At 44.5% G+C, this 144179-nt stretch overlaps 2 protein-coding genes and 1 non-coding gene across 3 annotated transcripts; all 3 read left to right on the forward strand.

Annotated features, from left to right (window-relative positions):
• The first annotated feature begins 24428 nt into the window (after positions 1–24428).
• On the forward strand, positions 24429–25082 carry LOC131902274 (small ribosomal subunit protein eS7-like). The gene has a single exon (XM_059253299.1). It carries the CDS (start codon positions 24457–24459, stop codon positions 25039–25041), a length of 585 nt encoding a protein of 194 aa, XP_059109282.1. The 5' UTR covers positions 24429–24456; the 3' UTR covers positions 25042–25082.
• Positions 25083–28201: 3119 nt separating this feature from the next.
• Blm (BLM RecQ like helicase) lies at positions 28202–116330 on the forward strand. The gene is made up of 22 exons (XM_059272372.1): positions 28202–28287; positions 46489–46589; positions 47841–48529; positions 53627–53786; positions 57295–57422; positions 60495–60627; positions 60921–61588; positions 63759–63950; positions 66434–66552; positions 68107–68220; positions 70061–70159; positions 70338–70486; positions 88344–88450; positions 89552–89712; positions 93771–93966; positions 98374–98564; positions 101208–101346; positions 106555–106754; positions 107585–107777; positions 110634–110756; positions 112402–112603; positions 115619–116330. The coding sequence occupies exons 2-22, from the start codon at positions 46492–46494 to the stop codon at positions 115797–115799; spliced, it is 4242 nt and encodes a 1413-aa protein (XP_059128355.1). The 5' UTR covers positions 28202–28287; positions 46489–46491; the 3' UTR covers positions 115800–116330.
• Positions 35345–35480, forward strand: LOC131903195 (small nucleolar RNA SNORA70). The gene has a single exon (XR_009377444.1). It is a non-coding gene; the product is annotated as a small nucleolar RNA SNORA70 (small nucleolar RNA).
• Positions 116331–144179: the final 27849 nt, after the last annotated feature.

Below are 144179 nucleotides of genomic sequence, written 5' to 3' on the forward strand. Positions count from 1 at the left end.
GCCCCCAGGCCTGGCTCTCCTCCCTCCTATCCCCTCCTTCCTCCTAATAAAGCTCTTTGTAACTCTGGTAGTCGTGGCCATGGCCTGTGACTTTTTCGCTGGTAACCAGCGCCGCCACCCTCGCTGTTTACCTATCAGAGAGGCATTAATATTGAGACTCATTTAAAACTGGAAGTAAAAAGGTGCTGGAGAAGTTTGGTCTGCAATGTCAAAATGCTGGAACTTTGTCAAGCAGCAATGGTCGCCATGTGGTCCACACCAGGCCAGACGTGTTTATTTTTTACTTTATGTGTATGCGTGGGTGCTTGCGCGTATGTGGGTGCACCACGTACATTTCCATATCCATGAAGAGGCTAGAAGAGGGCATTCGATGCTCTGGAACTGTGGTTACAGAGGGGTGTGAGGCACCATGTGGTTCCTCGGCTAGAACAGCTAGTGCTCTGAACCACTAAGCTGTCTCTCCTGCCCAGAGTTAGAAACAATCTTGTCAGGTCTGTAGTCCTAGCACTCTGGAGAAGACAAAAGGATTAGGAGTCCAAGGCCATCTTCAGCCACATAACAAGTTTGACACCAGGCTAGACCATGTGAGACCTGTCTCAAAACAACACAAACGAGCTGGGCAGTGGTGGTGCATGTTGCTGCTGGACCGCACATGCGCTGTCCAGTAGCCAAGCAAGAGGCTCAGTCATCCCTTACGTCCTACGTAATCTGTGCGCTGCGTGATCATGTAATCTATGTGCGTGCGTGGCGTAGCTGTGTAAAACCATATGCGCATGTGGAGTGGATCCATAAAAAGCAGGTCACAGACTCCTCCCCTTTCTTCTTTTCCCCCTTCCAAAAAGGCCTAAGCTCATTCTCTTCTGTCTCCTTCCCCTAATAAACTCTCATAGTGGGTTCTGTAATAAACTCTCATAGTGGGTTCTGTCGTACCTCGTGGCTTTTCTCTCACAGTAAACAGCGCCACTTAATAACATTGTGCCACATAAAACTAACAGTGCATGCCTTTAATCCCAGCAGAGGCAGGCAGATCTCCTTGAGTTCAAGGCCAACCTGGTGGTCTACAGAGAGAGTCCCAAGACAGGCTCCAAAGCTACACAGTGAAACTCTGTCCTGAAAAAACAAACGACAACAACAAAACAACCCAACACAAATGAAAAATAGAACAAAACAGCTTGCTTTTCAAAAAAAAAAAACTATAGAAAATAAGACAAAGCCTTCTTTTTATTCTTAATTAAAGAGGGACCACCCAAGCTGCACATAGTAACAAACAAACATCTATAATCCTAGCCCTAGGAGGCTAGCACAGGAGCATCAGGAGGCAAGACCAGCCCAGGCTACAAAACAAGACCGAGGAAAAACAAACACACAATCACCTAAGACCACAGATCTCCTCCACAGAAGCCTGAGAACTCGACCTGACCTACAGAGCCTACAGCACATGGACTTGTGAATAGCTTTCCTTTACATGATAAGGAAATTAAACTTAAACAAAGAGCTCTGCTTAGCCAGCTAATCAGGTTGATGCTGGCTCCCAACAAAGCCGTGCTCTAGCTCCCAAACAACAGACTTCCTCTTTTAGAATTCTTTCCCACTGCATGGAATTGGATTGTTCAGCATGGGTGACGGGTGTGGGAGGGGTTCCACACACTGTCCCCTTGTGTGAGTTTGAACTTTTTCAAAATAAAAACAAGTTAGAATTACCTTTTTTTTTTTCTTTCAGTGTGTGTGTTGAAAGCGAAGGACAACTCACAGGAATTGGTTCTCTCCTATCATGTGAGTCTCATGGACTATCTCAGGTTTTTAGATTTGGTATACGGCTCCTTTCCCCACTAAACCATCTCACCAGCTCCAACATTCTTTTTTAAGGGCAAACTGTCACTCTGTTGCCCAGGCTGGCCACTGATTCCGGACAATCCTCCTGCCTCAGCTTCTCCAGTGCTGAGGTCACAGGTATGAACCACTGCTCCTGAAAAAGAAATGTCTGTTTCTTCTCCTCTCCCACATACCAGCCCCAGCTCACTAATTAGTTTTCACCTAAAATATAACCCTTGCTCTGAGAGTGTTCTCGATGAATTAGTTTTCATTTTGCTCCTTTGTTCTAACCATATGTGTGTGAGCGCGTGTGTGCTGCTCTGAGAATTTCTGAGCAGGAGGAAGTGGTTCAGCCTGCACGTCTCTGAGCAGCTGTTGGCTTTTAGAAGGAGCAGCTCTGCGTTGTTTCCGATTCAGATGCAGCATGAGGCGTGCTTTCATCCACATATCTAAATTTAAACGCCTGTCTTCTCTCCCTGGAAAGCTCTGTCCTCTCCCTCCATAGTAGAGCAAGGGGTGGGGGCGTGCACAGAATGCCTTTACATGGTGTTCAGGTTAGACCGTCAAGGGGCGCTGGTATGGAGAAACCCCAAGGAGGGGCGTCGCGATGGCTCAGGAGGTAGAGGAACTTGCTGTTGAGACCTAAGTTCAGTCCCACACTGTGGAAGGAGAGAACCAATGTCCTCAATTGTCCTACGGGACAATTTTCCAAGGGAAAACGCTAACTGGCGAGTGTGTGGAAACCCGAAGCAGGTGAGAACGCTCCAGGCGACGAAGACATAGCCCGTGTAGACATCAAGGTCAGCAGGAAAGTGTACTGGGACCACAACCAGCCAAGGTCATGTGTGGCTAAGGATTCATCCTTTTCTCCAACACAACTGTGTTCCTTCAGGCACCCCTTCCCGCTCCTATGGTCACATGAGCAGAAAAAGGCAACCTCTCTGCCTGGAAACTTGAGGCCTGTGTTAATATCGGTTTGCACATTTCTCCCACTTTGTTTAAATGTTTATTGTGATATAATTTCAAACATACAAAAATCTTGCCGTAGCAGTCTATAAGAGACAAATGGCCTTTTATGTTGGCTATGGTTTAGTTTAGTTTAGTTTAGTTTTTGAGACAAGTTCCCGTTATGAAGCCTCAGGCTTGTAATTCCTCTGCCCGAGCCTCCTGGGTATGGTGCCTTTACTACGCTCAGTTAGGTCCACTTCCTTTCCCCCACCTCAATCCCCCTGTCTCCTTTTGTTAACTCTTGCTGGAGTTTATGAACCTTACCAGTTTTTTCAAAAAGTTAAATTGTGATTTTCTTTTGTTGGTTTCCTTTTTTTTTTGAGACAGAGTCTCTGTACATAGCCTTGCTTGTCCTGAAACTCACAATGTAGACCAGGCTGGCCTTGAAACTCAGAGACTTGCCAGCCTCTGCCTCCCTGAGATTAAAGGCGTGTGCCACCATGCCCAACTATTGGTTTCCTGTTTTGCTGTTTCTGCTCATTTTTATTATTTGTGTTTTTCCTGTCACTTTGGATTAAAATTAGTTTGTTTTTCGAGACAGAATTTCTCTGTGTAACAGCCCTGACTAACCTAGAATTTGCTCTGTAGACCAGACTGGCCTCAAACTCAGAGATCCGACTGCCTCTGTCTCCTGAGTGCTGGGATCAAAGGTCTGCACCAACTCCTTCCTTCCTTCCTTCCTTCCTTCCTTCCTTCCTTCCTTCCTTCCTTCCTTCCCTCCTTTCTTTTTATGATCTAAGTCTGGAAAGCTACAAATTTTCCTCTGAAATGAGTCTCATCTACATCTCATAAATGTTGATGTGTGGTTAGTTGATCCCCTCCTCCTCTTCATCATTTTACTCATTACTATATTTTTTGAGACTTGGGCTCACTATGTAGCCCAGGCTAGCCTTGAACGCTCCTCCTACATTTACCTTAACCAGTATGATTTTTTTTCCTTTATCTATAAGTAATTTTATAGTAAGCCGTTTAACTCTCCAAATTAGGCTTCATTAGATTTCTGTGCTATTATTTAAAATACTATTCTATGGTGGTCAGAGAACCTATCATCTATGTAATCTTTATAGATGTCAGCCTTTAGGCTTTCTTGACTTATTTTATAGCCCAGCTTGTCAGGGGAAACCTCCCATGTAGCCTTGGGAAGAAAAGTTTGTTCTTTAGGTACTGGGCATAGAGTTTTAGAGATGTCAGGCAGAGCAACCTGGTGGATCATATACTGTTTTCCGTATCTGTGATGGTTTCTATAAATCAACTTGACAGGCTCTAGAATCATCTTGGAGACCGATTTCGAAGGATGTCTGTGAGGGTGTATCTATCTACACTCTGTTAATTAGGGTGGGAAGAAGACCCACCCCAAATGTGGGTGGTGTTACTCCATATGCTGAGGCCTCGGACTACATACAAAGGAGAAAGCAGGCTGAGCCCCAGCGTCCATCACCCTCTGCTTCTTGGCTGCAGATGCCATGTGACCAGCTGCCTCGAATGTCTATTGCTGTGACTTCTCTGCTATGATGGCCTATGACCCCAAATAAATCCCCCCTTAGATTGCCTTTGTGGGTTTTCTGCCACAGCAACAGGACAAGTAACAAATACAACCTCCTGGTAGGTTTTTATTTTCTTAGTCCTTCCATGATTGACAGATGCTGAAATCTTCATCAATAAACTAGTCTTGGTGGGTTATACCTGTAATTCCAGCACTTGAGAGGCGGAGGCAGGAAGATTGTCTGGAGTTGAGGTCAGCCTGAGCTATAGAGTCAGTGCCTTGTAGTTTTATGTCAACTTGACAGACGCTAAAGTCATTTGAGAGGAGGGAGCCTCAGGTGAGAAAATGCTCCCATAAGATGCATTAGATGTCAGCAAGGATATAGGTCATTTTCTTAGTGATTGATGGGGGGGGGCAGCCCATTGTGGGTGGGGCCATCCCTAGGCTGGTGGTCCTGGATTCTGTCAGAAAGCAGGCTGAGCAAGTCAGGAGGAGCAGGCCAGTAAGCAGCACCCCTCCATGGCTTCTGCATCAGCTCCTGCCTCCAGGTTCCTGCCCTGCTTGAGTTCCCACTCTAACTAACTGCTCTTGATGATTTGTGCTGTAGAAGTGTGAGCAAAATGAGCCCTTCCCTCCCCAAGTTGCTTTGGGTCATGATATTTCATCACAGCAATAGTAACCCTAACTGAGACAAACCCTACCTTAAAAGAATAAAAATAGTCCAGCATTTAGGATGCTGAGGTTGACGGATCTCTGAGTTCAAGGACAGCTTGATCTACATAGTGAGTTCCAGGTTAGCCGAGGTTACATAGTGAGACCCTGTCAAAAGACAGAAAGACAGACAGAAAGAAAGATATCAAAATAACAAAAAAGTCTTCTAGCCTGTTCAGTTGGAAGCTCTGCCTCAGCCCCAAGCCCCCATTCCAAACCCCAGCCCCCTCAGAAAACCCGCCAAGCGGTGGGGCTCCTGCCCCAGAAGAGCTCAAGACTGTGCCTACAGAGTATTTAAGCTCCAATCCTTAGACCTCCACATGATTTCTCCTTCTCCCTCCCCTGCCTCACCTCTGAGGGGCTTGAGAGTCACCGAGAGTGCTTGCTCAGGTTATACCTAGTCCTTTACTTTTTAATTCAGCTTGATCTGGCTTATTGTGTCAGCGGAGAAACCCATTACTGGGGATTCAAAAATACCTATCATCTGGTGCTGAGCCCAAGTAGAACTGGGCCTCTCACCGCCCTCACTGGCCACCAGCTATGTGGGCACATTCCCCGCTGGTGCCCTGGCAACGTGGGAAGCCACTCTCCCTCCTACCCAGCCTGCCTCTGCCACACTGAACCAATTTTTGGCTTGTTAAGTCACCCATTTCCAAACCAAAAGGCTATAAGGCATCCAGGATATCTTCCGAGTCTTTTGACCCTTTGTGGGTCAAAGGCTTCTGGGTTACCTGCCAAAGCCACTGCAAGCGGTAGGCAATCCCTGCCCATTTCTGAAGCAGGGACAGTCCCTGCCACTTGGGTTCCTTTGTTCAGGAGGTGTTCTGCACAGAGGCAATCCCCATACCACTCCCAGCCATAGGCTTATAGAACTGGACGTGGTTCTGTACCCTTTGGTCTCCAGAAAAAGGCTTGTGAATGGGTACCTGCAGGTCCAAGTTCGATCCCCAGACACCCTTGGGGTGTCTCCTACAAAATTTATCCAAACGGGGGCTATCAGACCACACGACGGTTTGAGCTTCCTCCTCCAGGGTTACAAGCTTTGCATCCCCATCCCTTCCCTGTTGGCATCTCTGCCCTTCCCCCACTCTCTGCTTCTGTCTGTTCCCCTGCCCACCCCACCCACCCCCACCCCCCACCTCACCCCACCCACCCCACCCCTGCACTGGAACTCTACCCACCCGCTCCACCTGACAAATCCATTCTCCTTGAATAAACTCAGCTACACCGTCCTCTCTCCTAAAACAATCTCTTCATCCAAGTCCTCCACTGGCTGTTCCAGCTTGCTCATTGGGGCTTGCTTTAGATCTCCTGCACTGCTACTCCATAGCGCCTTCTCCTCTGGTATTAGGCACATGAGGCACCGCTGCTTGCGAGCCTGCGGCGGCCTCCTACCTCAGCCCTCCTACCTCAGACGCTGCTCCCTGTGAGTCCGGTACCACGAGTGGCAGCACCCGGCCACCAGCAGTGGGCTGGCCCGATAGGAGCCATGTTATGGCCAGGAAGTGTCTTTCATTCCTATGGTTTCCTACATACTGCTCCACACTGTAAACTCTTATTTCAGCACTTGTAAGTTGCTCATCTGACATGATTTTCTAAGAAAAGTTTTGTCTTTCTGTTAAAAATGGCCCATCTATTTTGTGTGTATGGATGGAAACGTATGTGGCCACTGCATGCTTGTCTCCGACTGGTCTTGAATGCCCGAGTTTACATGTCTCTGTGTTAGCTGTTGTTATTACAACTAGCTGCCTGGGCTCAGAATTTGCCTCTGGGATTTTATGGCCCTGATTCTGATGTAATGACACAGAAAGTTATTTTATGCTGTTCTATCTCATTAATCAAAGAACAGCTAAGAAATTGGGTATGGTTGAAAAATCTATAACAAAAAGTTAACTTAAAACTGGTAACTCTGGGGTTGGGGATTTAGCTCAGTGGTAGATTGCCTGCTGTGAGACCAAAATGAGCCATCTTAGAAATAAGACCAAAATGCTTTCACCCTAAAATTAAGGCCTAAGATTTCTCCTTTTGGGAATAGGCCATTAGTTACTGAAACCAGTCAGTTCAGATTCCAGAAACCAGGAAGTGTAAAAGTACAGAGTCACAAGGTAGTCACGAGGTAATGCCTGCCAGACTATGGAATGTCCTCTCCCTGGTTTCCAGGGTAACTGACCATAAAAATGCCCCCACCTGAGGGCAGCCAATGAGAAATGGTGGCGGGCAACCACTCTCTTAGAAGTAAGATTAAGCCATGATTTCTAGAAAGCCCCTAGAAGCAAGCCAATCAGAATTGTATCCATACTAGCACCCCTAAATGATGTAACCTTGTGATTTTTCCCTTTAAAAACTGAGCTTGCAGACAGGTGGGCACTTCCTCCAGCCTCCACTGCGTTGGATGTATTGGACGAAGTCCCTGCCTAGGCTTGCATTGCTTTTGGATATTCAGAATTAAACCTTGCTTTTGCATTCCGGCATGCTTGTCTTTGGTGGTCTCTCTGGGGGTCATGATCTGGGCACAACACCTGCCTAGCAAGTGCAAGGCCCTGGGTTCAGTCCTCAGCTCCAGGGGGAAAAAAAAAGACAAAATAACAAAAACTGGTAACTCCAAGTTGGAACGGCTCTGGAAAACAACACATGATCCTGCCACCACCTTAATTAAGTACAGCCACGTGGGCAGTCACCATTCTGACTAAGAATGGAGAAAAAGGAGGTCATATGACTTCACTGCCATCTTGAATAAAGGTGACCACATGGAGTGGGTCCACCAAGAGACAATAGGTCTCCATGATATCTTGGATTAGGATAGATTTCTGTATGATAATTCCTGTCTTGTCCTCAAAACAAGGTTTATGAAAGAGAGGATTTAAAACAATGCTGGTTTACTGAAGCATCAAAGCTGCACCTCCATACATCCAAGTTCAGGGATGTATTTTGCTGGTGGCCAGATGTTGTAACATCAGAGCAATCCCCTTGATATTGATTTTAGAAACACTAAATTGTTTACACTATGAAAACTGGGTTTTGCCTTCTAGAGATACTGAACTGCTTATGTCTAACAGATAACAATCCCCTGATTTTCAAACACTTTAAAGATCTGAGAATATGACATTTAATAAAAAAGCTTCTCATAATAGAGACATGCCAACTTCCAGCAGCATCCTGCATCTCCTCCATGGCCACAAAAGAACTTCCACCTGGAGGTTGTTTTAAATGTAGCAAAGCCAGCCATGGAGCAGAAAACTGCCTTGCACTTTAACTGCTGCTAAGACCCTGTTTAGACTGTGGACAAGCAGGACACTGGGGAATTGATTGCCCCACTTTGCCAAGACAAGGTAGGCCAGTCTCCCCAAATTCCTACTCCACAGGAAAGTCTGTCAGATCTTCTGGGCCTGGCAGCTGAAGACTGACACTGCCTTGGGACCTCTGTCCCCAGTGACCATGGAGAAACCTGGGATAGCTGCCTAGGTAGCCAGGAAGCTGTCTCACTTCTGTTTACTCAGGTGAAATTTATCCTTCTTGGATCTGATGGAGTTTGATGACTAGGGTACTGATAGATTTACTAATTTAACAGCTCTCCCCCAAGCCCCTCAAGGCTACAACCACCTTGGTAGCTCATTAGTTAAGTTTCCTGTCAAAAATACACACAGGTTTGCCTTGTTCATAGGCTTCATAGTAAAGGATAAACAGGATTCAGATGTAACTTCCCACTTAAGGCATGTAAAGCTGTTTCAGACTTCTGTCTCCTTTCTATGCTATTATTACACTGGAAATCAGAGGTTCAGAGTTTTAGCACTGAGAAATGCAGTTTTGATAAACTGATAGAACACTGACTAAGTTCTTAATTTCTGTGGATTTTACTGGTCCCGGCTTTTAGGACTGCATAGAGGCTTTTTCAGCATTACTGTATTGTCTCCAGCCACATATGGCAAAACTGCTAAAATGCCAACTCCTTTTCCTCTGAAACAGGTTAGCATTAAAGAGGATATGGAAGCCTGCAGGCATATTCAACTCTGTTCCTCCTCCCCCACTCTTCCCCCTCTTCTCTCCTCCTCCTTCACTCACTCAACCTCTTTTGTTCAGTAAATTTCCTCTGGTTATCTTCTAAGTATAGACTTAAAGGTATGTTTCATTGGGCCAAAACCAGGTCCTACGAAAAATGTTTTAACTCAAAGCCATAGCCTTTTTTTAAAATTTATTTATTTATTTTTCTATTATCAGCTTGATACAGTACAAATTCTTTTTTTTTACTTCATTATTTATTATTATTATTATTATTATTTTTGGTCATTCACCTCAGCAGAATGCCAAATGCCATTTATTGAAAGAGGGAGGAGGCCTTAAATACAGGCTTACAGAACAATGGCAGAACCCTGGAGGGCAGAAGTTCACTACTGATGTTTTACAATCTTGCATCTAAGCTGTTAATGCCCAATATGCAGGATACACAGACAAGGAACTTCCCTTAAGCATTCAGGAGGGTGGAACCCGGCAGGGAATTAGCATAGGGAGGACATCAAGGTCAAGGTCAGCAAGCAAGAAAACAGCTACCCAAAATGGGGCCCAGGGCCCTACAGGTCCCCCCTTTTGCTAAAAAATGAGCTTCTGACTTAGGTTGCATGGGACATCAGCAGGTCACCTTACCCGTCATGGAGACACCTGCCCAGGCCACACAGGCGCTCTGTCTTAGGTTGGTGAGCGCCCCCCAGATATTACCCATCTCTGAATTACAATACAAATTCTTATCCTAATAGTGAAATGTTTCACTGAGGCTTGCCCAGTGATTGAGTAAAACCAAAACTTATTATAAGCCAGAGTCATCCTAGGGTCCCCCCTGCTATGTAGCCTCCCTGATTCTGTGGGTTGCAGTCTGATTGTTCTTTGCTTTATATCTAGTATCCACTCATGAGTGAGTACATACCATGTTTGTCCTTCTGGGTTTGGGTTACCTCACTCAGGATGATATTTTCTAGTTCCATCCATTTGCCTGCAAATTTCATACTGTCATTGTTTTTCTCTGCTGAGTAGTACTCCACTGTGTATATGTACCACATTTTCTTAATCCATTCTTCAGCTGATGGGCATCTAGGTTGTTTCCAGGTTCTAAGCCATAGCCTTTTACTATGACACCAAGATGTAAATCTGTTCCAGCTATTTTACAGACACCTGCATGTCCCTGGGGAAAGAGTTCTGCTACTGTATCAAGGCATCTGGTCTGGTGGAAACTAGTATCAGTCTCCAGAGCCCCTCTTTGACCCATCTTTGAGCCTATATTTTACAGGTCCATTCCTCCTGCCAGATGTGTGCCAAGGTCAACCCATAGGGGCCCTCCAGATACACCAGCCCCTGCATCAGTTCTGAGGAACCCAGCTGGGCAAGTACTGGCAGGTTGACTTCACCCACATGCCCACTCATTAAAAAGCTCCATTATCTCTTAACTCTTGTTGACACCTTTACAGGATGGATGGAGGCACTCCTTACCTCCAGGGAAACAGCAGATGTGATGGCTCAGGTACTCCTGGAGCACATCATTCCCTGATTCAGTGTGACATCCCCCCAGGCTCCTGGGACATCAATGCTGGTACCACCTCTCCATGTTCAAACGGGAACCTATCCAGGATAAATGGTCTGTCCAGCAACTGGGACCCTCCATCTCTGGTTTTTCAAAATATCACAGCAAAGGGACTATCTGCTCTTCTGTCTTGCTCATTCACCCTGGCCTATCCTATATAACCAGGGTACATCTCTGTTCCATTCTTTCTGGTAGTCTTCAGTCTTCTCATGGCTAGACCATTCATAGAGCCAGTTTTAATAATCTATTTTTTTTTCTCTTAGCAGCTTGCCTTCTCTGCTTCAAGGAACAGATTTCTGAGGTCATGGCAGTTAACCAGATGCTTCTTCACCCATACCTCCCACTGAGCGTGAGCCCACCGACTCTCAACTCCCCTCCTCATACTGTCCCATGCCAACAGGAAGTAGCCAGACTTGAACCAGCACCCATACATCCAAGAAAATCGGGATGTTCAACTGGAAGTTCCACCCCAGCCCCACTCCTCCTCTCCAAACCCTGCCCCCTCAGAAAGACCGCCAAAAGGCCAGGCCGCTCCCCTGCAGCTCAAGACCGTGCCTACAGTGTTTTTAAGCTCCGTCCCTAGACCTGCCCTGTGATTTCTCCTCCTCCTTCCCCTACCGCACTTCTGAGGGCTTGAGAGTCACCCAAGAGTGCTTGGCTCGTTAAACCTGGACTTTTAAGTTAGCTTGATTGGCTTATTACGTTGGCACAGAAACTGAGTACCAGGGATTCAAAAATACCTGTCATAGCCATGACTGTGGATTTGACAAATACTCTCTCCAATTTTATTAATTTTTGCCTCTTCTGACTTCTATACCAGGCACTCGTGTGATGCACAGTGTGGTGCACATGCAGGCAAAACACCCATATGCATAAAAGCTGTTTTGTTTTTAAAGAAGTTCAAGGTCATTCTCTACATGGCAAGTTTGAGGCCAGACTGGGATACATGAAACTCAAAAACACCAAAAGAAAAAAAAATCTCTTCTTATATCTGGTAACAAGTCTTATCTTGAAGCTTACTTTATTTGACCTTTATCACCACACCGGCATTCTTATTTGTTCTTATTCCTGTTTGTATTTCTTATGATTATCTTATTATATCTACATAATATACATTTTCCCATTCTCTTTTACTTTATCTGTTCATTTGAAGTAAGTCACTTCAGACTGAATACACTTGAGTCCTTCTTATCTAGTTTGATAGTCTCTGCTTTTTAACTCAAGTGTTTAATCTACTTACAGTTAATGCAACGTTTGGCAAGACTGGGTTTAAATCCACAGCCTTGCTGTTTGTTTTTCATTGGCCCTACCGTTTTTTTCCAATGTTCCTTTCCAGCCTTCCATTAACCACACAGTTAATCGCCTCTGTTCTGTTTCCGCCGTTTGTTTTGATTAGCTCAACCTTGTCATCAGGTTGTCATTTTCACGCCAGGTGATCAGAATGCTCATCCTCTATTGATCATGTTTGGCTTGAAACTAATGTATACCAATTTCCATAAAGATGTATATTCCCAAGAAAAGTTCCACTTACTCTCCTATCATTCTGCCATTATTCCCCTGCATTTTACTTTCATAGGTTTTTTTTTAAGCTTATAATAAATAGTGGTGTTTTTGCTGGAATTATTTTCCAAAGGAATTCCAAGAAAATAGCAAAAATACAGTGTTTCATATTTTTCCGTTCCTTCCTGTATATATGAACATTATCATTTTTATTTTTTGAGATTGTGTTTATTTTTATTTTATGTGTATAGTGTTTGCCTGAATGCATGTCTGTATACCACATATGTGCACTGTCCTTGGAGGGCAGAAGAGGGCATTGGATTCCCTGGAACTAGAGTTAAAGATGGTTGTGAGTCACTGTATGGATGTTGGGAATTGAACTCCGGTCTTAGCTTTATCATTTTATATTTATGTGTGCTAGTATATGTATGGTGTGTGTGTGTGTGTGTGTGTGTGTGTGTGTGTGTGTGTGTTGGTGGTGTGTGTGTGTATGTAGGTATGTGTGTGTGTGTATGGTAGTGTGTGTGTGTGTGTATGTATGGTGGTGTGTGTGTGTGTGTGTGTGTGTGTGTGTGTGTGTGTGTGTGTGTATACAAGCCAGATTCTTCCTCAGTCTCTTCTCTACTTGGTGGGTGCTGGGAGTCTGAACTTAAGTTTTTAGGGCTGTCTCTTTACTAAAGGTGCCACCTCCACAGCCCCAAGATCCAAGACTTTATTGGGTGCCTTTGTCTGATGAGGGTGAGCTCTTTGAGCTTTTTTTAAAACTTTACCTGAAAATATCTGGGTTTCCAGGGCCCATGGGTCTGGTGTGACCATAGCCAACCAGGAAAGATGTACACATTCTTAACATGTGTGTATGTCAGTCCAAACAAAACACTGTTTTCTCATTCTAGTGAGATGAGGAATGAGGAAATCACGAGTGCCTGGGGCTGAGAGATGTCGCAATGATTTGGAGCACTGACTGCTCTTCCAGAGGTCACAGGCTCAATTCCCAGTACCTGTAAGGTAACTTACACCTTCTTCTGGCCTCCAAGGGACCAGGCACACATGTGCTACACAGACATACATGCAGTCAAAACACCCACACACATAAACTAATTTTTTAAAAAGCTATAGTAAGTGGCCAATATGTCAGGAGACATGGGTTCTTTACAAGCATGGTAAAAATCTCTTTGTTTTGTGGTTGAAAACTCTCTTCAACTTAGTAAGAAGTTAACAGTGATCCAGAACCACCCTATGGTGCGCAAGAAGAACACAGCCATACCAGTAGCCTCCCGTGACCTCCCTCACAAAGCAGCCATGGCTGTGATGGTTGTTTCCCAGGAAGCTCTGTGTGTGTGTGTGTGTGTGTGTGTGTGTGTGTGTGTGTGTGTGTACATACTCATGTGAATGCATGCTTATGTATGTGTATGTGTGTGTTGTGTGTATGTACATGCTCCTGTGTGTGTGTGTTGGTGTGTTGTGTGTATGTATGTGCATGTTCGTGTGTGAGTGTATGTGTATGTGTTCAAGTACCTGTAGGGGCCAGGCGTCAATGGCAGATGTTTTCTCTATTACTCTCCACCTCGTTTGTTTGTTTGTTTGTTTTTTGTTTTGTTTTGTTTTGTTTCTTTTGGTTTTGTTTTAACAACAAGATCTGCCACTGAACCTGGAGCTCATCAGTTTGGCAAGGCTAACTGGCTAGTGAGCCCCGGAGATCCCCCTTGGTTCCACCTCCCCAGAGGTAGGATGACAGGCATGTGCCACTATGCCTGGCCTTTTACGTGGGTGCTAGGGAATCCCAGCTCAGGGCCTCATGCTTATCCAAAGAGCACTTGGCCTACTAAGCTGTCTCCTCGGCTCCTCAGTTCTTGGTTTTGGTTTTAACTGTCAAGGGCCGAGTTGCTCTTGCCCATGCCCTCCCTGCAGCTCCACGAGAGCCCCAAGTTCTCCAGTAGTAATGGGTCAAAGATTATCTGGCCACATTTCAGCCACGCTTCTTCAAGGTGAGCTTTGATGCATACCTCTAGGTTGTACGTAGCAGCGGGGTTCATCTGGGAAGGTTTCTTTCTTTTCTTTTTTCCCTCAGGCTGGGGCCCTGAAAACAAATATTGAGACAGGGACTATGTGTAAGTGACTTAAGGAAGGCTCCCAGCAAGGACAGTGAAAGGAATGGGGACAGATGAAAAGGAAAAGAAAGGAGAAAGCAAGTGTGTGGTGCTGGCCAGGCCCCAGCCACAGCACCATGGAGGGAGCTCTGCCAGGTCAAGCACACTTCAGAGCTTGTCCAACTTCAGATAAGGGAGCAGGGCTTTCCTGCTCCTGACCGTCAGAGACCACAGCCACAGCGAGGGAGGATCACAAACTCGTGGGTCGCACAGCCATGTCAGTGCGAAGCAGTCCAGGAGCCCAAGTGTGACCAAACAGAGCCACAAGGTAAAGCCGTTCAAAACGGGGGCTCAGCTGGATCCAACCCTCAGGACCAAAGGAAAAGAAAACTAAAAAGAGAAAACAGGGCTGTGTGTTGTAGCTCAGTGGTAGAATACTTACTTATCATGATCCAGGCTGTAGGTTCAATCCCCAAGATGGAAGGAAGGAAGGAAGGGGGAGGGAGGGAGGAGGGAAGGAAGGAAGGAAGGAAGGAAGGAGGAGGGAGGAGGGAGGAAGGAAGGAAGGAAGGAAGGAGGAGGGAGGAGGGAAGGAAGGAAGGAAGGAAGGAAGGAGAGAGGAAGGGAGGGTGAACAGAAGAGAGGAAGAGAGGAAGGAAGGGAGGGACGGAGAAAGGAAGGAAGGGAGGGAGGAAGGAAGGGAGGGAGGGAGGAAGGGAGGGAGGGAGAAAAAGAGGGAGGGAGGGAGAAAGGAAGGAAGGGAGGGAGGGAGAAAGGAAGGAAGGGAGGAGACAGGGAGGGAGGGAGGGAGAGAGGGAGCGGGTAAAGATGGAAGGTGGAGAAGGGAAAGGGAAGGAAAGGAGAAACAGGGCCAGAGAGGCAGGGGAGGCGAATGAGGGAGGACAACAGCAGGGAAAACACAGTGATGGAGGAGCACACAGATGAAACACAGTGATGGAGGAGCACACAGATGAAACCCCAAAGCATTTGGCACCACAAGCTCCAGAGCAGAAGGCTGGACACACCTCTCAAAATGATATTTTGACTAAGTTAGGAGGCAGTCGCTTAAGACATGATTTAAGTGTGTTCTCCTGGAACCTACTGGGAAGTTTTCTGGGCCTGTCGACTTGTATTTCAAGATAATAAAGTCTTGTCTTTTTGATAGTGACGCATCTCTTATCGACAAGAACCCTGAGTGGCATCAAGGTGGTTGAGTCAGGTTTCTACACATATCTTGACCAATTTAGTTGTCAAAATCTTATTCTGTCTTTTTTCCTGCCCATATTGGCTGAATCTATCATAAAAGGCTGGTCTGATTCAGACTTTATTTCTTGTTTGATTTAAATGTCCAGTTACATTAAGAAGAAGAAGAAGAAGAAGAAGAAGAAGAAGAAGGAAAAGAAGAGAGTGCTGTAGAATAATTCTTCTATACACTGTGAATATGTATTACTCTCATTGGTTAATAAAAAGCTGACAGGCAAGTAGCCAGGCAGGAAGTATAGGCAGGACAGCCAGATACAGAGAATTCTGGGAAGAAAGGAGGAGTCAGAAGAGTCACCAGGAGCCACAGAGGACAATGAAGGACAGGTAAAGCCACGAGCCACATGACAGAATGTAGATTAATAAAAATGGGTTAATTTAAGTTGTAAGAGCTAGTTAGTAATAAGCCTAAGCTATTGACCGAGCATTTATAATTAATATAAGCCTTGGTGTTTTTATTTGGGAGCTTCTGGCAGGACAGAAACTTCACCTACAACAAGGATGCTTCAAATATGAGCATATGGGGGCCAATAAGACTGCTCAGCAGGTAAAAGCACTTGCCTCACAAGCTACAACCCACGTTCAGTCCCTGAAACACACAGTAGAAGGAGAGAATGACCACTAAAAATTGTCCCCCAACCTCCACACTTGCACCGTGGCATGTGTGCACCACCCAATAATAAACAATCACCTGAGGTTTGGACAGTGAGGATTGTGTGGAGTGTCTTGGGATCCAACATACAGGAAAACACAGGATTGCTAGGGCTCATCCATGGAGCTGGCAGTTCAGGTTTCACTTCTGCATCTTAACCCAGTTGCAATCAGTCTCTCTCTCCTTCTTCTTCTTCTTCTTCTTCTTCTTCTTCTTCTTCTTCTTCTTCTTCTTCTTCTTCTTCTTCTTTTCTTCCTCCTCCTCCTCCTCCTCCTCTTCTTCTTTTCTTCTCCTCCTCCTCCTCCTTCTCCTCTTCCTCTTCCTCCTACCCTTTTTTTGTTTGTTTTTTTGTTGTTGTTGTTGTTTTAAGACAGGGTTTCTCTATGTAGCCCTGGTTTGCCTGGAACCCACTCTGTAGACCAGACTGGCCTTGAACTCACAGAGATCCGCCTGGCTCTGCCTCTTGAGTGCTGAAATTAAAGGCGTGCACCACCACTGTCCAGCATCTCTCCATCTCCTTAATCTCTTCAGCAAAAGCAGATCTTTCCTGATGTCGAGAAGCCTGGCAAGGGCACAGAACCCAGTCTTCTCAGGAACAGAAGGAAAGCCACAGCTAGGACAAAGTCAGCACCATCTGTGTCCAGTAAACTCACCGCCTGACCTGGGGAGTGAGAGGGTGGGTGGAAACCGTGAGTCTTCCAATGGTGATATGTCTATAAATCTCTGAACATACAGTTCTATTCATGTGCTCAACATTTTTTCATCTGAGTGACATGGACAGAATAATGCCATTGTAGATTGTGTACCTTCCACTACAGGCTTAAAAGGGGGCAGATGGAGGTGGTGGTGGCACACACCTTTAATTACAGCACTTGGGAGGCAGAGGCAGGCAGATCTCTGTGAGTTCAAGGTTAGCCTGGTATACAGAGCGAGTGTCCAGGATAGCCAGGGCTACACAGAGAAACCCTGTGTGTGTGTGTGTGTGGGGGGGCCTGCGCAGATGGGACAATTCTTCAGTCCACTGTAGAACATACTGAAACACATCAGTACTATCTAATGACTTAATCAAAACTCTTATCTTGCCCCTTTATTCACTGGAGTTAGTCCAAGAATCCTGTGAGCACAGTAAATACTCTGGAGCGCCACCAGGCGGCTGCCCGTGGCTGCCTGGGGATAATAAGGTCAGGTGGTGTAAGACGTTTCACCTCAACAGTTTCCTCCCTGTATTTGGGGTCTGGTTTTGGAGTGTGGAAATGCTCAAGTCAGTTGTCAAAGGAGCCTAGCCGGTAGGTAAAAATAGAAGTAAGCCATGGTCCAAGAGAGGAAAAAACTGCTGCAGTAGCCAGAGCTTTCTTTTTTTAAAGATTTTTTTTTTGAGAAAAATGTGTTTCATAGCAAAATTAGGGTTAGGTACCAAGATATCTCATATCCTCCCTACCCCACATGTGCACAGCATCCCACCCCCCCAGCCGAGCAATATCCTCCACTAGAAGGTAGTTTTCTACAGTTGATGAGCCTTGCCTGGCATATCTTCATCATCCACTCTCTCTAGGTGAAGGTTTGCTCAGGGGCCTGGAGAGATGCCTCGGTGACTAAGAGCACTCACTGCTCTTATAGAGGACCCAAGTTTGGTTCCCAGCACCCCAATTAGGCAGCTCACAATCACCTGCAACTTCAGCTCCAGAGTGATCTGATCCTCTCTTCTGGACACACACACACACACACACACACACACACACACACACACACGCACGCACAACTGCTAAACTGTCTTTTAAAATAAAGGTACCATTTTGCAGTCCCAGCAGCAATGAATGAACTCCATATTCTTGCTAGGATCTCATACTGTCAATGTTCTAGATCTTGATCATTCCAGTGTATGTAGTGGTATCTAATTATTGTTTAATTTGCATCTCCCTTGTCACATATAATGTAGAGCATCTTTTCATATGACAAAAGTGTGGCAGTGTGTAGGTGGTGCATGCCTGGATCCCATCAGTTGGAAAGTAGGAGGTACTGGCAGAAGGATCAGAAATTCAAGGTCATGCGTGGCTACACAGTGAGTTTCAGACCAGCTTGGGCCACATGAGACCCTGTCTTTAAAAAAAATAATAATAAAGAGCCAGGAAGTGGTGGCATACACCTCCTAGCACTCTGGAGGCAGAGGCAGGAGGATCTCTGAGTTTGAGGTCAGCCTGGTCTATAGAGTGAGATCCAGGACAGGCAGGGCTGGCTACACAGAAGAACCCTGTCTCAAAAACAAAATGAGACACAGAGAGAGAGAGAGAGAGAGAGAGAGAGAGAGAGAGAGAGAGAGAGAGAGGCCTAGTGGAAGGTAAATAGGCCTTTTTTTTTTTTTATAAAGTGCTCAGCCTCGGTATGTGTTATAGCAACAGAAAACAGACTGAGACATATGACACCTGGCATCAGTGACAGTCTTAGTGTCGTAACCACTGAACAACGGCATGTCTGCACACGTGCATCTGCTGCTGATGGCTGCCATTGGCCAAATTCACCCCCTGATTCAAGAGAGAACTGGAAAGATGCAAACAGGGATGGGGAGGGGGATCTTACTGCATTCAATTTCACACTCACTTAATAAGACGCCCGAGGTCAGGTGAGTACACCTTTGCTATAGTCAGCAATGTTATAGAGGACCTGCAGTCTTGCATCCTTTTGCTGCTCTAGTTTCCCCAGGCTTAACGCTTTCCTGGTTGTAAAAAGGCTACCGTGATAAACCAGCCTGCCTTCATCTTGGTCTTGAAAACCACCCGATAGTGAACTCAAACTAGATTCATTCCTGTTTATGGTTAAATCTGTTTTTCAAGGATTGACTATACCCCACCTGTACCATGAACCACACATGGTTCTGTACTGCCTGTTCCAGGAATGGCAACCATGCCTTTGTTTCAGAAACTTGTTATGACCACCTTGTTATGACTACTTTGTTGCTACCTTGTTATGACCACCTTGCAACCATGTCTTTGTTCAAGACATCCTTATGACCAACTTGTTAGGCTTATGTTTTGCTTTTGAAACGCAGCCTATTTGCCTGCCAACCACTCCCCACTTAGGAAACCCAGTACTCCTGACTATTGAAGCCCTTATCTCACCTGGGCAGTGGTGGCGCACGCCTTTAATCCCAGCACTCAGGAGGCAGAGGCAGGTGGATCTCTGTGAGTTCGAGGCCAGCCTGGTCTAGAGAGTGAGTTCTGGGACAGCTAGGGCTGTTACACAGAGAAACTCTGTCTTCAAAACAAAACAAAAACAAACAAAACCTGTTAACTCACCCATGTCCAGTGTTAATCTCTTGAACTCTACCTTTGGGGAGAGCCCATGAACATCAACAACAACAACAACAACAACAAAAGCTTGCTTTAATTAATTTGGCCATGATGATTTGGATCTGTGATCCTTCTCCGGACATCTGTTGGATTAACAGATGTAGCTCCAGGTACCACATCAAGGCCCAACAATGATGATCAAAAGAGGATGACTCTTCCTGGGGATCCCTGTCTGGGAAACAGGAAACCTTTCTTGGACACCTCCATGTGAGATTTGTCCGAGTGTCTCATTGGTCAGAACCCTCCAAGATGACAATGCTGGACAACGCCCCATCAAGGAATGGTGCCTGTCTACTCAAGACCTGCCTGAGCAGGGGAGAGTATCAGCTAGGGTGGGAACACAGATGTACGCACGGGTATCAAGGCTTTTCTTAGCCAAAGTGGGGGGTATGCTGTGAGGTTTTTAGTGTTTTGGAGTTAGCAGTAGAGAGACTGGGTTTATTTAGAGACCTGTGTAAGGATGATATGACCAGTGGAGATTAGTAAAACGGAAGCCAACTACTTGGAGAGCTAACTGGAATTGTCTTTGGGTGCTTCACAAATATTATTTATTATACTTTCTTTCCTTTCTTTCTTTCTTTTTTTTAAATTCAGGTATCTGTGTATGACCTTGAACTTCACATCCTCCTGCCTCAGCATTCTAAGTGCCGGGACTAGGGAGGACTCAGCTTTGTGTTTGGGTTCTTTAGACAGGACCGCCCTGAGGTGCACAGGCTGCTTTAGAGGGGTTCAGGAAGAAAAGGGAAGCAGCTCCACCAGAACAGAGGCCCCCCACATCAGATGCCACACACAGCTAGGAGGGCTTCACTAGGCAGTAGACCGTTGCTCCATTAGTCTGGGTTTGCAGAATTACAGTTAAGTCTTTTCTTTCTTTCTTCCTTCTCTTCTTTTTTTATGATGGAAGAGAGCAAAGTGCTTACTGCAATGGGGTACCTACCAGGACCTGTTTAAAGGCGGGGGAAGCCTTTTAAGGTTTTGAGACCAAGGTAATTATTTAATGGTGTTACCTTGGGTGAGCTGTAATAGCGGTTTTGTGTTTAAAGCATATTTTAACATTTCCTGCCAGCGAAGGCCAGACATGGGCAAGAAGGCATGCATTAGTGAGATGGCAGTGAGTTCAGGTCCCCTGAGAACAGCTGCTTCTCCAGAACAGAGCGTGTCTGGTTCGCTCATACATTGTGTACACCAATGAGCTGGGGCCAAGCATAATTGTAATTTATTTTAGCAGCCTCATGGCCCTTAAGGACACGGAAGAAAGGAAGATTAAGAAATCTTTTTTGAGGCCCTTTAATGAGGAGGAGGCCAACAGAGGGCAGCTAGCACATTAGATAAGAACACAGTTTCCAGGAAATGTTATCTAAATCATTTTTAAGAAGCGGGGAGTACCGCAGTCCTGGCCGACTTGCGGATTAAATACACACATCTGAGTTCATTCCTTCCAAGCCCTGACCTGCTATAGGTGAATGATGTTTTAACTGCAACAAATCTACAAGGATGAGAATAGAATGGACAATGGCAGCAACCGTGTGGAAGCTCAAAAACAGAAGACAGAGACTGTTAGCAGTCAAGAAATGACAGTTCTGGGGCCACAGGCAGGGTGAGGGAGAGCTAGGTTGTGAGATCACTGGGCTGATAAATTCATAATCTGTAAAGCCGCCTTGTGGTACAGCAGACATGGAGAATATAAATATTCTGTTTTTTTTTTTTTGTTTTTCTTTTCTTTTTTAAATTTACTTAGCTTCATTTTATGTGCATTGGCGTGAAGGTATCAGATTCCCTGGAACTTTAGTTACAGACAGTTGTGAGCTGCCATGTGGTTGCTGGGAATTGAACCCTTTGGAAGAGCAGCCAGTGCTCTTAACTGCTGAGCCATCTCTCCAGCTCCCTGGTTTTTTTGTTTCTTGTTTTTAAGATTTATTTTTATTTGTGTGCGAGTGTGAGTGTTTATATGAGTGTGTGCCATATGAGTTTATGCCACACGTGTAGGTGCCCACAGAAGCCAGAAAGGGTGTCAGATGCCCTGGAGTAGAGTTACAGTTGACCTAAGATGCCTGATATGCACTGGGAGTAAATCGAGGGCCCTCAGGAGAGCAGCCAGCCTCAGTCTTCAAGCCGTCTCTACAGCCAGTGCTCTGGTTTCAGGGCCCCGGGAGGCTGGGGATGCAATTCAATTAGGAGAGTGCTTGCCTGGCCTGCATGAGGCCCTGGGTCACATCCCCAGTGTGGCATAAACTAAACATGGTGGCAAAAGCCTCTCATCCCAGCACTCAGGAGGTACGGCTGGAGGGATGGAAGTTCAAAGTCATCCTCCGCTACACAGAGAGTTTAAGACCAGCCTGGGATATATGACCCCTTGTTTATAAGTAAGTAACTAGATACATAAATAAATGCCCTCAGGAAGAAAGACCCAGTGTGGCTAGTAAAATCTAAGACGGTCTGTTGTAAAATTCCTCTTGTATGAGAGAAAAGCCAATCTTTGGTTCTTTTCTGGCTTTCGACTGCTTAGCCAAAGCCTGCTCATGTTATAGAGGGTGCTATGACCCGGATGTTTATGTGCATCCCCCATTTCATATGTTGAAGCCCCCACCCACAGCATAATGGCATTTGCAGAAGGGTATGAGGGATGATTGAGTCCTGAGGGAGCCTTCAGGCTATTCTTGTCATAAGAAGACACACAGACATGTAAAACCAGGTGTGGTAGTCTACTCCTATAATTCCTGCACCCAGGAAATGGACACAGGAGGATCAGAAGAAGTTCAGGGTCACTCTCAGTTACATAGAGAGTTTGAGGCTAGTCTGGGCTACATGAGACCTTGTCTGAAAAAAAATTTTTTTTTGAAGTTAAGCATGGTCTTACATGCCTTTAATCCTAACACTTCAGAGGCAGGCAAATTTCTATGAGTTTGAAGCCAGACTGATCTACATAGCAAGTTCCAGGCCAGCCAAAGCTACATAGTAAGACTTTGTCTCCAAAAATAAAAATTTAATTTCTCTATATATACATATATAAATATATAAACGTATAAAATCTCCAAATACAGTCACAGTAGAGGTAAGGACTTCAACACGTGTGTGTGTGTGTGTGTGTGTGTGTGTGGGGGGGTGTTTGTTTGTTTGCTTTGGGGTTTGGCAGGGATGAGGTGGGGATATGAACATTCAGTCCATAGCAGGAATCTCCTTGTGGAAAAACTACATTCTTAACGGTCTGGTTCTGTTCTTTGGAGTTTCTCACACCCGCTACCCAGGGCTTTTAGAATTATTGACTATTGTGTCAATAGCAAGCACATAGCACACCCGTTAGCGCTTTGCCCAGTGTGCTGTGTTCAGTGTCTGTCTCAACACTTGGTTCCCGTCTCTCACGTGACACAATCCGTCTTTCCTGGGCAGTGTGTTACTCATCAGCTGTGTTACCGCACACTCTAGATTTTTCTGCACCCAACCTTCTGGGTTCCTTTTTGGGTCCCGTCTCTTAATTCATTTACAAATCAACAAGCCAGGCCCGGAGATACACAGCTGCAATCCCAGCACTTGGAAGGTGGAGGCAGGAGGATTAAAAGTTCAAGTTTATTGTTAGCTACATAGCCAGTTCGATGCCAGCCTGGGATATATGGGACCCTGTATCAAAAACACACACAGAGTTGACAGGCAATGCCATCGGTACCTTTAGAAACAGAAGAGGCTTTGGCAACTTCTGATCCTCCTTCTGTCTCAGACTACTTAGAGGCTTCTGATGTGAAAGACCCCATATTGTACATTCTTAAAATGGCCGGCAACGTGCTCCATTTCAGAGATTTCCAGGAAATAAGGGCTCTCATTGACCCTGAGCCTGGGACCCTCTATACCTAGTTGCCAACTGTACTTTAGGTCATGAAAACTGTACCCCACAAGCTTGGCATTGTTATGAAGTCCTCTGAAATCAATACGGTGGACTGGGAATGTAGCCTAGTTGACAGAGTACTTGCCTAGCATGTGTGAGGCCCTGGATTTAGTCTCTAAACACTGCCTATGAAAAACAGGCACAATGGCCCACGCCTGTAATTCTAGCACTTTGTGGCCGAGGCAGGAGGATTATAGATCTTGAATTCAAGGCCCACCTGGGCTACCTAACAGGCCCCTGTCTCAACAAACAAACAAAAAGCCAGAGCCTACCCTGGGCCCTCTGGTATAGTCCACCCGCGGGTGGTTCTCACTATCCTCAGCTCCTAGGCACATGCTATGTTCCTAGACGAAGGCCACCTTGGGCAACGCAGCTCCTGGGATGAACTGAACAGCACCGGCCATCTGTGGCTGACGGGATGGCACTGCCAGTCACCAAAGAGGGTGAAGCTCAGCGAGCACAGTGACATTCCATTTCTTAGTTGAGGTTTCTCTTAAAGGGCAGGCTCAGAAGTCTACACTTTTGGCCATCTTCTGGCGACTGTCTTAGCATAAGATGCTTGGTCACCAGGTAGTTTCACTTCCCCATTTATGAGGCAAAAGTTCTTTACCATTACCTAAAAATTGTCCCCTCCAAGGTAAAGAACTTTTGCCCCATGGATATACAAAATGTCAATGACTATCACAGCCATCTTTATATCTACCGGTCACAGTGCAAGGGTGACAAACACCCCCTCTTCCCTTTGTAGTTACTGACAATAGTGGTATTATTAATTATTAATAAAGATACTAATTTCTCTTCTTAGAGTATACAATATGGGTGCCGGTCCCCCACCGCATACCCTGCATTCTAGGCAAGTGCTCTACCATTGAGCATCATTCCCAGCCCTACAGTATAATTCAAAATCATCTCTAAATTGCAATACTTAATACAATTTGGAGGGTTGGAGGCTTTGTTGCTGCTGTTTTGTTTTGTGACATGGTCTCATTCACCACCATGTCTCATGGTCTAAGGTGGTCTCAAACTTGTGGCAATTCTCCTGCCTCAGACTCTCAAATTCTGGGAGTACAGGTACAACCCACCATACTCAGCTGTAAATGCTGTTTAAAAAACATAGAATAACTCTTTCTAAGCCGGCACTCCGTAAGGACGAGCCATGTTCAGCTCGAGCGCCAAGATCGTGAAGCACAATGGCGAGAAGCCGGACGAGTTCGAGTCTGGCTTCTCCCAGGCGCTGCTCGAGCTGGAGATGAACTCCAATCTCAAGGCGCAGCTGCAGGAACTGAACATCACTGCAGTCAAGGAAATTGAAGTTGGTGGTGGCCAGAAAGCTATCATAATTTTTGTACCAGTTCCTCAGCTGAAGTCTTTCCAGAAAATCCAAGTCCGGCTGGTTCGTGAATTGGAGAAAAAGTTCAGTGGGAAGCATGTGGTCTTCATTGCTCAGAGGAGGATTCTGCCCAAGCCAACTCGGAAAAGCCGCACGAAAAATAAGCGGAAGTGCCCCAGAAGCCGCACCCTCACTGCAGTGCACGACGCCATCCTCGAGGACTTGGTCTTCCCAAGTGAGATTGTGGGGAAGAGGATCCGCGTGAAACCGGATGGCAGCTGGCTCCTAAAGGTTCATTTAGACAAAGCCCAGCAGAACAACGTGGAGCACAAGGTTGAAACTTTTTCTGGTGTGTATAAGAAGCTCACAGGCAAAGATGTTAATTTTGAATTCCCAGAGTTTCAGTTGTGAAGAAAATGACTGAATAAAGTGTCATTCATAGAAAAAAAAAAGCATAGAATAAAAATTCAATTTGATCATGGTGGTGCACACCTTCAGTCCCAGGACTTGGGAAGCAGAAGCAGGCTGATCTCTGTGAGTTGGAGGTCAGCCTGATCTACAGAGAGAGTTCCAGGACATCCAGGGTACACAGAGAAACCCTGTCTTGAAAAACAACACAAAACAAAAATTCAAGGTTGGTTGAGACCCGGAACATGTAGGTGCAAACCCTGCCCCCTATTACCAGGCAAGCTCTCAGCAGCCAGTCTCCTCTCAAATCCTCCCAACAATGTCCACTGACCTCAAGATCGAATCCAAACTCAGATGAGGTCCCCTTTCCTTTCCCGTGTCGTTTATCACTAACCTCCATTTTCTTGCATTTTATCGAAGGTGCCTTGTGGACTTTGTAGTTTACTGAGGCTTATTTTGGGTGTGTGTGTGAGGGGATGGGGGGGGGGCTGCGCTGGAGATGGAATCCAGAGCCTCATCCACACGAAGCTTGTACCACTGAGCAGCAGTCACCCTCCCGTTTTCCTGGCCTTACCCTCCATCCTCAGGACACCTTCACTGCAGCCTCCCTGGTCCTCCACATCTGCAGGCGCATCTCTCCTGTGAAACCACAACCTGAGCTAGCACATGGCCTGACTTGGGTTGTTACTGTTTTGTTTTGAGACAGGGTCCGGCTGTGTTCCTCAGGCTGACCTCTAACTGGAGATCCTCCTGCCTCTGCTTCTCTAGTGTTTCGGTTACAAGCACACACCACTACAGTCAGCTTGCAGTGTTAGTGTGAACATTAACTTACATGTCCTCCTCCTCTCCTCTGAGTGGTATTTATTCTGGGCTGTCTAGCACAGTGGCTTGACTGGGGACAGTGATTGCATTGAAGGTAAACATAAAGGAGAACTCAACACATGAGCATTTCAGCTGAGCTCCCTTATGACATTGTGAGCACCACACTCGCGTCTTGGCCCTTAGGGTTGTTGGTTCTGTTCCTTTGGTAGATTGTTCTTATCTTGTCCTTATCTCTATTCTGCGTGTTTTGCCATTTTGGTATTGAAGAACTGCTCAGTTATTGGGGCCTGGTGATTCAGGCCTGCTTCTTGGAAGGCAAAGGCAGTGAAATTTCAATGCATAGCTGGGTGGTAATGGTCCACACCTTTAATCCCAGCACTCAGGAGGCAGAGGCAGGCAGATCTCTGAGTTCAAGGCCAACCTGGTCTACAGAGCAAGTTCCAGGACAGCCAGGGTTACACGAGAAACCCTGTCTCAAAAACATATAAAAACAACAATAACAAAAACCCAAAAGAAAGAAATTTCAAGGCATGCCTGAATATAGTGTGAATTCAAGTCTACTTTGGGCAACTTAGTGAGACCCTGTCTTCAACAAACAAAAATGTAAAGGGTTGGGAGGTGAGTGTAGTGGCATGTGTCTATAATCCTAGCAGTCAAGAAGTAAAGAAAGGAGGATCAGCAGTTCAAGGCCAGCCTGGGCTACATGAGACTCTCAAAAAAAGATAGTTCAGCAGGCATAGGCATTTGCTGCCAAACTGGATGACCTGAGTTTGATCCCTGGGTCCCACATGGTAGAAGGAGAGTTGTCCTCTGACCTCTACCTGCTTGATGTGCTATGCACACGCCCCTACACACATAAACAAAACAAATGAACAAACAAACAAATGAATGAATGAATAAATGTAATAAAAATATCAAAACTGGGGGTGGGGAGAGGCGAGGTTGGGGATGTATATAGCTCACTGGTAGAGCATTTGTTTATCACACAGGAGGCTTTAGGTTCACGATGTGGTGCTGCCAAACAAAACCAAATTTCTTCTTAGTTTATCACAAAGAAGGGCCTCTAGGAGACTATTGTATGACTGTTTTTTTAATAATTTATTTAATTTTATTTTATATGCATTGGTGTGAGGGTGTCAGATCTCCTGGAACTAGAGTTACAGACAGTTGTGAGCTGTCATATGGGTGCTGGGAATTGAATCTGGGTCCTCTGGGATAGCAGCCAGTGCTCTTAACCACGGAGCCATCTCTCCAGCCCAGATAGGCATAGTGTTTCTTTCTTTTTGGGGGGGGGGGTTCAAGACAGGGTTTCTCTGTGTAGCTTTGCGCCTTTCCTGGAGCTCACTCTGTAGCCCAGACTGGCCTTGAACTCACAGAGATCCGCCTGCCTCTGCCTCCCGAGTGCTGGGATTAAAGGCAGAATTTACTCCTTATAAGAGGGTAAGGACAGAAGACAGGGTGGGAAGAGAGTTTCAGAAGAGCCCAGCATGGTGGAACAAGGCTGTAATCTTAGTCCTTGGGAAGTGGAGGTAGGTGGATCAGGAGTTCAAGTCTTCTGCTATACAGTTAGTGGGAGGTTTGAGGTCAACCTGGTCCCATCTCAAAAACACTAAACATTACAAAACTAGAACATCAGGCATCACCCAGGGCCGCATCTCTTTTATTAACATCGTATTGGTGTTTTGCCTGTATGTATGTCTGTGTAAGGGTGATGGATCCTGGAGTTAGAGATGGTTGTGAGATACCATGTGGCGGCTGGGAATTGAATCCTGTCCTCTGGCAGAGCAGTCAGTGCTCTTAGCCGCTGAGCCATCTTTCCAGCCCCAAGGGCCACATTCTTAGTGGCACCTATCCGCTCGAACTGAAGCTTCGCACTCAGACACTGTGCATTTCCCTTGAAGCATCGGAGCTCGAGACCCCAGTTCCTCATCAGTAACAGCCGTGGAAGACCGCCGAAATCTCACAAGAACGGAGGATCAGATCCAAGAGAAGGAACACAGACACTTCGCTTGGCTTATGGGAACTGGCGAGTCTCAGGTGCCTCCAAACACCAGAAAATTCCTATCATGTCAGAGATTGGGCTCCAGGTGCTTTTCCCCCAACACTAGGAAAACAAACAAACAAAACCCCACAAAAACAAAACCTTACTAGCGCCGGAAGCCCGGTAGGTTTGCCACAGTCACCTGACCCACCAGCTGGCTTCTAATTGGGCTTTGGGAGTATGTGCTCGGGTGATCCCGCCCCAGCGGCTCTAAAGGGCGGGGCCAACTGCCAGGGGCCACGGTATTGGTTAGTCCCTTCAGGGCTCGTCCAATCAGGACCATCCTTCTTGCGGCGCGAAGCGAGCGGAGCGGGGCGCCGGAGGGCCCTGGCGGCGCGCGGAGTTTGGATAGTGATTCAGCCTGGCGCGGCGTGAGCCCGAGTGAGGTGAGTTCCGCGAACTCGGGGCTGCGGTGCCTCCGCCGGGTCACCGGCTCCCCCCGGCTCGGCCCGGAGCCGGAGGCCTCGGCCATTCCCCTAGTCCGCCCCAGTGCCTCGTAGCCTCGCTGGTGGCGAGAAGCCCAGTGGGGAGAAGAACCCCGGAGCCCCAGAAAAGGCCGTGTCAGGCGGCCGAGGCTTGAGTCTTGCTGTCCACACATTCCTTAAGGTCCAGGATCTTGCTTTTTGTCTGTCACACGCGAGAAATGATCTCATCCCGGAGTGTGTCTAAGGCTGCAACGACCCCTCATCAACACGTTTTCCCGAGACTTTAGAGGAGGGGAAATTGAATCGCCCCGGTTTTAGACGTCGAGAATCCGAGGCTCAGACCTTGTGGGCTTGGATGCCAGAAATAAGATTTGAATAAGACCTGCACAGCTCGGAAGCATATCCTACTGCCTCAGGCTTTCCCACTCCCCCAACCTGCTCATAGGTCGTTTGATGGCTGAGATGGTCCGGCCTCCTACCTGACAGTTCCTGGCGCCATCCTCAGCTACGCAAAGCTCCTATGCCTACCGCATTAAGGGGCAGGGGTAGGAAAGACTGGTTGAGGGATCCCGAGATGGAGCAGCGGAGAGTCAGAAGCCTGGGGAGTAGAAAATCAATTGGTTCTGTAATGGACCTTGAAAGGCGCTCCTGAGATGTCTAGTCTGAACACCACATCCAGCTTGAATCAACATTTTGTTAGCCTGACTGCTATTCTGTCAGAAGGTCGCTTTAAATTTACTTGAAGGAAATGAAATTTCTAGGTGTCAAATCACTTTGGGGGAGGGGGACAGTTTTGAGACAGGGTTTCTCTGTGTAGTCCTGGCTGTCCTGGAACTCACTCTTGTAGACCAGGCTGGCCTCGAACTCAGAGATCCACTTGCCTCTGTTTCTCATGTGTATGTGTGTGTGTGGGTGCTTAAAGACGTGTTCCACCACCACTGTCAGGCCACTTTCAATGCTAGTTCCCAAGATAAGGAATGGATACCAATTTTTTGTTGTTTTGGCTCTTGTAGTCCAGGCTGGCCTCGAACTTGTGCAGCTGAGGATGACCTTAGACTTCTGATATTACTGCCTCAGCCTCTCAAGTGCTGGGGTTACAGGCCCATGCCACTATCCCAGACATTTTAAATGATATGTTTTGAAATGTTTACCTTTTTTTTTTTTTTTTTTTTTTTTTAAATGTATACAGTGTTCTGTTTGCATGTATCCCTGCAGGCCAGAAGAGGGAGCCAGATCTTATTACAGATGGTTGTGAGCCACCATGTGCATGCTGGGAATTGAACTCAGGACCTTTGGAAGAACAGCCAGTGTTCTTAACCTCTGAGCCATCTCTCCAGCCCCGAAATGTTTACCTTTAAAAGAGAATAGCACAGGCTGTAGCATCTTAAACTTGGTTGACGGACATATAGGTGTCACTGTTTTCTGTACTTTTCCTTTTGTCTTTGGTGGGGAGCGGGGATGAGTGTGTTCTTGTTCGTGTTTGTGCAGGGGTGTGTGTGCGTAAGCAGGCCAGATATGTCTTCTTTAGTTGTTTTCCATCTTAGTGTTTGGGACAGCCTCTCTCTGAACCTGGAATTTACCGATTAAATTGGCAAGCCTCCCAGCGCTGGCATTATAGAGGCACGTTACCACACCTAACTGTTTAGGTGAGTTCTGGAACTCTGAAATCAGGTCCTCATCTTTGCACCACAGGCACTTTACTGACTGAGCCATTTCACAGGCCTTTTCTGTCTTACTGAGTCCAATGAATAATCTGTACAATTAGTGTCTAAAAGCCTCTGAGTGTTCGGGCTACCTGTAGAGTTAAGATCAGCTCCCACCAGGAGTGGTGCTTCATACCTATAGAACTCCAGCACTTGATTGAGCAAGACAGGAGAATGGAGAGTGTGCAGCTGCATGGAGACTGCATCTCAAAAACAGAAACAAGCTGCCTGCGGCAGCACAAGCCTCCAGTCACACACATGGAAGGGGAGGCAGAAGGATCAGGAGTCTTCCTTAGGTACATACTGAAGTGGAGGCCCATTTGGACTATGTGATGAGACCCTGTCCCTAAAACCCAAAACAAACATTAAAATGCCAGTTACATTTATAACATCTTTCCATCTCTTTAGTATTTTCTTTCTTTCTTTCTTTCTTTCTTTCTTTCTTTCTTTCTTTCTTTCTTTCTTTCTTTTTTTTTTTTTTTGGTCTTTTTGGTTTTGTTTGAGACAGGATTTCTCTCTGTACCCCTGGCTGCCTGGAATTCACTCTATAGATCAGGTTGGCATCCAACTCAGAGATCCTCCTGCCTCTGCCTCCCAAGTGCTGGGATAAAAGCATGTAGCACCACTGCCTGGCTCATTAAAATATTTTCCTGATAGTTTTTATTTGTATGTGCATGGGCTTGTACCATGCTGTTTGCATCAGAGAACAACTTACAGGAGTCAGGCGATTTGACTCAGGTGGTCTGGGTTGGCAAGCACTCTTTTTTTCCCTCCCCAGACAGGATTTCTCTCCATAACAGCCCTGGCTGTCCTGGAACTCTTGATCTGTAGACCAGGCTGGCCTTGAACTCAGAGATCCCCCTGCCTCTGCTTCCCAAGTGCTGGGATTATAGTTGTATGTCACCATGACCAGCTCTTTTTTGTGTTTTATTAATATTTGTTGTTAATTTTCTTTCCTTTTTTGCTTTGTGTGGTGCTAGGAATTGAACCTAGGGCCTGGTATACCCCAGGCAAGTGTTTGATCACTACTGAGCTGCACTCTAGCAGTTGATAGTGTTTCTAAGATGTGTCTGGGTGAGGGGGGTGGTTCTTTCGGTAAAGCGCTTTCTACACAAGCATGAAGACCTAAGTTCAGACCCCCAGAACCCACAAAGAAAAGCCAGTTCCAGTGCCACAAACCTGTAATCTCATCACAGAAGTGAGACGGGAGCTTGCTGGCCAGCCAGACCAGCCAAATTGGTGAACTCCACGTTCAGTGAAAAGACATTTAATGTTCACTTCTGGCCTCCACACGCGAACTCACATGCATGCACTTGTGAATACAACACATACACACACACACACACACACACACACACACATACACTTTGTCTTAAAAATTACATTATTCATAAATTGTTTATAAGTGGTAAATTTTACTTACATCTCAGAGTTTATTACATTTTTTATTGTATTTTATGTGTGTGTTTACCTGCATGTGTGTATGTGCACCACATCCATGCTTGGTGCCCAGAGGTCAGAAGAAGGTCTTGAATCATCTAGAACTGGAGCTATGCATGGTTGTGAACCACTTTGTGGGGGCTAGGAATCAAGCATGGATCCTCTGTAAGGGCAACAAGTTCTCTTTACCTCTGGGCATCTCTCCAGCCCCCTTTTTTATAATTAAAAAAAAATTATGTTTATGGGTGTTTTGCCTGCATGCATATCTGTGTACCTCTTGGGTGACAGAATAGGGCATCAGATCCCCTGGAACTAGAGTTGCAAATGGTTGTGAGCTGCCAGACCCCGCCCTTCAGAAAACCCACCAGGGGTTGGCTCCTTCCCTGGAGATGCTCCAGACCATGCCTACAGGGTATTTAAGACAGTCCCTAGACCAGCCACATGATTTCTCTCCTGCTTTCTTCCCCTGAGAATCACCTGGGTGTGCTTTGCTCATTAAACCTGGACTTTTAATTTGGCCTGATCTGATTCATTGTATCAGCAGAGAAACCCAATATCTGGGTATGGAAACCTTTCAGTAATCTAGTGTTGTGGTGAGTTATCTTAGTTGATTTTCTAATGCTGAACTAGCCTTGCATTCCTGAGACAACAGAATATGGCCATGGTTTTATATAGAGCTAGGTTTTGTCTGCTTTCATTTGGAATTTGGACACCTCTATCTGTGAATGAGAAGTAGCCTGGGGTGTTTTCACTGTTGAACTGGCTTGCAGTATTCATTGTCAGGATGAAGATGTAGAGTAAGAGAAGCGAGAAGCTGACCTTGGCTTCGTGCTTTGGGGTTGTCTGTGTGAAATTGGAGTGCTTTTACTATAAATGTTCAGAACACTGTTTTCACCTTCCTTCCTTTTTTTCCCTCTAAAGACAAGGTCTTATGTGGTAGTCCAGACTACCTAGAACTCACTGTGTAGTTCAGGCAAAGCAGGCCTGAAACTCACAGCAGTATTCCTGATTTAACTGCCTAAGACATTAGCCATCATACCAGCACTTTTAGTTTTTCTGAGACAGGATCTCATACACCCCAGGTTGACCCTGAACTTTTACATAGCTGAGGCTTGCCTTGAATTCCTGCTTTCAATGCCCTACCAGTTCCAGTTATTTAATATTGTATTGGCAGCTTAAGACGGTGAAATAAGGTAAGAGAAATTATTCAGAGGCACAAATTTTAGAAAATAAAAAAGTACACTGTCATTAGCTGCAGATGATAATGGAATGTATTTAGAACACATAAATAATAATCAAAGTAACTAAAATAAAAAAGAATTAGCCTGGCCTTTTGGTACATGCCTACGATCCCAGCACTCGGATGTGGCTGCCTAAGAATTGGATTCAAGGTTGTCGTAGCTACATGGTGAGTTTGAGGCCAGTCTGGACTATGTGAGACTGTCTCCAAAGCAGCACACACAGAGGAGAGAGAATTTAGTAAGATAACAGTGTACAATTGACATGCAAAACCAATTGTTTGACAAATAGATTATATAAGGAAGGGGATAGTCTCATTTATAGTAAAAATAAAAAGATTAAAATATTTAGGAATTTTAAAACATAAAACATAATTTTTTTTTTTCCCTCGAGACAGGGTTTCTCAGTGTAACAGTACTGGTTGTCTGGGTCTTGATTTGTAGACCTGGATGGCCTTGAACTCACTGAGATCCGACTGCCTCTGCCTCTCAAGTGCTGGGATTAAAGGTGTGTGCCACCACCGCTGGCTAAAACATAATCTTTAAGACACTGCTAAATGTTATAAAAGTTGACTTCATCAAATGCAAAGTCCTTTTCCCAGGATAGAATAACTTAACATCCTTAAAGCATTGGATCTACATAAGTTAACACAAATTTAATGTAGTTTCAGTAAAGATATCAGCAAGGTTTTCTTTCTGGTGCTAGACATGTTGATTTTAAAGTTCACATAGAACAAACAAAATACAGAACCATAAAGCCGGTATGATGTCACACATCTGTAGTTCCAGCACCTAAACCCATAACTCGCAGAAGGAAGGAAGTAATAAAGATCACAGCAGAGACCATGAAATATAGAAAATAGAGCAAGTATGAAGTAGACAAAATCAAGAGTTGGTTCTTTGAAAAGATGTGGAGTTCAGAGGACAACTTGAGGAAATGGTTCTTTCCTTTCACCATGTGGGTTCCGAGAATCTAACTAAGGTCATCAGACTTGGTGACAAGTACCTTTAATCACTGAGCCATCGTTATAGGCCCCTGGAAAGATATATTTAAATTGATGGTCTTTTAGCTAGATGAACAAGAAAAGTATCTTAGTTACTTTTCTATTGCTGTGACAAAACATCATGACCAAGGCAGCTTATAAAAGAAAACATTCGGTGTGGGGGTCCATGATCGCAGAGAGTAGTAGAGTGCATGACCATCACGGCAGGGAGCATGGCAGCAGGCACGCAGGCGGGCACGCAGGCGGGCACGCAGGCGGGCGTGGTGCTGGAGCCGTAGCTGAGAGCTCACATCTGATGGCAAATTCGGGGCAGAGAGAAGGAGCCAGCTGGAATGATAGGGACTTTTGAAATCTCAAAGACCCCCAGTGACATCTCCAGCAAAGCCACACCTCTTCCAACAAGGCCACGTCTCCTACTTCTTCTCAAACAGTTCTACCAGCTGTGAACCAAGAATTCAAATAGATGAGCCTGGGGAGGCCACTGTCATTCAAACCCCACAGAAGGAAATCTCAGAGATTCAGATAATTGAGGAATGAAAGAAGGACTGTTATAATGACTGTAGGAGTAAAGGATTTTTATCCTGGTCTGGTAGTACAGTCCCATATCTTCAACCTGTCAGGAGATTGATGCAGGAAAATTGTAGCCTGGGCTACAGGGTAAGTTTAAGATAAGCTTGAGTAACTTAATAAGACCTGTCTCAAGATGAAAAGTGAAAAAGCTAGTTGTAGTTCAGTGGCAATGCTGTGGTTCTGTTCCCAGTATAAGGTGGGACACAGGGAATAAAGTGCTTTTTATGAAAAAGCTATGAACAGTTGTGTGTTGACAACTATGATTTGAGTGTGTCCCCTAAAGAGTTCAAATGGGGGCTGGAGAGATGGCTCAGTGGTTAAGAGCACTGACAGCCTCTCCAGAACCAAGTTCAGTTCCTAGCACCCACGTGATAGCTCACAACAACCTGTAACTCCAGTTCCAGAGGATCTGCTGCCCTTTTCTGGCTTCTTTGGGTAGTAGGCATGCACATGGTGCACAGACATACATGTAGACACAATACTCATATGCAGAAAAACTTAAAAAAAATCTTTTTAGGGACCCAGGTATAGACACTTTAATTCCTCAGTATGATTGTTGAGAGGTGGGGCCTACTGGGAATTAGTAGAGTCATGGCAAGAGAGACTTCATGATTCATGAATGTCTTTGTCATGGGAATCTCGTCTTTTCTCCATGAGCTCCTTTTCATCATGAGAGGCCCACCAGTAATGGACAGATTTGGGGTCATGCTCTTTGACTTTCTGCTTTTTATAATTGTAAGCTAAAATCAACCTTTCTTTTATAAGTTACCAAGTTTTAGGTATTCTGTCACAACAGAAAAGCTGTAACACATTTGATAATGTAGATCAACTGTAAAAGTTCTAGAAATGTATAACTACTGAATCATGAAAAAAAGGAAACGATTGAACAGACTTAGAATTAGTAAGTAGATTGAATCCTTAATCAGGAATGTTCTTACACACACACACACACACACACACACACACACACACACAAAGCCAAAAAAAAAAAAAACCACCTCAGGACTAGATAGCAGCTGGTGATTTGGTGATTTGTACTGTAAGTTTAAAGAATTAACCCTAGGTATAGTCAATTAAGCTGGTCAGGTTCCTTTCCCCATGAGAGCCTAGTGTGCATTGACTCTAAGCTGCTGCCCCTCTTTTTAGTGTGTGCAGCCTGTTGTTTGTATGTGTTGCCCTAAGGGACCTTGGAGACAGTTTTCTGGTGGATATTGATGTGTCTGATCTAATTCTGTCTCTGACCTAGGCTTCAGACACATGCAGGTTGCCTTTGGGCACAGTGGCCAGGACTCCCATTGGTCAGGTCTTCATGTATATCCTCACCAAGTTGTGGAATAAGGAACATGTGATTGAGACCTTATACGAGCCAAATTCAAGTTTCCTGGCCACCAGAAGATCCACAGTGCAAATAAGTGAGGCTTTACCAAGTTTAATACAGATTAATTTGAAGGCATGGTAGTTCAGAAGCCCCTTATCCTTAGTGACTTTGGGATCAGAAACGTCCCCAGCTGTGGTACCCTGGATAAGTGGTGGGCCCTATATTCCTGAGGGTCTCCACTGCATTGAGTCCACACCCTACCAAGCCATGTTCACTAATTAATCTCACATTCAGTTAAAAGATTAACACTAAAATCATCTTCAAACTGTACGAACAAATCATATATAAAGAACTATAGCTCAGCAAATTAGAAACACCCAGTTTGAAAGGGCATAGGTGAGTTGAGAATTTAACCTAGTGGTTGCACCTCTTGAACAGCCCTGAGTTTATTTCTAGCACCAAAACCAAGCGCAGCATGGGCAAAGGATTTTTTTCTTTTTTTTTTTTCTTTTTTTTTTTTTGTTTTTTTTGAGACAGGATTTTTCTAGAGAGGATACACAGTGGCAAATAAACACATGAAAAAGGTGCACATTTTTATAAATCATTAGAGAAATGCAAATAAAAGTCAGGATGAAAGAAAACCTCATCCATTAGGATGGCTGTTATATTAAAAGAAAAAAAATAACAAAACAATAAAATCCAGAAAGTAGCAAGTGTTGCTAAGGATGCTTAAAAATTGGAAGCCTTGTTCATTATTGATAGCAGTGTAAAAACGGTATCATGAAGGAAAACAGTATGTTAGTTCCTCAAATGACAAAAAAGAGAATTGCCATATGCTCCATTAAGTCTGCTTGTGGGATGTATCCAAGACAACTGAAATCAAGACCTTGAATGTAATGGTTAATTATTTAAAAAATTTTTTAGATTTATATATTTCATGTGTATGAGATGAGTGTTTTGCCTGAATGTATGTATGTGCACCATGTACATGCCTGGTGTCTAAGAAGGTATCAGGATCCCTTGAACTGGAGTTATAAATGGTTGTGAGCCACCATGTGGGTCCTGGGAACCAAACTCGGGTCCTCTGCAAGAGCAACAGGTGCTCTTAAGAGCGAAGCCATCCCTCCAGCCCTGTCCTTGGTGGTTAATTGTTAGTCAGATTGGATTAAGGAAGGTCTAGGATACTGGTAAAGCACACTCCGGATGTGTCTGTAATGGTGTTTCCTGAGATCTTGAGGGCTAGTCAGTGGATCAGCCCTTTGATGAATTCCTAAGGTGATGGCCTGTTGGGAGGTGGCATCTAGTTGAAGGAGGTCGGTCCCTAGTGGGTATATCTTCCTTCATTCCCTCATATTGCCTTTTCTCAGCTCCCCAGCCTGAATGATGTGAACTGTTCTGCCCCATTATGCCTTCCCCACCATGATGGGCAGACTCTTTAAAAACCATAAACCAAACAAATTACTGCTTTTAAGTTGTTAAGGCATTTATTCGGACACAGCAACAGGTAGGTTAGCTAATTTATCAAATATTTCTCTCCCCATGTTCATAGCAGTGTTAGAGTAGCTGTGATACAATTCTTGGCTGTCAACTTGACTGGAATTAAGTAAAACCCAAATGGCTGGGCACACCTGTGAGGGATTTTTTTTTTTTTTTAAATAAATGACTTGGAGTGTGAAGACCGACTTTTAATCGGGGTTTTGAGGTGGGAAGATACACCTTAAATCTGGGCCAAACCTTCTTCTGGAAGCCTGGAAGCCTATGTAAAGGACATGGAAGAAGCAATTTTTTGCTCTTTGTCTGCTTGCTCTCACTGGCAAGCCCATTCCTTCACTGGCACTAGAGCCTACTTTGGAATTCTGGCACAAACTGAAGCTCTGCTGGGACATCGAGCCTTGTGGACTAAACAAGTGCTGGATTCTTGGACCTTCTGCTGGTGGACAGCCATTGTTGGATTAGCTGGACCACAGCCTGTATGTCATTCTAATCCCCTTTCTATACACATATAAGTGCTGTTCCTCTAGAGAACTCTGACTAACACAGTAGCCAAAAAGTAGAAACAATCCAAATGTCCATCAAAAGATAAATGAGCAAAATGTAGTATATACGTATTATAGAACATTGCTCAGCTTTAAAAATGAAGGACGTTCTTACTCATGCTACTTGAGTGACGATGTTATGTTCAGTAAACTAGGCAGTTGCAAAAGGAAGGTTCTCTATGATTCCACTTACACGAAGAATGCAGACAAGTCAGACTACAGTGCAGTGGGTGCTGGTGTCTAAAAGGAGTCTTTGGATTGCCCTGGAGCTGGAGTTACAGGCAGTTATGAGCCACCCATTATGGGTGCTGGGAACCAAACACCCTCTCTGCCCTTTGTGGGCACCAGGCATGCAACTGTTGCACATATATACATAGAGACAATACATTCACAGCATTTTAAAAAATCTAAGAAAAAGGAAACAAGCCAGAAAAGAATAGCAAAACAAATCCAAGTGGGAAAGGGCACAAGAACGTTCCCAACACACGAGCTCGTTCTATACCTTGAGTGTTGTTCAGTTGTGTATGTAAGTAAGACTGATTTTTTTTTCTGAGTTAATCTTGTATCCAGCCACTTTGCTGAAGGTGTTTATGAGCTGTAGGAGTTCCCTGATAGAATTTTAGAGTCACTTATATATACTATCATATCATCTGCAAATAGCAATACTTTGATTTCTTCCTTTCAAATTTGTATCCCCTTCATCTCTTTCAGTTGTCTTATTGCTCTGGCTGAAACTTCAAGTATTATTATTGAATAGATGTGGAGAGAGTGGACAACTTCCCTTGTTCCTGATTTTAGTGGAATTGCTTTGAGTTTCTCTCCGTTTATTGTGATGTTGGCTGTTGGCTTGCTGTAAATTGCCTTTATTATGTTTAGGTATGTCCCTTGTATCCCTGATCTCTCCAATACTTGTGTCGTGAAGGGGTGTTGGATTTTGTCAAAGGCTTTTTCAGCATCTAATGAGATGATCATGTGGTAGGTTTTTTGTTTTTTGTTTTTTAAATGAGACTTATTTTTTTAAAACAGTAAATGAGAAGATTCTTGGAAAAATGGGCTTTAAGGCTGATACCCATAATTAATTCAGGAATACATTTGGACAGCTGTTTTTCTACTTTAAGTTACAGAGTGTTGTGTATCTTGTCCTAGTTTCCTTTGCTGTTGCTATGATAAAGTACCCTGACAAAGCCCCTTCAGGGAGGAAGGGTTTATTTTAACTTGTAGTTCAATGTACAGCCTGTCATGTCAGGGAGGTCAAGGCAGCAGGAGTTTGAGCTGGTCACGTGGTATCCACAGTCAGAGAGCAGAGGGATGGATGAGTGCACGCAGCTGCTCTGCTCCCTGCTGTGATATGGTCTTTCTGTACGCTGTGAATATGTATTGCTACTGTTGGTTAGTAAATAAAGCTGTTTTGGCCTATGGTAAGGCAGGATAAGAGCCAGGTGGAAAATCCAAGCAGAGATACAGGGAGAAAAAGGGTGGAGTCAGGGCAGACGCCATCCAGCCTCCCAAACAACAAGATGCCAGCAAACTGGTAACACCACGGCCACATGACAAAATATAGATGAATAGAAATGGGTTAATTTAAGATGTAATAGCTAGGTAACGATAAGCCTGAATCATAGATCAAACAGTTTGTATTGATATTAAGCCTCTGAGTGATTATTTTATAAGCTGCTGCAGGCCAGGTGGGACACAGGAAAACTTCCAGCTACAGCTCCCCTCTCCACTCACCATCCTGCATCCCCAGCCCAGGGAATATCCCACACATAATTAAGATTATCTTTCCATTTCAAGTAATGTAATCTATATTTTCTCACAGGCACACCTACAGGCTCATTTCCCAACTGATTCAAGATTCTTCAAGTTGATAATTAAAACTAACCCTCACATCACTTTTTCCAGAAGATAAACTGTATATATGCATATATATTAAAGAGGACATATAACATTAATGAGGGTCCTGTCTAAAATTTCTGTTGAGAAATTCTTTGATGTTTGGTTTCATAGAGAGCCCCTTGTTTCTGGGGTCCCAGTTGAGCTTTATATTTGAGGCTTACCACTTTTGCCCTAGGGAAGACAACTCAGCTGGTGGGGCTTGCAGAGCCTGGCTGTATTTACAGGAACAACTCCTAAAACCTCCCCTTTCAGCAGAAAACTAGAGTGAGTGTCTTGGCACCAAGTGTCTTAGAATAGCCTTTTTGGCAGTCCATCTCTCAATATTCTGAGATAGCTGTCTTGTTACAACACAGAATAAAAGGAAAAGTTTGACCTAGAAAGAGAACTTGTCCTAAGTTTGATAAATCTAAAATGTTTCATTTATTTGAAAGAAATGGAATCCCCCCCACCCCAAAAAACCTTGTTTTCTCTGTCATATCTCTGTGTTATTAAAGAGGCTCATTTATTTATTTATTTATTTATCTATCTATCTATCTACCTATCTATCTACCATTTATGATTTGATTTGATTTGAAGACAGTCTACGTAACCTGGCCTGGAACTCACTGTATAGACTGGCCTCGAACTCACAAAGATCTGCCTGTCTCTGTCTCCTGAGTGCTGCTGTGCCACCATGCTTGGCTCATTGTTTGTTTTGTTCTGTTTTTCTTTTTTTTTTTTTTTTTTTTTTTTAAGATTTATTATGTATACAGTGAGTGTTCTGTCTGCAGGCCAGAAGAGGGAGCCAGATCTCATTGTAGATGGTTGTGAGCCACCATGTGGTTGCTGGGAATTGAATCCAGGACCTCTGGAAGAACAGCCAGTGCTCTTAACCTGAGCCATCTCTCCAGCCCTTGTTCTGTTTTTCAAGGTAGAGTTTCTCTGTGTAACCCTGGCTGTCCTGGAACTCATTGTGTAGATCAAGCTGGCCTCATACCCAGAGATCCACATACTTCTGTCTCTTTAGTGCTGGGAATAAAGGTGTGTGTCACCACTGGCTGCTTATTGCAATGCTTATTGTTTAGCTGGAATTCTGCTTTAGCCCCCCTCTCTCTCTCCAGACCTCCAGACCTTGTCCTCAGAAAACCCACCATACTGCCGCAGCCCCCCCCCCTGCAGCCCCCTCCCCAGCTACTCAAGACCATGCCTACAGGATATTTAAACTGCCTCCTGGAGAATGCCCATGTGGTTTTTCCTGGTCTCCTTTCCTGGTCACATCTCTGAGGGCCAGGAAGATCACCCAGGAACGTTTTGCCAAGTGAACTTGGGAACTTGGTCTTTTATTTATATATATATTATGTATATGAGTGCTCTATTGACTTTATGCCAGAAGAGGGCATCAGATCCCACTATAGATGGTTGTAAGCCACCATGTGGTTGCTGGGAATTGAACTCAGGACCTCTGGAAGAGCAACCGGTGCTCTTAACCACCGAGCCCTCTCTCCAGCCTGGTTTTTTATTCTTAATTCGGCTTAATTTGGCTTACTGTGTCAGTAGAGAGTCTTATATCAGAGTATGGAAACCTTTCACTTATTAAAAGATTTTTTTTTAGTATCTTTCTTTTGTTGTTTAATTATATATTTTCTAGCAATAGTCCATTCCTTATTAGTATTCTTTTGTTATTGTTTATACATTTGTATTATGAATGTAAATGTGGTATACATGTATAGTGTATGGTCACATGTGTATACATATGTGAGCCTGTGTGTACACACATGTATGGGGGCCAGAAGAAATTAGATGTTCTGCTGTATGTCACTCTGTGTCTTATTCCTTTGAGGCAGGGTCTCTCACTGACCCTGGAGGTAGGCTGGTACAGTGATCTGTCTCTCCCTACTCCCCAGCACAGGGTTGTAGGCATATAGCCACACTTGCTTTTTATGGGTGTTGGGATCTGAACTCAGGTCCTCATGCACACAGTGCCCTTGCACACTGAGCCATCCTCTCCAGCCCTGTCTTAGTACTTTTAGGATACGTAATATACCTGGCTAACTTAGGTAGTCAGTTCCTTCTGTTTTTATTTATTTTTAAGGTCATTGTTGCTATTTGGATAATTTTAAATAGCTAGTTTTAAAGATAAGCCTTGAAGTTTATTATGACCAATGGCGAAAGTCATTTTCTATTACTTTAAAACTCCATAAACAGGACTGATGAGATGACTTGGTGGGTAAAGGCACCTGCTGCCAAAAGTGACAACTTGAATTTGATTCCCAGAACTCGTGTGGTGGGAGGAGGGAACTGATTTTTACAAGTCGTCTTTTGAGCTACACATACACAATAAACAAACAAATAAATACTAAAAAGGCAGAAGGGATGTGATGGCACAGGTCTTTAATCCCAGGAGCCTGTAATACTAGCACTTGTGAGGCAGAGGTAGGCAGATCTCTGTGAATTCAAAGACAGCCAGGGCTACATAGAGAGACCCTGTCTCAAAAAAATAAACAAACAAAAAGTTAAAGAGGGGAGAGAAAATCCTTAGAAAATATTTCCTTTTTTTTTTTTCTGAAAGATTTATTTATTATGTATACAGCATTCTGCCTGCATATATACCTACCTACCAGAAGAGGGCACCAGATTTCATTACAGATAGTTGTGAGCCACTATGTGGTTGCTGGGAATTGAACTCAGGACCGCTTCAGGACCTCTGGAAGAGCAACCAGTGCTCTTAACCTCTGAGCCATCTCTCCAACCAAAAATATTTCCCTTATCATATGTAAATGAAAGTTGTTGTTTTTCTTGGTAGTCCTAAGACTGGTCTCCATATTTCTCAAAAAAAAAGAAAAAAAAAAAAGGTTTTCTTGTTACTTTTCATTTCATTGACTTTCTTTTCTTTTTTCATTTTGCTTATCGACCTGGAGAATTTAGACATTCTTTTTTAATTGGCCTAATTTTTTAAGATTACCTCTTAGAGCTCTGGCTGGTAGCATAGGCCTATAGTCCAGCTACTGGGGAGGCTTAAGGCAGGAGGATCTTAGTTTCAAGGTCTATCTGGAAAACTTAGTGGGAACCTATCTCAAAGTTAAAGTTTTTAAAGGGGTAAGAATGTAGCTTAATGATAGAGCACTTGCTTAGAGTATGTGAAGCCCTAAATTAATTCCTCAGTACCATCAAAAATTAAAAAAAGGGCTGGAGAGATGGCTCAGTGGTTAAGAGCATTGGTTGCTCTTCCAGAGGACCTGGGTTCAAGTCCCAGCATCCACATGGCAGCTCACAACTGTCTGTAACTCAGGTTCCAGGGGATCTGATGCCCTCGTACAGACAGACCTGCAGGCAAAACACCAATATATATAAAGTAAAAATAAACAAATTATTGTTTTTTAAAAAAGCTACCCCTGAATATCATGATCTGGTTGTTAAATAATATAGGCTCCTTCGATTTCTGATCTGAAATCATATTAAGTCAAGACATAGTTCAAATTAGAGTCCTTTAATCATCTATTCTTTTCATCACTTGTTTTTTGAGATAGGTGTAGACCATGCTGACTTTGAGCTTACTGTATACCTTAGGCTGGCCTCAAACTCTGATCCTCCATCCTCAGTCTCCCAAGTGCTGGCATTATAGATGTGAGCCACCATGCCCGTTTGAGTATAGTTCTCCAGTTTGTTTGGCTCACTACTTTTACTTTGTTTCCTTTGGAAACGGTGTCTCTCACTATGTAGCAGAAGTTGCCATAACTTTTCCTTTTCCATGTAAAAGACATTTTTAATCATTTTCTAAATTGTACTTGTGATGGCTGTAAGTATTCATCTGAAATGGATTCCATTGACCAAGCTTGAAAGGTCATAAGGTTTCTGAAATGCCATACTGTATTGTACTAAAACATAATGAGTATGTTTAATTTATGCCTTCATACTGACTCGTACAGAGAGGTAGAGAATGATTCATTGTTTAGAATCCTCCACCCCTTGAGTATGTGTATGCTGGTATGTGCATGCATGTGCACATGCAGGCGTATGCTCAGCACAGTGCCCGTGACAGCCAGAGAACACTTTTGGATGTCAGTCTTCGCCTTCTACCTTGTTTGAGACAGTCTCTTCCTTGTTACCTGCTGCATATGCCAGGCCAGCTGGCTCTCAAGGAACCAGAGGCCCTCCTGCCTTTGCTCACTATAGAAGCATCAAGATTACAGATAGATACTGTATATGTATTTTAGTGTCAAACTTAGGTCCTCAAAATTGTGTGGCAAATATTTTACCCATTAAACTGTCTCCCTAGCCCTGACTTATTATTTTGAAACTAATAAGACAATTCCAGTTACTGAATTAAGAAAGTATGACTTAGTTTAAATATCACCATTTTCAAAAGTGAACTTCTAGCCGGGCGGTGGTGGCACATGCCTTTAATCCCAGCACTCGGTAGGCAGAGCCAGGCGGATCTCTGTGAGTTCGAGGCCAGCCTGGGCTACCAAGTGAGTCCCAGGAAAGGCGCAAAGCTACACAGAGAAACCCTGTCTCGAAAAACAAAAAAAAAAAAAAAAAAAAGTGAACTTCTAGAGCAGTGTAGTGTGGCCTATCCAATATTGTTAATCCTTCCACCAAAATATGGCATATATATTTATATATAGATGGTATAAAAGCAAAGTGTATTATAAAAATAGAATGTAAGCTGGGTATGGTAGCATGTGCCTGTATTCCCAGCACTAGATGCAGGAGGTTCATGAGTTTGGGGTCAGCCTACACTGTATAGTGAGACCTTGTGTATTAGTCAGGGTTTTCTAGAGGGAAAGAACTTATAGAATGAATATAAGAGATTGGGGGGGGGTATTTATTAGAATGACTTACAGGCTGCGGTCCAGCTAATCCAACAATGGCTATCTATCAGCAGAAGGTCCAAAAATTCAGTAGTTGTTCAGTTTACAAGGCTGGATGTCTCAGCTGGTCTTCAGTAAATACCAGAATCCTGAAGAAGTAGTGAATGCCAGTGAAGGAATGGACTTGCCAGTGAGAACAAGCACGCAAAGAGCAAACGCTTCCTTCATTCATGTCCTTTATATAGGCATCCAGCAGAAGGTAGCCCAGATTAAAAATGATCATCCCACTTCAAATGATTTAATTAAGGAAAAAAAAAAATCCTTCACAGGTGTGCCCAGCCATTTGAGTTTAGTTCATTCCAGATGTAGTCAAGTAGACAACCAAGAATAGCCGTCACAAGTCTGCCCCTTGTCAACTTGACACATTATACCTCCGTATGTCATGCTTAGTTTCCAAATGAAAACAATAACCAGGTCATAATTACACCTAACATGATATAACTGTCCCACAAACAATCACAAAATGCATTATATATTTAATCAGGTTATTATTACACCTAACATGATAGAACTATCCCTCATAAAACCACAAACACTTCTATCTTAGTCATTGTTCTGTTGCTACAAAGAGACACCATAACCACAGCAACTCTTATAAAAAAAGGTAAGCATTATTTGGGGGCTTGCTTAGGTTTCAGAGACTTAGTTCATTGTCGTCATGGTGGGGAGCATGGCAGCACACAGGTAGACATGATGTTGGAAAAGTAGCCGAGAATTCTGTCTGTATCTGCAGGCAGCAGAGAGAGAGAGAGAGAGAGAGAGAGAGAGAGAGAGAGAGAGAGAGAGAGACTGGGCCTAGCTTGAGCTTTTGAAACCTCAAAGCCCACACCCTCAGTAACACACTTCCTCTAAAAAGGCCATGCCTCCTTATTCTTCTAAACCTACCAAAGAGTTCCCCTACCTGATGACTAAGCATATAAGAGCCCAAGCGAGAGCCATTCTTAATTAAAACACCACACCTTAGCCGGGGCACACCTTTAATCTTAGTCCTCGGGAAGCAGAGCCAGGCGGATCTCTGTGAGTTCAAGGCCAGCCTGGTCCACAGAGTGAGATCCAGGACAGGCACCAAAACTACACAGTGAAACCCTGTCTCGAAAAACAAAAAAAACAAAAACAAAAACAAAAACAAACAAACAAAACCCAGCACACCTTGTATCAGGAAGAAACAGAGGATCCCTGGAACCCACTAAAGTGGAAGGAAAGAAGCAGCTGCACAGAGTTGTCCTCTGACCTCCTCCCAAGTTCAGTGTGGCAAGTGTGCCCCTCCATGCTCACGTGCACCTGCACATATACACACTAATAGTGAATGCTATGTTAAATCCAGATAGAGTGGGAAAGGGGGGTATAATGTATCTGAAATAACTGTTTTAAACTCTTCATAGGTCACTGCTGTCTGTCTTTAGCTCAGTGATTTCCAGGAGGCTTGAGCTGTGTGCTTTATCTGGGTGAAAGCAAAGCAGTGCACCAACTTGTTACTTACACCAGGGCTCCAAATGGACGTGGCACACTGTTCTGGGCTGGAGCCAGATGGCAATGCAGCGTGCTTGCTCTCTTGCTGGGCAGCCTCTGCCCTCGCTGCAGAGTCTCTTCTGCCTTTACCAGACTTTCACCTTTGGACAGAGAATGCGCTTACTGGGTGTTCTCTGGATTTCTGATTTGCTTTGGTCATTCCTCCCCTCACTTCCTGTCCTCTTCCCGTTTATCCTCCAAGCCTAGGCCAGGTCCCATTTTCCTACAAGCCCTTTCCTAATCATTGCTTCTCTAATATCTATTGTGCTGATTTTAGCATCTGTTGAGGAAGGGGGGAAACCAGGCCATTTTGTTATTCAAGTGAATCTTCAGCTAGTTAAAAATTATGTGTTTTAAATGTCACCAGATGTAAATGTTAAAGCAATCTGTTGACAGAGAGAGAGAGAGAGAGAGAGAGAGAGAGAGAGAGAGAGAGAGAGAGAGAGAGAAGGGGGGGATAAAAGAAGCAATAAAAGCATGTTACTCTGGGCACATTTGGAACAGTGGCTGTTTGATTCAAGTCCTTTACCTCCTCAATAAATATGCTGAATGATACAAATTACCTAACTCCATTAATGGCTGCCCTCTTCCTTTTTAGATCATGGCTGCTGTTCCTCTGAACAATCTACAGGAGCAACTGCAGCGTCACTCAGCCAGAAAACTTGATAATAAATTCAACCTTACAAAACCAAAATCTTCGTAAGTATACTCATTAGCATGGAGAGGATAACTCAGTGTCATACAATTGGAGCTCCTGTCTTTCAGCTCTGTCTAAGATAGGATCCCATCTGTAGCTCACACTGGCCTAGAACATAATTACACCTAACATGATCTAACTGTCCCACATACAGTCACAGCTACTTGCTGTGTTCAGGCCAGCTAGCCTCCCTTGCAGCAGTCCTGCCTCAGCCTCGTGTGTGCTAGGATTATCACCACACCTGCTTCCAGCTTCTTCACTTTACAGAGGAAGTGAGGCCTCAGTGGTTTTCCCACTCTGCAGATTAATAGTAGAGCATGTTCCAGCAGATCTGGGTAGCGATTGCTCTGCAGCCCTACACAGTTCAGGCAAAGTTGGATAAACAAGTAATGACGTCTCTTGTAAATTTGTACAGATATTATACTTTAATATAATCTCATATGCTCTGCCAAACTTTGTAGGGAAACGACCACTCTAGTTCTGTTGTCTCCTGCAAGCCATACCCCAAGTTCCTAATGGTGCCTAATAATAATTTGTATTTGGGTGTGCTCTGAGGTTTCAGGCACTGCTCCAGGCACTTGGCTTTCAGGCTCCTTTACAGTTACTATTGACCTGCATGCCATTAATTTCAGCAGATAGCCAGGACTCCCGCCTCCTTTTTGTCCTTCAGATCTCAGCAGTTTCTCTTTGTTTCTCTCTCTCTCTCTCTCTCTCTCTCTCTCTCTCTCTCTCTCTCTCTCCCTCTCTCTCTTTCTCTCTCTGTCTGTCTCTATCTCTTTCTCTCTCTCTCTCTTCAACTATTTTCTCCCTTAACATTTTTTATCAGAGTGGTGAAAGCCACGTTAGAGTGTTGTCCTTCTTTTCACGCCTGCTGTCTCTTCCTTCTGAAGGTGTTATTAAGGACTGCCAGCCTGAGAAATAAAATGTGGGACTGGCCCAAGAACTCTCAAACCCAGTCATTAGCCTCTGAATGGGAAGGATCAGAGCAACCAGATGTATTTGTTACCTGGTAAATTTTCAAAGCCACAGAGGGAGATGGAATCTGTGCTCATTTGTAATAAAATTAATATAACTTGCATTTGAAAATAGGTTTTATAGGTGAGTGAGTTTGTTAAAGTGGAAATGGATCTATCGGGGCTGGGATTGTAGCTTATGTTAGAACGCTGGTTTAGCGTAAATGAGGCCCTGGGTTCAGTCCTCAGCATCAGAGACAAATGAATTCATCTAATTTTAGTTTTTCCATTATTTTTCAGAGGTTTTACTTTTAAGAAGAAAACATCAGAGGGCGATGTGTCTATAACTAGTGTGTCAGTGGTGAAAACACCTGCATTAAGTGATAAAGATGTGAATGTGTCTGAGGCCTTTTCATTCACTGAGCCTCCGCTCCACACACCCAAACAGCAGTGTGGGACTGATGGCTTCTTTAAAAATTCTCCGGGAGGACAGCAAACCAAGGGGACCTGTTCCCAACAGTCATTGCTGGACTTGGTGGAGATTCCTCCAGAAGTGTTATGTACTACCCCAAAAACCCCAGCTGTAAAGAAACGCCACGTTGCTGTTTTCAAGAAATTAGAATTTAGTTCTTCGCCAGATTCCCTCAATGACTGGGCTGATATGGATGACTTTGATATTTCAGCATCAGATGCATTGGTCTCGCTGACCAAAAATCCTGTCACAAGAGTAAGCACCGCTCAGAAATCAAAGAAGACTAAGAAAAACTTTTTTAAACCACCACCTCCTAAGACAAGTCCCAGAAAAACTGATTTGATGCCTCCTTCCCCGAAAATCCCGCAAGTGGATTTGACTGAGGAGCAGAAGGATGAGTTGGAATGCCTAAGCAGTGATGTGATTTGCATCGACAGCAACCCTGGTTCTGAAGAGCTCAAGAAGAAAACTAGTCAGCAAAGTCAGTGTTTGGAAACTGATTTGGGAGTTGAAAGAGGTAGCCATTGTCTCATCTCCCTTTCAGTATGTTTACCATCCTTTTTCATTGAAAGTCAAGCATTGGGAATAGTGGCAAACCATTTTTGTCCTTGAGGGTCTTAATATCTGCTCTGCGGGATTAGCTCTGTGATTGTACATGAAGAAAGTAAGGTCTGCAGAGGTTAAAATGGGTGGCTAGGGTAGGATTGGAAAGTGAGGTGCGCCTCTCTGTATGTGTAATTCTTAATGGCTTGCCACCATAAATTATGCACCAAATATTGATGGTAATGTGTAATCATCCTGTTTAATACAGTCATGTATCACTTAGTGACAAGGATATGTTCTGAGAAAAATACATCATTAGGCCATGTTGTCCTGCAGATACCATGGTGCACTTACTTTAACCTGGATGGCAGAGCCTACTGCATATCTGGGTATGTGGTTTGCCTCGTGCTCAGAGGCACCAAAACCACACATCTGTGAATTCTGTAGGTGGTTGTAACACAGTGGAAAGTATCTGTATATCCAAACATTTCTAAATATACAAAAGGTGCAGTAAATATAAATACTAACGTTTTTTTTTTTCAAGAATTTTGTGTACTGAATAGAGTACATGCCATGAATGGAGCTGAGAACGAGGAGCTTCTCTGGCCGAGTGGAAAGTGGATGTGGAGGCCATTTCAGTACATTATAAACACGGCGCTTAGCTCTAGCAAATTCGTTCAAAATTTACACTTCCTCAATGATTACTTTTTTTTTTTTTTTTGGTTTTTCGAGACAGGGTTTCTCTGTGTAGTTTTGCGCCTTTCCTGGGACTCACTTGGTAGCCCAGGCTGGCCTCGAACTCACAGAGATCTGCCTGCCTCTGCCTCCCGAGTGCTGGGATTAAAGGCGTGCGCCACCACCGCCCGGCTCTCAATGATTACTTTTAGTTCATTGTAATTTTTAATTCTTGTAGTGACACTTAGCTTAAACCATAAAAAAAATTGATTATAGAGCCGTGTAAAATGTTTTCTTTCCTTTTTTCTTTTTTCTTTTCTTTTTCTATTTTAGATGCATTAGTGTTTTGCCATGGGTGTCGGGTCCCCTGGAACTGGAGTTACAGACAGGTGTGAGCTGCCCTGTGGGTGCTGGGAATTGAACCTGGGTCCTCTGGAAGACTGGAAGAGCAGTCAGTGCTCTTAACCACTGAGCCATCATTCCAGCCCCATATTTTCTTTTCTTATTTTATGTTGTACTGGTTAGTTTTATGTCAGCTTACACAAACTAGAGTTATTGGAAGAGGGACTCTCAATTGAGAAAATGTCCCCCACCGATTGGCCTGTGGGCAGGTCAGTAGTCTGTCTTCTTGATTGATGTTTGATGTAGGAGGGCCTAGCTTACCAGGCAGGGCCACCCCTGGGCTGATGGTCCTGGGTGCTATAAGAAAACAGGATGAGCCGGGCGGTGGTGGTGCACGCCTTTAATCCCAGGAGTCAGGAGGCAGAGGCAGGAGGATCTCTGGGAGCTCGAGGCCAGCCTGGGCTACAGAGTGAGTTCCAGGAAAGGCACCAAAGCTCCACAGAGAAACTCTGTCTCGAAAAACAAAAAAAAAAAAAAAAGAAAGGAAGGAAGGAAGGAAGGAAGGAAGAAAAACAGGATGAGCCAACTAGTAAGCAGTGTTCCATGGCCTCTGCAACAATTCTTGCCTCCAGGTTCCTTCCCTGATTTCCTGCTCTGACTACCTGAATGATGGAGAACAAGTTGTAAGATGAAAAAAAAAAAAAAAAAAACAACACTTTCCTCCCTAAGTTACTTTTGGTCATGATGTTTCATCAAAGCAATAGAAACCATAACTAAGATATGTATGTGAGTGTTTTACCTGATATTGTGTGTGTGTTTGTGTGTGCGTGCGTGTGTGTGCATCATATGTGTGCTTTGTGCCTTCAAAGACCAGAAGAAGGCATCAGATCCCTTGGAATTGGAGTTAGAGATGGCTGTAAGCCATCTCATGGGTGCTGGACCTAACCCAGGTCCTCTGCATAAGTAGCAAGTGCTTTTCAAGTACAAAGCCATCTCTCCAGCCCCTGCTCTTAAATTTTTGGTACTCCTGCCTCAGTCCCCTGAGTGTTGAAATTAAGGTTGTAAGCTACCAGACCCAGTTCACCCTTTTCTTTTCCTTCCTTCCTTCCTTCCTTCCTTCCTTCCTTCCTTCCTTCCTTCTCCTTTCCTTCTTTTCCACCTTCACCCTTCCCCTCTCTTTGCTTCCCTCCTTCCTCTCATCTTTCATTTCTTTATTAATGTTCTTTAAAACTAAGACATGAAGATGAACATTAGCTTAACACAGGGATGCTCAGGATCGTGAGCATCGTTATTTTCTACCGTCACATCTCCTAGAAGGTCGTTAGGTGCAAAACCAGGAAATAATCTTTTCTCCTCTGTTACATTCTTTCTGTTTCTTTGTTTTGCCTGCATGTATATCTGTGTGAGGGTGTCAGAAGTCCTGGGACTAGAGTTACAGACAGTTGTGAGCTGCCATGTGGGTGCTGGGAATAGAACCCAGGTCCTCTGGAAGAGCAACCAGTTTTTTTAACCACTGAGCCATCTCTCCGGCCCCTTGTTTGTTTTCTTTTGTTTGTTTTTTGAGACAGGGTCTCTCTACATAGCCCTGGCTGTCCTGGGATTCACTGTATAGACCCAGCTGACCTCCAACTCACAGAGCTCCACCTGCCTCTGTCTCAGGAGTACTGGGATTGAAGGTGTGTACCACCACACCTGGCTCTCCTGTGCATTCTTACAGAATACCGTTTGTTCTTTTGTTTTGTTTGAGACAGGTCTCACTATGTTGCCCTGTCTGACCGGAAACTCACAAGGATACCCTTGCCTCTGTCTCCTAGATGCCACTACACCCGGTTTAGAATACCTCTTGAAAGGCCTGTATGAGACTGTTGTACAGTAGATGGAATACATTAGTAAATATATACACCAGTGTCACTAGGTCGAGTGTTCTATACTGTAAGTAGTTGTACTACCAGAAACAGAAGAGTAAGGCATTGTACTATGATGTGAGTATTTCAGCTTTATCTTAACTTGAGACCATTGTCCTGTAGGTGGTTGGTTGTTGGCAGGAATGTCATGTGGTATGTGACTGTATTATAAATCATATTTAAGATGTTTTCTGGGGCCTGCAGAGATGGCTAATCAGTTAAGGGCATTTGTTGTTTTTGCAGAGGACCTGGGTTTAGTACCCAGCACCCACATGGTGGCTCACAACCATCCTTAATTCCAGTTCCAGGAAATCTGATGACCTGTTCTGACCTCTAAGGCCACTAGCCATGCACATGGTGCATATACATACATGCAGACAGAGTACTCATACACAGCCAGGCAGAGTAGCATTCACCTTTAATCCCAGCGCTCAGGAGGTAGAGCAAAGCTTATCTCCGTGAGTTCTAGGACAGCTGAAGCTACATACATTTTGAGACCTTACCTTAAAAATACATACATACATACATACATACATACATACATACATAAAATCAAAACCCATCACTCATACACATAAAACAGAAAAAATTAAAGACATTTCCTGAATAAGTCTTTTATTTATTATGTGTATGTGTGTGTGAATGATTTGCAGGGAAGGCTAGAAGTCAACAGGACAACTTTGGAATACATCCTCTCCATCCATTCTGAGTTTCAAGCTCAGCTTCTCAGGCTTAAGCATCAAGCACTGTACCCACTGAATCATCTCACTGGCCCTAGTTCAGCTTAATTATTATTTTTTTTTCTTTAAATTTCATGTGTATGGGTGGTTTACCTTATGTATGTCTGTGTATCACATGCATGCCTGGTGTCTTCAGAGGCCAGAAGGTGTTGGATTCCCCCCAGGACTGGAGTTACAAATGGTTATGAGCCACCATGTAGGTGTTGGAAGTTGAACCCGGGTCATCTGAAAGAGCAACCAATGCTCTTAACCACTGAGCCAGTCCCTGGTCTTAGTTATTAAAATTTGATAGCCAAGAGCCATGTGGGAGTAACCAGCTTTGGTTAAATATTATATATGAATATAACATTTAAATTTTATTTTGTTATTTATTTATTTATTTTTGAGACAAGGTCTTTCTGCATAGTCCTGGTTGTCCTGGAACTCCTTATGTAGACCAGGCTGGTCTTGAACTCACAAAAATATTGCCTTTGCCTCCCAAGTACTGGGATTAAAGGTGTGCACCACAACCCCTGGCTTTAAAATTTTTTAAGAATTGAGTCTTGCTTGTGTTCAGACTTGTCCTGATCTCCCTTGTATTTTAGGAATTGAGCCTAGGGAGGTGCACACTAGATAAACACTACCAATGACATATTCTCAGCTTTTTATTTGCTGTTTATTTCGTGACAGGATCTTACCAAATTATCTCACATATGCCTTAAGCTTACAGTCTTCCTAGCTTAGCCTTCTGGGTAGCTGGAATTACAGGCTGTTCTTCTGCCTCTGCCTCCTTAGTAGCTCAGACCATAGATAGGTACATGCCATATCCTGAGACTAAAATTTTAAACACCCAGTTCTATTAAAATTGCTACACAATGAGAGAGGCTGAAAAGTAATTGATTAAAAAAAAAAACGACAACAAACAGCAAAACTATAGTTTAATCTATTTTGTTGTTGATAAAGGCAAAACAGAGCACCAGCAAGATACTTATGTCACTAGGCCAGCTCTGTGACAGAGATGGTTTATCTGTTTAGCAGCAGCGTGTACGTCAGCTCTGGGGCACACCTGGGATCTTGGATCAGGAGGTGGAGGCAGGAGGATAAAGAGTTCAAAAGTCTGGGCTGTGTAGCAAGTCCTTGTCTCAAGACAAGCAAACAGAAACAAAACAAAACCCACAGTGTTGTTACCTGCGGCCCATTGCTCTTATTTAAATATGAGTAGAAAGAGAAAAAACAAAACACGAGTTTGGACTTCTTCCAGTTGATTGACTTCTTCGTGAAGAAATCAGCCAACATGAACCTGCAGGAGACCCCCATACAAATGTTCTGAGTGGTTACAACTTGCCCCAAAAAAGCACTCACTTATAAGAGCTCATGCCTGCTGTCTCTAATTGTTAAAAGAACCTGTGTTTGCCAACTGTTTTTCTTTAGATAATAGTGAAAAGGAGAACCACGTAGACGAAGTTCAATTACAGTCTACTGAGAAAGCTCTATACTTCCAACCTGATGATGATGATTATGATATAGATTTTGTTCCACCTTCTCCAGAAGAAATGATTTCTCCAGCTTCTTCCTCTTTGGAATACTCTAGGTAAAATGGTTAATAATAAATATTCTTGTTTGTTTCTAAGATGCCTTAAGTAATGTAGTTTAGTTACATAATGTCATTTCTCTATAAGTATTCTTTGTGCTTCTGCAGTTTATTTTGTATTCAAATGAAAACATCCAGAACATTGTTATTTATTTACTTGGTTGTTTAGAAACCATTCTTAGCTGGACTTGGTGGCTCATGCCTTTAGTCCCAGCACTGGGGAGGCAGTGCAGACAGATCTCTGTATTTGAGGCTAGCCTGGTCTACATAGTAAGACTCTTTTTCAAAGACAACAACAACAAAAAAAAAACTCTTACTGTGTAATTAAGACTGCCTTTGAATTCAGGATCCCCCTGCCTTAGTCTCCAAGTGCCAGGATTATAAGTAGGAACTATCATAATTGGGGGGGGAAAGGGGATTACTATTTTATTTTACTGATCATATTTTAAAGACCTGCATTGATGTCTTGCCTGCATGTATGTCTGTGTGAGGAAGCCAGATCCCTTGGAACTGGAGTTGCAGACAGTTGTGAGCTGCCATGTGTGTGCAGGGAATTGAACCTGGATCCTCTGGAAGAGCAGCCAGTGCTCTTAACGGCTGAGCCATCTCTCCAGCCCCATTTAAGTCACTGTTTTGACAGAAACAGATCCTTGTAGTGTATCGTTTGGATTAGGAAGAGAAGGAAGTGTTTTATGTGTAACCTTGTGCAATTCCTTCTGATTTGTGCTTTAAAAATTTTGTAATTAGATCTATTCATTTATGATGCTGTTTTGCTTGCGTTTATGTATGTGCACCATCATATATGCTTGATGCCCAAGGAGGTCAGAATGGGGTGTCAGATCTTCTGGAGCTAGGAGTTTAGGAGGGGTTGTAAACCATCATATGGGTCCTGGGAACTCAACCAGGGTCCTTGGGCAAGCAACAGATGCCCTTAACCTCTGAGCCATCTCTCCAGCGCCTGGTTTGTGCTATACCAGCTGTATAGTGATCTCTGAAGAAGTAGTGAAGGTTGAAGAACCATACGAGCTCACCTGTCTCCTCCTTTCTTTACTGACAGAAAACCAGACAACCATAGAAAGTTAAAAACGGGAGTGAAAGGTCATGTGCCACCAAGACTAAGTCAGTGTCCTCATCTAACCTGTGAAACAGCTGAGGCCAGGAAGGATTAGGAAATCACCCAGAGTGAAACAGTTAATAGCAGGTGGACTAAGATCCAGTGTGGCACTCTCTTCGTACCCTACTGTTTCCATGTTGAATGCCTAGCTTTATTCTTTATTAAATATGTATATTACACAAATGACATTGTAGCCACCTTAGCTAGGATTCTAAATAAGAGGGAAGAAATATTTTGAATTCCAGAATCTAACCAACTATTTTCTTGTCTTTGTTGGTTTTGATCTTCTCTCTGTCTGCTTGATTTTCATGTTGTAATTGATATAACTGTAACTTCAGACTCTGATTCTTTTCTCTTAACACTATTCTCCATATTGCCACATTTAAACTTTATACTTTCCTAATTGATTGAGTTCTTCTCCCATGAGTACCTTTGCTTAGCGTGTTACTTTTCTAATCTCTGGGACAAACAATGTATGAGAAGAAGGATTTCTTTTTGGCTTACAGTTTCAGAGGGTATGGTCTCTCACGGTAGGAAGGGCATATGGAGCAGGAGCTTATTACAGTGGTCACTGTGGTGGCCTCTAGTGGCCTCTATCTGTCAGCCAGGCCTTATGTCCCAAAGATTTCTACAACTTCTCAAAATGGCATCACCAGGTATTCATATCCAAAGCATAATATTTAAATTTTTAGCAGTTGGAAATGATTATTTACAAGGTTGATTATTTTTCCACTACAGCCTAATGTGAATAACTGTACATATTGTGTCTTAGTTAGGGTTTTATTGCTGTGAAGAGACACCATGACCAAGGCAACTCTTTAAAGGAAAACCTTTAATTGGGGCTGGCTTACAGTTCAGAGATTCAGTTCATTATCATCATAGTGGAGAGCATGGAAGCATGCAGACAGACATGGTGCTGGAGAGACAGCTGAGAGTTCTACAACTGGATCAGCAGGCAGCAGGAAGAGAGAGAGAAAGACTGGGCCTGGCTTGAGCTTCTGAAACCTCAAAGTTCCACCCCCAATGACACACTTCCTCCAACAAGGCCACACCTCCTAATAGTGCCACCCCTATGAGCCTATGGGGGCCATTTTCATTCAAACCACCACATATTGTAAAATTGAAATAGAAGTTTCTTGGATACATTATGTATAATATATGCTTGGGTTTTATGATATTTTATTTCTTATTATGGTTTTTATTTATTGTATTTTATTTTTTTGTTTATTTTTGAGATAGGCTTTCTCACCAGTTTGGCTAGGCTCACTGGCAGCAACCCCCTGTGGGTCCACCTTTCTCTGCTCTTCAGTGTGTGAGGTGGATATAAACTCAGGGCCTCATGTTTGCACTGCAGGTGCTTTATGGACTGAGCCTCCTCCCGGTCCTGTGTTGGCTTAATAGGAAGGATCTCAACTTACTCTCTTTTTGTAGTCAAGAATGGCACTGAATTCCTTATTCTGCTGCCCGCCCCCCCACCTCTGAGTGCTGAGCTTACAGGTGTGAGCCACACTTAGCTTAAAAATACTTTTCTGAGCCGGGCGGTGGTGGCGCACACCTTTAATCCCAGCACTCGGGAGGCAGAGCCAGGCGGATCTCTGTGAGTTCGAGGCCAGCCTGGGCTACCAAGTGAGTTCCAGGAAAAGGCGCAAAGCTACACAGAGAAACCCTGTCTCGAAAAACCAAAAAAAAAAAAAACCAAAAAAAAAAAACTTTTCTGTCCAATCAAACAGACGGTTTTTAATTAATTAATGTGTTCTATAGAATCTAATATATATATATACACATACATACTCTGTGTGTGTGTGTGTGTGTGTGTGTGTGTGCGTGTGTGTGTGTGTGTGTGTGCTAATACACATTGGCCTAATATGAGAAGTTCAGGTAAAGCTGCTTGGAATCTCAGAAAACAGTGTCATTAATAACTATTTTCTGGGGAAAGCAGCAAAGTAATGCTTGAGACTCTAAGAACATGTATAGTTTGGGTACAGAGAGCTTGGGACAGTGGGTTTTCCAGACTGAGAGAACAGAATCCATTACCCTAGACAACACAGAGCTCATAAGGAATGTTAGTTGTGTAGTTTGATTGGAGCCTAGTGTAACTGAAAGGATATACTTGGAGATAGGACTTGAAAAGGTCTCTTGGGACCAGAAGATGGAAGACTTGAGGGTCACTAAAGAGAGATACAAACGTGTTTCTCAGCTAGATATGGTGTAAGACTTGAATCTCAGCACTTGGAAGGGGAGGCAGTTAGCAATATAGCAAGTTCTGGGCCATCCTGTGCTATTTGACCCTGTCTCAAAACAAAATAAAACCTTTCCTTTATCTGTTACACATTTATTGAAAAAGAGTGGGAGACAGAGTTTGCATTCATATCATCTCATTTTTTTTTCTTGTAGTATGCTAAAGGCTCTTGATGACTCTGACAAAGAGAAAGACATTCTCAGCACCTCAAAAGATCTTTTGTCAAAACCAGAGAAAATGACGACACAGGAGCCTGATCCAGGAACCACTGCAGACTGTGGCGGTATAAAAACCCTATGTTTCAGTACTTCTGTAAATAAAATCATGGTGTTTGCATACTGTAGCTGCATAGTATAAAATGGTGTATGTGCTGTGTCCTTTGTTCTGGTACCATAAACCACCTACTTCATTTCTCAGCTAGTGTTTTCTTGAACATCTCCTGAACCCAACATCTCCCAAGGCTCATTCTGTCTTGAAAAATGCTTCTTATTGGCTCATTTCACAGGAAGAGCCAAAATTTGCCTCCCTGTGAATCTAATCCTTGTTCGGTAAATTGAAAACCCTAGAAATTTTGTGAGTTTTGTTTGTTTGTTTTGTTTTGTTTTGAGACAGGGTCTTGTTACGTAGCCCAGGCAGGCCTTGAACCCATGTGCAGTCCTCCTGCTTTGGCTTCTTGAGTACTGAAATGGGAGAAAGTTCCCGTAAGTTTTACACACACACGCACACACACACGCACACGCACACGCACACGCACACGCACACGCACACACACACCCCTTTTGAGTCCTCTTTACAGCCACATTGATTTTTGTAGATCATGCAGCTTCTCCCTTGTGTATCTTCTGATCTGGGTCTGGGTGTCCAGGTGTGTTAATCCCTTTTTTGCCCATTAAGTCATTCCTTTCTTCTCTTCCTCTAATGCTGGGGTTGAACCCAGGGCCTCTGTGCTCTACCGTTTGTCTGTATCTCCAGCCCTGTTCCAGTTCTTTCTCATTCTCTTTTTGTTTGTTCCTTCTGCCCAGTATCTAGTATAAATTAGCCAATTCAAAGCTTTGGAAGACTTTGAAAAACAACAGTCCTTTGATGGAACACTTTGGATTTCAGCTTCCTAAACACACAGGCCAGAAATGTGTGCTTTTATTTGGGGAGTTTTTCTGGTGGTATTTTTTATTTCTTTCCTCTCTTACTCTATCTAGAACCTCTGCTATTTGGATGTTAGACACCCCCCCCACCCCCCCAATCTTTTCCTGTCTCTTACTTCTCTGTGAAATAGGAAAATGTTCTCAGGTTGTTTTGAGACTGGGTCACTCAGAGCTGCCTGCCTCTACCTCCTGAGTGCCAGGATAAACTGCCAGCACCCCCACAACCAGCCAAAATTTCTCAGTTGTATCACTAATTTTTTAAAATTTATTGTTTTTTATCTGTTCAGCTCCTGGAAACCAGGAGCTCTTCTCAGTCCTCCGAGTATTTATGTAGGTCATGAGAGTCCTCTTAGATACATCCGTACTCTTCCTGTGGGGCACGCGCCGATCAGAGTCCTCTTAGATACATCCGTACTCTTCCTGTGGGGCACGCACTGTCGTGTGTGTAGTCTGCTCTGTTTTTGTTTTCTCCAAGTTTACTGTATTTCATTTTGGTCTTTGCTTTTCTTGCTGGAAATGTTCCTGAAATGTCTGTTTTTCACTCTTCTAAGCCCTACAATGCAGACTTTAATCCCCACTCCATCCCCTTAAGGTAGTTGTGCTGTCTTTACTATAGAAATAAGGAAACTAAATATGGAAGAATTAGTAATTCAATGGTTGCAGAACTAAGGCAGCACAGAGCTAGAATTTGAACCAGCAGCTTGGAGGCTCTTGAATTCACCCTGATAACCATGGTATTAGCCTGTTTCTCCATCTCCAGGTTTCCCTATTATAATGGCTCCAAGTCTAAGGATGTGGACAGAGGCCTTCAGTGTCGTGAGAGACTTCCGTCTTAGCTGACATCAGTTAATTCGTTACCTAGTTATGAACCTTTCTTCAAGATATTTCTCTTCCTTCTCCATGGACTTACAAAAGACTAGGTTATAGGACTCCAGAAATATCATGGGGTGTTAGCTCTAAGTGGTGCAGACCGTCGGACCCGAGGATCTCCTGCTCCTGACAGTGTGTCAGCACTTGAACTAAACCTCTTTGCATCTTACTGAGTTTTGGGGTTTTGTTGAATTAGGGTCTCACACTATAGCCTAAGTAGCTTCTAACTCACAATCCTGCTTCTATTTAATTCTACATAATCCTGAGACTGGGGTCACAGGCACGGAGCACCACTCTGCTCTTTAGCTTCCTTGTAGAGAACGAAGGGAATAATACCTGCCTTGCTGGATAGTTGTTAGATTTCAAGGTGTACTGTAGGCCATCAGGAAATGGCAGCTCTTATTATCTGCTCATCTAGTAATCCTTCCAGAGAAGGAGCATTAAGATGGCTGTTCTGTTTTTATGAACGCCCCCTAACTCCTTAATTGTTTCCTCTTGTAGAGTTACAGGGCAGCATTTTGATAATGTGTTCTAGAGCTTTGCCTTGAGTTTACACCAAGGTCACTAGTTTGTAGCTTTTGGCAATCACTTTTTTTTTTTTTTTTTAAATCAGAATAATGCTTGTCTGTCTTCACTTTCTTTTGAGGCCTTGGCCGGGGTTTTCCTTGTAGTCTGAGGTGGGATGTGTTCTGCCTAGTAGGGTGATCTGAACTCCTCACCAATGTGTAGTACTGGTATTTCTCGGAGCCTTCTTTGGCTTTCAGTTTTTCAGACCGTTGTGAAATCTCTTCTTTCCAGTCTGAGACTCCTTACATAGAGAACCAGAATGACCTAGGAATTCAGCAGCTCCCAGTTCAACCCCACACAGCCATGTCTTTTTTCCCATAGTTCTCAGCAGACATCCACACTTCCTAGGTCTTTCTCATGGAGAGGGTTGTCCCCGCACTGTTTTTTCCTCTTATCTCCTTCCTGCCCCTTCAGTCCCTCAGCTGACTGTTTTTCATCTGCAGCCATGTAGTCTCATTTGTCTTCTCTGAGCATTTTTGTCCTTTCTTATCTCCTTACCTCCAGAGAATACTGTCTCCCTGGAGCCCGTGTAAACTGACATTTTCTCCTTCAGATCATGTGAAGTTGAGTGGGCATTTTCTTTGCTTATATTGCTTCCCTAAATCATTTATTTTCTTCCCTTCATCAGAAACATCAGTTCCTTTGATATTGTGTCTCTTAGTTGTGGGGCTTCATGAAGAAGTGGGGCGGGGGTGGCTTGTGAGGCAGTAGAGTACTTGCCGGGCACGTGGGGTTCTGGGTTCCAACCTCATTCTTTCTTTATAATTGCTTCACAGACAAGCAGATGAGCGTACAGCAGCAGCTTATTCATGTGATGGAGCACATCTGTAAATTAGTTGATACTGTTCCTATTGATGAACTGAAAGCTTTGAATTGTGGGAACGAGCTGCTTCAACAGCGAAACATAAGGTATCTTGATTGTCCTCCTTCTGGAAGCTATCTGATTGTAGTTCTGCTACTCCAAGTAGAGAAACAGGCAAAATGTCCAGGCCTTCTGGACTAGACATAAGGATCATAGTCACATCACTAAGTTTTAAATTTATTTAATTTTCAAACCATTTGTTTAAGATTTGTATTCCAGTTTTTGAGACTGGAAAAAATGATATATTTTTTTATAATTTCTGTTGGGGTTAAAAATATGAAAGCAAACTTTGTGGCTACTCTAGTAAACTATTCACATTTAATATGTTCTCTTTCTTCAGAAGGAAGCTCCTGGCTGAAGCTGATTTTAATGGAAAGGATGTCAGTCTTCTGGGTTCACTGTGGAGATGCAGGCCTGACTCACATAGTAACACTGTGCAGGGTGATTTCTGCCCTGTGGGGCATCCTAGTAAGGAGTTAAAGTCTCCATCCTTTCCCTCACATTCCCTTTCCACTGAGGAGTGTTTACCAACCACCACTCCAGGAAAGACGGGATTCTCAGCCACCACGAAGAATCTCCTTGAAAGGCCGTTACTGAATTCCCATTTACAGAAGTCCTTTGTAAGTAGCAACTGGGCTGGAACACCAAGGGCAGAAGAAAGAAACGGAAGCACTTCTTTCCCAGGAAACGTGCTCACAAGCACTGCTGTGAAAGATCAGAATAAACACGCTGCTCCAAGAAATAACTTAGAGAGAGGAGGCCAGGCCTTCTGTGATATTGATAATTTTAACATTGATGACTTTGATGATGATGATGATGATGACTGGGAAGACATAATGCACAGTTTTTCAGCCAGCAAATCTTCCACAGCTGCCTACCCACCTATCAAGGAAGGTGGACCAATTAAATCTCTATCAGAGAGGATTTCTTCAGCTAAGACAAAGTCTCTTCCAGTGGCATCAACTGCTCAAAATAAAAACCTCTCAGAGTCAATTCGGAATTACACTGGTAAGTCCAAAATAAATTGGATGTTTAAATATTATAGGAAAACAAAACTGTCCAAAATAAAAATTGTATAATAAAAGGCATAGCAGCACATCATTGCCTGAACACCACATTGTTTCTATGCAAATTTCTACTGATAATATGAATTACAAATCACAGTTTCAGAAGCAAGTTGCTCTTTTGTCTCTGTAGCAGCTGTAGGTTTATAAATGTGTTAATTACAACCTATTGTAGTAAAGCTCGAAAGTCGTCGAGAATGCGCTTTGCCTTTACACTAACGTTTTCTAGTCCCTAAAACAATAACGCTCATGAGTGCCACATTTCTAGTGATTTGGGGGAAGGCAAAATAAAAAGGCAAATTGATGTGCTCAAAATATGTGTATTTTTAGAATTCTGGATGATGATAAGTAATTCATTTATAAAGCAGAGAACTGTTTCATGTCTCACAACATTAAAATGTGAGGCAACATAAGAAGGATATGAAATCAGAAATTCAGCAAATATTAAATTAATCATGGTGGCTCACACCTGTAGTACCAGTACTTGGGAGGATGACAGTGAGTTTGAGGCTAGCCTGGATTACAGAGTGAGACCTTGTCTCAAAACAAACATCCTTTAAATGCTCCGTAAAGGCTCACGGTGCGCCATGTCCTGAGTTGGGCTCTGGGGAGAGTTCAGAGAAGCCATATTGGAGCTTGCAGTTTAATGAGGAATGAACTAAGCTACTGCAGAAGCCTCAGTAAAGCCTAAATAAATTTAAAGCCTTACGTCAGCCTATAAAGTTATCTCAAAGTGCTTTTACTGAAACAAGAATACATGTGCAAAGTTTTATGAAGTACAGCCCTCCCTATTTTTGCCATTGATGACTTAATAGCTCTGAGTTTGTTCTTACAGTGATGCTGTTGACCTTTGAAATAGCCACTAATGGGTTTATTTTGGTATGTTAGAATGTGTCATACTCGATGTCTGCAATTATCTTTGAGACAGTTGAGTGTTGGAGCGAGAGGAGCTGCCAGAGCTGATGTGTGAGAACCTCTTGTTCTCTTGAACCAGAGCTGCCCCGGTGAGAACGCAGAGCAGGGAGAGAGGTGAGAGAGAGTGAAAGAAGTAGCTGAGACGTTCAGGTGACACCGAGAAGTTCAGGACACAGACCTGGGTGACTGTGACACCATTCACAGAAATAGGGAAGTCAGAAGGCAGAGTTCCATTTAGAAAACAGCTGAGAAGGGCTATTTTCAGAATTGAACTTAAAATTGTTGGAAAGTCATTCAAGTAGACGTGTGTGTGTGTGTGTGTGTGTGTGTGTGTGTGTGTGTGTGTGTGTGTGTAGAGATGGCTTATCAGTTAAGAGCATTGGCTATTTTTCTGAGAACCTGGATTAGATTCTCAGCACTCTCATGGCAGATCACAACTGTCTGTAACTCCAGCTCTAGGGGATCTGACACCCTCTTTTAGCCTCCTCAGGCACCAGGTATGGCATGCGGTGCACAGACATACATGCAGACAAAACTCTCATACCCATAGAACAAAAATTCAATCAATCAATCAATCAATCAATCAATGTTTTAAAAAGAAAGCAATTGTTGTACAGGCAGTTGGATGTATGTAGGATGGGACATCAGGAAATAGCTAGTCTTTCCCTGCACACAGATTACGTTTAAGATTTTAGGACTAGAAAAACTCCAAATAAGAATGTGGCAAGAGCCCAGTCTTAGGTATTTGAAAGACTCCCAAAGTTAAGGAACAGGAGAAGTGGAGCCAAGGAAGGGGATTCAAAGCCAGGAGAGTGGCTGGGGTGTGTAGCTCACTGTGTGCTGTCCACTGTGCTGTGTCCTGGTGACAGTCCAGTGCAGCCCAGCATGAACATATTCATAGGTGTGCTTGCTAGCACAGAAGAAATGAAATAAAGCAAATAGGAAGGCTATGACTGTCTTGAAACCAAGGGAGAAGAGGAAGGATGGATAAGTTGTATTGACAGGGACTGCAGAAACATCAAGGAGAGACTAGATTTAGGCTCTTAGGAATGTCTGAGACTAATTGGGAAGGAAGCCATGTAAACAGTTAAAGTGTGCTGTAGGAAAAGTGTGCCGTAGATGCTGCGGGAAAGGTGAATGCTAAACTGTGTTATTATATTAATGCACTGATGTTTTTTAAACATTGATTGTTTTTGTAGATAAATTGGAACAAAATTTATCATCAAAAAATCTGAAACATGAACATTTTCAAAGTCTTGATTTTCCTCATACAAAAGAAATGATGAAGATTTTTCATAAGAAATTTGGCTTACATAATTTTAGAACTAATCAGCTAGAGGCGATCAATGCTGCACTGCTTGGTGAAGATTGTTTTATCCTAATGCCCACTGGTATGTATTTTTAGATCTGAATTGGCAGGAGTCCATTGGCAGATGTTAAATGAAAGCTCTTTAATAGAAATAAAAAGAACACCTCACATTATTCTTATTGTTTAGGGGCCTTTAAACCCCCCAAAACCACAGTAAGAAAGTCTGTCAGCTCAGGCTCTGTTCTAGTTGATGTGATAATGTTTCTAACTCCTTAAGGGTGTTAACTCGCAGCTCATTGGGTTGACCTGGTGTAGAGCTTTTCTTTGAGAAATTTTCTTTTTTTCTAATCTAAACAAGCCTAGAAGGGAACAGAAGATGGATGTGAGAGCCCATGACCATTTCTGGCTAATGTTTAGTGCCGCCTGGCAGTTGTGGTCATCATTCTGGAGTGAAGGCCCAGGCTTCCAGTGTAGCTCTGCTCCTTGCCAGGGAGGGGTGTAACCACGGACAAGCCACTCCACTCTTTGTGGGTATGTTCAGGACAGTATGCAGTACAGTGCCCACCTCACAGGTGAGACTCTAGTGGAAAGGATGCAGCATGGTTCTTCCTTAGCCTCAGTTTTGAAGAGGTCGGGACTGTGGATTGTCATAAAAGCCTGTAAGGTTTGGGCAGTGGTGGCGCACGCCTTTAATCTCAGCATTCAGGAGGCAGAGTAGTCGGATCTCTGTGAGTTCAAGGCCAGCCTGGTCTACAGAGTGAGTTCTAGGACAGGCTCCAAAGCTACACAAGAGAAACCCTGTCTCGAAAACAAAACAAACAAAATAGCCTGTAAGAGCTGCTCGGTGATTTGAAATCAAACACATAAGATTGTTAGCTAAGTGGTTGGTTAGGCTAGGAAGCAGGTTCAGTGCCTCTATGTAGAGCTGTGTGTTACTTGCCTTGTTACAGCCTTTAGCAAGTCCCAGTTGTTGCTGCTGTTATTGTCACATACTAGTGACTTGACATCTGAAATCTTTCAAAGCGGTTTAATTTTTTTTTTTTTATTATCACATAGTTGTAGATACGATGAGTGTTGGGAGGCATACATGTGAAGGTCAGAGGGTAGCTTTGGGAAGTCAGTTCTCTGCTTCCACCTTTGCATGCGTTCCATGGGTCTCACTCTCGTCGTCAGACTTGTACAGCGAGTTTTTATCCAGGCCCTCAGGCTGATTTAAAGATGAGACAGTGTTGACTTATCCACATTTCAGACTTTATTGACTTAGTGACACTGTGCCTCCATTTCAACCCTGGTTTGGTCCTTGAAAGCTCTGACACTGGAAAGGAGTTTGGTAGTCATCTAATCAGGCTTTCAGTGGCTCTTCCCAGCTTCAGGAGGGATTTTCAAATCCTTCCTACCCTGGTTTCAATCTCTTGACATAAAAAATAAAAAGATTTCAATAAAGTTTCTCTTGGACAACTCTTTTTTGCTTTGTTTTGTTTTGTTTGAGACAGCGGTTCTCTGTGTATCCTTGGCTGTCCTGGAACTCAGAGATCCACCTGCCTCTGCCTCCCGAGTGCTGGCATTAAAGGTGTGCACTCCCACCCCCACCCCACCCCTGGCCTTGGACAGTTCTTTAAACCAGTGGCCTTATGCATTTTACATTGAGGCCTGTCTGAGCTCATGCAGCTAATTAAGTGGGAGAGCACGTCTATTCTCAGCATCCCACTCTTGCCTTGACATGTCCATGTATATGCCAAATTGAAATTTACTCTCTATTCGGAAAAGACAGAATGTAGTATATAGTTTTAGAATAAATGGAAGTCCTAAAAACTACCTAGCCCAGCTTTTGCCATTAGTAGATGGGTAAAATTGTAAATTAACTAGAATATAATCATGTAGTCATTTTAAAATATGTTCTTGGGGGCTGGAGGCATCGCTCAGTGGTAGAACACTTGCCTGCCATGCATAGAGCCCTGGGTTTGAACCCCAACATGGGGCAGGGCAGAGAGAGAGAGAAATAAATATGTACTTACTGTCTCACCGTTTTTATATTAGAGTAAATAGCAAAATTGTGTTAGATTTTCAGATTTTCTTTTTCACTATCTCCTGTTAATATGGACACAGGTAATTTTACTCTGTTTTCAGAGGAAGATTGGTACTGTTAGCTTAGAAATCAGAGTACTGGAAGTTAAAGCTGTATTAGAAGGCTCAGCCTAATGGTTTTTAAATCCTGAGGTCTGTGCTGGGTATGTAGCTTGGTGGGAAAGCTCTTGCCAATGTGTGCAGGAACCTCAGCAGGGCTTGAGGGTAGGGAGGTAGGACTGAGGGGTGTCTTAGTACTGAGCCAGAATCTTTGTTTTTATTGTTTATATGTTATTGCATTATAGAAAAAGCAGTTATGTTAGTCCTAGACTTAGGATTTTTAGAGACCTCTTAAATTGCCAGAAACAAAAAAAGTTTATTCTATTTGGGTTTCTCTGGTAGACTTTTAAACAGTTCTGTTGATTTAAGTATTATATTTGGTTTCCTTTTGCCTTCACACTCAAGATGGAAGCTGACATTTTTTTGTTATTTGTCTTTCAGGAGGTGGTAAAAGCCTGTGCTACCAGCTGCCGGCCTGTGTCTCTCCGGGGGTCACTATTGTCATATCTCCCTTGAGGTCACTAATAGTAGATCAAGTTCAAAAGCTGACTTCCTTTGATGTAAGTTCTTACTAAACTATTCATGAGAATGTGCCTTAGAAACACATTTCAGTATGCTAGGAAATCTCATTAACTATTGTTTGAATTATAAGAGTGATTCCCAAATTACTCTGGATGTATAACTCCATGGCAGAGAGCTTGCCTAGCATACTGCAAAAAATAAAAAATAAATAGGATTAAATAAATAAAGCATGTAGTTAAATTAAGCTGTAGAGTTAGGCACATGTGTTAAAAGATTTTGATTCAAATAACCATCTGTAATTCAATCTGATTTTTTTCTTCTACAAGAATGTACTTTAGTGAGAACTCTTAACCTATATTTTGCTGATGTAATTTTTTTACTAATGTAAAGGGGTTTCTTTTTTTGGCTAGTGGAGATCATCATAGTTTTTTCCCTATGTACATGTGTGCTTGTATACCTGTCTTTTTCCTCATTGCTGAATTAAAGGAATTATGACTGCATTCTATTAAGTTCTTCACATTGCAGAAGAGTTGGTTACAGTGTTATGAGTCACATCATCTCAATGTGACAAATGGTTTGATTTTTCTTCCAAAGAATATCAATGCAGTGATGGTAACCATTGCCCAGCTCTTCATAATGTTACAGCTATCACCCACCATCACTACACATTGAAACATTGAAGATACAGCAAGACCTTTAAGGTAGCCAGACCAGCCATGGTGGGGCACACTTTTTTTTTTTTTTTTTTTTTTTTTTTTTTTTTTTTTTTTTTTTGGTTTTTCGAGACAGGATTTGTTTCTCTGTAGTTTTGGTACCTGTCTTGCTCTGTAGACCAGGCTGGCCTCTAACTCACAAAGATCTGTCTGGCTCTGCCTCGAGTGCTGGAATCAAAGGCATGTGCCACCACCGCCCGGCATAGTGCACACCTTTGATCCCAGCACGTAGGAGGCAGAAACAGTACCCTCTGGGTCACTTAGAAGCAAGCATGACCTACTAGCAAGTTTCGGGCTAGCCAGGGTTACATTGAGACCTTGTCACACACAAAGACACACACATACACCATGGTTTTGTTCAGATAGAAGAGACAAAGCAACATAGAAAATGAAAGGAACAGTGGGGAGGCTTTTGCAGTTGTCCTTGATACAGAAGCATCTTGCCGTATCACAGGCTGACTTCAGATTTGGTATGCTGCAAAAGCTGGCCTCGGACTCTTTATCCTCCTTCCTCAGCCTCCTGAGTGCTAGGCTTCCTCAGGTGTCACCACACCGAGGTGGGAAGACTATTCTGAGTGTGTTTAATATGAATGTTTAAAAATGTGTGCACTAGCTAAATATGGCACACACCTATAATCAGCACTTTGGAAGCTGGTGATGCAGGAGAATCACAAGTTTGAGTCTCAAAGTGAAATTCTGATTTATAAAACAAAACTTAAAAATAAAAGTTTGTACATTGATTGTTATTATGGTGAGATATTTGTTTCTTTTGGCAGGTGTGATATGTGACATATAAAATATTTATAAAACCTAAAAAACATAATCATGTCTGACTAATATATAAATAAAGGGAAATTTAAATTATTACTTTTAACTTAGATTCCTGCTACATATCTGACGGGGGATAAGACTGATTCCGAAGCTGCAAATATTTACCTCCAATTATCAAAAAAAGATCCAATTATCAAGCTTTTGTATGTTACTCCAGAGAAGGTTTGTATTAACCTCACTGTTTACAGTGTAATATTACAACACACTAAAATACATCTGTGTTAAGAACTTGGTCATAACTTTTTATATGCAAGAATAAGACCTTCACCCCAGACCATAAATAGTAAAAATTTCTCCATCTTCTTTATGATTCCTTCTTTCTCCGGTTTGTTCTGAAACATTTGAGAATGAGTTGCAGACTTACCATTTCAACCCTAATTTACTTCAATGTGCTTTTCCTGACCATAGAGCATTCCCTTAGTAACTACAGTATAACTTACCCATCAGGAAATGTATAGTGACATACTGTTACTTAACCTGTTGACCTCCGGTAATGACCTTTGTAAACAAGAGAAAATCCCAGTTTTGTAGCTGGAGGTTTTCCTGTGTCCCACCTGGTCCTGCAGCCACTGAGACCCACATAAACACCCAGAGGCTTATATTATTTACAAACTGTAAGGTCTAATGGCTCAAGCTTCTCCCTAGCTAGCTCTTACATCTTAAATTAACCCATTTCTATAAATCTGTACTTTGCCACATGGCTTGTGGCTTACCAGTACTTTTACATCTTGCTTCTCCTGGTGGCGGCTAGCAGCATCTCCTCCCTCTCCATTCTCCTCCCACTCTCTCTCTTGGATTTTTCCCACCTGGCTCCATCCTGCCTTGCCATAGGCCAGTGCAGCTTTATTTATCAACCAATAAGAGCAACACATATTCACAGCATACAGAAAGACATCCCACAGCACAGTTTGATCTCCTTTTATCTAAACAGTTTCATGATTTTGACATTTTAGAAACATAAGGGCCAGTTTGGAAGACTGCCTCAATTTGATTTGTCTTATTTCCTGCTGATTAAATTCTTGTTACTCAATCAGCAGGGATGTTGCAGAAGTGGTATTCCCATAAATGCTATCAGAAGACACTTGGTATTAACTCATCCCATTGCCAGTAGTGTTCATTAACCAATCACTTGATTACAATAGTACTGCCGGCTGCTTCTCCTTTGTACTTTCCATTCCCTTTGTCTCTGTGATTAGTAGATATCCTGTTGTGGGAGGTCCTGAGACTAGAGAAGTACCCAGTTGACATCAGAGCCTCCCTCCAAGTTTCAGTATCCATTGAAGATTCTTCCCCAGTTATTACTGTAATGAATGCCAAGTTCTGATTCTACTAATACAGTCCATCCTGGCATAATAAGAGCTACGTATTTATCAGTGTGAACTTGTGGGTTCTTAATTTTTTTAATGAGTTTCAATCAATTATCACTATATATTTTAATTGCCTAGATTTGACCAGTGAGGAAGTTTGATCAACATGGCTTCAGCGTCCTTTACATATGTCCCTGTCAAGACATGCTTGGAATGTTTGCTATCTATATGTGTAATAATACAGTTTTCCCCAAATATCATGCACATACCAAACACATCTAAAGTCCTATTATCAGGCTGGCTGGGTGGCCCAGCTGGTAAGGGTCCTTGTCATATAACCCATTGACCTGAGTTTGATCCTGGGGACTCACATGATAGAACCAAACACACTAAGTCTTCTGACCTCTACACATGCATGCACACAAAATTAATAAGTATATGTTAAAAAAAATAAATTCTACTACCAAAATAAACATGTGGTTACTCTCAGATACGCTGAGGCAGAAAAAAAAATTTGAGCCACTAACCTGATAAGTAAAACTATTAGATGTGAGTGAACATACTAAAGTGTCTCATTTGCTGTTTTACTTCTGTTCTCTTCATAGATATGGGCTAGTTCTAATAGGGAGTAATTGTAATGGTAGTGAGTGTCATTCAGGTGATGTGCTTAGAGCTCTCCCGTGTCTCTGATCTAGGTCTGTGCAAGTAACAGGCTGATTTCTACTCTGGAGAATCTGTATGAGCGGAAGCTCTTGGCACGCTTTGTCATTGATGAAGCCCATTGTGTGAGTCAGGTAAGTTTGTCTCGGAGCATGAGTAAGTTTACGCCACCAGTAGTACTCAGAGCCACAGCACTGAAGTGCAGCACAGGCTGCCTCACGGGAGAGTAAAGTGCTTCCTTTCTATTGGCCAGCATTGGCCTTCACAGAAGAGAGATACAGATAACCTAGAGCAGTATTTTTTTCCAATTAGTGGGGTCATGATTTTCGTCAAGATTACAAAAGGATGAATATGCTTCGCCAGAAGTTTCCTTCCGTTCCAGTGATGGCTCTCACAGCCACAGCGAACCCCAGGGTACAGAAGGACATCCTCACGCAGCTGAAGATCCTCAAACCTCAGGTGTAAGTTGTTAGAGGGCGTGGTTTTGACTCTCAGCTTCTGTTGGGTTTTAACATTGCAAGTGTCCAGATTGTACTCAGGACAGCTAATCGGAATGTTTGAAGTTGGAAGACTTTTTTTCAATCCTCAAGTGATTCCAGGTACAGTAAAATTTGGGGAAAGAATCTGGGGTCTTTCTTAACAGAATTAAAACTCCAGAGCAGCTGAGAAGGCACAGCACATAAAGGCGCCTGTGGCCAGGCCTGAGTGCCTGAGCTCAACCCCTGGTATCTTTGTGGTAGAAGGATAGCACTGCGCCTTCCTGCCTTTTTGCCGTTTGACCTCCACAAGCAAGCCCCAATAAACAAACAAATAAATATAAACAAAAGTAAAATTATCCCACCTTGTACTTTAAGAAAGGAACAAATCAAATTTGGTACTGGGTGACCCTGGTATAATCCTCTTATTTGGAGGTGTGGGAGGGTTCGAGACAGGGTTTCTCTGTGTAGCTTTGCACCTTTCCTGGAACTCTGTAGCCCAGGCTGGCCTTGAACTCACAGAGATCTGCCTGCCTCTGCCTCCCTAGTGCTGGGATTAAAGGCGTGCACCACCACTGCCCGGCTATAATCCTCTTAAAAGATTAGCTTTTATTTTGGCTTCCCACACTCCCACAGTATACTTCATGAAATGAACAAATGACCCTGCTGTCATTTTTTTTTCTTAAAGTTTCAGTTATATTTATATACATGATTTGAGAAGCGCCTAGAGCCCTCTTAGAAAGGCCTTTTGCTTGGACTTCATTGTTTTATCTTCGGCACAGTGGCTGCGCCTTAATCTACTGCTATTCAGCCAACAGTTGGGACTCCGAAGTTACCAGCTTGCTTCTCTGGCAGCAGCCCGAGCGCAGCCTAGCGGGATTCCTGCAGGCACTGGCGCTGCCTGAAGTTTTAACTAAATCTCTATCGGTCTATTATAAGTAAGACTTGAGATTCCAAGGCTGGGGTGAAACCTGCTAGCTAACCTCTCTTTGCTGGCATCTCAAAAAAAGCCACACCAGCAGTGCCACCCAGTCCCTCCCTACTACCTCCAGTGCATCTCTCTCTTCCAGATGCCCTCTGATGCGCTATGATGACTTTCTGTCAGCGAGTTGCTAACTCAGCCTCCTGACCCAGGGTTCATTTTACTTAATTAATGCAAATGCAAACTTGGGGTTCACAGTATGATCAAATATCCTCCATCCTTCATCTCAGCAGCATGCTTCTTCCTACCACCAGTCCATAATTAATTGGTAACAAAAGCCACTAGAAAATATTCTGCTGTATATATTTAGGTTGTACTGGGCTATTGTGCCTCTTCCTGAGTTTGTTGAGACAGTGGCATTCTTTGTTACATTAATTTACTCAGCAAGTACTTAACATAGGGTTGTGTACTTAGGTAATTTTGAGGTTGACGTAGAATGCATGGAGAAATAATGGCTGAACAGAATATTTAGGTGAATATTTATTTTTTAAATGATTTATTTTTATTTTATGTGTATGAGTATTTGTCTGCTTGTATGTCTGGGACATGTATGCCTGGTACCCATAGAAGCCAGAAGACATCAAATCTCTGGGACGGGAATTACAGATGGTTGTAAGCCACCATGTGGGTGCTGGGAACTGAACCTGGATCCTCTGAAAAAGCAGCAGGGTTCTTACTTTAATACTGAGCCATTTCTCCAGCCCAAGGTGGATTTTTTATTTATTTATTTATTTATTTATTTATTTATTTATTTATTTATTTATTTATTTATTTTGGTTTTTTGAGACAGGGTTTCTCTGTGTAGTTTTAGTACCTGTCCTGGACCTTTCTCTGTAGACCAGGCTGGCCTTGAACTCACAGAGATCCGCCTGGCTCTGCCTCCCCAAGTGCTGGTATTAAAGGCGTATGCCACCACTGCCCAGCTCAAGGTGGATTTTTAAAGCACAGCTTTTGTTCATTTGAAAATAACAAACATATGGTGGCACACACATGTAGACCAGCTCTTCAAGAGGCTGAAATGAGAGGATGGCTTAAGCGTTATGAGTTTAAGGATAGCCTAGGCACCATAGTAAGACCCAGCCTTTAAAAAGAAGGAAACGAGAAACTGTCTGTGTAAATGTTATAAACATAGCTCAGCATAGTAGTGCATTCCTTTAATCTCAGCACTTGGTAGGCCAGAAGCTGGCCAGCCTGATCTACATAGCAAGTTCTAGACCAGCCAACGTTACATATTGAGACCTTGTCTTCCCCCTCCAATACTGTAAGCATAAAAATAATAAAAGGCACACACATGGTACACATACATGCATGCAGGCAAAACACTCCCTCCACATAAAATTAATAAATCTAAATAAAAATAGCAAAACTATCTCTCAGAGAGTTGTGCCCTGAATGGAAAGTCTTGTGAGGGCTCTGGGGTCATGCGCTAGCAGAGGTGCATGCAGAGCCTCTGGGGTCAAGCGCTAGCAGAGTTGCATGCAGAGCCTTTGGGGTCACACGCTAGCAGAGTTGCATGCAGAGCCTCTGGGGTCAATGCGCTAGCAGAGGTGCATGCAGAGCCTCTGGGGTCGCGCGCTAGCAGAGGTGCATGTAGAGCCTTTGGGGGTCACGCGCTAGCAGAGGTGAATGCAGAGCCTTTGCAGATCAGAATAGCAGCTGCCAGAATCTCAGACCTAAGCAAGCAGTTCATGCAGCACTCTGGTTTCTTCCAGCCTAAGTTGTTTGTACCCGTCTACAATATTTAGTTGCTTTTAGCTCTTTTATATACCACTAATGACCATGCTTGAGTGCAAAATTTTAGAGTTTTGTGTGTATAATCACAAAATGTGTAATGGAATGTTTTAATTTCATGTCACTTGCAATGAAGAATATTTATGTAAATTTGGGATAAGAGATATATTTCACTTCGATATTAGATATGTGCTTTAACACTATTTAAAATGTTATACTTTAGGTTTTAATAAATGCTGAATGCTAGAAATTTGTTTCTACAAATGCTATACTTTCTATAAAATGTTTTATTTCTGTCCCCACTCCACCCGCTGCCCCCCACCCACCACCCACCTCCGCCCCTTTGTGGTTTTCATTGAGATGTTGTACAGAGTTTCGATATGAAGCCCTAGCTGGCTTGGAACTTACAATATAGACCCGGCTGCCTCATCTTCCCACATGCTATGATTGTAGATGTGCACCACCATGCTGGGTTATGTATGGTGTGGGTGTGTGTGTGTGTGTGTGTGTGTGTGTGTGTGTGTGCGCGCGCGCGCGCGTGTGTGTGTGTGTGTGTGTGTGTGTAGATGCTTATGTGTGTGTACATGTCTCTGGAGGCCAGAGATCAACATCAGGTGTTGTTCCTTAGGAGACATCCACCTTGTTTTTTGGAGACAGGATTTCCTTGACCTGGAGTTCACTGTGTTGGCTAGACTGACTGGCCAGAAAGGTCCAGGGATCCACCTGTCTCTGCCTTCCCAGTGCTGGGGTTACAGGTGGTGAGAGCTGTCAGTAAGTTATATTAATTGGCAACAGCCCACAGTTAGAAGAAATCATGTAAATTCCCTTGCATTTCTGGAAATATAGGACTTATGTTTTATGTTTGAATGAACAGTACATGTATTTATCTAGAGGCAGAAACCTTGAATCTCCTTCCTGGAACTGTGGGAAAGCAATGTGCCTGAGAAAGCAAAAGTACACATATCCGGATGTTAGCACATGGTTCCTTGTACATATCTGATACTCAGTAAGAGTGAATAAGTGAAACATATGGAATGATTTGGTAAATGTGGATAAAATATAACTCTGTTGGTTTCTTTTCTTTTTTTCTTTCTTTTTTTTTTCCTTTTTTTTTTTTTTTTTTTTTGGTTTTTCGAGACAGGGTTTCTCTGTGTAGCTCTGCGCCTTTCCTGGATCTTGCTCTGTAGACCAGGCTGGCCTCGAACTCACAGAGATCCACCTGCCTCTGCCTCCCGAGTGCTGGAATTAAAGGAGTGCGCCACCACCGCCTGGTTTGTTGATTTCTTAATATATTTGCTGTTTCTGCTTTAGAAACTTAGAACTCCTGTAGTAGAAGTAGATTTTAAGAAGCATTTTCTGACACTGTCTCCTGATCTTTTTCTGCCAATGGGTCCAATGTGAATTGATTTGCCAACTGCTGCCGTGTCATGGTGTTGGTGAAGTCAGGTGCTCCGAGGTTTAGAGTAGTAGCCCCAGTTGCCTCTCTCCCCATAATTCTGGGATAATATTCTTCCTCCTGAGCTTGTAAAAATAAATTCTACCTTGAGAAGTACAAGAATGGCTAATATTTAAACACAAGGTTTCACGCCATTCTCTTAGGACCCTAGCCGATGAACCAGGAGAGAACAGAGGTAGACACGCAGGTTTAACGTTGTACAGCTTCAGTAGCAGCTAGCACACACCTTGCCCCACAGCGTGCCGGCTGCTGCTCCTAGCATTGCATATCACATTTTATGTGTCTACCATCACAAAAATCTTGCATGATATATAATCCTCCATTTCCTCATTCTCTAGATAAGGAAACTGAGCCACAGTCAAGTGACAAATTTGAGTCATAGCATGCATGATAGAAAATGCCTGAAATCCAGCTCTGGTTTGTTTGATTTGTGGTTTTGAGACAAGATCTCACTATGTAGCCTGGAACTCACTGTGTAGACCGGCTGACCTCTCACTTACAGAGATCCACCTGCTTCTGTTTCTGCTTTGGCTTCTGCTTCCTAGGTGCTGGGATAAAGACATATGCCACCATACCAACATCTCAGCACTTGGGAAGCAGAGGCAGGGGGATCAGAAGTTCAAAGTCATCTTCAATATGTAACAAGTTAGAGGCCACCCTGTAGTACATGAGATGATGTTGGGGGGTGTGGGGCTGGAGAGATGGCTCAGTGGTTAAGAGCACTGGCTGCTCTTCCAGAGGGCCTGGATTTGATTCCCAGCATTTACATGGTGGCTAACAACCATCTGTAACTCTAGTTCCAAGGTATCTAACGCCCTCTTCTGGCCGCAGAGGACACTACATGCATATGGTGCACAGACATCTATGTTATATATCCATACACATAAAGTATAAAAAATAAGTTTTAAAAATTAAATTTTAAAAGATTGACAAAATGACTCAGTAGGTAAAGGCACTTGCTATCAGCCTTGACAATCTGAGTTCAATACCCAAACCACAGTGGTGGAGGGAACCAGCTCTCTGGAGCTGTGCTCTGCCATCTACATGCCACCATAGCACATGCATACACATGCATATGCACCATACGCAATAAGGAAAGGACATAACATTTTTAAGGTCAGAAATTACCAGTACATATGTGTGGGTGGAAAAGTACAAACAATAACCCTTCAGGAATACACAGTCCAACTGACTAGCATCCGTACACACCCAAAATCTGTGGTTACTACTTGATTAGAGACATTAAAAGCAAATAGATGCATATTAGAAGAGTATTTTTTTTCTGGCGAAGATAAGGTCAAGTCCCTGAGCGGTGCAAGGACTCACAGGTGCTCACCTTCGCCTACAGGGAGCTGGGTGACGGGCCACCAAGACCAAAGAGCAAAGAGTGAAAACAACCGACAATGGAGGGGAGAGAGAGAGATGAGACATCATGGCCGTAAAAGCTGTTTACTTGTATTATTTCAACTGCCGATGACAAGCTGGGTACCAAGACTAAAAACTGACAGCTGAGTTCAGTAGTACAGTTGGCACAGCAGTTTTATGAAGTTATCGAAAAGAGGAAAAAACGAAAACCTTCAAGTCCAGCATAGCACAGTGGTACACATTTACAGTCCCATTAATCTGGGGGAGGATCAGTTGAGACAAGACTAATCTGGTAAATGTAGTGAGACCCTATCTCAAAAAAAAGGAAAAAAGATTCTTTCAGTCAGGAAGTATGTCTTAATAAAGTATTTTTCCACAAAAAAAAAAAAAAGAAAATACATATAATTTAAATTTGTTTTTATGTAGAAGTTGGTCCTCTCTTCTACCATGTGGGTCGTGGGAACTGAACTCCTGTTGTCAGGGTTATCGGCAAGTGCATTTACCCACTAAACTATCTCGCCAGCCTTTTACATTTCTTTTTAAAAAGGTAAACAGTCACACAGAAACTAAGTAACTTGCAAAGTTCATAACCCTAGCAAATGTAGGAGTGAGGGCTACAACCCCGGCAGTCTGGCTGCAGAACCCTTTAAATAGTACCCTAAATGCACAGGAAGTCATGACTAAAGATGTAATTGTAGACCAGGATAACCAGGAAGTCTGCATTATAGCCCAGCGGGGCAGCTAACTGTGCGGAGCTCAGATGACTTTAAAAGGATGCAGGTCTTGGAGGAGGAGTGGCTTGCTAAAATGTTTACGTGGCTGCTGTATGACTTCTGCCTTTCCTACAGTAAAACTCGCCCATTTAAAGTACAGAACTCAGTGCAGTGTTCTCCGTTTTTTCATGGAGTTACACAGTCATCACCACCGTCTGCTTTTAGTACATTTTGTCTCCCTTAAGGGCTTTGTTCTCGTTAACAGCTAATCTCTTTTCCCCTCTGCCCCAGGCAACCATTCATTGACTTTCCGACTTCACAGATTTTTGCTATTCTGGACGTTTCACATACAGGTTAATTATCCCCAATGCTTGGAACCAGAAGTGTTTTAAATTTGAAGTTTTTCTAGATTTAGAATATTTGCATATACATAAAGAGGTATTCTAGGAACATGAGATTCATTGTTTCATATATAATTTATACATGTTGTTGGAAAGTTTTTTTAATTTTTTATTTATTTGTATTTTATGTATGAGTGCGCTGCATGTATACCTGCACACCAGAAGAGAGCATCATATCCTGTTACAGATGGTTTTGAGCCACCATGTGGTTGCTGGGAATTGAACTCAGGACCTCTGGAAGAGCAGCCAGTGCTCTTAACCACTGAGCCATCTCTCCAGCCTGGTATTTTTTTTTTCTTCAGTTATTTAAACTTTTTTACATTTATTGTATGTGTGTATTTGAGCATGTATGTGCTGTGTGTGGAAGTCAGAGGACAGCTTGTAGAAAGTGGTTCCCTCCTTCCATGTGGGTCCCTGGGATTGAACTCAGGTCATCAGGCTTAGTGACAAGCACCTTTGACTGCAGACACATCTTACTAGCTTCCCTTTACTCATTTTGAAGCAGGGTCATGCCATGTAACCCAGTTGGTTTAGAACTCACTAGGTAGCTTAGCCTTACCTCAGATTTCATCCTCTTACCTTGGCATAAGGAATTCAGATGTACACCATCCCACCCAGCTCAAGAGGATTATTATATTTTATTATTTTCATCTTTTTTTTTTTGTTTTAGTTCATCTTTTGAGATGGGAATCTCATGCATGTCAGATTATCCTCAAACTCTGTGTGACAGATGATGACTGTGAACTTCTGATCATGTGTTTACCTCCCAGTTCTGAGATTACAGGTGCGTGTCATCACATCCAGTTCATGTGGTTGTGGAGATCCAGACCAGGGCTTTGTCTGTCTTAGGCAAGCACTGTACCAACTGAGCTCTATCTCCAGCCCAGGAAGGTGATTTTAAAAGTGTTTTTAGTGTATCTGTGTTTTGACTCCAACCCATCGTCAGATGAGGTGGGGTGTGAATTTTCCCAGCCGGTGGATAATATGGCCTCCTTGCACACCCCAGGTCTTTAGATTGAACTCCCCAGGACTCAACAACAACTAAACACATACAAGTGATCTTTCGTAAACAACAACAGTCTCCATATGTATGAGTGTTTTTGCCTATGTGTGTTTATGTGTACCATGTACATGCCTGGTACCTGTGGAAGTCAGAAGAGGGCATCGGAACCCCAGGAACTGGAGTTTTAGATGGTTTTGAGCCTCTAAATGACTGCTAGGAATGGAACTTGGGTTCTTTACAAGAACAAGTACTTTTAACTAATGAGCTACCTCTCCAGCCCCCCTAAACAGATACTATCACCATTTTATGGTCATTAAGTGAAATTCACAAGACACATTGCAAAAGTGTAATTTGGAGCTGGAGAGATGCTCAGTGATTAAAAGTGATTGCTGCTTTTTCAGAGGACCTAAATTCAGTTCTCAGTACCTGCTCCGGGCAGCTTACAACTGTGTATATCCGGGTCCAGGAGATCTGATGCTACCTTCTGGCCTTGGAGAGTACCCCCACACACACAGCATATACACACAGACACCTAAATAAAAAATAAAATAAAATTTTTAATGTTTATCACTTAGGCTGTGAATATTTCGGTAGCAGTATTAGCCTAGAATACATTTAAGCCCTAGGTAAGTTCCCTAGCACTGGGGGGGGGGGGGGGGGGGGATAGAAAAATGTTTTAATTCTTACAGAATTTATATACAGAGAGAGAATATTTATTTATTTTGAGGCAGGGTCTCTATGTAGTCCTGGCTGTCTGGATCTCACTATGTAGACCAGGCTGGCTTCGAACTCTCAAAGATCCAGCTGCCTCTAAGTGCTGGGATTAAGGGCATGTATCACCATACGCAGCGTGAAATAAATATAAATATTATATATATATATAGTTTTTGGGTTTTTTTTCCGAGACAGGGTTTCTCTGTGTAGTTTTGGAGCCTGTCCTGGAACTTGCTCTGTAGACCAGGCTGGCCTCGAACTGACAGAGATCCTCCTGGCTCTGCCTCCCGAGTGCTGGGATTAAAGGCGTGCGCCACCACCGCCTGGCTATATATATTTTTTTATGTGTGGATTTTTTGTTTGTTTGGTTTGGTTTTTTCAAGACACGGTTTCTCTGTGTAGCCCTGGCTGTCCTGGAACTCACTCTGTAGACCAGGCTGGCCTTGAACTCAGAGATCTGCCTGCCTCTGCCTCCTGAGTGCTGGGATTAAAGGCGTGCACCACCACCACCTGTTGTGTGAAATATTTTTGCTTATTCTGTCAAATTTATGTGCAAATAAATGAAATAAATAAATAATGCTTTTTAAATCTCCTGCACCAAAATTTTCATCTACTTGAATTATTAAAATTACTAGTTTAGAGGCCGGAGAAACTACTCAGTAGATGAAAGCACTTGGCTATCAAGCCTAATTACCTGAGTTTGATCCCTAGAACCCACATGTTGGAGGGAGAGAACTGACTCCCACAAGTGTGCACACAACACACACACACATACACACACACACGCACATACACACACACACACACACACACAAATAAATGAAATCATTAGTCATCATTACTAGAGTAGTTACATACATGCCTATGTTACTTTCTTTAAATGCATACTTCATTTAGAATAGCTAAACCAAGTCTTGCTATGTTGCCAGGGTCTGTCTCCAATGCATGGGCTCGAGCTATCTTCCCATCTCAGCTTCTCAAGTAACTGAAACTTCAGGAAATACACCACCACATCCAGCTTAAATATGTTTCAAAAATAATTTTAGGCACAAGCTTTTTATTGAGATTATATCTGTTAATGAGTTAAGAATTTTTGTTCTACAGTTCACATATCTACAGATGAATTGACTCAGTTTGTACATTTTTACTTTTATGGATGTAAGCCCTGAGAAATGTTGCTGACATAAACATGTAGATGGCAATGAAATGCATTTTATTACAGCAATAACACTCAATTATTTGAATTCCTTCTGAAGCATATGCCAAAATTACTTCATGATCTGTCATCAAAAATTATTTTTAATGATCTGTCAACTGGTATCTCAGTTAAGTACTCTAAATTTTGTGGGAGGTAAATAAAATTGGAAAGTATTTATCTAATAAGCAATATTACTATTTAGTCTTTTTTCTGGACCATGTACTGTTAAAAACTTTACTAGGTTTTATCTAATGAATGTGAGGCATTCTTTTTACATTTTCAAAAGGAACCCCTACCCTGTACCTGATGTATTTGAAATATCTTGACAATATTTTCTATTCACCTTTCTAAAAAAAAAAAAAAATTAGACAGATTCTTGCTGTGTAGCCCTAGCTGTCCTGGAACCCCCCATAGACCTGCCTAATGTTGAGTTTAGATCCACCTTCCTCTCCCTCCTGAGCTCTTGACTTCTGAGTACCACAACGTCTGGCTTGTTTTTGTTGGTTTGAGGCTTGTAGCCCAGGATAGCCTCAAATTTGCTTTATAATTGAACTCCTGATTCTCCTGCTTCTGCCTCCCAAGTACTTGGAATTACAGACATGTATTAACATGCCTGGCAAATGTATCATTTTAAAGGCAGTGTTTAATACAACCTTAGTCAAGAGACAGTGAAATCTAGTTTAGTTTTGTTTTTTTTGGGGGGGGGTTGTTTGTTTGTTTTTAAAGTACTTGTTGAGATAATTCATGTACCATAAGACTCAGCTATTTATAAGTTACAGTTGTGTGCGTGGCTTTTACATTTGCTTAGATTTATGTACCTGTCATTACAGCCTAAGTCTAGAATAAACTTCCATTATCCCCCAGAATGGAGTTGAGTTTTATTTTTTTTTAAAGATTTATTTATTTATTATGTATACAGCATGTATGCCTGCACACCAGAAGAGGGCATCAGATCTCATTACAGATGGTTGTGAGCCACCATGTGGTTGCTGGGAATTGAACTCAGGACCTCTGGAAGAGCAGTCAGTGCTCTTAACCTCTGAGCCATCTCTCCAGCCCCGGAGTTGAGTTTTATTAAAACTTACTCCCTGTTTTTCTCTCTTTTCTGTCACTGGGCATGTTTGCGAGAATCACCTAGGTTATTATGCGTGTGTGTGTGTGTGTGTGTGTGTGTGTGTGTGTGTGTGTGTGTGTAGACTCCATGGCTTCACCAGTGCTAGGTGAGGATTTTACCACTGAGCTGTACATGGCAACCTTCATTCTTCATTTTTATGGTTGAATAATATCCATTTGAATAGGTGTCCCAAATTGTCTTTTTTCCATTTATTTTTTGGTAGGCACTGTCTCTAGCTGGAGTCTAGTGATCCCTGACATCCTGTTTTCCAACAGGCAATGTAGGCTTGGTTGTAAGCAATAGACTCTGAGTGTCTGTTTACTTTTCCATCTTAATAAACGGATGAATGTTGCTCTCCATTAGTGGCCTGCAGACCTTTTGTGGTAGAATGATTTGTTTTGATTTTAATTGGATTTGTGATCTACAAGTTTATGTTCAAATCTCATTTCATTTTATTCTTTCTAGTTAAGGTTTATTTGACCAAATTAAGTAGTAAATAGTTCTGTTTTTCCAATTATGTCACAAATCAAACAAAATTTTAGGTTATGTTCCAGATGTTTTTAATAAGATACATCCACATCATCCAACTTCATTTTTAACGTGTGATCCAGTGGTTTATGGTGTGTTCTCACTTGTACACCGTCACCACAGTTTGTGAGCTTTTGCCACCCTCTAAAACACTTCACCTCTTATCCAGAGTCTCCTTCTCCTTTTCTCCACTTACCTCACCAGCCCCAGGCAGCCACTAATCTACTTTCTGTGCCTAGGTTTGCCTGTACTGCGTGTCTCCTATAAACATTCATTCTATGTGTATATGATTTTTTTTTCTTTTTTCTTTTTTGGCTTTTTCGAGACAGGGTTTCACCGTGTAGCTTTGCGCCTTTCCTGGAACTCGCTTTGTAGACCAGGCTGGCCTCGAACTCACAGAGATCCGCCTGGCTCTGCCTCCCAAGTGCTGGGATTAAAGGCGTGCGCCACCACCGCCCAGCGTGTATATGATCTTTTATGAATGATTACTTCTTAGATTGTGTGTGTGTGTGTGTGTGTGTGTGTGTGTGTGTGTGTGTGTCTACCCCACAGCAAGCATGTGGAGGTCTGAGGACATCTCATTGGAGCTGGCTCTCCCACATGTAGATAGATCCTCAGGATCAAACTTGGGTCATCAGATTTGGCAGCAAATGCTTTTACCCACTAAGCCATCTCACTGCCCCCTTGACTACTTTTTAGCAAAATATTTTCAAGATTTATTGCTAGAGGGGCTGGAGAGATGGCTCAGCTGTTAAGAGCACTGGCTGCTCTTCCAGAGGACCTGGGTTCAGTTCCCAGCACCCACGTGGTGGCTTACTACTGTCTTAACTCCAGCTCCAGGGAATCTGGCACCTTCACACCAATGCACATAAATTAAAGTGAAATAAATTATTTTTTAAAAAAATACTTGTTGCTGGAAAAAATATTCCATTGTGTTGTTTTAGTACCTTCTTTAGCCACTCACTCACCTAATACTAGAATCATTTTCATTTTGTTAGTTGTTTTGAATAACGCTCTTATAAGCATATCCAAGTTTTTGTGTGGGCACAGTCTTTTCATTTCTCTTTGGTGTATTCCTAGCAGTTAGATTATCAGGTCACATGATAGCTCTACCTCACCTTTTAAAGATATATTTTTTTTATTTATAGTGTGTTTGTGTGTGCCAGCCTGTATGTATGTGCAGAAAATGATTCAGGTGCTTGCGGAGTGAGTTGGATCCCCTGGAACTAGTGTAGACTGAAGCTTCTCAGTCCTGCCTGGTCAGCAGCCGTTTTGTTTTGTTTTGGGGGGGTTGTTTGACTTTATTTATTGTGGAGAAGGCACAAGGCCTTGGCGCGTGTGGAGGTCAGAGGAAAACGTGTAGGCATCGGAAGTTGGCTCCCTCCTGCCGTGTGGAGTCTGAGGAACAAACTCAGGGTGTCAAGTTTGGCAGCAAGAGCCTTGCCCACTCCCTGGCCCCTTGCCAGGGTTCTTGATATTCCAACAATGTTTAGCAAGTCTTCCCTACCCTCTGAGTTTCCCTCACAGTGGCTTCCAAGCATTCTTCCCTAAAACTCCAAACTCCCAGGCCCGTTATTCTTTATCTTATCAAAATAGTTACTATGAAAAACACTGGAGTTTCTTCAGAATATTAAATGTGTGTTTTGTCTTTTAATTTTTTTTCATTTTTATTTATTTATTTTTCTATTATCAGCTTCATGTAGTATAAATTCTTATTCTAGGGGCTGGAGAGATGGCTCAGAGGTTAAGAGCACTGGCTGCTCTTCTAAAGGTCCTGAGTTCAATTCCCAGCAACCACATGGTGGCTCACAGCCATCTGTAATGAGATCTGATACCCTCTTCTGGCTTGCAGGGATACATGCAGACAGAATACTGTGTACATAATAAATAAATAAATCTGAAAAAAAAAGAACAAACTATCTTTAAAAAAAAAAAATTCTTATCCTAATAGTGAAATGTTTCATTGAGGCTTGCCCGGTAATTGAGTAAAACCAAAACTTAGTATAAGCCACAATCATCCTAGGGTCCCCCCTGCTATATAGCCTCCCTGGTTCTGTGGGTTGCAGTCTGATTGTTCTTTGCTTTATATCTAGTATCCCCTTATGAGTACGTACATACCATGTTTGTCCTTCTGGATGATATTTTCTAGTTCCATCCATTTACCTGCAAATTTCATGCTGTCATTGTTGTTCTCTTCAGCCTTTTTTATAAAATAGTCACTCAAAGGCTTAATATTAATTATAAACTGTTTGGTCTATGGCTCAGGCGTATTGCTAGCTAGCGTGTACATCTTAAATTAACCCATTTCTATTAATCTATGTTTTGCTCTGGCATTACCAGTCTGCTGGCATGTTGTTCCTTGAGCGGCTGGATGGATGGCGTCTGCCCCTGACTCTGCCCTTCTTCTCCCTGTCTCTGCTTGGATTTCACCTGGATCTTATCCTGCCTTACCATAGGCCAAAGCAGCTTTATTTACTAACCAATGGTAGCAACATATATTTACAGCGTACAGAAAGACCATACCGCAGCAAACGAGTTAACAATTTTGAGTTGCCTGGTTTGGGTGCTAGGTACCAAACTCAGGACTTCTGCTAGACTTCCGTGCTCTTAACCTCCGCCATCTCTCCAGCCCATGCTTCACTCTTTTAAGAACTATTAAGCTATCTTCCAAAGAGGCTGCACCGTTTTGCATTTCCAACATCCATCTGTGAGGACTCTGACTCCTCCATGTGCATCCCAGTATTTGGAATCCATGATCCAAAGCATTTGTTGTTGTAAATGAATGAAACATTTTTCTGAACATAAAATGTAGTTTAGGGGGCTGGAGAGATGGCTCAGAGGTTAAGAGCACTGGCTGTTCTTCCAGAGGTCCTGAGTTCAATTCCCAGCAACCACATGGTGGCTCAAAACCACCTGTAATGAGATTTGGTGCCCTCTTCTGGCCTGCAGGGATACATGCAAACAGAACACTGTATACATAATAAATAAATCTTAAAAAAAATGTAGTTTAAAATGGGGAGTGGGTATGCATAAAGTTATTCCTACACACAGTTCCCCGGTATTCCTTCATCAGTAGGAAACCTACATCAACTCACATAATTCTGGAAATTTCTTTGTCATTCATGTGGCTAGGCAGCTTTTTTGGACAGGGTCTCACTAGTTAGCTCTGTCTAGCTCTAAACTCCATACCCTCTTGCCTGGTGGTAAGTAATTGTTAATGTATCACAAGACTCAGAGTCCTGCAGCCTGTGGCAGTTTCAGGGTCAGCCCTTCTGAGGTGAGAGTCATCACGCCCATGCCCACCACACTGTTGACATTACTTCTGAAATCAGAACCCCCAGTAAGGCTGGAGTTCTCTGTTCCCGGTGACACTCTTTACCCTTAACAAAAACACGCACCACACACAAACACAGGCGGCCCGCCGAGGGTTTCTGATGCTTTGATAGGAGAGGTTTCACCTATACCAGGCCGTAATTTACTCTGTCTTGTTTGACGGCCTGAGACAATGTGTGGTGGTAACATCTGGAATGGGTGGAAGGTGAGATTTCCTTGTTTGTGTTTAGAAAGGAGAAAGAGACTTACAAAGGGGAGATAGGAAAAGAGTAACCAGCAGGATAACTGGAGTACAGGGCCATTCTCATGCCTGTTTTAGGGAAAATAGCATTAAAGCTGAGGGTTCCCTTAAAGCAGTCGATCTCACCCTTCCTAACACTGCGGCCCTTTAATACAGCTCCTCATGGTGTGCTGACCCCCAACCATAAATTAATTTCCTTGCTACTTCATAACTGTAATTTTGCTACTGTTATGAATCGTAATGTAAATATTGTGTTTCTTAGGTGACCCCTGTGAAAGGGTCTTTCAGTATCCAAGGGGTCACGACCCACAGATTGAGAATTGCTGCCTTAGATGCCTCTCAGCTCATATGGTCTTAGAAAGTCTTGATGAAGCCCTGGGGCATGCTTACTCCAGTTTTAGACCACTGGTCTGAACACATGTTGGAATGTGGTTCAGAATTCTGAAAAACAACTAAGCTGAGGAGCAGTTGAGAAGAAGGAGAGAGGACATCCAGACGTTTGGAGGTACTTCTCGTTTAAGGAATTTAGGCAAAGGAAGAAGAGAAGTCAAAGCCGGGCGGTGGTGGCGCACGCCTTTAATCCCAGCACTCGGGAGGCAGAGGCAGGCGGATCTCTGTGAGTTCGAGGCCAGCCTGGGCTACCAAGTGAGTTCCAGGAAAGGTGCAGCAAAGCTACACAGAGAAACCCTGTCTCGAAAAACCAAAAAAAAAAAAAAAAAGAGAAGTCAAAGGTGTAGGGGGAAGGCCCACCAACATGTAAAGTCATGAGACTGGGTAGAGCTGATGGCCAGCGACAGCGTGGAGTGGGAACATCGGGAACTCGGAAAGACCACTGCTGTGCACACTCCAATCACCACTGCCTGCTGCATACGCTGCCCATCTAGCTCAGGTTTAGAATCCAGTACAGCAAGCCAGTGGTGGGTCTTCCTCACCTTTGTTCCTCAGCCCCTGTGTGCAAGCAACCTGAGGTTGACAACTGTTTGCTCTGTCGATTCAGGCACAGATACCCTGTGCTCTATAGGAACTTGTTCCTAGGTGTTCTTCCCATGGACTGGACAGAGGCAACACCGGGGCTGGGGGCCCTGAGTTACCCCTCTACCTTGCTTTAGTTTTAAAAATAATCGGGAGCCCATCAAGATGGTACAGTGAGTAAGGGTGCTTGTCACGAAGACTAACAACTTGAGTTTGAGCTCTGAAACACTGTGGTGGAAGGAGAGAACCCACTCAGACCTCTGCACATATGCCGTGGGCACTCCCATAATTAGTAAATATACTTTTTTAAGCAATGGGAAAGAAAACCTAAGAGCAAATATTCGGTAGAGTAGTGTGGCAGAACTAGAAGGAAAATGGTGAGCATTCAAATGGGGTACGGGATGCAACAGACCTGGATCTTCTGAGAAACCGGCCATGAAGGGAAGGGTGAAGGAGAAGCTTTTAGTGCCCTTGGAGTTATGGTCCTACAAGATAGCCTGAGACAGAAAGAAAGAATTCACAGAAGAGTCTAGAAATACAGAAGGTAATGCAGAGAATGAACTAAGGAAACATGAAGGAGTAAATGGGAGCCAAGAGTAGTCACCTAGATAGAGGAAGAGGAGCATGCGTGTCAGAGTCCCTGCATTCCCTCCGCAGCCCAGAGCAGAAGCAAAGTGCTCCGTGTGTGTGTGTGTGTGTGTGTGTGTGTGTGTGTGTGTGTGTACTGCCCCTCTGTTATCCTTTAAATCTTTAAGTTACACTTACTGTGTGATTTCCCTTAATCGTTTAAATCTTTTAGCCATCTCTGCTTTTGTTTGGTTTTGTTCGTTCTTAGACGCTGTCTATTGTTGCCGTCTCTACTTTTAAAATAGAAACTGTGTGTCTGTGTGTGTGTTGACGCATCTGTGTATGCAAGTATATGTGCTAATGTGTGCATAAGCCAGAGGTCAGCATCTGGTGTCTTTCTTTCCACCATAATTGAGACAGGGTGTCTTCATGAAGTAGAAGCTTACCAGTTAGGCGAGACTAATACTAATTACCTGGCTAGTGTGGTGAGTCCCTGGGATCCTCCTGTCTTCACCTGCCAGTGGCAAGATTCCTCGAGCATGCCACTGTGCAGAGCTTTCTGCATGGATGCTGGGGATTCAGATTCAGGTTTGGTGGCTGTATAGCAAGCACTGGACTCACTGAGCCGGCTGCCCAGACACCACCTCTGCTTGCAGTCCACATCATCTTTAAGACTGTACTCGTGGTTTGCCTCTCTTTATCTGCATTCCAGATCTCCATCATCTAGTCTGGAGATGTATCTTCTTTATCACCACTCTTTAAAATCCTTAATTCTTAACCTCATGTCCATTTCAGTGTTCCATTACGTCACCTGCCAAGGATAATGGTCAAGGTCAATGTGAGGCAGCTTAGTAAGGAGGTTTGCATGGTAGAAACATGCCAGTGGTTAGCATTTGAAGCTGCTGCCTCCATTTGAGCTGTCAGTCACAGTGGCATAGACTGGTTGACCCAGACGACAGAGATTTATTTCTTGTGGTTCTGGATTACGAGAAAACAAGATCAAAGTTCTAACTTATCCTTTGTCTGGTGGGGTCCCTCTCCCTGTTTTGTACTTGGTGGTATTCCCATTGGAGCCAGAAGTACTAGGGAGGGAGGGTCAGTGAGGTCTCTGTTTGGGTGGGGTTTTTTTGTTCTTTGTGTTTTTCTCTTTAAGATTTATTTTGCTATGTCTGTGTGTATGTACACACATGCTTGTGTTTGTGTGGGTGCCCGTGGAGACTGAAACAAAATGTTGATTCTATTGAAGCTGGAGTTACCGATGTTTCTGAGATGTCTATTGTGGGTGTGGGATCCAAATTTCAGTCCTCTGATAGAGCAGTGACTGCTCTTAACAGGTGATCTATCTCTCCAGCTCCTCTGTTTTTTATAAAGACCCTAATCTTGGTGACTCGACCCAAAGGGCCCACCCACCTCCTCATGCTATGACATTGGGGGAAGTACTTTGGGTAAAAAACTTTCAGTCTATGATAATGGGTGCGACTGTATTTTCTCATAATACTTAAATTTTATGTTTGGATCTTTTAGGTTTACCATGAGCTTTAACAGACACAATCTGAAATACTATGTGTTACCAAAGAAGCCCAAAAAAGTGGCATTTGATTGCCTAGAATGGATCAGAAAGCATCACCCATGTGAGTACAGTCATGTTATTAATTATGTCTAAAAGTAATAGATTTAAAAAGTCCTTTCTATATTTACTGTACTACAATAGAATATGTAAAATTGCATATTAAACATTTCTTTTTACATTATTATAGCACCAACTTGCTATTTGTGGGAAATATTATAATTTTGAAATCTCATTTGGTTCAATAACAATAAACCTTAACGAAAATATATTAGATATGCCTCCTACACACCTACATTGTAATTCTTGGTTTCAGTCTTTTTTCTGGCGTCTGTCGGTGTATGAATAACACAGCCAGCCCTTTGTTTTAGCGCCTTCTCCCAAGTGTGTTTGCCTTTGAGTTATGTTAACTAAAATGAGATTCTGATGTTCGTAACGGTTTGCCAGGTAACCCATTTTCAACATCTTGATCATTTTCCCATGACTTTTATAAACTTAGGAAGAAGCACTTTTAATAGCTATAGCATGTTTGTTTTATAATTCTTTATCTTAATCATCCCCATATGTTGCCTATTGAGCTTTCATACCAAAACTTTGGCTTCAGTCCTTGTACCATTTTATTTCCTAGGTTGGTTTCCTGGAAGGAAACCGAGTCAAAGGGTAATTTTGCCATGTGTTCCTACAGCCCCATTGTTGAGTTGGTGTGAGACAGCCCAGTATTAGTCTAGGTTGCCCTTGCAGGAACAGGGTTACAAGTCCAGTCTTAGTTCCTGTGTTCATGAATCCCTTGCTTGAGCTCTTCTGTGTGACCATCTTGTATCATAAGAAGGCTGCAAAGCTCTGTTTACTGGGTCCTGTGGTTTTGGTTTTTGGTTTGTTTGTTTGTTTTGTTGTTTTTGTTTTCTCTTTTTTTTTTTTTTTTTTTTTTTTGGTTTCTCAAGACAGGGTTTCTCTGTGTAGTTTTGGTTCCTGTCCTCGATCTCGCTCTATAGCCCAGGCTGGCCTCGAACTCACAGAGATCTGCCTGGCTCTGCCTCCTGAGTGCTGGGATTAAAGGCGTGCGCCACCACCGCCCGGCGGGGTCCTGTGTTTTTAGACCGCACTGTAGATGTGTTGTCGACGTGAAAAGCCCTGGCTCCTCAGTCCTCTTTGGCTTCCTTGGCAGACGACTCGGGGATAATTTACTGCCTCTCGAGGAGGGAGTGCGACACGATGGCTGACACCCTACAGAGAGATGGCCTTGCTGCTCTGGCTTACCATGCGGGCCTCAGTGACACCGCCAGAGACGAGGTGCAGAGCAAGTGGATCAACCAGGATGGCTGCCAGGTAGGCTGCAGAGTCAGCAGACCCCGCGGGGACCGGCAGCTTCGCGTGTGGAGGAGGAGACGACAGTTTTTGTTTGAGTTATTGAAACGGTGTCTTGATATGTAATTGAGACCAGTCTTGAAGTCAGGGCAATTCTCCTGCCTCTTAGCTAGCTTTGCTTTCTGTTTGTTTTTATAAGGGTGTGTGTGTGTGTGTGTGTGTGTGTGTGTGTGTGTGTTTGTGTTGGGGGATGTGCCATGCTACATGTTGTGTGAAGGTCAACTTTCAGGAGACTGTTCTCTCCTCCCACTGTGTGGGTCCTAGGTAGGGAACTTCAGGCTCCACGACTCTCTGAGCTTGTTTTTATCTTCTAGGTAATAAACATCAAAGTAAGGCTGACAGTGAGTCCATGATGCAGTGAACAACTTAAGAATGTTATGGGCGAAGGAGATGAAAATTGAGGCGAGGGCTAAAATGCTGTTTTTAGTAATAGGGACTAGGGATTTGTTCTAAGAAAAACAATGGCATCCAAGGAAGACTTTAGCAGGATAGTGGCGTGTGCCACCCCTGCCCAGCCCATTTCAGATTCTTATACTAAAATAAGATATACAGAGCTGAAGAAATGGCCCAGTGAGGAAAGGTGCTTGCCACCAAAACTGACCCGTATGGTCAAAGGAAAGCGTCAGTTCTCACAAGTTACACTTTGACCCTCACACATGTAGTATGGTACATACACGTGTATGCACATGTGTGCATTCACACACAGACTTGACACGTAATAAATAAATGTAGTGTTTTATTTTAAAATAAAACAGCTGGGGCCGGTGGTACATGACTATGAGTCAGGAAGCTTGCCATGAGTTCCAGGCCAGCCTGATCTGTAGTGAGTACCTGACCAATCAAGGCTACATAGAGAAATAAATAATTTTTAACAAGGGCATAGGAAGATGGTTCAGTGGTTAAAGTACTTACTGTTCATGCATAAGGACTGGCGTTCAGAGTCCCAGAACCTATGTAATTGTCCCACCTCTAATTCCAGAGCCAGGAAGGTAGACATGAGGTCACCAGGACAAGCCGTCTAACCAGACTGACTGTGTATAGGTAAATCCTGGGTTCAGCAAACCAAGGAGAGAGTGGTCAAGAAAGACGCAGCTTCCGGCCTCCATACACAAGCACTATCTGTGCACATATACACGAGAGGAAGAAAATAAAGGAAGGCGTGCTGCGCATGCCTGGAACAGCACTGACTAGAGACAGGCAGATTCCAAGAGTTCACTGGCTGGCCAGCCTAGCTAGCTTCCTTTCCAGTGAAAGACGTTGTCTCAAGGCAGGAAAGCAACGAGCAATGGAAAAGGACCCAGTGTCCTGCTCTGGTCTCTGCATATACCACATATGTACACCACATTGTACACACAGACATATAGATATGCGTATGTGTGAGTATGCATCACAGCCATACACTACAGACAACACAACAGTGTGTGCACACGCAATACATTTTTTAAATAGAGGTTAAGTGGAAAGTATTAATTGTGATTGGTGTTTTATTATGTATATACTCTTGAATAATTGAGAAACTAAGCTTTAAAATGCCCCGGAAGAAAAGAATTGCTAACAGCGACTTCAAAACTAAGCGCTTGCCCTTGTATCTTCAGCCTATAAAATGTAAGAGTTTAAATTTTTTTTGTTAAAGTACATACATACATATATGTGTATATATGAACCAGGTGTTGTGTGCACACCTTTAATCCCAACTCTAGGTAGACAGGCAGGAGGATAGCTGAGTTCAAAAACTGTCTGGTCTACTTAGCCGGTTTCAGGACAGCCAGGACTACATAGAAAGAGACCCTGTCTCAAAAAACCAATAAAATATTAATTAATTGAAAGAATAAGTGTAGCATCAAGTTTTAAAAATAACAGAAATAAGGAAGTTAAAATTGAATAAAGCCATTTTTCCCAGTTATATAAGAGTGTTCATAATTGAGCATGGTAGCTTATGCTTGTGATCCCATCACTTGGGAGGTTGAGGCCAGAGGCTCATGAGTTTGAACCTACTTGGGCTACATGAGAGCCTGTCACAAATGAAAACAAAAGGAAGAAGAACTTGCAGAAGAATTGGCATCGTTTGGCTTCTTGGTAACCTGTGCCATGTGCCTCACAGCCATGGACTCACTGAACACCGCGGGGGCACCTGGCCTGCCAGAAGCCGGCAGGTGACTCTGGTGGAGCTGTGGGCTAGCATCTCTCATTTGCACAGCCTTTTGCCAGCTCTCCATCATGAAAGGCTGCAGTAAACTTTCTCTTTCCCGGGGCACTTCCTTTTAATCAAAGAGCCTGAAGTTTAGATGGATGAGTAACCTTGAGTACAAGCCAGCGCATCCCGTGCTGATAATGTACTGGTCTGCGGACCCTGTCTGTGCACGTGGTTTGTAGTTCCTTTTCTAGTCATGGCAGCAAAGTCATGTCATTAGCCTTAGTATGACTGCTAGATATTTCTGTCACTTTTGAAATGCTGTTCTTGCAATAGCGAGTCATTTTTTATGTGCTAAAAAAAAGATGGCTTTATTTGTATAATGTAATTTTGCCTGAACATACAGTATTTTGGCCTTGGTCAAATAAGTCTTAGATTTTCAACTGAAATAGTCTTTTTTTTTTTTTAAGATTCATGTTTTATTTTTAAGTGTGTATGTAGGGTGGGGTAGGGAACAGAATATACACATGTGAACACAGATGCCTTCAGTCCAGAAGAGGTATTGGATATCCCCTGGAGCTAGAGTTACAGGGAGTTATAGAGCTGCTTGCAAAGCCCAGCTTATTTTATTTTTAATTCTGTGCACATGAGTTCAGGTGCCCACAAAGCCAGGAGAGGGCATTGGATCACTTGCAGTTTATAGGCAATGCTGAGCTGCTCAGCATGAGTGCTGGAAACTGAACTCAGGTTCTCTGCAAGAGCAGTGTGTTCTCTTTGGTTTTTCGAGACAGGGTATCTCTGGGTAGCTTTGGGACCTTTTCTGGAACTCACTCTGTAGCCCAGGCTGGCCTCGAACTCACAGAGATCCTCCTGCCTCTGCCTCCCGAGTGCTGGGATTAAAGGCATGCGCCACCACTGCTCAGCTCACAGTATATACTCTTAACAACTGAACCATCTCTTCAGACCTTGAAATAGATACTCTTGAAAACAAATTTGTCACACTCCTAAAGATTAACTATTGCCTAGCTGCCACTAAATAATTTGTATAGGCCAAGGAGGACAATCCCTGGCCTTTCTGTCTTATTTTTATGGTTTTTGTTATTTTGTTTTTGTATAAGCAACTTAGGCTTTTATCTAAGTTAAATTAGATAAAAGCAGTTAAATTTTCTAAGCTTTTACTTTGAAATCAGCTGTTGAAAAATAAGTTAGTGTGTGATCACTTGGTACCCTGTGGAAGACTTGATGATAAGCATAGAGCAGATGAGAATGTCTTTGTTCCTAAGTCATGGGAAGAACTAGCAGCAATTAGCTGTGAGGACTCAAGACGACCCTGGAGCTCAAGAAATGTCTTATGTACCTTAACTTGGATGTCATGGCTGTGTGAGCAACACTCACCACACATCCCGACTAGAAACAGAGGGAAAGCAGCACACAAAGGGCTGGTCGCAGTTGATTCTGGATCCTTCAGATGGTAATACCAAGTCACACAGGAGGATCCTGCCGCCTGAACTTCTCTTTCCTTTCTTGGATCTGAGTAGAATTGCAAGTTATCAATATGAAAATCTTGCTGGGCAGTGATGGTGCATGCCCTTAATCCCAGCACTAGGGAGGCAGAGGCAGGTAGTTCTCTGAGAGTTTGAGGCCAGCCTGGTCTCCAGAGTGAGTTCCAGGAAAGGTGCAAAGCTACACAGAGAAACCCTGTCTAAGAAGAAAGAAAAATCTCACCTTGTTCATGCTAAATACAGGAACCAAGTTCAGATGCTATGTTGTGTGCAGTTATTTTAAATTTTTGTTTAAGATCAGGGATAGAGTTTTTGGAAGTATCTATTATTTTTAAAGTGTTCCTTTAAATGTATTATGAGTCTAATAGACTTTTATTTCCTGCCAGGTTATCTGTGCAACCATTGCATTTGGAATGGGAATTGACAAACCTGATGTACGATTTGTGATTCATGCATCTCTCCCTAAGTCTGTGGAGGGTTACTACCAAGAGTCCGGCCGAGCTGGAAGGGATGGGGAAGTATCTCACTGCGTGCTCTTCTATGCCTATCACGACGTGACCAGACTGAAGAGACTTATAATGAGTAAGATAAGCACCTCTGATGACATTCTGTCATGTTCTAGCTCATGGGAACAGTCTGCCTCTGCTGTTAGAGTATTTGGGTCCTGTTGTCACTAAATAGTCATAGAAAAATAGAGGCTTTTAATCTATATTGTAAAGTTTATTTTAGTTTATTATGAAGGTACTACATACTTGTTTGGTAAAGTCAAGTGATATTGGCGTGTTTCCACACCAGGCTGCCTGAGTCTCCAGAGAGTGGCTTCCTGTGTACCTTTCCAGATCCAACACCATTTCTAGGGGGAAAAAAAAAAGACAAAGAGAAAATAATGAACTCTTGTACTCTTGTACCCCAATCCAGTTTAAGGGTGACTGGGGGAAAGCTAAGTGTAGAAGCATATGGCTGAATTTTGCTTCCTGGGAAAGCTGAGGTAAGACTGTTGCCTGACCTAGGAGCTGAGTTGAGTATGAAACTGGTCCAGGCAATGTAACAAACCCATCTCAGAAGAAGCAAGGGAGGATGGTGAGACCCAGTCTCAGAGGGAGGAGAAGAAAGAGAAGGGGCAGTAGAGGCAACCCCTGTGCAGCATCTTGTGTTTGGTGTTCCCCTTTCCCACATGCAAGTGTTTTCAAATGTAAATGCTGGTCGTGGAGATGTCTCAGTGGTTAGGTGCTTGCCACTTAACAACACAAATGCTTTTAGACTTAGGAACAACCTGAGTTCAGTTCCACCAAACGTTGTCCTCTGGCCTTCTCACCTATATGAGCTAGCACATGTATGTACATGCACATTTTCATATGCATGTGTGCATTTACACACATAAATAAAAAAATGTAATTTTAAAAATAAAATGTAAATGCAATTGTAATAGGCTAATGTATATATGTATGTAGGTATAATGTATAATTGTTCCAATTACATAGTGTTAGAGAAAATTGCATAGTATTGTTTTTTGGGGCTTACTAAAGCAATCCCCTCTTAATAGATATTTAAGTTATTAACTTTCAGTGTTATCACACATAGTGCTGGACAGCCTTGTACAGATGTCTTTCAGCATTTATACAATTGTGTATATAGGATAAATTTCAACTGTCTCAGTAGGTCAAGTGAATCTGTATTTTAGAATTTGATTTTATCACTTGTACACCTTTTTTTTTCCTGTTGTGATAGTTAAATATGTTTCGTAATCGTGTTTCTGTGTTTTTGAGACTACTGTCTCATTTACTCTGGTACTAATACTGAGTGAGCATGGGAAACGGTACTGACCATGCTGGGACTGTCACCTTTATTACCTTTCTGATTCATAAAAGCTAGCTTTGGAAGTACAGTCACTCCTGGGAAAATGGTGAGCTACAGATAGATTTATAACTTGCCCCCAAGATACTTGAGGGAACAGCTACAGAGGATGGCCTGATGTGGTGTGGCCATTGGTGCAGACCTGCTTTGTTTACACTTCACAGATGCACATCCCATGCTTGTTTGCTGGCTTTTTTGTTGGCCTTCTTTTGAGATACAGTCTCATTTTGTAGCCCAGGTTGACCTAGAACTTGTGATCCTCCTGCCTCAGCCTCTTCAGTGCGGGATTACAGCAGTGAGCCACCGAGCCAGCTCTCCATGCTGTTGTAACTGCTTTATTGCCTAGTCACTCATTTTATCGTTACCACAACTCTGAAAGATGAGACTGTCACTCACCTCATTGCAGAGAAGAAAATGAGACCTAGCGCTAGTGAGCGGCAGTCCCTGAACGGATGCAAGTTCGTCTACTGCAAGCCCGTGCATGATTCTTTCACTGTACCAGAATGATCTCAGCACAAAGCAATGAGTTGTTTACGTTTGTTTTGCTGACTTGTGTTTTTAAAAACAAAACCTGGAGAAGCATCTTCCGTTCATGGTGGCTTGACTCATTGCAGCCTTATGAAAGGTTATATATTCAGTTGAGCCACACTTTGAATTTTTAATGTTGTTATAAGGAGCCTTGGAGGGGGTTCTCATTTTTATTTTATGCATATGTGTAAATGCCTAAATGTACATGTGCACCACCTGTGTGCCTGGTGCCTGTGGAAATCAGAAGAGGGCACCAGATTCCCTGGAACTAGAGTTATAGCCGATTACAGTCTGCCATGTGAGGCCTGAGAACCAAACCCACATCCTCTGTAAGAGCAGTAAGTGCTCTTAACCGCGGGGCCTTCACCCAAGCCCCTAACGCTGAAGTTTTTATGAGCTAGTTATGTGGGGCATTAGCAACCTCAGCTTGACGTCAGCCTTGCAGCCACATGGGTCAATAACCAGCAGTTTATAGTCTGCTATGTTGCTAACCTAGGATCTTCAGTAGTTTAGGTACATTAAGTACAGTGTCCTATGTATGATAGTTTCACCTCAAAATAGGTTTATCAAGATATGACCTTTCATAACTCTAAAAGCATTTGTATTGTTAAGTGAAAATAATTTAAGTATTTAAATCCTGGTATCCTGGCAACCATTTGAAAAAATAAAAACTCAAAAACTGTAAGGAAAATAGTAATTTTATTCTTAAGTAACCATGATTGCCTATTAATGCAAAATATGCACGGTTGGGTTTTTTGCATTTTAATTGATTTTCTATGTGTGTACATATATGTGCATGCACACATGCATGCCACAGTGCATGGGCAGTGATAGAGAACAAATGAGTTGATTCTTTCTTTTCTCCAGGTGGGTTCCAGGAATTGAGCCCAGGTCATCAGGTTTAACAACAAGTACCTTTAACCTGCTCAGCCATCTCACCAGCCCCATTTCTTGTTTGTAAACCTTGGAATCAAACAGGATACTACCACTCCTAGTTTCTGTTTTCTGTAAGCTTGTGTAGGGCATGCTAGGGATGAAACCCAGGGCCCTGCATGTACGTGCTAGGCAAGAGTTCTACCACTGAACTACATCCCTAGACCCTGGAAGTACTTGTTGGATATGGTGGTTATTGGAGACAGGGTCTCACTGTGTAGTCCTGGTTGACCTAGAACTCACTATGTAGACCAGGCTGGCCTTAAACTTACAGAAATCTGTCTGCCTCTGCCACCTGAGTGCTGGAACCAAAGATGTGTGCCAATGCGCCTGGCCAGTTCTGGTTTTTTGTTTTGTTTTGTTTTGTTTTTTGAGACAGGCTCTCACTATGTAACCTAAGCTTGTATCAAACTCGTGATCCTTCTGCCTCCCAAGTGCTGGGATTACAGGTGGTACCTCCAGAGTTGCCATATTTGCTTTATTGCATGACTCATTTTATCACAGCACCTGCAAAAATTCACAAAGCTGTGACTTCACCAGAAATAATATAATACAATGTTAAAATCATGAACTACTCAAATAGTTGGTTTAGATGGTATGCGACAGATGTAGGTATTGCTGTTTCCCTTAAATTTAGGATATCCTGTCGCTGAGCTCCTAGGGTCCCCTGGGTTCTTGACCACAGTTTTAGAAGCCCTGGTTTCACTAGGTTTTTAGCTATGGGGACTGTCTGCTTCCTCTAGATACACAGCTCAGCACATATCTACCGGGAGAGGAAGTATAACACAAATCTCTATCATTGGGATAATAAAGACATAAAGAAAATTCAATTTTAAGAAGGAAAATTAAACATTTTAGGGTAAAATAGCTTATGCCAGTAATCTCAGTATTTTGGAGGCTGAGACAGGAGAATTTCACAATTTCAAAGTCATCTTAGGGTACAGTGTGAGACTTTGCCTCAAAAAGGAAGAAATCCAGCATTTCTATAAAATTAAAACCATGGGCTGGAGAGATGGCTCAGAGGTTAGAAGCACTGGCTATTCTTCCAGAGGTCCTGAGTTCAATTCCCAGCAACCACATGGTGGCTCACAAGCATCTGTAATGAGATCTGGTGCCCTCTTCTGGACTGCAGGGATGCAGGCAGAACACTGTATACATAATAAATAAATAAATATTTAAAAAAAAACAAAACAAAACATGACATGTGATCTCAAACATCCAGTGAACTGCAGTATAAAAAGATGTCATTGACACTTTGTTATTAATAGTGATTTTCTTATTTAGTATTTCAATCTAGCAGAGCACAGCGGCTCATGTGTGCTGTCCTAGCACACAGAAAACCGAGGTAGCAGAGTTATCTAAAGCTCATCTAACCATAGCAAGATCTTATCTCCAAAACCAAACAAAAACAGAAAAGAAAGATAGATGAATCTACTCTAAATACTATTTTTAATATTCTTTTGGTTTTCTACTGTAAAAATTTTACATTGGGCCAGGTAGTGGTGGCACACACTTAATCTCAACACTTGGAGACAGAGGCAAGCAGATCTCTGGGTTCGAGGCCAACCTGGTCTGCAGAGTGAGTTCCAGGACAGCCTGGGCTATACAGAGAAACCCTGTCTTGAAAACCCAGTAAAAAAAATTTTTTTTTGTTCTGTTCTTCATTTCTTTCAGTGGAAAAAGATGGAAACTATCATACAAAGGAAACTCACTTCAATAATTTATATAGCATGGTACATTACTGTGAAAATATAACGGAATGCAGAAGAATACAGCTTTTAGCTTACTTTGGTGAAAAAGGATTTAACCCTGATTTTTGTAAGAAATACCCAGATGTTTCTTGTGACAATTGCTGTAAAACAAAGGTAAAATATGTCATTTAAAATTACTTAATAATTGCCGGGTGGTGGTGGTGCACACCTTTAATCTCAGCACTCAGGAGTCAGGCAGGCAGCTCTCTGAGTTCAAGGCCAGCCTGTCTACAGAGCAAGTTCTAGAACAGCAAGGGCTACACAGAGAAACCCTGTCTTGAGAAACAAAAACAAAAAGCAACAACAACAAAAAACTTTAATAATTAAGAAAATCGCTGACATTTTTTTTAACTTTAAAAAAAAAAAAAAAGTAGTCCAGGTGTGGTGGTGAACACGGCAAGCAGATCTGAGTTTGAGGCAGCCTGGTCTACATAGTGAACTCCAGGACAGCCAAGGCTACATTGTGCAATCCAGTCTCCAATAAATAAATAGATAGATAGATAGATAGATAGATAGATAGATAGATAGATAGATAGGTAGGTAGGTAGGTAGTGAACTCCAGGACAGCCAAGGCTACATTGTGCAATCCAGTCTCCAATAAATAGATAGATAGATAGATAGATAGATAGATAGATAGATAGATAGATAGATAGATAGATAGATAAACGTAGGCCAGGCTTAGTGGAACATGCACTTAGAAGGCAGTAGCAGAAGATCAGGGATTCAAGGTGGTCCTTCACTAAGTGTGTCCATGCCAACCGGGGCAGCCTGAAACCTGGTTTCAAAAAGTAACAAAAAACAAAATAGTAAACATCCAAAAAGATCCAACATGGATGAACAGGGTATTTTAAATTCAACTATAACTTAGAGATCTCATTCTCAAAAGAGTGGTAATAAGAGTAATGTGTTTGAACATTACTTATTTAACTGTAAAGAATAATGAAAGGGAAGTGATGAATCAATCCCAGCAGCAGTTCAGAGGCTGAGACAAGAAAGGAAGAGTTAAGGCCAACCTGGGCTACATAGTGAGATCATGTCTTAAAAAAAATAGTAGTAACGATGATGATGACATGACTTGTGGATAAGTTTAATATTGTCTGGCCTGAAATAACCCTGGAGACTGTTAAATTTATTCATTAGGTACTTATGACAATTTCTCTCTCTCTCTCTCTCTCTCTCTCTCTCTCTCTCTCTCTCTCTCTCTCTCATACACACATACACACACACACACACACACACACACACACACACACACTCCAGTACTAGGAATTGATCCTAGGACCTCAAGCCCACTAGACAAGTACTCTACCAAAGAACTTTATTCCCAAGTGTCCACCCTGTTTGTGTTATATTTTAAAAGACAAGATCTGTATAGTTGTCCTGGATTGCTTTAACTGTCACCTTGGCACAGCCTATAGCCATCTGAGAAGGGAGTCTCAATTGAGAGATTGATTGCCCAGATCAGGTTGGCCTGTGATGCCTACTGTGGGCAGCACCATTCCCTGGGCAGATGATCCTGGGCTATATAGGAAAGGTAGCTGAGTGTGAGCCACCAAGCAGTGTTCTTCCGTGGTTTCTGCTTCAAGCTCCTGCCCCGACTTCTCTCAGTGATAGACATACCTATAAACTGTAATAAATCCTTTTTCCCCCTAAGTTGTGTTTGGTTATAATGTTTTATCACAGCAACAGAAATCAAGAGTAGTAGCCCAGGCTGGCCTCAAATCTGCAGTGATCCTTCTGCCTCAGACTCCCAAGTATTGGTACTACAGACATTGAGCCACTGCACCTGGCTTACAGTTTCATGTTCTAATATTTATGATGACTTTTGCACACTTGCTATGTTATTTAACTGCTTGTGGTGTGCTAGGAACACCCACTGAAGGGAGGCAGCCATCTAATACAGCGTGCTAAGTAGTGGTACAGAAATGTGCAGGGCTAGACAGAGCAGAGTAATTTACTCGGGGGGGGGGGGGGGGGGGGGGAGCGGCAGGTTCATTGCCCTTTCCTCCGCCGCACCCTAGAAAGGCTGCTGTCAGCCGCTTACTTGCAGAGTACTGCTTTGTGACAGCTCTGATCTAGGAATGTAGGGTTCATGCCAAGATGGAGACAGGATAGACGAGGGCAGAAGGAGCATCTACTAATGAGGACTACAAAAGGTGGGAACACTAAGGAAATGAGAAGAGGAACTGAAAGGAAATGGTTCAGGAAAGGAGATTGTCATGTTTGGTGGCCCATAGAGTTAATCCCAGCACTCGAGGTGGGTCTGAGTTCAGTGTTAGCCTGGTCTACATAGTGAATTCCAAACCAGCCAGAGTTACATAGCGAGACGTTGTCAAATAAATAAATAAATAAATAAATAAATAAATAAATAAATAAATAAATAAATAAATAAATAAATAAATAAATAAATAAATACAGTAGCACCAAGACTGAAAAGAGATTAGAGAATTGGTGACTTGTACTTACGGACAGCGCTTTATCCTAAAGGCCACAGTCTCACAAGGGACAGACAGAGCACTGTTCCAGGAGTTGTGCAGGGTGAAGGACAAGATATATGTCTGAAGCAACAATAACATAGCCACAATAGAGGCCTAATTATTCTAGAATTTAAGAATGAACATTTGAAACTTCCTTAGTTTTTAATCTTCATTTTAATGTGAAAATGAATTATAAGTTTTACCACAATTAATATTAAGCTCTAGTAACCTAGGTCTCCTTATCTTAATTACAGCAGAAGGTAATTTTTTTTATTCATAGGATTATAAAACAAAAGATGTGACTGATGACGTGAAAAATATTGTAAGATTTGTTCAAGAACACAGTTCATCACCAGGAACAAGAAATGTAGGTCCTTCTGGAAGATTCACTCTGAACATGCTGGTCGACATTTTCTTGGGTAAGTCATCTGCTGTATTGTTTGAATTATATCAGTTAAAATTAAACATCTAAAGAAGTGATTACAAGTGCATTAAAAAGTCACAAAGATGAGTTTTCACATAGAAAAAACAAATAATAGAACTAGCAAGATAACACAAAGACCTGAGTTTGATCTCCAGAACCTACATAAGGAAATCCAGACTGACCAGGCTTGGAAGCTCACACCTTTAATCTCAGACCGTAGGAGGCAGGCTGTTTACACGGAGAAAACCTGTCTCAGAGACAGACAGACAGACTTGGGCTAGGGAGGCAACTCAGTAGATAAAGTACTTGCTGCAGTAGTCATGCGGATGTGGGTTTGAATCCCACCACCCATGTAGAACCTGGCCCAGTAGTACGACCTATACCCCTGGTGATAGGCAGGTCCCAGGAGCTTGCCAGCCAGTCTAGTCGGAATGGAGAGCTTCAGATAGAGGCCGAACTTTAACCTCTACTGCACATGTACATACACTCATCCATGTGTACCACCACACACACAAGGCCAGGGGTGGGTAGCACATCCTTGAAATCCAGTGTGAGTAAACAAACAGGGATCCCTGAGCAACACAGTCCAGCAAGCCTAGCCTACTTGGTGAGTTCCAGGGCAGTGAAAGACCCTGTCTCAAAAAGGAAAAGGTGGGCAAACCTGAAGTGCAGAAGCCATGATTGTCCCCTGGCCTCCGCACACATACCCAACATGCACACATAACCTGCACACACATGAATGTTCATACACAGAAGATGACTGTAGTAAAGCTGATGCGCGTTCATTTGAATGAATAGAATGTGACTTGCTTGGAGAACTACCTGTAAATTGGCTTCCAATTTAAATTTTTTTACTTCTTAAATTTTATATGTGTATTTTGCCTACGTACATGGTTGTGCATCATTTGCATTCCTGGTGCCCATAGAGGCCAGAGATTGGATCTCCTAGAACTAGAGTCACTGACAATTGTAAAGCCACTGTGTGGATGCTGGAATTCGAACCCAGGTCCTCTGGAGGAATAGCCACTACTCATAACTGCCAAGCCATCTCTGCCCCCTCCCCTGTTTTTTTTTTTGTTTTTTGTTTTTTGTTTTTTGTGGGGTTTTTGTGTGTGTGTGTGTGTAGAGAGAGAGAGAGTTGGTGTATGAATATACACGTGTGGAGACCAGAAAAGGGAGACAGGTCCCCTTGAGCTGAAGTTCCTGGCGGTTGTGAGCCACCTGATATGGGTGCTAGGAACTGAACTTGGGTCCTCTGCAGGAGCAACAAGTGCTTTTAAAAGCTGAGCCATCTTTCTAGCCCACAGCTTCCAGTTTAAGATGGCAGCCTGTCTTTTCTGCTTGAGATCCTATTAAAGTGATAGTAAAGGGACCAGGGGGATGAGAATGATGTGCACATCTCTACTCCCAGTACCCAGGAGCCTGAGGCAGAAGGATCAAGAGTTTGAGGCTGGCCTTGGCTGTCTAGCAAGACCCTATCTTAGTGGGGTGTGGGGTCTTCATAGGGGATGGGGATTTAGGGACAACAGTTGACTTTCAGTAGACAATGAGCCCTTAGGTAAGTAGAGGAGAGCTGCGGCAGTTTTTGTGACAATGTGTAAGTGAAGGGCGAAGAGCTCTGCTTAGGAGATCAGCCTTCCCTAGGTTTTTGTGTTCTTTTCCAGAGGGAATTGATGAAAAGTGAGGGAGACTTTGTTTTGAGGCAGATAAAGGATTTCAGGAATTTAGATGCCTTCTACTCAGTTTTTATGCCATTGTGGCGTACTGGAGGCTCCTTCAGAGACAGTCTTTTTTTTTCTTTTTTTTTGTCTGGTTGGTTGGTTTTTGGTTTTTTAAGACAGGGTTTCTCTGTCTTGGCTGTCCTGGAACTCACTTTGTAGACCAGGCTGACCTCAAACTCAGAGATCCACCTGCCTCTGCCTCCTGGGTGCTGTGATTAAAGGCACGTGCCACCACCACCCGGCCAGAGACGATCTTGAATGCTTTAGAAAGATAAAACAGGTGCTAAAACTGGCATTAGGTGCCTATCAGCAGCCCTGAAGACTAAAACACTAAGAAAGTAAGTGCATATTAGTGGAGTGCACAGACACTGACCTGAGGGCCCAGTAGAGAGTACCAATGGACCTCTGTGAGTTCGAGACCAGCCAGGGCTACAGCATGAGACCCTGTCTCTGAATGAATGATTGAATGATGAATAAGTGTACAATATTAAGAATAAAAGAAGCATGAGGCTGCTTCCAGGAGTCATACTATATACACACACTAGTAGGAAGGAAGGTGGCCAGGAGTTGTGTCTGAAGGTTCAGAAACAGATGAGCAGTAGTCTGTCTTCCACAGCATGGGTTGTGCTGGTGGGTAGATGTCAGGTGGTAACTGCCATGATGGAAGAACTGTAAGAGTTCGTGTTCTGTGTGCAGGTGACCACCAGAAGCACTCAAACTAGGAAAAAGGTGATTGCTTGACTGGAGGTGTAGTTGAGTTGAAGAGCATTTGCCTAGCATGCTCCAGGCCCCGAGCTTGACCCTAGCACGACATACAAGTTAAAGGTGATGGACTTGGAGAGCGAGGCTGAAAAGAGGAAGGGTAGCATAAGATTGTGACTTGCCTGTCCACCCTCCTTTCTATCCCTCCCTGCCTTGACAAGGTGTCATTTACTATATTGCCCATATGATTTATATCATTTGTGTATGACAAGATACAGTCCGTCTCTTAATTTTAAGTAGTTTTATTTAAGGACATATATTCTATTATAAAAACGGAATGGTAAAATAGTCTTTCAAACAAATCTTTGACCACTTCTCTGTTACACTTTCATGTAGATTTATACAAGATTAGTAGCCAGGAGGTGGTGGCCCACACCTTTAATCCCAGCACTCAGGAGACAGAGGCAGGGGAATCTCTGAGTTTGAGGCCAGCCTGGTCTACATAAGAAATTCCAGGACAGCCAGGGCTACACAGAGAAACCCTGTCTTGAAAAACCAAAACATAAAAAAAAAAAAAAATTATTGGATTAGAGATTAAAGATTACTGGAGCAAACTTTTTGTTTGTTTGTTTTTTCATTGGTTCAAAAAAAGCAAACATTTTTGTTACACGTTCTTCGGCTACTTATTGGCCCTTCTGTGTGCATGCATGGTGCACTCCTGACATTCCATCACTTGGGATGCAGAAGCAGGAGGATTGTCACAAGTTTTGAGTGCAGCTAAGATTATATAGCAAAAGCCTGTATCCGAAATAAATAAATAAAAATTTGTCTCCGTCCTTGAGCTTTCTTAGTATGCCCTGCGGCGGAGTTGCTACATCTCTCAAAGCCGGTTAGCAGAGCAGTGGTCCTGTTCTAGAACGTTAGGGAATGCAGATCATTGAAAGAGTTTAAATAGTACAAGATACATGACCAAAAGCCATTCTGAAATTTCAAATGATGTAATTATTTGGCCCTCTTAAAGTTAAAGTCTTCCAAAGTAGCTGCTAATTCTGGTTATGTTACAGGCTTTTTAAGTAGATAATAGTTGTGATAAAATTGTGCAAAGCCAGGCATAGTGGGACATGCCTGTAATCCCAGCACTTGGGAGACAGAGGCAGGAGGATACCACAGTTTCAAAGCTAGTCTTGTCTATCTATTGAGTTTTAAGCCAGCCAAGGTTGTATAACAGACGGTTTCAAAAAGTTTTTTAAGCCAGATGGTGGTGACACACGCCTTTAGTCCCAGCACTTGAGACACAGAAGCAAGCACATCTCTTTGAGTTCAAGGCCATCCTGGTCTACATAGCATTTTCCAGACCAATAAGAACTACATAATGAAACCCTGTCTTAAAAAAACAAACAAAAAAAAAAACAATTTTTTAAATTTTGTTTTGTTTTTCAAGACACGTTTTTTCTGTATAACAGCCCTGGCTGTCCTGGAACTTGCTCTGTAGCCCAGGCTGGCCTCGAGCTCACAGAGATTCTGCCTCCTGAGTGCTGGGATTAAAGGCGTGTGCCACCACTGCCCAGCCAGAAAAAGAAAAAGAAAGAAAAAAAAGCAAACTTTTTTTTTTAACTTAACCTATCTTTAAAAAACAAAATAAAACATTTTTTAATTTAACATTTAAAATTGTGTTGGATGAAAAGGTCACTGCTCTTCTCGGGTGACGGGGAAGGACAGTGCAGGCACTTCCCATCTCTCCTCTTTTGAGATCTGGGGAAATGCTACATTTTGGTTTTGGAATTTGTGTCTGCTTTCTCAGAGTGTAACAAAATATAGACTTAAACACGTACTTTATAATCGAATAGATATTTAAATAAGTAGGACCAGAGATGGTATTTAGAAAACCGATTCAAAGGCCTTACCTAGCATGTGGAAGATCCTTGGTTCAGCCCCAGCAATGGGGGAAAAATGTCGACAGTCCTCTGAGGGCCGGCAGGGTGGCTCAGCAGGTCAGGATGCCTGCTGCCCAGCCTGACAACTTGAGTTCAGTCCCTAGGTCCCATGTGGTGGAGAGAACTAACTCCTGCAAGGTTGTCCTCAACTTCTACAACACAAGCTGTGGCACATGTGTACATACAATGAGTAAATAAGTGAAAAATACTCTTTAAAAACTCTGTGAGCTGGTATGATGGCACATACCTGTAATTCTAAGCACTTGGACAGTGGAAATGGGAGAATCAGGAGTTCAGGTGACGTTGAGGGCAGCCTGGGCTGCATGAGACCCTGTCTCAGAAAACAAACAACAACAAAAACGTTGTGTGACTTTATCAATAATACACAGAAATATAAAGTATAACAGAGAAGTATAAAGCTGTTAGCACTTACGAGTTCTTTATTTCTTTGCTCTATTTTTCTAATACAGTTTTATAAGCTGTGAATGCAACATTTTGAAATAACAAGCTTGGTATTGCTGTGATCTTGGTCAACATGTTATAAACAAAGGGAAGTAGAAGCAGCGGGTCTAGGATGGGGCGCAAGCTCAGTGTGCACGAGGTGCTGGCTCCTGCCCCATCACTAAGAGAAAGTACACGCAACCACAGAAACCTTGGCACTCTCCTCAGACAGGCTCATAATTCAGAAATGAGGGTCTGTCTGTGCTGTGGGGTTGCCTGTGGAACAGATGATCTCTTCTATTTGTCCAAAAATGTCCTTGAATGACTTTTTAGCCTCTTCTGTATGAATAATTATGAATAATAAGACATCTATAGTTACTCATCTAACTTTTTGGACCTTATTAGGGAACAAGAGTGCAAAGATTCAGTCAGGAATATTTGGAAAGGGATCTTCTTATTCACGACACAATGCCGAAAGACTTTTTAAAAAGCTGATACTGGACAAAATTTTAGATGAAGACTTATATATCAATGCCAATGACCAACCAATCGCCTATATGATGCTGGGGATTAAAGCCCAACATGTGCTCAATGGCCACTTAAAGGTAAGGTATTTTAAGTGAGCATTTTACTGTCTCTCAGTGAATATACCAGAATATATCATGACAAAGTTTGGTATCCTTTCCAAAGCTTAGGTACTAAATTTACATATGCATTCCCTTAAGAACGTATTATGATCTTAATTGGAAAGAGATCTTGAAATTGAACCAATTTATATGACATTTGTCAAAATGAATTTAATAGATATTCAAGCTACTAAATCTTCCTATATTCATTAAATAAGCATTGATGGGCCAGCAGGTGGGTAAGGGCACTTGCTACCAGGTTTCATGACCTGAGTTAAATCTCTGGGACATACATGAACAAAGGAGAGAGCAGATTCCTATAAACTGTCTTTTACATACACACCATAGCATGCATGTATATATGCGTGCATGCGCACGCACATACACATAAATAAATAAAAGAAAAATTAAGTAAGCATTTATCCAAAGGCGCTCTCATGTGCCAGGCCCTGGAAATAGAAAGATGGAGAATACACAGCCCTTGTTCCACGGGGTTTTTACTACCTTTCGGCAGGAAAGAAATACAAAGGTAGGCACCGTGGCTCACCAGGTAAAGATACTGCCATTCAAGCCTGGGAACCCAAATCCGATCCCCAGAACCTAGTAAAAGGAAAGCACTGACTCCACATGTCCTCTAGCCTCTACACTTTTACTGTGACATATGTGTGTGCACACTCATGCACACACACACAGTATTATTGAATAGAATTTCAAAAGAAATTTTTAAAAAGTCAAACACTGAAAAAAGCCATTCCTTGGGAACGAGTATGCTTCTGCTCATTCCTCTGATTTCTTTCCTTCTCATTCAGGTGGACTTCATGGAAACAGAAAATTCCAGCAGTATAAAAAAACAAAAAGCTTTAGTGGCCAAAGTATCCCAGAGAGAAGAGGTGGTTAAGAAATGTCTTGGAGAACTTACAGAGGTCTGCAAGTTGCTGGGGAAGGTCTTTGGTGTTCATTACTTCAATATTTTTAATACAGCTACTCTCAAGAAGCTTGCAGGTAAGTGGCTGTGCACCTTGCTCTTCGGGCCCAGATCAGTGGCCACAAGTTCTTACTAAAGGACTCTATTGTTTCTAAGAGAGTCTTTTAATTAATTTGTTGCTATTGAGACAGGATTTCACCATGTCACCCTGACTGGCCTGGATCTCACTATGTAGACCAGGCTGGCCTTGAACTCACAAAGGTCTGCCTGCCTTTGTCTCTACCTCCCAAGTGCTGGGATTAAAGGCCTGTGCCACCATGCCGTGATGAGACAGGATCTTATTATATAGTTTAGGATGGCCGCAAATGGCTAATCCTCTGGCCTCAGCCTCCTGAGTACTAGGCTTATAAGCATGAGCTGCTGCTAAGGGACTTTATAAGTCTTGGTCTATTTTAATTATTTTTGGTTTAATCTTTGGGTTTTCAACCCAGCAATACCACTTAAGCTCTTTCTTGAAGTAAAAATATTTAGGTTATATACAGTTCAGATGTATGCTATAATTTTAATCTTATACTTTTCTGTAAGACTGAATGTTAGGATATGAATAATTACCATCTATAAAGCCAGATGTCAATTATTTTTTGCCTTCCTTCATGATGCTCAGCTATTTCCGTACAAGTACTTTGCAGCGAGGATCTAAACATGAAAGAAACTGTCTTAGGCTTCTTTGAATCTGGATCTATAACACTGCTCTGTCTTCAGTTGAGAAATATTTGCTGATCTGAGTTGTTTGCATGGGCTGAGATAGCTTAACCCAGAATTTCAGCGGTAAGGCCTCTGGAAAGTAAGCTGTTGTTGGAACTGACTGCTGTGTGTCCCTCCTGCGCTCCTCGCTCATGAACCCTCATAGTCATCACTCTGCGCTGCCCCGTCCCACCAGCACAGCACTCTCCTGTTGAGTAACCACCTCTCTTTTCCCTCTGTCGTCACTGGCATCCCGCTCTGGTTCGGGGATCTGGTTTTGGTTGTGGTTTTGGTTTCTAGTGCTGTTGTGCTGGGAATTTAACCTTGGGCCCCATGTCCTCCAAGCTGCAGCCCCATCTGCCCCTTCTGCTCCAATACAGGTGCTTTTCTGATGATACCAGAGATGTCAGCAGACAGTTACACATCTCAGTGACAAAAATGTAATACTGCTTTATCAACTCTGAACATCTTTTTTAGGTCATGTAAAGTACATGGTATTGCTTGCAAGAAAACTACAAACTATGGTCCTTTCTCAAGGACAGCACTTCATTGGTGCCAAGTTCATTACCTATTACTCGGTCTCACTGCCTTTTTACGTTGACAACATTTTCATGCTAATATGTCTCGTGTGCATGTGTTTGGGGAGGGAGTGCATGTGTACATGTGTGTGGAAACCAGAAGACCGTCTCATATGTTATTCCTCTTCAAGCACAATCCACTTTTATTTTTCCAACAGGAGTCTTTCACTAGGACCTAGGGCTAGACAATTCTAATTGTCTAGCTGTCCAGTGAGCCCCAGGATGTCCCTGTCTACCTCCCCAGCACTAGAATTCTGTGTCCAGCTTTTCCATTGGTGCTGGCAACCAAACTTCCTCCTTGTGCATGTGCAACAAGTGTGGTACTGACTGAGCCCTCCCCTCAGCCCCTGATAGTCTTTCTGAAGACATTTCATGTCATTGAACTAACTCACTCGGTGACGTACCAACAACAGTGAGTTTGCTGACCTGCCGACAGTATTAATTCTTAGTAGGTGTACTTAAGATCTCACATGCACAAGCAGGGGTGAGCACAGGACAGGTGCAGTTTGTCCAGCAGTATTCATAAGACACGCCTTGACTTCAGAAACTGTGTGCGTTAGAATTGGTTAAAAATGGTGTGTTTTCCTTGGCTACTAATGTAGTTTCCTAACTGGTCTCCTTAATTCCAGATGTGAGCAGGGCATGCTTTTAGCTCTTGCAAAACCACTAAAGCTACAGTAGCTCACTAGATACCGTACAGTTGGGTCAAAGGGTCAAAGGGTCTGCATGTGCTTGCCTCTCCCACTTCACCTCGCACTAGCCTTCTTCATGAACCTTCTGCTCTACCCACAGTCTGTCGCTTTTCCTCTAAACAGAGGAATGAGGTGGAAATGACAGATGGGAAAGGATCAGAAATCCACCCTCTGCTCAAGTCAGAAGTGTAAGGATTAGCACCCGCTTACTCTCCAGAGCCAGCACTCTTGGCCTCCAGACCAAATCCAAGCCTTCTTGGTCTCTTCCACTGCATCTGGCTCGCTTCATCCTTCTTCCTTCAGAGCCACTAAGCGCCCTTTCTGCTCTTTCCTATGCAGCCCCCAGGGGACTTGCCCAGCCATAAGCTCTATGTGCTATCTCTGCAGAGGACTCCAGGGTCCACTTGTTGCTTCACCCTATGTGGGACTGGCCAGATGAACAAGCCAGGGCCAGGGCAGCATCAATGTAGTGTGTCTCTTGAGGTGAAGTGTGCATGTCTGCAGTGCAGGGGAAGAGTCAGAGCTAGAAATAGAATGTGGGTGTTCGCAACAAATACAGGGACATCAGTCTTGCAGCTAGACAAGTCTTGGCAATGGGGACAGTGGGCAGGAGCCGAGTATGCCGAAAGTGAGCACCCAGCACAGATCCCACCCTCCAGCTTCCCCCAGGCACTTGGCTGTCTCCCACTCACTACGTTGGTGTCTATGCCTCTGCTGCTGAAATTGGATGGTGGGTTCGGCCCCTAGCCTGTCTGCTGCATTTCCAGTCTAACTTTGCCTTCTAGAAAACTCCGCATGTCCCTGGTGCCCAGCAATAGTTGGCTCTTAACAAATACGAGCTAAATGAGTAAATGCACTTGAATTTAGTGGGTTTCCTATGAGTGGTAATTTAAATTCTTAATTTTATGTCCACACACAGAATCTTTATCTTCTGATCCTGAGGTTTTGCTTCAGATTGATGGTGTTACTGAAGACAAGCTGGAAAAATATGGTGCCGAAGTGATTCCAATATTAAAGAAATACTCAGAATGGACACTGCCAGGTTCAGTATCCCGCCAAACTTGTTTTCTAAAAGCCTATTTTAATGTTAAGCAATGTATCTCACTGAATTGGAATTATGTGGTTAATACATCCTACACCTGTCACACTGAAGTCCCAGGAGCAGCCCTCGTGGTGTGGCAGGCACCTCCAAGAGGACATGGTATTTAGGGCCCCAGGGAAGCCAGTCATTAAACCTGCTAATGGAGCACAGGTGGGAACCTCTGGCCCATGGGCCTGCACATTGTTCTGGTAAGGCAAGTGCCCAAGGAGTCACAAGCCCTGGGCCCCATTCCAGATCTACCATCATCCCACTGTGATCTTTGGCAGGGCACCAGTGACCTCTGTGTGCTTCAGTGTCCTTATCTGAGGAAGGAACATGTTATGTAACAAGCATGTCTAAGATAACATAGAAGAGTAGAGCTTCAGTGCTTTGGGGAATGAGTGTCATCGGAACGCTCTTGTTATTAGTCACTGGAAAAGCCTGGCTCGGGGAGGACATCAAAGCGGAAGCCCCCAAAGAGCAAAGGGGTATTCTGTGGGGTAGTAAAGGGGCAGACTGTGCCCTCCACTGATGTGCCATGCAATAAGTTGTCACCCTCAGCAGACAAACCTGGTGTCTTAGGCAGGTTTCTATTGCTGAGATAAGCACCAGGACCAAAAGCCACTTGGGGAGCAAAGGGTTTGTTTGGCTTATAGATGCCCAGTCATAGTCCACTAAGGGAGGCCAAGACAGGAGCTGAAGCAGAGGCTATGAAGGAACACTGGCTTACTGGCTTGTTCTCCACCCTCCCATACACACCACCCTCCCATACACACCACCCTCCCATGCACCCCAGGACCGCCTTCCCAAGGACAGCTTGGCTAAAGGTAGGCTGAGCTCCTTCCTCTTCTTCATCAAGAAAATGAGAGTTGGGCGGTGGTGGTGCATGTCTTTAATCCCAGCACTCAGGAGACAGAAGATGGGAGATCGCTGTGAGTTCAAGGCCAGCCTGATCTACAGAGCGAGTTCCAGAACAGCCAGGACTACACAGAGAAACCCTGTCTTGTAAACAAAACAAAACAAAAAGATGCAAATACCCATGGAAATTACTTTCTCCCTTGCAAATTATGTTTCACTCAGGCCAGGCTCCTGCTTGATATGTGAAGTGTGCATGACAGTTATGCAAAGAAATGGCTTCTGTCTGCAAGGAGTAAAATACGGCACTAAATTTTCTTGTGCATTTATTATTAAGTCACTATTGCTTAAAGATGAGGGAGAACATAATTTTTTGCCTTTTTATATTGGACTTATTTTCTCAGCATGTTTAAAATGATAAATAAAATCAGCTAATACTTCTGGCATCCTTCACTTCAACTCACAAAGATTAGTTACACAATGTAAAATGGACGTAGGCCTCGTGCAGCAGTGTGAACTGAACCTGACATCTCCAGTCGAGTTAAAAATGATCACAAAGTTTTTTAAGTAATGAATTTTGATTCTTTCATTAAATATAAATTGCCATTGAACACACTTGAGCTTTTCAAAATAGAAAGGTTTGATTCCTGCCGAGTTGTTGAATCCGTACAGCAGGTAAGCCCCGGGAAAGCAGCTAGTATTGGGCTCCAGACACAGGGTCCCCTGTAATGTCCACATTTCCTGTTTGTAGCTGAGGACAGTTCCCCCGGCATAAGCCTGATGGGCAGCAGAGGCACCGGGAGGAGCACCCCGGAGGAGTCTGATGAGGAGGAACCTGTATCTTCTCACTACTTCGCAAATCAAACTAGAAATGAAAGAAAGAGGAAGAAAATGCCAGCCTTCCAACGGCCCAAGAGGAGGAGGACCAGTAACGGCGGCTTCAAGGCAAAGGGGTACAGTCTTTGTCTCCTGCAGCGTCGGGTGGGGGGACAGAGGTGCACACAGGTGCTCCAGCTTGCTTTAAAGCGCTTAGTGAAATTAGCCGGTGTCAGTTCATAGGCTGATGGGTAAGACCTGAACCAGAATAAAAGCATGGCTTCAGATTTTTAAAATAACCTAGTTTAAAGTTTGCAAAAACTTCCCCAACTTTGACCTTACCTTGGATTTTTGTTTGTTTTGAGGTAATTGCTCTGATTAAGGTACTTTTCCACCAGAAATACAACTCATACACTGAGTAAATAACAGGGCTTTTGTGAGTTTGCCAGTGTTTGCCACACTCCCTCTGTGGCTGAGGATTCTCTTGTCCTCTCTGCTGCTTTTTGAGACAGGGTTTCATGTATCACAGTCTGGCCTTGAACTTGATTTATAGCCAAGGGTGACCCTGAATTTATACTCCTCCTGCCTCTACCTCCCAAGTGCTGAGATTACCAGCATGGTCCATCACACATGTTTATGCAATGCTGAGATCATACCCATTGCCTCCTGCATGCGAAACAAGCCTGCCAGACCAGGTGCGTCCCCAGCCTTCCCCTGCTTTGAATGCCTCCTAGCCTAGCAGGGTAGCTGAGAAGATACCACAACTGGGAAATCCAAAGGCAGGCGAGCCAGGTTTCTTTAGGGCTGGGTCAGTGGCTTCTGTCTTCCCTTCCCTTCCCTTCCCTTCGCTTGGCTGTGGGCGGCAACATGTCTTCACTAGGAGAAGCCGAGGTAGAGGAGGCAGGTCTTGGCAGCAGGCTTGTTTGTTTCCCACCATTGCACTGTGACACCAGCCCCTCTCCCAGCCTCTGCCAGGTACCCTCCACCTTCTGCAGCTTTGCCTTCCATCCGGACATGGTGGTCCCCAAAGAACTGCACCTTAGAGCAGAAATGCTTAGACAATGGGAAACAGCATCAGGGACTTTTGCAAGCTGTTGGGTTTGCTTTTGCAGTTTTTCTGCCTCTTCTCCTTCTGGGTGATAAAAACAAGATTGAGTGGGGGAAGAGAAAGGAAGGCAATGTCACCAAATTGTCATTCCTTGTTAAATCCATAAACGGACTTCTTAAATGTGCTAACCCTTCTGCCAGAGTACAGAATTAAAGGCATTCATAAATGGTGGCTTAATTTTGTGGTTTTGAGTGCGCAAGTGCCCATCAGATATTCCTCAGTGAGGACATTTTCTCATTTCCTTCATTTATTCCTCTCTCTTGGGAGACATATTTCCTTAGTCACTCACAGAGCATGAGACCTTAAAAAGCTTCTGGTCCAACCCCCTTGGGTTTAGGGTGGGAAAACTGGCCTGGCCTGCATGGAAAGGGCTGCCTGAGGTCAGCCTCTCTGCTCGGTTTCAGAGGTGGATTGGACCCTGGCCTGGCACGACTGCTCAGAGCAAGTTCACTGCTGCGTGTCTGTGGACACTCCTTGAAAGTGTGGCCATCTGTCATCTGGCTTCTGCTTGTTAGAAGCAAGGAGACTAACACTGTTCGTTGCTGCTGGCTCCTTTCTTTAATTTCCACAGCATTTGTTTGTGAGGAAGAAGCTCTTGCTATATCACCTGGAGTCTAGTTTAAGCAGTAGAACTCAACTTAAACCAGGCGTGAAGGGCCATGCCTATAATAACCCTAGCACTCGGGAGGTAGGAGGCAGGAAGATGAGAGATCAAGGTAATAGAGTTCAAAGCCAGCCTGGGCTCTGTGACACCCTGTCTCAGAGAACAAACCAACATCATAGTGTCCTGCAGCTGGCACCAGCTTCCATGCCAGGTGTAATTAGTCTGTTGAAGAAGGGATTTTCCTCTCGGACCAGCTTGGTGACTATTCACCAGAGCAGCTTCTTTGCATCTGCTCTGGTCCTCTGGCTTTCCAGCCCACCCTGAGGGCTTTCCAGCCCCCACGCTGCTCACCTGTGCGGTGGGAGAACACTTGGGGCTCCTTGCCAGAGCCCTTCACCGTCAGACTACTGGGGCTCACATCTCAGAAAGACACACAATGAGCCAGGTGTGGTCTGGGCTCTCTGAGTGGGAGGAAAATGGATGAGCCCTTGAAATGGAGGCTGCTGTTGGCAGATTCATTCTGTAAATCAACATAAACAGCAGGTTTTTGCTCCGGGCTTCATTTCTCAGCAGGAAATCAGCATAGGGAAACTTCAGGCTGCTTCTCTGCCAGATCTGCAGTGAAATTGCCTTCCCTCCAGCGAGAAGTTTAAAGTGTTGAAAAACTCTTTACCTAGCCCAGCAGAGTGTCCTGAGATGCCACTGACTACCCTGGATTCTGGAACTGATGGTGGACTTGAGTGGGTTTGCAGAGCCTCTGAGGGGCTGCCCACTGTCACTGTATTGGTTTGCGCTCTGGTTTTATTAGGGGAAAGAAAATTGCTATCCTCAGATCAGCAAAGAAGTGATGTACAGTCCTCAGCTCAGGCTGTGGCAGGGCCTCTTCCCTGTGTGCATGAGGCAGTGAGCGGGAAGAGTTGGCAGGTCTTTGGGTGCAGCTGGGGGAGCTGCAAGCTACGTGGCCCTGACACATGCCAGACCAATGCATAAGGCAGCTTGGGCCTCCTCCCTAGGGAGCCAGATCTGTAGCCTTCTTAGAACTAGTGTGGTTAGGAAGAGGCCACCCAGAGGCTCTGCCCCATCTCCACTTCCCACAAAGCTGTTATCAGTGCGGTAATTCTAGGGCGTCTGATGGCCAGAGATTTGGAGTATCTAAGGCATGTCTTCTCTTCTTCTTTTGTCAGAGTAGATCCAGAGGATTCTGACTGTAGGCTGTGGAAGGCGTGACCGGAGAGAGGGTCTGTGGGTTGGTCACAGGCCACAGAGTTGAGATACTTCAGACAGGGAAACTCACCCTCCCCTCGGAATTTCCAGACAGAAAATGTAGACAAACACAAGACCAAAGAAAATCATGCTTGTTCTCCTAGCAAGTTAACAGACAAAGACCATTAACTTGGCCTCATTTAGCATTTTAATTGTCTTTTCTTTGCCACATTTTAGGGGCTCTACTACAGGCAGGAAAACGTCTTCTAAAAGTAAATTCTCCGGTGTAACTGGATCCAGCTCGGCCTCCTGTGCTTCTCAAGCAGCAGCAGCAGCAGCAAGTAGAAAGTTGGGGATTATGGCTCCTCCGAAGCCCGTAAATAGAACGTTCCTCAGGCCTTCGTATGCGTTCTCCTGACAGCACTTCTCAGCACGCACTTCTTGTTTGTCGGCATCTGACCATCTGTGAAGAGAAAGCTGTTAGTCTTCTTACACCATTTCAAGTTTTCACTCCTATCTATTAATATTTAAATGTATCTCGTGTGATAGTTCTTATTTTTAAATAAACATTTTCTTTGCTGCCACTGCAAGTGTGGTGGCCATTGTTTCTCACGGCATCTGCAGCAATGGCTGAGTCGTCTGCCCCAGAGAAAGTCTGAGTGTAACCTGACACGCGAAGCCAGAAGAAAAGGCACATGGGACATTGTGAAACTGTAGAACTTCTTGTGTGAAGCAAACTCAACCAAGGACAAAGGACAAAGAAAACAGAAGATATATTACCTAGTAACTCCTGTAATATGCAAAATGTACCTATAAATCATTAAGAAAAAGTCAGCACCGAAGACAGCCAAACAAGGCTGTGAATAGGCTAGTCTCCCCCAAAAATTCAAATGGCCACAAATACATGAAAATACCCTGTCTCCCTAATTAAAAGTACAAATTAAAACATGAGGTGCCGCTCTTTTGCCTGTCAAACTGTCAACCCTAGGGCTGGGTATAATGTCACATAGCTAAAACCCCCAGTGACTCCAGAGGCAGAGCCAAAGGATCACCTGAGCCCAGGAGTTCAGGGCCAACCTGGGCAGACACATTCTCCTTTTTAAAAAAAAGAAAGAAAGGATAGTTGGGCAGTGATGGCACATGCCTTTAGTCCCAGCACTCCAGGAACCAGAGACAGGCAGATTTCAGCCAGCATGATCCAGGACGGCCAGGGCTACACAGAGAAATCCTGTCTTGAAAAAAGAAAACAAAACAAATAACAACAAAAACCCTGCCTAGTGTGTACTGGATGAAAATAGCCAAATAGACTGTGCTTGCAAACGTTTATTAAATATTGATATACTTCCTGGTTTGCCCTTTGGGTAATGCCCAACTCCTTGACCTTGCTCAGAAGGGAGCTGGAAGCCTTCAGACCACTGTCCTGAGACCTCAGAACTAAGGTGGGCATATACCTATGCAGAGGAACCACCTAGTTCCTGCCACCAGGAACTTTGGCTGTTTCGTGGACAGACTAGCCAAATGAGTTAGCTGAGAGCTGCTTGCTTAATAAACCTTTCAGAGCTGGCAAGCCATGACTCCGGTTGGGATGAGAAGACGGAGTGGAGGACCAAGTGGCCGAGGTCACCGGAGAGCTGTGGGTCTAGAGGGACCCAGCATTCTCTGTGGCAGCCCATCTGGAAGGAAAAGCTGCTGCCACCTCTGTTCTAGGCCAGTTGGGTTAAGAGTTCAAGGTCATCCTCAGCTATACCATGAATTTGACCACAGCCTAGGTCACATAAGACCCTATTTCCAAAATAAAAGGACAGGACAGGACAATTCTCCCAACCTCTTGGCTGGAACCAGGAGCCTGGGGACTTTGATTTGTCCAGAATCTGATAACCACAAGTGGCAGGCACAGACTTCACTCAGCTCTAGAGAAACATTCTAGGTTGGAACTGACACAGAAATCGCAGCTGCCTCCTTCCTCCAGCTTGGCCTCCAGTCTGAGCAAAAACCCAGGGAATGTACCATTCCATGTGGGCAACCCCCAGAGGAGGCAAGCAGAGGCGAGTGACGGAGAAGCTGCCCTGGGCCCGGCCCTAATGAGGATGTTCTGTACAACCATAGCCTCAGGGAAGGCAAGAGAAACTGGGGTGTTAGCAGGGGCCTCCCCTAGGAACAGTGACCAGGAGGCTTGACTCCAACTCTGGCCAGCATCCATGGAACCTCTGTCTCATGCACACGCCCATGAGACCCTTGTATTCTGGAGAGCTGATGGGTGACCCCTGATCAGTTCCAGGGACAAACAAGCTTCCATGACCTCACAGAGGCAATATGGAGAGCCAAGTCTATGCCAAGGCCACCCAGCACCCAGCCTTGAAAAGCAACACATCATGGTATCCTTTTTTATGTAGGAAGCAGAATTCAGAAAGGTTATGTAACTTGCCCGAAACCACGGAGCTAGGAACTGGTAGTAAGTAGGGTAACCCAGTCTCTGTCTGCCTTGGAGTCCCAGTTTGTACCTGTTTCCCTGGTGTGATTAACACAGCCCCTTTTCATTCTCCGAAGTGTTCCAGTTAGGACAATAAATGTATGCGATCCGGGTCTATGTGCTCAAGAATCTCTCTGTTCTTTCCCTAAGCACTCCAACCTCCTCTCCCAGCCCCATTTTTCCAAAGCCTCCGGGGCCACCTGCCCTGACCTGTTCTGCTCCCTTGCAGCAGGCTCCAGGGACAGCCAGCCTGCAGAGTCAGCCAGCACCCGCTCAGCCGCAGCTTCTCCACAAGAGGAAATGGAGCCCCAGGGCCCTGCTCTTCTTGAGAAACTGCTGCACCTCCACCTCCCACCAGTCTGGAAGACTCCATCCTTAGAAAGCTCCAGAAGCCTGGCCAAATCTCTTTTCCCAGCTCCACAGCTGTGTAGGTGGGGGACTGCCATCCGCCTGGAAGTCCAGCTCCCAGCCTGCCTAAAGCATCTAGGACCTAAAGTCTAGGCAGAGGGACCATGGCCTGGACAGAGTCCCCACAGAGCTCTAGCAGCCTCTTAGTCAACTCCCACAACCTCAGTGTAACCTCCCTGGTGGGGACAAAAGAGGCAAGCCAGGGTCTCACACAGGCGGCAACTTCCTGCCCAGCCCTGCAGGGTGCTGGGGTCCCTATGCAGCTCTGTTGCTCTGGGGTGCTTGAAGCAAGGGCTCAGAGCTGCAGCTGTGCAGTGCAGCCCAAAGCTCCAGGGAGCAGACCTTGTGAGCTTGGGCTTCCAAATCAGTCTCCTGCTTTCTACCGCTCCTTCATTCAGCCCCCTGTCCCCTGTTGACGGGAGAGGAGGAGGGAACAAGCCACACAGTGGTTGGGGTAGCCTTCAGACCTGTTCTGGGAATGACTGGAATGACAAGCCAAGCTGGGGTGGCACACGCCTTTGATCCCAGCACTCGGGAGGCAGAGGCAGGTGGATCCCTGAGTTCGAGGCCAGCCTGGTCTACAGAGAAGTTCCAGGACAGGACAGCCAGGACTATACAGAGAAACCCTGCCTTGAAAAACACCAAACAAACATAACAAGCCAAGAAGTCAGAACTTAAGTTCACAGAGCCCCGGTAGGGTAGGCCATTCTCCCCAACCCCCATGTAGGGCCTGGGGCTAGGTTCTTACATCCAGCCAAGTGTGCACAACTGAGTTTGGTTTGGGGACCAACAGGAGGTGCTGGAATGATACTCTGTATTGCCCCTAAGCTGAGGTCTGTTCACCCCCAAAAGTCCCGTGTGCCCCATGGATACCACACAGGGCTGCCATCCTCATACAAGGACCAGCCTGGACTGATGCTGTCTCAGACCCTGCTGGGAGCTGTGTGACCCTTTGCCAAAGCAGGCCTCCACCTCTCCCAGGGAAGATTTCCTCATGGGGAAAAAAATCCCCAGGCAGTGACCCTTGGGACATGGGGGGAAAAACCTGGGGCTTCTGGCCATTAACAGCCTCTGACACCCTGACCTGGAAAGAAAGACACCAGAGACACCAAGACTTACAGCCAGAGGCCAGTGGAAGCTCAGCATCCTTGGGCGTTTTTCCATAGGAGAGACCTTGAGTGAGCTCCCCCCATGACTAGCAAAACAGTAACCCCATTAATGTCACAGAGGAATGTCAATGTCTGGTGGCTGTGCTGTACAGCTGGAGGTTAACCATGCAGAAACACATGCCTACTCAGGCTGCACTAGACAGCGTCCCCCACAACTGTCTGTGCCTGGTGCAAGGATGAGGACTTCAGCATCTAGGGTCAGCCTGGGGCTCTTGTGTCCAGTCTAGGTAGGATCATCAGGACACTGCCCTGACAAAAAAACATTATTTTTCACAGATTATTCTGGAGGAAGTATTACTCCCTGAATCTTTCATTTGCGTGGCCTAAAAATTCCCTTTTCTGTTTAATCCAGTTAAGCTAAGGAGCCCTGACTAATACACCTGAAGTCAAGTGACTGTAAGCTCGGTGGCCTCAATGAGCCCTTCCCCCACAACACTGAGGGTTGAAATGGCCTACACCGTGCTATCCCAACACTCCCCACTTAGCTACATCCTCGGCCCTCTTTATTTCTCGAGATAGGGTCTCACTAAATTTCCCAGGAAGGCTTTGAATTTGCAATCGTGCCTCAACCTCCAGAGTAGCTGAGATTATAGGTCCACACCACCAGCACCGACTCAGGTTCTCATCTGCACAGTAAACATCTGCCTTGTCACTGCCTCTGGGGGTTGTCCTCTCTATCCTCTCTCTAAGGGGAGGCGGGCGGTGTGGTCCCACTCTGTTGCTCAGGCTGGCCCCTAAACTCCCAAGTAACTGAGATCACAGACATATGCTACCATGCCCTGCTGTGGGCATCCTTCTGGTTAGATACTCTACAGGTACTTGTTGGCCCCACACCCAGCCCTAGCCAGCAAGTGGCAGTCAATGGGAAAACGCTCCAGAAAGAGAAAGACAGGAGTAAGGGGTGGGGTGGGGTGCCAGTCATGGATGGCATAGAGAGTCTGCACAGGAGCTGGTCTGGCAGAGGGACTTCAGGCCAGGGGTCTAGTGTCTGGTCATCCCCATTGGGGCGCTCTGCGCCTTCCTGTCTTCCCTTCCTGTTTTCACTTACTGGAAAGAATGAACAGACGCCTGTCTCACCATCTAGGGAGCTACTCCCTAAACAGAAACCTCCACAGGTTGCTGCCCTCCTCACTTTGAGAGACAGTCACCCTTGGCCAAGTCACCTGCCCAGGCAGAAGGTGGTGGGGACCCGGATCTCTGCAAGGACCCTATGTGAGTTGGATCTCGTCTCCTCGGAAACTGTTGTTTAGACAGTTTCATGTATTCCAAGCTAGCCTCCTTGCTGCATAGCCAAGAGTGAACGTCAACTCTTGATTCTTCCTCCTTTGCCTCCTAAGGGCTACGATTGCAGATGTGTGCCATTGTGCCCTGTCTGAGTGCTACTGGGATTGAACCCAGAGCTTCATGTTAGACTGCCAACTGAGCCACATATCTGGCCTCTGTGGCAGAATATTACTATGTAAAGATGTGTTACATTGGTTTATGTTGTGGAATATTACTTTAACTATGTAAAGATGTGTTACATTGGTTTATGTTGTGGAATATTACTTTAACTAGGCAAAGATGTGTTAGATTGGTTTCTGCTGCATTTGTTTAATTATGTAAATATGTGTTGCTGTTTTACCTGGCCTGCCTAAGGCACCTGATTGGTCTAATAAAAAGCTGATCGGCCAATAGCTAGGAGTAGAGGGATAGGTGGGGCTGGAGGGCAGAGAGAATAAGGAGGAGGAGGGGTCTAGAATGGGGGAGAGAACGAGAGAAAGAGAGGGAGACGCCCAGGGCCAGCCAGCCAGGCAGCTGCCAGACAGATAGACAGACACAGAGTAGGACATACAGAATGAAAGAAAGGTAAAAAGCCCCAAGGCAAAACACAGATGAAGAGAAACAGGTTAATTTAAGTTATAAGAGCTAGTGGGGCAAGCATAAGATAAGGCTGAGCATTCATAACTAATACTAAGTGTCCGTGTCTTGGTCGGTGGCCCAAGAGAAAGCCTGCTACAAGCCTCTTATGCTGAATTGTTATGCTATTGTTTCTTTTATTTTAAAAATGGCGATTATAACGTTTTCCCTTCCCTTTCTTCCTCCAAACCCTCCCACATACTCCTTGCTTTCTTTCAGACTCATGGCCTTTTTACTGTAATTGTTGTTATATGCGTATATGTAAAGGAACTACAACCACCATTCACTAAACCAGCATGATCCCCAACTACAGTCTACATACTTGTCAGCACACCCACAGATAAATGCAGCCCTCTCCCTTCATCAAGGAAACTTCTCTTTGCAACAGATGGAGACCACTACAGAAAAACAATCAAAATGCAGAGGCATGCTGACATTCCATTGTCATTGTGGTTGGTGATGGTGGGGCCTCGAAAAGAGGGACTAATGCCTTTCCTGTGGCTATTCTCTAGGCCTTTATTAGTGTCTGAGTTGGCTTTCTGTTGCTGTGATAAAGACTAGGACCAGAAGCAGTTTGGGGAGGAAAAGCCGTTTTACAGCTTACAGTCCATCCGTCCATCGTTGAGGACAGTCAGGGCAGGGACTGAAGCAGAGACCATGGAGGAATGCTACTGACTGGCTCTGTGTCTGTGGTTTGTTCAGCCTACTTTCCTATTCCACCCATGACTACCTGTGCACGGTGGCTCCACCTTAGTGGGCAGGGGCTGTCACACAACAGTGATGAATCAAGAAAATGTCCCACAGACTTGCCTCCAGGCAATACCTCAATTAAGGTTCCTTCTTCCCAGATGACTCTAGCTTGTGTTGTGTTGAAAAAAAAAAAAAACCCTAACCACCTAGTTAGTGACCTCACAAGTACATTATAAGCATGTGTGCCCCATTGTGGTCTCGCTTTCTGCCATGAGTCAAACCACACCAAGTCTCACCGGAACCTAAGCAGGTGCTGTGGCCATAGACTTCACAGCCTTTCAATTTTTCAGTTAATTGAACTGTTTTCTTTGTAAGTGACCCACTGTCGGGTATTCCATTATAGCAATAGAAAACAGATTGAAACAGACCCTCTTCCCCAAACAGCTCCTGTGTAGCAGGCTTTCTTGGACCTCCAGCCCCCAAATCATGACACATAGGCTTATTAATTATGAATGCTTGGCCTTAGCTTGGCTTGTTTCTAGCTAACTTTTTTTTTAACTTAAATTAACCCATTTCTATTCATCTGTTTGCTGGCCTGAGGTTTATATACCTCATCTGTGTACTGTCCATCCTGCTTTACTGTGTCCTCTGTGTCCGGCTGGCTGGTTCCTGGCTGGCTGGCTGGCTGGCTCCCCTTTTCTCTCTGCCCACCAGCCCCACCTATCCCTCCTCTGCCTATCTATTGGCTGTTCAGCTTTTTATTAGACCAATCAGGTGCCTTAGACAGGCAAAGTAAAACAGCAACACATCTTTACATAGTTAAACAAGTGCAGCATAAACAAATGTAACACATCTTTACTTAAACAAATATTCTGTTCCACAACATTTCCCCCTTTTTGACTAAATAAAAAAGAAAGGTTTTAACTTTAACATAGTCAAACTATACAATAAGAACAATTATCAAGTAAGAATTACATTTACAATACCCAGTCCATTTATATTTGGTAAATTCAGAGAAAATACTCTATTATTTATCCTATCTTAGTGAGCCCAAAGTTTTGTTCCTAATTTACCTTCTGTCATAACTAAGGAAAACTGTAACTATAACTATCTAGTATTCAACTCTACTAAAGACCCCAGAAAGATAAAATATTACCTGAGTAAACAGGAAGTGCAGAGCAAGACACTTCCAAAACTACAGAAATGACAGAGACACCTGGCTGGCTGGACAGTCACCCAAGTTTCCTCTGCAACGTTGGGCCACCCATCTTTGGCCTACAGACCTAGAATATCTGGCAGACTTTTCTGTGAAGCAGGAATTTTGAAGGACTGTCCTGCCTTGTCTTGGCAAAGTTCGGTAGTCACTTTCCTTTATGTCCTGCATGTCCAGTTTGGACAGCATACTGTCAGCAGTCAAGGCAAGGACAGTTTCTTGCCCAAATGGCTAGCTTTGCCACATTGAAAGCAAACCCCAAATGGAGGTTCTTCTGTGACTGTCATCCATTTATGAAGTAGATTGATGCTGCCAGGAGCAGATGTGTCTCACTGTCATGAAAAGACTTAGGTTATTAAACATCTGAAATGCTATAAACTGTAGAAGACAATCTATCTATCTAAATATATCTGTTTAACATTGAAAACATACCTAATATGACTCAAATTTGGTTATTATAGATAACTAACTACTAACATGCATTTCTTAATTATACATTACATTTTAAATGAGCTGCGTAAGCACAATACCCCAAACAAGAGTAGAAACATACATATAATATAACAAAAATAACTTTAAATTTGTTTGACTATACCAAAATCCATACCAGTGTAAAATATTTGAGGTTAATAGTTGTCTTTTTATTCTATATTCCTATATCCACCCCCAAACAATGACAAATATCTGTAACCTACCAAATGACCAAAATCCACCCACCCCACCTCTTGGAAATGTGGGCATTGTGTTTTCTAGACTGCTTCCTGTTGTCTGGGGGTGACATCATCTTTAGCAGATCCTGAGAAAATTGAGATAATGGTCAAGTCCTGGGAGAACTAATTGTAACATTGATTGCCCAGTCTCAGGACTATTCCCATGCAGAGGGATCATATGTCACCTGTCTTGTAGTTTTTCTTGGTTTATTTCTTTATGTCTGTAGCCAGAATTTTCAGGGGGTCTCCCTCAATCAAACCTGGTATCTATTAACCTTGAAGGGATCCACAGCCTTTCATTTCCTGTGGAAACAAAAGCATAACCTCTCCCCCAGTGCGATAACATTTTCTGACTTCCATTTTAAAGTTAAGACATCTCTAAAGTGTCTAGGCTGGTTTACTTCAGCAGTCCCCTTTACAATCCCATGTCTCTTGGCAGCTGTCATTTGCTCATCAGCATTCAGAAAATTCAAAGCCAACATAACACCATGCAGGATCCAGACTCCCTGAGTATTTCCCATCCTTACATGACTTGTTCTTTTTATACTACTTTATTCTCTCTTTAAAGACTTTATTATTTATAAACTATTTTTCTATGACTGTCTATACCCATTTTCTTTCCTTTCTTAAGTGCCTATGCACATTTTAAACACACTGTGACCTGTTTAGAGGGTTTTTTTTTTTTGGTCTGGACCTGCCTTACTGTGCACCTGTAGCATTCTCTGACCGTATGAGCCAAACCTTAAACTGCTAAGTGGCTTTGTGTTTGCGGCTGGCTCCACCACGCTCAGGTCCACGAGAGCCAAGCTTTATTCCCCGAGGGCCTGGCTGAGAGCTGTGTTTAACCAGGAGCAATGTTTAACCAGGAGCTGTGGTGTTTAACCAGGAGCAATGTTTAACCAGGAGCTGTGGTATTTCACCAGGAGCAATGTTTAACCAGGAGCTGCATTTAACCACCCCAGCCCTAGGAAGTTGGTGCCTGCACTGTGGCAGGCGTTTTTACTTCGCCTGTTGTTTCTGCTTAATGTGCTGGCTGCTCAAGCACTTGCCGTATGCCAGAGCCACACCTCTGTATGGTACAAGCACCAGACCACTGGGAAGCCATGTTGTTGTTGTTTTTCTTTTTCTCTAGCTTTCTCGGGCCCTACATAGAAATACGAGCCCCAGGTTGGGTGCCACTCCTGCCACTGCCTCTGCTTCTAGATCTAGGTTCCACCCCAGAGGGCTGGTGCAGGTCAAGTGCCTAGGAACTAAAAACGGATGGAACAATGCTGGCCTGGTAGGTGGGGGGAGGGATTGGTGGGTGGCTGGCTGGATGAATGGGTGAGGACAGGTAGTGAATGAAGAGGGAGGATAATGAGGAACGGTGGATGGATGAATAGTGAGGTGTGTGAAGGGGACAACTGTGACGGCATTCGCCTAGACTCCCTCCTCAAGGGAGGACACAGTGAGAGGATGGGGACAGGGACCTGAGTCTGTGAACCCTGGTATCCTGTAGCCTATAGAGGTGATGGCCCCAGCCTCTGTGGCCTGGTCCCTCCCTTACTTCCAAGACAAATGCAAGGTTTTTTCTGGCTGGCCTCAGGATCCATTGCAGTTCTTTATGTATGTATTGATGTTTTGGATGTGTTAGTATCTTACTTGATCTCACAGTTAGCCCAGCCCCCCATTTATTGACCTGAAGCTGTTTCGTTTACCATGTGCTTAGATTTGTACAGTCCCCAGCATCTGCTTTCAGCTCCCTTTTCTAGCCCATGAACCTGCAGTTTACTTGCATATGGGGAAAGCTTTGTAAGCACTTCAGGGCCATGGGGGGCGGGGGGAGGTCAAACCTTGTTTTTGGATTCCACCTGCACATAGCTTCAAATCCCCGCTGGGGAGGCAGCAGCCAGGGATGGTGGTTCCCGCTCTGGCTGCAGCCTCCGGTACTGGGAAACAGCTGACTCAGCATGTCTGGAGGCTCTTAGATCTGTATTTCTTACAGACTTCCTGGTCTGGTGCTGTGGTTTAGGACCCAGTGTTATTAGCCTCTTGCTGAAGAAAGGGTACGAGGGGTCAGCCCTGGGATGTGTGGATAGCTGCTGAGGTTTTGGTTTCCCGGACCTGGGTCAGACTTTCCCCCCTTTTCTTTGTAGCCCAGGCTGGTCTCTAGTTGGTAAGCTCGAGTGATCCTCCTACCTCAGTCTCCCAAGCCCTGGACTACAGGTGTACACCATTTCACCTGGCTCCTTCCTCGTTCTTTTTCGGTTTCACAACTACAGAAATGAAGACTTTCGCCAGATGTGGTGGCTCACATCTGTAATCTCAGCATTTGAGAAGCTGAGGCATGAGGTTTGCCATGAGCTCAAGGCCAGTCTGGAGTTGCTGTGTGTTGTGAGTTCTAGGCCATCCTGTGCTACAAAGTGAGACCTTGTCTCAAAACAAACAACAGATGGCTTTCATGATAGCCGTCACCTCCGTCTCCAGTGTGGAAGTGCTTGCCCATGGGGACAGAGAACATGGAAGCGGAACACCCTTGCACAGAGGGCATCGCCACAAACACTCTCCCCGTAAGAGGGACAAGGCTCTGAGCCCTCCCAGCTCTGAAGTACGACTATGGTGGGGGACACTTGAGAGTCTAATATATCTTTTTTTTTTTTTTTTTTTTTTTTGGTTTTTCAAGACAGGGTTTCTCGGTGTAGCTTTGCACCTTTCCTGGATCTCGCTCTGTAGACCAGGCTGGCCTCGAACTCACAAAGATCCGCCTGTCTCTGCCTCCCAAGTGCTGGGATTAAAGGCGTGCGCCATCACTGCCCAGCATGAGAGTCTAATATATCTTAAGTTGGCCTTGAACTTGCTGTGTAGCCAGAGATAACGACCTTCTGCTTGCCCTGCCTCCGCCTCTCAAGCAGGAGCCTCACCATGCCGTTGCCTGTGCCCAGCTTTGTGTAGTGCTGGGCCTGTGGAACCCAGGGCTTTGTGCATGGGAGGCAGGCACTCTACCAATTGAGCTACATCCCAGACTGTTGGTTTTTGACCAGCATCTCACTCCACAGCCCCATGTAGCCCTGAACTCACCATGTAGACCAGGCTCGCTTTGAATTAGTAGACATTCTCCTCTCTCAACCTCCCAAGTGCTGGGATTATGGGCATGAAACACCACACATCTTGCCCAAAGTGCATCTTTTTTTTTTTTTTTTTTTTCCTTAATGGTGCTTTGGATGGAACTTAGGGCTTTACACACGCTAGGCAGGAACTTTATCACTGAGCTCTTCCCCTCTCCCTCCCAGTGCCCCACAAAGTGTATCTCAAAGAGACCTGACAAGGAGGAACAACCCGCCACTCCCAGCATGCACTTCGCAGAGTGTACTGGAAGCACAGGGAACTTCTTGAAAACTATAGAAGCAAGTGTGAACTGACATTTCCCAGGCCTTGCCAGCCCGTGGGGTCAAATAAGGGCACATCATCACCCAAATCCGCCCAGAGCAGAGCTGTCTCACCGCAGGGCCAGGCAAATGCTGCTTCGTGATAAGGTCTGCTGAGGACTCCTAGGGAGGGGCTGCAGGCGCCAAGGGCAGACTGAAGCTTTCTACAAAACAAGGATTGTAATATTTGCTTAGAATTCTCTGCTTAGGGCCTAACAGGATCCAACCAACCAGTCTAGGAGCAGACACCTCCTAACAGGAGTGGCCCAGTCTTTCCTACCAATTTTTAGTGAGGAAGACTGCCAAATGGACTCTTAATGTCGAAGGCCAAGTTTGCCATTCACTGTGTGAGCTCTCCTAGGTAGGTTGCTTAACTCACCTGGAGAGATCTCAACAGCATACCCCGGGTAGAGTTTGTCCTGAGTCCCGCCCAGATGATGTGAGCAAACTGCCGGAGTTGGGACCACAACTGTCCAAGGAGCTAGTGTTGCCAACAGGTGAAGCAGCCGGAGAAGGCCTGGCTAGCTCGGCCACTTCCAGGAATGAACTGCCTGTCTGAAGCCGGCAGGCTGCTCCTTCCTAGAGGGCCAGGCCCTCCCCACAGCAGGAGACAAATCAGAGGCTGAGGGCACATTAGGAGGGAAGTCTTGAGCCGTGGTGTGTTATAACATTAGTGAGACAGGAGCTGCGGGGGGGAGCCTGTCGGGGGAGGTGAGCCTGGGAGGTGCGGGGTAGAAGACCTGCCTCACCAGAGACTTGCTAGGCAGTGTTGAGGGGAGCGGGGCGGCCAGCCAGGGCAGGAGGCACCACACAGTCCTTGCAGCTCAGACATTCACAGCAAGGAGTGGTGGGCCAGTCCAGTCAGGCGCCAGCTTATCTGCTCCCAGAGCACTCTGCCTCTCTTGCCTCAGCTTCCTCTCTGGCAAACAGAATTCCAAAGGAGTAATGGCTGCTTGGCCTGTCTCCCTTAGGGCTGCACTGAAGAGCCCCGAAGCCCAGGCCTGTGGGTGATACCTTCAAGGCTAACTTCCCCTGGGTACAAAGCAGATAATTGTACTTCCTCCCCTGGGTCCCGTGGGACGTCAGAATCACAGACACAGCACATCCCCTCTCCCCACTCCCAGCCGGCAACGTCCAGATGTGTTCCCAGTGGTTTCCTGGAGCTGACAGACTTCGTGACACTGAGGGACACTGTCAGCACACACTTTGGACAAGGGATATGCAAAGAGGGCCAACACCAAGCCGTGGTCCCCAAGACAGGGACCCCGGAAGATGGAGATGGGGTACATAAAGGAGGGAGAACTTAGAAGAAAGAGACCCGAAATGGCCCAGAGAGAAATGCCTTTGCAGCTTCAGGATTGCAGGAATGAAATAAAATCTGGAGTCCGAAGACTGTTGATAGTGCACGCTCAAGCCAAAGTCTGCATGGTTACTGCGGCTGCGGAGCGGTGCAGTGAGCGGCTTTATTCGGTGGCGCGTGCCTTAGGCTTCTGTCACAGTGGAAGGGCGCTGTGTCGTGTTCCCCCGCACCACCACCACCACCGGCTGGGGTCTGTTCTCATGATCTGCGAGGTTGTCTAAATTTTTTTTTTTTAAATAAAAAAGAAAAGGAAGAAGTGGGGAGGGGTGGGGTCCTTTGCTTAAACAAACAGCTTGAGGAGGTGGGAGTTACAAGACGGTGTTACAAAGGTGATGTCCCTGTGGTGGTTTTTGATTTTCTGGTTTCTCGTTTTGTGTTTTGTTTTGGAGACAGGGTCTTAGTACTTGGCTGGCCAGGAACTCAGGGATCTACCTGCTGGGATGAACGCTGTGGGCAGCACACCTGGCCTCCTGGGACCCTCTTTTGTTTGTTAGTTTTTGATCAAAAAGACTGCACTCCTTGTAATTATTTCCCTCATGGTGAGATCCCCTTCCTGTCTCCGAAACTTCAGTATGATACTTGTTACCTTGTGGGGCGAATCCATTTCAAGCTTCTCCCTGTTACCTCGCCATCCCATAGCGGGGCCTGCAAAGTGCTGTTCGTGCCTCCTGAGCCACCTGGGCTATGGAAGAAGTGAGGGGTAGTCGGAACTCACTGGGCTTTCTCTTGTCACCAGACTGACAGCATCCCACCTCACCTCTCAGTAGGACAGGACGAAATAGAGACAAGAGCTGACAATACCCAGGACACTGTGGCCCAACTGCTCTGTCCAGCTCTGCTGCCCCGTCATGGCCCAGTAGCTTCTGTCCAGGGCAGATATGGGGTCCTCCCAGACAGGCCAGAACCAGCCAATTCCTCTCTAGGTCATCCCAGACTCCTACCTTCTCTATGCTGCTTACACACCTGGACCACTCACCCAGCTTCTTGGGCCAAGGTCCCCATCAAGCCCCTAGCTGGGAGCCCTGCTAGGGCTGCTGTGAATGGAGCAGGGGCAGGGAGGAGACAGTCGCTCGTCTCCTGGGAGGGCTAGCTGAGGAGGCCCACCAAGGTTCCTAGTGAGATCTGAGCTTGCTTTACCCAGCAGAGCTGCATTAGAGGATTGCTTGACCATGTGTGTTACTAGGTGATCAGAAGGGTCTGCGCTGTGCTTGGGGGGGGGGGGAGCTATAAAAAGTCCTGTAGAAGAGACAGTAGGGCCGGTGGATAAGGATCCAGGCCCTCCCGAGCTATCCTGTGTTTCTTTCTGTCTCTTTCCCCTCTATCCTTCTGTCTAAATATTTCTCATTCCTCCCTCCTCAAGAGTACCCTGGGGGAAAAGTGGGAGCTGGCCTCCCACAGCTAGCATTGGCTACAGTCCTCTTTGGGGCCATCTTCCCTAGGTAAAGTTTATAACCCAAGTCCCCAGAAGAAGGCCACAACCATTTCCTCTCTGTGGCTCAGAAATGAGCAGAGGGCTCCTGGTGGCATGGACAAAGACCTTCTTGCCCTCGGAGATGGACACCCAGATCCTAGGCCACAGATCTGGAGTCTGCATTTCTAATTCTTCAACCCTGCTTGTCTGAGACTTACTGTGTGACCTGAGACAAGTCACTTCCCATCTCTGGGCCTCAGAGGCCTCACCAATAGAATAGGGGCTTGATCAAATCTGCCCACCCACCTGGGCATTCCAAGGCTGCTACAGGATGGACGCTGTAAGGACTTATGTAAGCAGCTGCATGCCTTTATTGACTAGACGGCAAATACCCTGGGCATGAGTCAGCAGTCCTCAGCCCCAGGCCTGCACACCCACGTCACCTGCACAGGCAGCCATCCAGCCAGACCCTGAGAACACACAGCGTGAGGGGCATGAAGCCCAGGGGCATGCTTCTGGAAGACACTGCTAGGGGAGATGAGGCTGGAAGAGCAGGCTGAAGGAGATCTCAGATGCCTGCCCATACCTGACCAACTGAGTGACAGCAAATCACAGGAGAATGAGCCCACAAACTCAGAAGACAGCCAGCCTCCTTTGAAAGGTCCTGGGGCCTGTTGCCAGGGACACAGAGCAGCATTGGTTGAGAGTGGACCCTGTCCTGGCTGGGCAGGATGAGCGTTGAAGGAATAACAGGAAGGCTACGTGTGGCCCCAGCTAGGGATGCCTCAGTCCAGCCCAGCTCTGCTAGGGGCTTAGGACAGAGTCTCACTGTGTAGCTCAGGCTGGGCTTGAACTGCTTGCTAATCCTCTGCCTCAGCTTCCGGGTACCGGGATCACAGCCATGAGCTACTGTGGCTTGCTTTCACAACTGTGCTGAGGACCGAGGGCAGGCTGGCTCTAAGGTCAGTGTAAGCAGTCTGGAGGGGTCGACTGACGGTAAGAAGGCAGGAACTTGCATGAAAGCCTCACCAAGTTGCAGGCCTGGGGAGGAAATCACATGAGTGACTGGGGAAGGGACCCCAGGCGCTTCCTGAAAACTGAGCCCTCAGGCCACAGCAGAGCGGCTGAGGCTGGATAGCAAAAAAGCAACACCAACACAAGCAAAGGAACTTTGCAGGGGGTGGGGGGTGGGATGCACCCAGCACCCCAGCAGCACCTGTCACCAGTTACGGGCTAAGACTGCCCCAGGGCGTGCACACGTCTAGGAGGCAGAGGCAAAGCAGGTAGCAGGGGCAGAAACTTGAACTCGGCATGATGGCAACAGCCCACAAATAGACATTCTTACAGAACGCAGCCCCTCAGCGCCGGGGTCTCAAGACCCATAAAGACTCAGCAGCACACAGTCCCCAAACGCAAAGCTGGCTGGGGCATGTGCTAACCTTGTGCCAGGCTTGGGTTTGGCTTACCTGCTCCGCACTACATAATCCTGCCTGGCTTCAAATTTAGGTAATCCTCCTGCCTCAGCCTCCCTCCCCAGTGCTGAGTTACAAGCAAGTGCCACCATACCTGGCTCACTTGACTTTTTAAAAGCCTTTTGTGTGAGTGTGTGTGTGTGTGTGTGTGTGTGTGTGTGTGTGTATGTGTGTGTGTGTATGTGTGTGTGTGTGCGGGGCTCGTGGGCCACGGTGCTCATGGGTTGGTTGGTCCTGGCCTCCCACCTTATGTACAGACTGTCCCCCAGTAGCTGGTGAGACAGCAAGGGTTCGCCTTTCTCAGCCTCAGTCTCTGCTGAGGAGCACTGGATTACAACCACCATTGTGTCCAGTGTGAGGTGAGTTTGGGAGAATCTGAACCCAGTTTTTCACACTGTACAACAAGCGCTTCATCCTCGAGACATCTTCCCAGTCCCTAGACTTTTTAAGAGCCAGGAAGGCTAGGCGTGGTAGTACACGCCGTTATTCACATGACTGGGGAGGCAGGGACAAGGGGGTCTCTGAGTTGGAGGCCGGCCAGGGCTGCAGAGTGAGACCAAGCCTCAAAGAAAAAATCAAAAGGGAAGACTGCACCGAGAACACATGAGTAACCACGTCCCCAGAAGGGCAGAGAGATCAATGCATGAGTTCAAGGCCAGGGCTTAGTCTCACCCTGATGCTGTGACAAATGCCACAACCAGGAGCAACCTAGAGAAGGAAGGGCGTGGTTCAGCTCACACTGCAGGTAACTGGCTGGCACAGGGAAGTCAGGGCAGGCACCTGGGCCAGAACCCACGAACAAGGTGCTTACCAGTTCGCGTGGGATCGTGTACAACCAGCTCCCTCAAACAGTGCAGACTCACCTGCCTAGGGATGTGCCACCCATTCCTCCTGTATCAACCAGCAATAAGATAATAATAATTTTTGAAAATTCCCCACCGACATGCCCACAGGCCGCTATAATTTAGGGAATTTCTCAGTTGAACTTCCCTCTTCCCAGGTGACTCTAGTTTGTGTCAAGTTGACGAAAACCAACCAGCACAGCCAGCCTTGGTTACAAGTGAGTTCAAGGCTAGCCTGGACTACGTAAGGTGTTTACAACAAACAGACTGAAGGGCTATGGTAGAATGCTTGCCTAGCAGTACAAAATCCCAGATTCGGCCCCCAGCACTGCATAAAATCCGGGGTGGTGGCACACACCTGTAATCCCGGCACTTGGGAGTGGAGGCTGGAGGATCCAGATCAGGTCATTCTCAGCTATAGTAAGTTTGAGGTGAGACTGTGGATGTGTGATCCCAGGGAAGAAGCAGAGAGGAAGGGAGGGAGGGGAAGGAAGGAAGGTGGGAAACAAGGAATAAAAAAGATGTTCACGGGTAAAGTGCAGTGCAGGCATGAGGCCTGGATTTGGATCACCACCACTACCACCACGGTGACAGCCAGCCTGCAATCTCAGTACTTGGGAGGGGGGTCTCTGGGGCCCGCTGACTACCCAGACTAGAGGAACAGGCTCCACATGTGCACCGTGTCCACCCACACACGTGAGTGTGCATACACACATGCGCACACTCACACAACCATACCCCGTGAAGCAGAAGAAATCAGCGTGGCTCCAGGCTTTTTCGTAGCATTCCATGCCAGAGGGCAAGAGAGCTGAGTCTTCAAAGTTGGGTACAAAAGAGGAAGCCAAGAATACTACACCCAGTGAAGTTGTTCAGATTTATAGAGAACATGGAAAGGTCAGAGAAAATAGCACCCATGAGCCCTTTTTGGAAGAAGCCTAAAACTGCTCAGCAATGAAATCCAGCTAGCCTTTTAAAAGGGTACTTTTTTAGTGGTAAAATCCTGACTCTCATACAAATATAAAATGAACACATGTCAAAAATTTTACTTAACTTGTTAAGTAATTAAGGAATGAATAATATATGACAGCTGGTTCAGAAGAAAATTGGAACACATATATGTAGGCAAAGAAAGAATGCTGGATAGATTTACATATACATGCAGAGTTGACCAATACCCACAGGGCAGCGACTGATTGCATTCCATCGGGTACCATTCATTTGGGTTTCTGTGACAAGATCCTCTGCATGGCTGCCAGGTTTCCACAGCTTTGGTTTGATGGTGACACATGTCCCCTAAGGTATGAGGTAACTGGAGCTCAGAGTATAACTCGCAGATGGACCATTTATCTGGCTTGTGTGCAGCTCCGGGTTCATCCCCAGCACAGAAGAAAGAAAAAAAATAGGTACCCCAGAGACTGAGGGTGTGGCTCAGTGGTACCCTGCATGTTTAGCATGTGTGAGGCCAAGCTTTCTGTTCCAGAAAAAAATAAAAACTTGAGAGCTGGGATGTAAGGGGAGGAGGGGTACAGGAGACAGGAGAGCATCCTTTTCAGTCCAAGAAATGATCCTGTTCTAAGTGAAGTATTGGTTCTCTTTACTCTGTGCTGGTTTTTTTGGTCAACTTGACAGAAGCCAGAGTTCTCTGGGAAGATGGAAGCTTAACTGAGGAATGACTCCTCAGATTGGCCTGTGGGCAACGTGTGGGGCATTTTCTTCATTAATGATTGATGTGGGAGGGCCCAGCCCGCTGTGGGTAGTGCTGCCCCCGGGAAGGTGGTCCTGAGTTGTACAGAAAAGTGGGCAGAATGAACCATGTGGAGCAAGCCAATAAGCAGCCCTCCTCTACGGCTTCTGCTTCAGTTCCTGCCTCCAGGTTCCTGCCTTGCCGCAGCCTGGCTTCCTTGATGATGGATTCTAGCCTGTGGGGGGTATAATAAACCTGTCCTAGCTGCTCTAGGTCAGTGTTTTATCACAACAGACAGTAAACATTCTCCCAGACAGGATCTCTGTGTGCAGCTCAGGCTGGACTGAACCTCAAAATCCCCCTGCTTCAGCCTCCTGAGGGCTGGGATTACAGCACACAGCATCACATCTGGCTTCCAGTGTCTTTTGTGTATACAGATGTGCTTGTGTGTATGTGTGCGTGTGTGTATGTGTGTGTGTGCTTGTGTGTGAATGCGTGTGTATGTATATGTGTGTGTGTGTGTGTGTGTGTGTGTGTGTGTGTGTAAGCCAGAAGTGGATGTCAGGATGTCTTCCTCAATTGCTTTTTCCTTTTTAATTTACTTATTAATGTGTGTGTGCAAGTGTGATGTGGGCACACAGGGCCCAGCTCGTGAGTGGACTTCAGAGGTCAGCTATGTTCTCTCCCACCTTTACTTGAGTTCTGGGGGTGGAACTCAGGTCCCCAGGCTCATACAGCTCAGCTATACCGCCTGCCCACCACTTTAAAAAACAAATTTTAAGATTTTATTTTTTAAGATTAATTTTTATTTCTATTTTAAGTGTGTGTGTGACTGTGTGAGTGGGTGTCCGAAGAGGCCAGGCCTGTGGTTAGTGATCCCCTGGAACTGGAGTTACAGGCAGTTGTGAGCCTCCCAGTTCCTGAGAACTGACCTCCAGCCCTCTGCAGGAACAGGAAGTGCTCTTAACCACTGAGCCAGCTCTCCAACCATTTGTTTTATATTTTTGATGCAGGATCTCACTGTGTAGTCCTGACTTGGAACTTGCTATGTAGACTAGACTGGCCTGGAACTCACAGAGATCCTCCTGCCTCTGTCTCCCAAGTGCTGGGGTTAAAGGCAGACACCACCACACCCAGTTCTTATTTTATTTTTTAAATTATGTGTTTGTATATGTGTGGGTATGTGCATGTAAGGTAAATGCCCAAGGAGGTCCAAAGAGGGCTTCAGATTGCCTAGAGCTGAAGTTATGGGCGGCTACAAGCTGCCTGATGCACGTGCTGGGAACTGAACTCATCCTCTGGAAGAGCAGTAAGTACTCTTACCCACTGAGCATCTCTCCAGCCTCATTGTTTTTGAGACAGGGTCTCTGAACCTGAAGCTCCGTTTCATCCAGACCGGCTAGCCAGTTAGCCTCACCTCACCTGCCTCACTGCCTCATTCCTGCCAGCTCTTAGGTAGGTGCTGGGAATCCAGACTGAGGCCTTGTGTAACAAGGCCCTTCCCCACGGAGTCAGCTCCCTAACCTTACATTCCCAGCTCTTAGGTAGGTGCTGGGAATCTAGACTGAGGCCTTGTGTAACAAGGCCCTTCCCCACGGAGTCAGCTCCCTAACCTCACATTCCCAGCTCTTAGGTAGGTGCTGGGAATCCAGACTCAGGCCTTGTGTAACAAGGCGTTTCCCCACTGAGTCAGCTCCCTAACCTCACATTCCCAGCTCTTAGCAAGCTTCATAATAATTTTTAACCTCAGAGAAATCATTAGTAAACCAATATATTTTGTGAAAGGTTGATCCAGTATTCAGCAATTTGTTCCTATCTTTTGTTTTTTTCTATTGAACTCCAATAAAATTCAGTCCTCTTAAGCCAAGTGTGGTGGCATCTGTAATCTCAGCACTCAGGAGACTGAGGCAGGAGGATTGCCGCAAGTTCACAGCCAGCTTGGGCTACATAGTGAGATCCTGTCTCAAAACACCAAAACCCAGAAGGGGACAGGTAGGGGATCACTCCTTTTCTTCCTGGTGCTGGAGACTGAGGCCAGGGTCTCACAGGTGCCGAGCAAGTGCTCCGCTACTGAGCTACAGACCGCAGCAGGGTCCTGTCCTCTGGAATGAGTCAGATCTAGTGTTTTCCTTCCCCCTGGTCTGCGCCAAACTTCTCTGTGTAAATACAGCATTCACACTGCTTCTGACGGTTACATCTGTAACCCAATGCTTGGGAGGCTGAGGCAGGAGGATTACTATGAATTTGGGACCAGCCTAAACTACAGAGTGAGACTTTGTCTTGAAGAAGAAAGAAGCCCAGCTGTGGAGGCTCACGCTTTTAATCCCAGCACTCAGGAGGCAGAGGCAGGTGAATCTCTGAGTTCGAGGCCAGCCTGGTCTACAGAGAGCCAGGTCTACAGGACAGCCAATGATACACAGAGAAATGTAGCAAGAATCTTAAAAAGTTCTTATTAATAAAATCAAACCTGTGGCCAGTTATTGGGGTGAATGCTGGAAGGTCAGAGAGACAGAACAAGCCACAGCTAACCTCACCTGGCCAACTTCTCAGCTGATCCTGTTTCCTCAGACTGGATGCCTATGAGTCCTCATCTCCAAATGGCTCTCAGCTGAACTGTGCTGCTCAAAACCTAAAAGCTTAGCCAGCCAAATGCTTCTAGTTCCTGGTCCTCATGCCTTATATACCTTTCTGCTTTCTACCATCACTCCCTGGGATTAAAGGCTCACTTTCTGGGATTAAAGGCGTGAGTCACCATGCTTGGCTGTATCCTTGAACAGATGGATTTCTGCTTCTGGAATGCTAGGATTAAAGGCGTGTGCTACCACTGCCTATCCTAAGTATCTAGTGGCTTTTCTGTTCTCTGACCCCAGAGAAGTTTATTAGGGTACACAATATTTTGGGGAACACAATATCACCACAGAGAAACACTGTGTCAAAAAAAAGCAAAAGAGAGAGAGAGAGAGAGAGAGAGAGAGAGAGAGAGAGAGAGAGAGAGGTTAGGTATGATGGCTCATGCTTTTTAATCTCAGCACTCAGGAGACTGAAAAGGCTGATCTCTATGAGTTGGAGGCCATTCCAAGCTAGTGAGATGCTGTCTCAGAGAGAAAGAGAGGGAGAGAGAACAAAATTTTAATATGCCTTTCACCCGACTCTGCCACAGAACAATGGCTGTGGTGAGCATTTGCTTTGTACCAAGAAGTGTTAGGTGCTGGGAATAGAGCTGAAAAATGAAATGGAGGAAACCTGCCCCTGGACTGGCATTCTTATTTATTTGTTTATTTAAGTTCTTATTACATTTTTTAATTTTATGGATATATGTATGATCCTTCCTGTGTGCTACAGTGCATGTGTAGAGGTCAGAGGTCACCTGTCCAGAGTCAGCTCTCTTGGGCTGCAGAGATGGCTCAGTGGTGGAGAGCACTGTGGCTCTTACAGAGGACCTGGTTCAGTGGCAGCACCCACACCACACCGTCTGCAACTCCAGTCTCAGAGGATCTAATGCCCTCTTCTGACCTCTGTGGCTCTAGGCACACACATGATGCACAGACATACATGCAGGTAAAATACCCATACACATGGCGTAAAAAGAAATATATCTATAAAGAACTTTTCACGAAGTCAGTTCGTCCTTCTCACCACATGGACCTGGGGATCTAACTCGGGTACTCAGGTTTGGTGACAAGTGTCTTTACCCACTGAGCCAGACTTTGTCTGTTTGTGAACAAGGTCTATAGGTCAGGCTGGTCTCAAAGTAGGTAAACAGCCAAAGATGGCCTGAACTTCCGATCTTCCTGCCTCGTCTCCCGACTGCCAGGGTTCCAGGTGTCTGTTCCACATCTGGCTTATGAAATGCTGGCAACTGAGTCCAAGGTTTCATCCATACCAGGCCAGCACTCTACCAGCTGAGCAACAGCCCCAGCCCCAGGCCCGGAACTCATGACAATTCTTCTGCCTCAGCTTTAAGAATGCTGTACTCCCAGGAATACACCACTGTACCCAACTGAAGCTGACGTTCTACCGGGGGAGGGCCACTTACCCTGTTCATTGTTTTTTTCCTGAATTGTTTGAGAATGAGCAAGTCAAACAGTAGTTATCACCTTCACACACACACACACACACACACACACACCCAGGATGATTCCTATGAATACGCAAGCCTGATAGTCACTCCATTTTAAGCTGTATGAGTCATTGACAGTTTAATGTAAATACGTTTTTCAGGACGACAGTGTGAGAACCCAGAGTCTCTGAAGGTCACAGCTAAAGATAAGATGTCCAGTGTGAATCAGGCTGTGGGACATGCGCCTGGACTTCCAACTATTTGGAGCAAGATAAGGCTGGGATGTAGCTCAGGGTGAAGTGTTTACTTATCATGCTCAAAGCGCTGGGTTCGGTCTCAAATCTCTCTCTGTCTCTCTGTCTCTCTGTCTCTGTCTCTGTCTCTCTCTCTCTCTCTCACACACACACACACACACACACACACACACACACACACACACACTTCTCTGACTGGGGTGGCTGAGAACTAGGAATTACTGAGTTGGTACCCAGGCATTCGGCCCCTCTTAGAAGTAGGAGCCAGTGACCTGTCTTGCCAGAAGTGTCTGCCCTAGTGTGGGTTCCTAAGCACAGGTGGGTGTCTTCTAGCTAGCCCCCAGGCAAGCTGCAGAAGGTGCAGGACACCCCGGCACCTGAGGTCCTTTATCCTCCCACCCTCCTGCGCAGAGTCCCCACTCCTGTCCCATGCCTTCAGCATCACTCCATCAATCAGAACTGAACTCGGCCTCCATGCTTTGGACATGCTGTCTACTTCCTCTTCTCCCCATCCAGCCCCTCCAGGAAGCATTCCCCTGATACCTGCCACACACAGGCTGGTCACTCTTTAATGACTGGTAGGCCTCCTCTCCTGAGCATTGTGGGAAGATCCAGCCCTGCCTTGTCTGACCTTGCTGGCTCCGACCCCTGTGGGTGTGGTGATATTTTGTTTGTGCTCTAACAAATGAAGCTTGCCTGGAGATCAGAGTGTGGAGCTAAGCCACTAACCACAGTCTCCAGGCAGTGGTGGCACACACCTTTAATCCCAGCACTTGGGATCTCATGCCTTTGATCTCAGTACTTGGGAGGCACACATGCCTTTAATCCCAGCACTAGAGAGGAGGAAACAGGAAGGGATATGGCTGGGCAGAGAGAGGACTATAAGGCAGGAGGAGACAGGAGCTCACCCCTTTCAGGCTGAGGAGTTGGTGAGGTAAGATGCTGCTGTGGGTTGTCCCTTTGTCTCTCTGATCTTTCAGCATTTACCCCGATATCTGGCTCCGGGTTTTTATTATTAAGATCAATTAGGATTCGCACTACATGTGGGGCCTCATGGACGGCAGGCAGGAAGGCACACAGCCTTACCAGCTAGACTACTTCCACCAAGTTCCCAGAGCTGGGGAGGTTTCCTCATGGGCAAAGCAGGGGGGTGGCAAGCTCCTTGACAGGAATAGAGGAGATAATGGAGGAGCCTAGTTACTTTTAGTTTAAGATTTATTGAAAGAATGATGAAGAACTTCTGGGCAGTGCAGGAGGCAGAGGCAGGCAGATCTCTGTGAGTTCAAGGCCAGCCTGGTCTACAGCGCGAGTTCTAGGACAGCCAGGGCTACACAGGGAAACCCTGTCTCAAACCCTCTCCTCCCCAAAAGAATGATGAGACCTGAGCTCAAAGAAGGGGGTGGGAGTAAGTGATACAAAAGGCCAGGCATGGTGGCCGATGCCTGTCATCCTAATTCTGGGGAGGCTGAGACAGGAGAATCACAGATTTGAGGCCAGCCTGGAATCCATAATGACATCCTGTTTCAATAGGCCAAGAAAAGAGCTGGACTTTGTGGTTCACAATTATAATCCTAGCCTTCCTAGACATCAAGGCAGGAAGATATCCACAAACTGAAGACTAGCCTGGGCTTCATGGTGTGTTCCCGGCAAGTCTGAGCTACAGAGTTAGACCATTTCACCCCTTGTCCACAAAAAAAAAGAAGTGATAGCAAGTTTAAATGGAAATACAGACCTAGTTACCTTTCTTGGGAAGACGGGGCTTCCTAGAGAAATAGCACAGGCCACTGGGACTCTAGGGGACACCATGGAGGATTCTGGACGCGGCTAGCCTGGTCACCAGTGTTAGCAGGCTTCCTTTCTCAGCCTTATCTCTAGCAGCCCAGACCTCATGCCCTGTTGAGAGGTGTCACCCCATATACCCTCCACCATCTCCCCCAAAGCTGTCTGAACCATGCCTTCTAAGCACCCCGGTAAGCTTCCGGACAAAGGAAGCCCAGGGCTTGCCCCAGCACGAGCGCCTTTCCCGAGACTGGGGTGAACTGAGGTCACCTCCACTGCCAGCAGGGCAGGTGAATGTCGGGACACCCGGGGAGGGCAGGGGCTGTCAGCTCCGTGTCGCAGCCTCAGGAAAGAGCGGCATGAACTCTTCCCCTGTGGTATACTGTCTGCTGCACTGTGAGGGCGGCTCAGCATTCCTGACACGGAGAGGTGACAGGCAGGCCCGGAGCTCTGAAGCTATGAATCATCTCTGCAGACCCAGAAAATCATGGAGCCCCCGCCCCACCTGGAAGTTCCCATCAGGCAGGTACTGTTCAGTTTCTTGAGATGATCTCATGTAGCCCAAGCTGTCCTGGAACTGAGGGTAATCTTGAACTTCTGATTCTCCTGCCTCTACCTTCCAAGGGCTAGAATTACAGATGTGCACCTGGTGTTATGAGATGCTGGGATCAAACCCAGAGCTTCGGACATGCTAGGCACTCTACCAACTGACCTACATTCCCAGTCTCATGTTTACTCTTATCAAAGGCCTGCTCTCTGCCAAATGTTTATCTCATCCGTACACTGTTGCCATTTTACAAATGAGTAAACTGAGGCAAAGAGTGGAGACTAGGCCACATAGCTGGAGATTGGCAGGGCCATCTGGCTCCTAAGTTTTCCGTCTTCCATCTCTCTCTTCGGCCACAGACCCAGGTGCTAGGCAAGGTGGGGTCAAGCAGAGCAGGGAGGCTGAGTGGAGAATACAGGACGCTCCCAGCTACGATGTTTGTGGCAGCCCCATGGACATGAAATCAGCAACTGGGAAATCTGTATCCATGGGGTACAAGAGCAGCCCCCCATGAGCACCTCCATGGAACCTCACCCTTGCTGTGGGATGGCCTTCTGTATGCTGTGAATGTGTGTTGCTCTCACTGGTTGATAATAAGGCAGTTTTGGCCAATGGCAAGGCAAGATAAGGTTAGGTGGGACAATCAACTGAGGAAGAAGATGAAGAAGGGCAGAGTCAGGATAGACATCATCAGCCACCTACTGAGGAAGCAAGACATGTAGAAAATGAGGTAGCTAACAAGCCACGAACCATGTGGCAAAGCATAAGTAAGAATTATGGGTTAATTTAAATGTAAAAGCTAGTTAGTAATAAGCCTGACCTATCGGCCAAGCATTTATAAGTAAAATTAAGCCTCCAAGTCAATTATTTTGGAAGCAGCTTCTGGGTATTTGGGAGTTGCTGGCAGGACAGAAACCTCATTTACACACCTTTTTTTTTTGTTTTTGTTTGTTTTGGTTTGTTTTGGTTTGGGTTTTGGTTTTTGAGCAGGGTTTCTCTGTGTAACAGTTCTGGCTGTCCTGGAACTCACTCTGTAGACCAAGTTGGCCTTGAACTCACAGAGATCCGCCTGCCTCTGCCTCCTGAGTGCTGAGTTCAAAAGTGTGTGTCACCGTTGCCGGGCTACTTGAAGTCTTCTGCAGGAGAAGCCATGCTCTGATAGCTACACTATGTCGCGTTGCATGCTGGTATATGTAGGAGAATTGAAGGGGCAGGCCCTAGGCGCCCCTCACTTGGGACTGACCCAGACTCACCCCAGAGCAGGTTCCCAGGAGCTGACTTCAGAGGCATGAGTAGGCTTTCTTGTCACAAGAGTAGTTTGCCTTGGCCTCGGAGAGCAGTCATGGGTGCCAGCCTTGAGTGCTGAAGGGACACAGCTGTGGAGGCAGATTGAGATTGTCATCAGGGCAACTGAGTGAGCCTAGCTTAGCCTTTTGGGAGAAGCCTGGCCCTGGCTCTTAAGGGGGCCCAAGGATCCCAAGGAGATGGGCCTTGATCTGGACTCCTGGTGGCCTTACATCTGAAGCCAGCCCCCGCTGGGGCTCTGCAGCGGTGACTGAGGTTTGCTCCCTCCACCAGCCGGGGCCTCTAGGCTCCGTGGACATTCCTGGGGCTCCCCCTGTGCCAGCATCGCTGTGTACCTCCATCCAGCCCTGGCATCTCGGGAGCTCACGAGAACAGCGTGTGCATTGCTCTCGTCCCTCCAGAGCCTGGACAGAGCAGACAAGGAGGAAGAGGATCAGTGAGACGGCTCTGTGGGTAAAAGCACCTACTGCCAAAGACCTGAGTCAGATCCCCAGAAACCAACTAAAGGCCAGACACAGTAGCGCTGGAGTCTGTAACCCCATTATGCCCTCAGAAAATGGGAGACAGACCCGGGAGAGGCTCCTGAAGCTGGCTTGGCTACAAAGCCTCAAACGTGGTGAAAGTGAAGACTGACACCCCAAGACTGTCCTCTGACCTCCCCTAGCAGCAAGACACGTGCACACCTGCACACGTGAGCGTGTACACTCGCACACACACAACCTCACTGGCTGTAATCTCTCACACGGGCCGAGCGAGAAGCCGACACCGGTCTCTTTGAATGCTGCGTGTATTAGACAATGTTCTTAGGTGCGGAGCCCGGTTTCTTTTGCATCTTGCTTTGGTTTTGATTTTGGTTTTTGGATACCACTGCCTTGTCTGGTGTGGTCCTCGATATATAGCCCAGGTTGGCCTTGATCATGTAGCAGTACTGCCCCAGCCTGAGTGTGGGATTACCAGTGTGTATCACTATGCCTAGCCCTTTTGCTTCTGTGCTGACTTTCACATCAGCAATTTTTATTAGCTGATGTAAGAGCGCCTGTATCTAGGACTAGCAATTTATTTTATGTTTTGAGACAAGGGCTCATGTGGCCCAGGCTAGCCTCAAACTCACTAATTAAGCAGAGGATGGCTTTGAACTCCTGATCCTCTTCCCTGTACACAAGAGCTGGGATCTGGCAGGCTGTACCACAGCTGGCCACATACTCAAGCTTGAAGGAAGAAGATGCATCCCCAAACAGACCAGTTTTTCCTGAAAATGAGATTCCAATCTGCCTGAGTCAACACACTAAGAAAGTCCTTCTGCCTTAATCCTTAGGAAAAACATCCTGAAGAGGCTGGGGTATAGCTTTGTGGCAAAAATCCTTCCTGGTTCCTGCAGAAGGCCGTGGGTCACTCTCTAGTTAACCAGGCACCTGCCCCTCTCCCTCTGCCCCACTCTTTTTTTTTAATTGAAAAAAAATTGTATTAATCACGATTTCCCCTCCCCGTATCCCCCAAGACCCTTCCCACCCACCTGATTCCATGCCCTTTCTCTCTCTTTAGAAAGCAAGCAGGCAGACAAACAAAAAACATTAAGACACACACACACACACACACACACACACACACACAAAACACATAAAATCACAAAATCAGAAATCATAATATACAAGCAAAACACCAACAAGACAAAAAAATCCCAAACAAAGCAATATGAGACTCAGAATCTACAAAAATACTGAGTTTACTTCATGTTGACCGTCTACTGCTGGACTAGTATACCCCGTGAGACTCCACTGGGGAAAAATAATTTTTCTTTTGTAAGAAGGTGTCAATTTGCAGATAGCTTCTTGGCTAAGAGAGGGAGTTGTGGTGATATATTATATCCCCCGATATATCGTGCACCCTATAAACTTATCTGGGGTCAGAGAACAGAACAGCCATTAGATTGGACATAGAGGTCAGGCAGTGGTGGCACACACCTTTAATCCCAGCACTTGAGATCCCATGTCTTTGCTTGGGAAGGACACACACCTTTAATCCCAGCACTTGAGATCCCATGTCTTTGCTTGGGAAGGACACACACCTTTAATCCCAGGAAGTAATATGGCAGGACACAGAAAGGTATATAAGGCGTGAGGA

The sequence above is a fragment of the Peromyscus eremicus genome, chromosome 1 (assembly GCF_949786415.1).
Source record: "Peromyscus eremicus chromosome 1, PerEre_H2_v1, whole genome shotgun sequence".
Taxonomy (NCBI): Eukaryota; Metazoa; Chordata; class Mammalia; order Rodentia; family Cricetidae; genus Peromyscus; species Peromyscus eremicus.

What these genes read in the sequence shown, in the direction of transcription:
- LOC131902274 (XM_059253299.1), top strand. Translation starts at nt 24,457, where the DNA reads ATGTTCAGCTCGAGCGCCAAGATCGTGAAGCACAATGGCGAGAAGCCG.
- Blm (XM_059272372.1), top strand. Translation starts at nt 46,492, where the DNA reads ATGGCTGCTGTTCCTCTGAACAATCTACAGGAGCAACTGCAGCGTCAC. An exon ending in TCCTCTTTGGAATACTCTAG is followed by an intron (nt 53,787 to 57,294) that starts GTAAAATGGTTA and finishes TTTTTCTTGTAG; the next exon opens with TATGCTAAAGGCTCTTGATG. An exon ending in AAGCCCATTGTGTGAGTCAG is followed by an intron (nt 70,160 to 70,337) that starts GTAAGTTTGTCT and finishes TTTTCCAATTAG; the next exon opens with TGGGGTCATGATTTTCGTCA.